Below are 144,179 nucleotides of genomic sequence, written 5' to 3' on the forward strand. Positions count from 1 at the left end.
AAGGTGTTTCCAGGCCACAGGTATTTCCTCTCCCTCTGCTGGAAATCCCAGAGGTGGGGCTGGGAGGCGGGATGGGGATGAGTTCACTCGGGCTCGGACTATATGGGGTGTTATCTTCCACAAGAAGGGATTTTTCTCAGTTCTTCCCTTCTTGGTTTTGGCTTGGAAAGAAACTCAGGTGCATAGAGTCAGAGGCACCAAAAGGCAGTGGCAGATCTTAAAAACCCACGGGTAACCTGCTGCCAAAACCAGCATTTTCTCAAAATGAGATGGTTGGGGTCTGGCTTCATTTACTCTCTTACCTTAAAAGTTTCATCTGCAACCACACAATATTCCATTTTCAGAGCCCTGAGACTGTAAATAAAGCACTAATCCCCCCCAAAACAGATGGAAAAGGATGGGGAGCATAGCAGGCCCCAGGGGGCTGCGGACAGAGCACGAGCAGAGCAGAGACTGGGCAGCATTTGCAGCCTCACTGGTGCCACCAGGAGTCCTGCTGACACATTCAAGTCTAAAACATTTCAGGCTGTATTTTGCAAAATTATTCCCTTTTTTTTTCCTTCCTGCAGGTGACTGCCAAATGGAAAAGCTTGTCACTTGCCAACCTGCAGGCTCTTTCTCCCCTTTTTAAAAACACGAATATTTTTTTCTGTATGCAATTTCCTTCTGCACAACTGCAGGAAGAGGCTCTTGCAATGCTCAGCAAAGGGCTTCAAGCCCAGGGGAAGGGTTTGCCCTTCCAGCTCCCTGCCACTCGTGCCAGGAGATGCTCCTTTGGCAGCAACACCTGGTCCAAGCAAACGCTGCGTGCGCAGCATCGCCCCGGTGCCGTTCCCCCTCCGCAGCCTGGATGCTCCAGCAGATAACAGCAGCTGTTCAGGAGCAAGCATGTAGCCATATGTTGTTGCTAACAAGCATTTACTGAAGCTGGTTTCTTCCCGTGATTCCCATGTGTCTGATTAATGCACAGCTCCTCCGAGCGGTTTTCAGATTTTTTTTTTTTTTCACCCTCCCCTTGCAAATCTATCTCTTGTTGTTGTTGTTCTGGCATTATAAGCAAACCAGAATGTGAGCATAAAATGGGGTTAAAAGCCAGAATACCTGAAAAAAAAAATTATAAATGTATTTAAATAGCTAAAAAGTCATTCACACAGTTTTCATTTGTGGGGTTTCTTTGTGCTCAGGAACACACAGCTCATGGCCTACCCTGCTGTGGTCCTGCAGGCTCCAAGCAGAGAGGAGCTGCTCAACAACTGACCACCTGCCCTGGGAGGGGGAATGGTATTTCTTTGTTCCCAAGTCACATTTCTGGACTCTGCCTGCAGATCTGGACCGCTGCCCAAGCACCTGATGCTGTGGAGTCCTTCTCCAAAGAGTGAAGAAAGGAAAATAACCTGTGGCTGTAAGAACTTGGGATGATTTAATGGGATTACAGCAGGGTGTATGACCTATGAGCCTGAATCCCTGGTCCCCAGGTTTGGGAGGATGGACTTGGACCTTTATTTCCCATTGCATTCCCAGTGGAAATGGACTGGGAAGAAATCAAGCTGCCTGACCCCGGTCTCCAGGCTGCGCCAGCATCCCATCCTCTTGGGAAAGGTTTTTCCAGGGACTGTCCCATGAGCTGAGCAGAGAGGAGAGAGCAGTGGTGGTGGGAACATCCCTCCCAGTGGTTAACCTTATCTCACTGAGCTATGGGAAAGCACAGCACGCTGGTAGGTAGCAGAGAGGTGCCCAAAGGTGATTCATCCCACCCCTGGGAGGTCCAGCGTAGGTGGGGTGAATCACCCTCCATCAATACTTGCCTCCCTCCAGAGCCAGGATGGCTTCAGAGGAAGGCTGGAAATCCCGTTCCAGGTTGCAGGACAACACACAGGTGTCCCAATAGGCACAGGGTGCCTGTTTACTTCACTTCCAAATGGCTGAACAATGTGGGACAAGTCCCACCGTTCCTACCTGGAGCTTATTTCCCAGGCTTTTGCACCTCATTCAAAAAAAGCAATTCCTGAGCAGCCACATGAATTACAGGGCTCATGTTCGTGTCAGTTGTGTTTAAAGAATCATCAAAAGGTTTTGGTTAGAAGGGACCTTTAAGGGTCATCCAGTTCCACCCCCTTGCCCTGGGCAGGGACACCTTCCACTATTCCAGGTTGCTCCAAGCCCCATCCAACCTGGCCTTGGACACTCCCAGGGATGGGGCAGTCACCACCTGTTTGGGCAACTTGTTCCAGTGTTTTCACCACCCTCATTGTAAAAAATGTCTTCCTTCCATCTAGACTGAATCTTCTCTCAGTTTAAAACACCTCCTTTTCTTCTATCACAACAGGCCCTGCTAAAATGTTTGTCCCCATCTTTCTCCTAAACCACCTTGAGGCCCTGCCAGGGGCTCTGAGCTCTCCCTGGAGCCTTCTCTTGTGCAGCTGAACACCCCCAGCTGTCCCAGGCTGGCTGCAGAGCAGAGGGGCTCCAGCCCTGGAGCATCTCGGTGGCCTCCTCTGGACTGGCTGCAGCAGCTCCAGGTCCTTGTGCTGTTGTTCCCCAGGGCTGGGGCAGCTCTGCAGGTGGGGTCTCCCCTGAGTGGGGCAGAGGGGCAGAATCCCCCCTGCCCTGCTGCCCACGCTGCCCCTGCTGCAGCCAGGCCGTAGGAGCCAAAGTGAGATGAACAAGAAGCCACCACACCATGAGCTGGGACAGAACCTGTGTCCTTCCAGCCTGAGGTTTGGTGCTCATTACTCCCATCCTGGTTAGGAAACGGGAGCAGATCCCCAGGAAGGCACCTTCACGCTTAGCTGGGCTCCCACATGGATACCTGTGGCCTGGACTCACCACACAACATCAAAACGGTAAGAAACAGGGTTTTCTCTAATCATCCCTCTACACCCCAAAACATGATCACTGCCAGCACTCAGCTCCCTCCAGCCCTACCCAACCCAGTGCCAACGCGGGAAAATCAACCTTAACTCCATAATCATCATCAGCATCGCAACGCCAACAGCCCCTCGGGCTGGAGCCCGTACCAGCTCAATGCTTAATTAGTAAGTGATTATTCTGCCTTTCCAAAAGGTGTCAGGCAAACATCCACAGAGCTGAAGCCACATGGATGGCTGCGCTGGCAGCTCAGCAACCGCAGCGGCTTTGCCTTCTCACCATGGCCACAGGCAAGAGAATCAAGTCCTGCTAATAATTTAAAAGCATCAATTAATACAGTTTAATAAATACATAAAATGACCTAGTCTCTTTTTTTCCATCCGCTTTTTAGCATCAATCAAAGTTAAGGGTGATTGTCCCGTGAGTAACTAAGGCAAATCTGTTTGTGTATGTGTGTGTTCCTCACTACTTTTTTGATTTTTTTTCCATTGTTTTGTACATAAAGCAATCACATAAAAATAGTTATAAATAGAAAAATTGCAAAGGTTTATCCCCACTTAGACATATAGGAAAAAAAAAAAAAAAAAAAAAGAACCCAACTGACCTAACAAACAAACCGAGACAGAAAAAACACCTTGCTTCAAGTCCTTGCAGATTATACAGTACTCAGCATCTTTGGATATTTTACAATGACTCCAAATCGTAGACAAAAAAAACACCTGAAGGAACCAATCATCTGCAAAACGTCGCTTGTGTAAGGAGTTGATGTGGATTAAAAAGAAAAAGTTTGATGCAGTTCTAAGAAGATTTCTTTTTCTTCTTCCTTTTTTTTCCTCTCCATTGACTTTCGTTGTACGTGGAGTCCTTATGATTTCTTTTTGGAGGAGGAAGCCAAGTGTTGGGCAGTTCTTTGGGATCATTCTGCTACGGGTGGTCTCAGTGCAGAAGTCCCTCACACCCTCCTGGGGGCTGTGGAACCCTTGACTCCCTGTGTCCCCCTCCTTGCCTCTGGTGGGCAGATTCTCATCCAGCCACCGCGTCACTGATGGAAAAACCAAAAAACTCATGAACCCGCGGTTCTCACATTCCCTTCTATTTTGCTGACATTGAAAGGTCACAGTAAAAAGACAAATAAAAAGCCCTAATTTGTAACATTTACATTTCCAAGTGTTGGTTCCATGTAAAACAACCATTGCAGCCCACCTCAGCCAGTGGTGGAGCTGAGGTCCCACCACGTCTGCCTCCAAGGCTCATCTAGGAGGAGCCATGAGAGGCAGATGGCCACCAAAAGCCTTTATCCTTCAGAGTAGCTCACGGATTTGGGGCTGAAGGAGGTGGATAGGGCTATTCCAGCCAATCTGCCACTTTTTTTGCCCCAAAACAATTACCAGATGGGGTGGCCGAGATGGGGTCTGCAGGGATGCTGAGGAGTCACCCCAAACCTGTTGGCCACCGTGTGCAACCTTTGGCTTGGAGGACCCATATGTCACCACCTTCTCTTTTGAACCAATGAACAGTGAAAAATAGCATTTCTACTTGCTTGCAAGTAGATGACATCACCATCAAGACACCTTTAGTGAACTTCTTTTCCACAAAGATCCCGTGAGACAAGCAGCAGGGATATTTGCACACCCAATTGTTTCCCATCAGCACTGCAGATTTGGGGACATGCGAGTGTTTTGTAAATTTTTCTCATCACTATCACATAGGAATTTGAGGGAATTAAGGACAGAACCCCAGACATTTCAGAATGGTCAGCGGCGGTGAATTCTGACTCTTTGGTTTGAAACGAGTTTTTCATTTCAAAATTCCCACGTGGTTCATTTTTTCAAAGCAAGGGTTTAATAAAAGCTCAGTATCGAAACATTTCTGATTCTTCCAAAACTTTTCCTTCACCTTTTCAAGCAACTGAAGTTAAAATACTCAAAATAGGCTTTGGTTCTCCTTTTGAAACTTTGAAATAGGTAAAGAACCAAAATAAGTAAAATCCCCCTTTTCCACCCAGCTTTGCGCTGGGTGTTTTTCTATCTCCTTTTTTTTTTTTTTTTTTTTTTTTAATGTTTTTAGGGTCCCAACTCATGCTGCAGATCAGGGCTTTCACCAGCCCTGTAAATCTGATATACCGCTGAGGAAGGCAGTGGCCAGGATCCTCCCTCTCCCATCAAAGCTGCTAGACCTCCCCTTTATCCCTTGTAGAACAAATATTGTTGCCAGACATGGGAATTAATTAAGAAGAAAAAAAAACAAAACCAGAAAGAAAACAGAAAAGTCCTTTTGACCAAAAGGGCCAAGGAATGCAACATAACAAACCCAAGTCTGGACGGCTTGTCAGTGTCCACTGAGCTCTGTGGGTGGGAAATGGGTAACAGTTCCCACAGAAAAGCCATCTCATGGTGATGGCCGAGCCCTGGACTAAGGCAAGTGACATTTTTGGGAGTGTTGAAGAGAGCAGCAGTCCTGGTCTGGCCTTCCCAGACAGAGCCATGAGTGGTGGGATGGGACAGTGAGTGCCCGATGGCCCCAAAGCCAAGTGCTGAGTCTAAAGTGCCGGTGGCCATGGGGCACGGCACTTGCCCATCCCCTGCTCGCCCCAGGGATGGCCCCGTGCCCCAAGCCCCATGGCAGGCCATGGCAGCGAGGGGATGAAGAACTTCTCGGGAACCTGATGATGCAGAAGGGCAGGTGGGAGCCCCGCGGGAGCCGGCCGCCTTGTTGGGATGGGAGCAGAGGCATGGTGGGACCAGGCGCGGGTTTAGTTGCTGGCCTCTGAGATGGGAGCCACGTGGCCAAGCCCCGCCAAGCCACTGAAGCCTGTGCTCCAAGGGTCAGGGAGAGGGAAGAAGGGTTGGGCAGCAAGGTTTTCATTGTGGCCCAGGGCGAAGGCGAAGATGCCCGCGTTCCTCTCCATGTCCATCTGGGCCCGCCTGAAGAGCTTCATCTGGGTTTCTTCAATTTGGCTCTCCAGCTCCTGCAGGCTGAAGGGGGTCTTGGCCCCGCTCAGGAAGTGTTTGGGGCTGGGGCCGGGAAGGCACATGGCCGTGCTGCTGAGGTGGCCGCTCATCTCCTCCAGCGTGGGCGGCATCACGAAGCTGTTCTCTACGGGCGGGCCCCCGGGGGCGAAGAGCAGGCCGGCCGCCCGCCACGCCGCCGGCTTGCGGCCGCGCCGGGGCCGCGCGATGCGGCAGCTCTGGCGCTTGATGTGGCGGTGCAGGTGGTCGGAGCGGGTGAAGCTCTTGTAGCAGAACTCGCACTGGTAGGGCCGGATGCCCGTGTGGATGCGCATGTGGTTCTTCAGGTCGTAGTTGTGCACGAACTTGGCGTTGCAGTGGATGCAAAGGTAGGGCCGCTCCCCCGTGTGCTTCCGCATGTGGATTTTGAGCTTGTCCTGCCTGCAAAAGAAAAGGCGCTTGGTCAGATGGTGTGGGCCGGGGGCAAGGGTGGTTGGGATTGCTCTTGGGATCAGGGGAGGAGGTGATGGGAAGGTGGGGAGCTCATCCTGGGGCCTCTCCCAATGTATGGATGGTCTTGCAGGCTGATGTTTGCATTCGCCTTCTCTTTCCTGGGCACCAAAACATCACACACAGAGCCCTCCCATGTCAGGAGTTTGCAGCCCATCCCAGAGAGTTCAAAACAGCTTAAATTGGAGGGAAAAAACCCCTGGAATAAACCCAAAACCCACAGAATCATTAAGGCTGGAGAAGACCTAAGATCATCAAGTCCAATCATTCCCCCAGCCAAGGCCACCACTAACCTGCGTCCCCAAGTGCCACATCCACACGGCTTTTAAATCCCTCCAGGGATGGGGATTCCACTGCTGCCCTGGGCAGCTGTGCCAGGGATGGACAACCCTTTCAGTGAAGAAATTTTTCCTGATTTTCCAAGCTCAAGTTCCCCTGGCACAACTTCAGCCCGCTCCCTCTTGTTCTGTCCCTTGTTCTCTGGGATAAGAGTCCGGCCCCTACCAGCCTTACAACCTCCTTCCATGTATTTGTAAAGAGCAAGTATCTAAATATGGGAATATATCTATATATAACTAAATCTGGGATTATTAAATAAGTACAGCCCAATTCCGGCCTGCGAATAAGGAAATTAGTTGGGATTCGAGAGCCTGGCAACGTGGGACAATACCGCTTAAATTCAGCCCCTCTTGGAGCCGATTATCCTCTCCTTTTATTCTTGCACTGACCACACGGTGTCTCAGGAGCTTTCTTATGGAGCAGGAGCATCAGAGAGGGTGATGCTGCCAGAGGTGCAGCACCCAGGCACTCTGTACTTCCCTGCCAGGGTCCTCAAGGCCAGCACACATCCAGCCTCCCACACAGTCTGGAGAAGTTTTTTAAATCCAGCCACGGAATAGCATAATATCCATCCCAATGGCACTTATTTACAAATATATATGTATGTATTTTTTAAGGGGAACGTCTAAAAGCGAGAATATTTTCCCATGCTGGCGATCCAACCACTACTTTTTCCCCCCAGTAAATGAATGTTTCCTTTCGCAGCAAAAAAAAGCAAAAAAAACCCAAAATCACAGGTAAAGCATATGATTATAGAAAGTGAAGCTGATTATGGCTCAGCTGAGCTGAACACTGCTTCCTAGGTTGCACCAGTGAAGTTCAAGTAAAGAGCAAAGTGGGAAAATTTACATTGTTTTCCAAAATTATTTCAGTATGAACCCTCCAACATGCTAGTATTGAGGCTAAAAATAATGCAGAACATGTGGAGTAATGTAATTATTAAATATAAAATATATATTATATATTACAGATATGCCATATAAAACTGCATTGTGTATTTTAATATAAACAGTAAAGAATATACAATTTATTATTGTTTTAAAATATAATCATATTTTAAATTACATCATATTAAGTATATATTATGATGTTTTAATTTATGTAACATAAAAACCACACTAACATTTGTTTCTTCAGGCAGGTCAAGCTCTCTAAACTTGCAAGGTGCTGCCTTTGAACTAGTTTTTGCCACCCAGCCCGTGTGCATATTGAAACAGTTTTTGGTGACATGCCCAGCAGCACAAAGGCGTTGGCCATACCGTGAGGAATGCAGCTCTGGGCTGGGCATCCCTGCACACCAGTCCCTCAGGATCAAGGATGCAAAGGAGTATCCCTAGCAGGAGAGTCACTTCTTCACCAGACGATGCTTAATTGTCCTTGGGAGACTGATCCCAGCCTGGCCCTGCACCTACAGATTTTTTTAGGGAGACACCAAAAAAGGCATCTCTCAGGACCTGTGCCAAGCTCAGGGCAACTTCCCACTCTGGCATTTTTACAGGTGGTGCTACCCCAGTGTTCTCACAAGGGTGCATTTCCCCTGGAGGGGCTGGAATCAGCGCTCAGCAGCAGACAAAGCAGCAGCAGCAGGGAGAATTCCTCCCCGAACGGAGAATCGCGGCGAAGCCGTGCGCGGGTGAACGCGGGGGCTCGTGCTGCAAAGCGGTGGGAAATGTTAATAAAAAGCAGAGCTGCCGGCCCCACCTATAATTTAATTTAAACCCCTATATGTAATGTTTAACCTAGCAGGATCGCTTTTCCTAATAAACACGCCGCGTGCCAGGACTGTATAATGTAAATACAGGCAAAGCTCTTTTCGGGCTATTACCCATCTCCGGCAGCAGACGGGGAGAAACCCAATCCTCCCTGCCCCGGCAGCATCTCCGGGGAATGCAAGGGAGGTTTGTGGCTCTGCCTGGAGCCTCTCAGGGGCTGGGGGGGCGAGGTGCTCTGTGGTGAAGCACCCCAGGGGGAATGTGGCACAGGCAACTCTGGGTTTGTGAGCTGGGAGCTGGGCTGGAGGCTCGCTCCGACGGAGACCCACGCTCCGTGTGTGTGAATAACCTTAATGCAATTGCATTAGGAGAGCGATTAGGGCTCTGTGAGCTGTCACAACACAAATAATAGGAACAAATAATGTTAACCTTTCCGGCTGGAACAGTATCTCCTTGAGCACTCTGGGGTTGTCTTGGTGGAAAAGCTGAAATATTTGCAGCTTTCTCCAGCGTTCTGGCAGGGTAGAACAGCAGACTAGAAGCTGAACAGCCTTTGTTTAAGGAAAAAATAATTAATGAGCTATTAAATGAAGTCCTGCTTCCTGCGATCAGATGTCCCTGGGCAGCAGGAGTGGCAGATCCAGGTGCATGTGGGGTCCTTGCCCGGCGATGCAAGATCCCACTGATGTGAAGGGGAAAGGATCTGATGGGGAGGTTGGGGCACTCCTCACCCAGGAAAATATATCTTCTCTATTTCCCCAGTAGATTTTTTCCTCCACAGTTCCTTAACTGCAGAAATAACGCAAAGGACTGGTTCATACTGAAATTCCATTTGGGAACCTCTGCTTCCCTGCACCTTCACTCCCAGGGGACCCCAAGAGAGACCATATGAGCTTGCATCTCCCCAGTGAAGGCACCGTGGGCACAAGCACAAAGCTTTCAGGAAGCATGGGATTCCCCCCTGAGAGCAAAACAAATAATGCAAGTGGCAGCACTGAGGAAATCCCGGTAGAAATCTCTTTCTACATCTCAATCAGTCCACTTTGCTTAAAAATACACTTTCTCCTGAAAGAGAGCTCTCACATCAGAGTAATGATGAGAACAGTTGAAAACACCCCAACCCAAACAAAACCAATAAGCTGCACGCTATTCAAAATCCTTCCAAACACATTTAAAAACAAATCAGTATTTCAAGATATCCACTTTGCTCAGGGTGTTAAAGAAGGAAAAGACCCTTCAGCACCCTTCAGCTCTGCACAGGGTGACCCACAAGAACAGTTTTCATCAGTGATGCTGGGGGACTGCACTGTTGAGCAGCCCCAGCTTTGTGATTTTTTTCCTTGGATAAAGTCCCCCTACCCCTGTGCCCTGTATTGAGAAGCTGCTGAGCACATGGGGGATGTCAAAACCAATGGGTTTAGTCCTGCATTAGTAATGGATCATGCTAGACCAGCTCTGTGTGGAGTTTTTAAGTTTTTAACTTTACATTCTGACACAGCCCATCTGGATTAGGGGTCAGTATCAGCATCTCTCTGCGTCTCAGTTTCCACAAACTAAGTGAACAACGCTGCCCTTGCCGTTGGGACTTTGTAAAGGTTTCTGGGAGCCCTCTGGGAGGGCTCAGCTCTATTATTCCTGTTACAGGGAAGTTGTCAGTGATGGATCTAGCCAGGCCATTTCCTCATCAGCAATTAGCACCCACAGCAGCACACACAAGGGAGTGATAGGGACCATAGGATGGGGCTGGTCAGGTGTCCCTCCAGTCCCAGATACCACCACGCTCACAGGGCTGAACCCACGCCGCAGAGACAACAGCCCAGTGCTAACCTGGGGATGCAGCACCAGCAGGAGCCAGACCTAAATTCCTGCAGGCAGGAATGATCACCATGCAGTGGCCTTTCCCCTGCAAATACCAGGGTGAGCTGGCTCATGTCGCACATGCCCGCCCGAGGCACGATGCTCCCTGCATTATAATACAGTGTCTGCTGCGTTGATGGAGGGGAGCATGGAAATTTATTTTCAGGTCAAATTCTCATCATCTGCATATCTTCCATTCGAGTATTATCATAGGGACAGGAGAAGAAAAGAGAGGCTGAATGCAGGAGCACCCCAGGTGTCCGGCCATTGTCAGGAGCTCGCCTCTGCCTACTGTGAAGATTATTTTCCTCTGGTTTTCTCACCCTAGCTTAATAGGGCTCTCTCTCTCTCATGCAGCCAGGAGCTGACATACCATGCTCTTGTCAGAAAGCTTTATTATTATGGTAAAGATTGTTCTCATTAGATATTAATTATACTCAGCAAGAGCAGGTCCAGGAATCTATTTGTCTCTGCTCACCGATTAAATTTGCCCAGCTTTGCAGAGCACAGTTGCAGGCTGGGACATTAGATCTGCACAGCTAATACAACTTGGCAAGAGTAGCTGTGGCTGCCCCATCCCTGGCAGTGTCCAAGGCCAGGCTGGACAGTGGTTGAAGCAACCTGGGATAGAGGAAGCTGTCCCTGCCCATGGCAGGGGGTGACACTGGATGAACTCTAAAAGTCCTTTCCAACCCAAACCATTCTATGATTCTATGAGTCCAATTTTCCCCCTCAGCATTGCCAAGTCCACCAAAACATGTCCCCAGGTGCCACATCTACACAGCTTTTAAATCCCTCCAGGGATGGGGACTCCACCACTGCCCTGGGTAGGCTGTTACAGTGCTCTACATGAAGAAATTTTCCCAATATCCAATCTAAACCTCCTCTGGTGAAGCTTGAGGATGTTTCCCCTTGTCCTGTCATTTGTAACTTTGGAGAAGAGACCAAGACCCCAGCTGCCCTACTAACACATAATAATTAGGGCTGCTCCAGCCCCAGAAAGCCCAGATACTGTCATGTCCAAACATGTGCAATTTGGTTGTGGTCTACACTGATGCCAAAATGTGCAAACCCAAACTAATTACATCCTGTGGCTAAATGGCCCTCCCAGCTTCATGCATCTCTCAGCACATTAGAGATGAAGCCTCCTTGGCTGTTTGACCATCTGTTTTCCAGCTCACTCCGGTCTCACTGTGGTGAACTATGGTGGGGTTGAAAACATCCCGTTACTTATTTAAGCTTTTGTCCAGCGAGGGGATGGATCCAATGAGTTGTGGATGTCATCCACAACCCACAAAAATCAGTAGGTTCATTTTCTTCCTCCACCCTCCCTTTCTTCTCCTTTTTTTTTTTTTTTTTTCCTGAAGGGATAGAGATCATGCCCTGCTTTCTTCCCTGTTTTTGTTTGGGGGGAAAAAAAACCCTGATGTGTAGCTGAGAAATCAGTAATGTATTGTGATGTGGCCCTTCCAGCCACCACCCCACTCCCCACACACAGCAGAGGGGACCAACACACCTGGTAAAGCGAACTTCACAGATATTGCACATATAGGGCTTCTCCCCCGTGTGGGTCCTCATGTGCCTGGGCAGCTTGCCGGCTCCCATGATGACTTTGTTACAGATGGGACACTGCTGGGATGCCTTGGGCTTCATTTTCCTCTCTTCCTCCAGGGGCCATGGGGGAAAAACTCCTCCAAACTGGGTAGCGCTTAAGAAATTGAGATAAGCGCTATAGTCAGTCTCTGCCTTAATATGCCCTAAGGGAGCTGCTGGGGTGTTGGCAAACATATCCTTGAAGAAGTCATTAGGGAAAGGAGGCGGAGGCAGAGGCAGGTCTTCCTTCTCCTCCTCTTCCTTGATCTTCCTCTTTTTGATCACCAAATCCAAAGGGCCATTGTCTACTTGTGGCTCTTCAAGCTGGGAGAAGGAGTTAAAGTCGCCATTCCACAGATGGGGGAAGAAGCTGGGGGCGAAAGGAGACAGAGCTGGCCTCCTTTCTGGGATGTTTGCTTTAGGGTACAAGTTTTCACTCAGCAAGGACTCAATGGAGAAGTCTCTTATCATGCCCAAGTGTCCAGAGGAGTTACTGGCTGGGAAGTGATTTGGAAAATCTTTAGGTGCTTCTGTGTAAGCTTCTTCGGTAAGATCGGACTCAGAAGGGCTTTGGTGGCAGCTTACTTCTTGTACATCAGTTAGGTTCTCCTGATTGACAAAATCTTCCACTTCCTCCTCCTCCTCTTCCTCCTCATCTTCGTCTTCATCTTCATCATCATCGTCGTCCTCTTTGTCATCTTCCTCCTCGGCCTCTCTGTCGGGCTCCATGATTTCAAGGCATACGTTGATGATGCTCTGGATCTCCAGCATCTTGGCAGCGCTGAGGATGTGCTTGACGTTTGAGGTGGTGATGGTGAGGGTTGAGGTGTAGGCAAACTCGAGGATGGCAGAAAGTGCTTCAGGCTTGACAAAGTCAATCTCGTAAACATAGGGCTGGTCTGTTAAAGTGCCGGTAGTGAAGAGTTTTTTGAAGTACTTGCTGCAGGCAGCCAGGACGGAGCGGTGGGTGCGGTACTCCTGGTCCTGGACGATGAGGATGACATCGCAGAGGAGCCCGTCGTGCCTCTGCTCGTTTAAACCACACAGGACCTCACTGCTGTGGTTCGGGAATGGGATCCCGATAAGATCTTCAATGCCATTGGCCATATTCTCATTTAGTGCCCTAGGACAAAGCACAGACAGCAGAGTGTTAGCTGGGGATTCCCGGTCAATAATGCCAAAACGATGCTGCCTTCCCTCCTCTACCTCACCTGTCCTCACCACCTGCTTGCACTAAGCGTGTCCCTCGGCCACCTTCAGCTCCTTCCAGATCCTCTGTAGCTGAACCTCTGCTTCCCTCCACATCTCTTCACCTCCTTCTTTGTCCTCATCCTTCTCGATTCCCACCCTGCTCACCTTTTCAAAATCACCACGAGCTCCCTCTTCTGTTTCACACCCGTCCCCCAGCAGCCTTGTGCAATGACTCCCTCCCCATCACATTTCTTCCACATCCTCCTGGAGGCAACATTGTTCCAGGCACATGTTGGATTTGTGAGCCAGGAGCTATGTGGGTAAAGTGGGATGCTGTATTGCTTCACACTGCCAAGAGCCAGCACCTACACTGCTTAAACCAGACGAGCCAGGGAGTGCCCATCTCATCTACGTGATTGTTTTTAGGACTGGTACAACTGGACATCCCAGATAGGAGGGTCATGGCTTCCTGCTGCAGCAGGAAAGTGATCCTTATGCATCTTCAGTCCTGCTACTTCATGCCTGGAAGCTATGACATGTCACCTCACACAGGGACAAGCCATGTAGGAATCTCTCCCTGAGGGATCTGGGAATGGGGAGGAAAGCAAGGATTTGTGTCACAGTGTGTACCTAAACACTCAGAGGAAGACAACCAGGTATCAAGGAGCTGGCCAGACACAGATTGTTGTCTGCTATCTCTTCCCATGAGCTGAGCTTTCTCCATTCCAAATCCTGCTTGGACTTGTCAGCAAGGCATCAAAATGCCCTGTGCATCTGGCAAACATCTTCCCCTGCTAGAGCAGCTTTAGCTTCAAAGGAAACTCGGAAGCAAAAAGCCCACACCCAAGAGGAAAACCCGATTTTTTTTTTTTTTAATCTGTAAGATGTTTCCTCTTTCACACGGCTCCAGCAGCCCTTCCACATGAGAAATCCCAGGAAAGGAAAGCGATTTCCTCCAGCAGGTGACGAATACATTAATCCCCTCACAGACAGAATACATCAGACGGAATAACTTTGAATACACTAACCCTTGGAAACCCCCAGGACACAGAGCATGTGTTCCTGCAGTGTCACCTTTACCTGGTGCAGGTAGACACTTGGTTCGCTGCTGAGGGACAGAGCAGTTCATCTCCAGGAGAACTCAGGGCACATGAAAGCACAACTGCAGCCCCACTCCATTCCTTTCGCAAGGCTGACACCATCAGGCAGGTTCCCAATGTCGCCCTCTGCAGCTCTGTCAGGTTCCCAATTCCACACCATCCCACCTCTGCATCTCTCCCGGGATGCGCTGCCACGTCCTGGGTGTCCTTCCCTGCTCGGTTTCTGGCTGCGCTGATTCCAAACCTCCTTCAAACCACCAGTGGGGACCTGGTTCACTTCAGCTGGCTCCCACCCTCCCAGCTGCCTTGGGGATGGAAAGAGCCTGGTCTGATGGAGGCTGTCCATGAAAACCTGTGCTTCACCTTGGCCAGCAAGACAGCAACCCTTGGGAAGCCTGGGGAGCCCGTAGAGGGGCTCAGACTCTGCAGGAAACGCTCCCGTGGTAAAAGGAACGCTGTATCCCTTTTCCTCCCACCCCAGGGAGACCTTGCAGGTATCTCCCCCACACCTAACCAGCGCTGCCAAAAACGGGTGTGTGGGAGCCAGAGAGTGAAGGTCTCAGGAGGATGGTGCAACCCAGAGGGAGGTGATGGACCACAGGCCTGCTGGGAGCAAGAGGGATGGGGGACAGCTGTCCCTGGTCAGTGAAGCTTCACAGGGGCTGGAGGGCAGCCCCCACCACGGGAAGCCCTCTCCAGCCACCTCCCCATGCCCAGAGCTGGGGAGAGGAACCAGGAATTACACCCAGCTCCAGCTACCAACATTTTCAGCGGAGGGAGGGTGCTCCAGCCCCGCATCCCGCAGTGTGCCCATTACCTCCACGCTAATTACATCTGTTGTCTGAAACAAATTGATTCATTACAGTGTGCTGCGCTTAACCATGTTAACCAGCAACGCTCCTCTGCGATCCCGACCAGCTCCGTATCAAATCCTCCTTGAAAATCGCCGATAAATGACAGTAAATCCAATACCTTCTCCAAGTGGAGTGTAAGATAATAAATAACCCCTGAGCCAGGGAGGAAAAGACAGCTTCCTTTCTAGGGCTTTGTATCCCGAATAATAAGCATGAGCAATTAAATTTCTATTGCTGTTTTTATCATCTACTTGTTTTTTTTTTTTTTTTGGAAGGAGCCTGAGTGTTAAAGGAGCTCCTCGCATGAAGAAACGTGTCTTCCTATTTTGATCTTTCACTGCCAGATCACCCTAAGTGCCAAAAATCAGAACAGCAGAATACTAGAGTACCCTGAGAAATGTTTTTACAGAGGGTTTTTTCTGGACACTAAGCTTCATTCTCCCTAATTAGTGGATTATTCACTCAACAGCAAGAAAAATTAGAATTGGGGGATTGGGGTGTGTGATTATATATATGGTTACATATAATTTATATGTATAAAATATATTAAAAATTATGGGGTTTTGGTGGAAATTAGCTATTTTTCCTTTCTTATCCCCCCACCCCGGTCCTCCTGAGATGTGGTTCTGTTAACTGCAGCGTTTAGGCAAGCCGATAACTTTACAGGATGCTGGCAAAATTGAAGGTGATTCATGTCATTTAAACTGGGGGTGAGGGGGGAGAGGGAGAGAAACAGCCCATTCATTTGCATACATTTGCATTTTTTAAACTCGCAGGGTGGTTTGACAGCTCTGGAGCTCAGCGAGTTTGAGAAATGACCTTATGGTTCCCATGCCCCCGGGGAGGTTGATGGCCAGAGGCTGGAAGTGTGCTGAGGCTGACGTTTTCCTTCCTTCCCCTCCCTCCTCTCCCTCCCCCTGCACTCCCCCCTTCCCCTCCCCAAGCCAAGGGTGGGGTCCTCAATAATAACAGGCTTAAAAATAGCATCTGATGGTGACAAATGTCACCAGTGCATGCACACACACACACACACACAGAGGCAAATGCTGAGCAGACGACATGGAGTTAAACAGAAAAATCCCGTTTTATAATAGAAAATTACAGCATTGTTAAAATAAACTGGAGGGAGATGGTGGAAAGGGTGGAGGGCACCTAAAATAAACGTATTCTGCAAATGACGTTGTGAAACATTGCATTTATGGTCATGCTTAAAACTCATTCATTACTTTCTTGCCAGGAAAAGCCCCACTTATAAAAAAAATGATGGAGGGATACTGGACCGCTTCCCCCCATGTTCTGCCAACAGATTTAGACACCTGAAGCTGCAACAGGAAAAAAAGAGGGGTTGGGAGAGCTAAGCTTTGTCCCCTTTTTGGATGAAAAACCCCAGATACAAGCCAGGGACGACAGCAATGCCATAAACCACCTGCATCCTGCACTCCCTGGGTGACCCAAAGCTGATCCAGGCATTCTGCTGCTCAAAAACCCCTTTTTTTGTTGTTGTTGTTGTTTGTTTGGGGTTTTTTTTTTTTGGTGTTTTTTTTTTTTTTATAATCTTTTTTCTCCAACCTCCTTCAGTATAATACTGAAGGACCTCAGCATTTCCAAACCAGCAATGTAAAACTGGAATACCAGTGAGAAGAAGCAAAATGCTCGTTTTAGCACCGTGGCAAGTGAAAACCAGAAGCACACTCAACAGATTATAAAGATATATGCACAGAAAACAGATAAAAGCAAACTTGTATTGCCTGTACTCATTTGTAGGGGTGGAAATGGAGCACCAACACAGCTCAGAGCAGCCCTGGAAAGATGTGCCAGCCCTGAGGAGGGACAGGACCCTGCTCCTGGGTCTCAGTGCTGCTCAGTGGCAGGACCAAGAGACCTGTGACCTGTGAGGGCTCTTCACCAGCACTTCCCTTTCCCATCTCCTTCCTCAGCCCCGGTGACAACGCCCTGAAAAGCCAAGCCCTTGGAGGAGATAAAGGCTGCTAGGGAGAGCCCAGGCTTGTGCAACGTGTGGCTGCTGGTTCAGGGCTGTGTCAGGGATGGGGGATGTCCCCTTCCCACCCGCTGCATCCATGGGGACAGTGCTTCACAGCCTGAGCCTTGGCTGGGAGATGGCAATTTTGACTTTTAATTGTGTGTTGGCATGTAACATAATTGCTGTAACACGCAGTGTTTCAATATTTTAATACTCTAATATTTTAATATATTAATATTCTGGTACATTAATATTTTATTATTTGTGTATTTTAGATATTTATACTTTCGCATTAATATTGTATATATTCACATTTGGTGTGCTTTTATTTTATATTTTTGATATTCACATCGAGATTTTTCTGAGCATCTCCCTTTAAAATGTGCATTGCTTGGCCTTCTCTTTGCTCTGATTTTCCTTCAGGAAAGTGCTGGCTCCTGACTGTGTTTCTTTTTGCTGTGCCTACAGTCACTCTCTGTGGGAGCACCCCGCCCCCCCAAAGATATGGGGGTGCCCCAGGGCAAGCAGGGGATGCAAAGCAGCTGCCCCCCCATGCCAGGCTCATTCTGCATTCAGCACAGTGGAGGAAGGAGCCTGAGGCTCTGGCTGATCTCTGCCTGCTCTTGGTGTCAAAATGTCATTTCTCCAGGCAAAACAAGGTGTCTCCAGTTCACCCCTTCACCCAGCCTGTGTGTGGAGAGGGATTCAGGGTGCAAGGCCAGGGGCAAGGCTTGAGGTTGAACATCCCTTGCCACTGCTCCCCCCTCCCAGCCAGCTGCTGGCCCTGCCTCCTGAGCATCCCTCGGTTCTTGCTGACAAAAACCCCTGGAGGAATTCCAGCCCCTTTACCCCTGAAGCATGAGACCACCCAGCAAAGCATCCCAGAGGTGTCAGAACCAGGCTTTGGGGTGCTGAGCATGCCAGACCACCCCAGGCTGCTGACCTTGTCAGGAGAGGGAGTCAGAGAACCACAGAATTAATCTCAGAATGGTTTGGGCTGGAAGGGACCTTTGAGCTCATCCTTCCACCCTCTGCCATAGGCAGGGACACCTTCCACTATCCCAGGTTGCTCCAAGCCCCATCCAACCCAGCCTTGAACACTTCCAAGGACAGGAGAGTCAGTAGGAGATCTCAACACCTTTCGTCACCCTGATTTATTTTCTACCACCACCTCCTCGGCCTGGAGCACTCAGCACCCTGAGGCTCAGATGCTTTGGCTCTGCTGCTCTGCTACCTGCACCTCTTTCCCAATCCCTGCTCCAGGCTGCAGGAGCAGAGGCAGCAGCCAGGGTGGGCTGGCTGCTCTCCCTCTGCATCCACCCATGGTCCCGTCAGTGCAGACCTGCCCGCTACATCCATCAGCCCATAAATGTATGTGGGTTATTTTCTTCCCCCAGTTTTATTTGTGCCTCTTCATAATGAGGCAATTAAGATGTGCATGTGAGATCACCGTAATCTGTCAAAATATTACAGCCACCTTCAATGGGATACGCTGGCCAGTGATTGATCACTCCTGCTCCTGTTACTTGGTGCAAAAACACTGGCACAGGGTGCCCAGAGAAGCTGAGAAGCTGTGGCTGCCCCATCCTTGGGAGTATCCAAGGCCAGGTTGGAGGGGGCTTGGAGCAATGTGGGACAGTGGAAGGTGTCTCTGCCCATGGCAGGGGGCTTGGACAAGATGGTCCCTTCAAACCCAAACCAATCTAGGATTCTATTTTGGTGGTATAGGGACACTGAGGCTCTGTTCCTGCATCCACCAACTGCTCCACGACCTTGAGCAAGTCCCTTGTGCAAATGTCCCCAAGCAAAGCCACCCACGGTGACACCCCATTCGAAGTCAGCCCCACAGGGATGACACCACTGCCTTGTCCAAGCACTTTGCTCCAGTTTGGAAGACTAAGAAAGATTTGGGATCCCTAAAGGCCTATTTGAAGGCAGAGAGAGAGGTGGGATTATTTTTTTTTAATTTAAAACAGCAGGAAGGTGTAAAACCTAAAAAAAAGGTAAATATTCCCTTTATATTTATTCCTTAATATAGGGGCACACCTCCCCTCTGAACACCTTGTCTCCAGAAGAACATGTTATTAAACCACCCACCCCAGCAGCGTTTCTGCCCTCCAGCAGGAAGGTGGGGCAGAGAGCTCCTCGCCTTTCAGTCACTTCCCTGGGATGCCTGGAATGATGAGGAAAACGTGGCGACACCAACCACTGCCTCCCTCACAAGGAAATCAGCGGGGTTCTGAAGGACACCATCCACTCTGCAGACCCAAAGGTGGTTCTGTGGGAGGGAACCACCTCACAGCGACAGCACCAGGGTCTTACTGCCAGGCTGGGCGCCCACCCCAGCCTCCAGGAACTGGGACCAGTCTGGGAAACACAGTGTTGAGCTGGGAAAGCTGGGGGTGTTTGGCTTTTAACTGAGCTGATCCACCCAAAAATGAGGATCTCACCAAAAACTCATGGATTTTGCTTGGATCTGGACAGAGCAGAAAAGGGCAGAGGTTTCCAAAGCAATGCTTTGGAGAGGAAGGATGCACAGAAGGTGCCGTTCTCCTTGGAAGATGCTCGCTGGCAGCACGGATGGGGAGGAAGCCCTGTGGGTGAGTGCAGAGGTGGCATCACCCCACAGGTCTCTGGCGAGGGAGCAGCTCTGTAAATGGAACAGGTCAGCACAATTTAAAGGGATGCTCCGTGGGACACCAATGGCAAAGGCCAAGCAGAGTCCCCACGATGATGACACAGATGGAGACCTCCCACTGATGCCGGGAGGAAAGGGGTGGCCAAGGAGCCCAGCCCTCCACAGGATGCATGAGAAGGAAGGGCCCCAGAAGTCGAGCATGGTTTGATCACATAATTAAAGTGGTTAGGCTTCAGGGAGTGAGATCACAGAGGTGACCTTCACCCTGGTATTTCTTCATTACTTACTGGACTTGTCAGTATTCACACTAATCCCTGAACAAAATCCTTGGGCATACAAGGATTCATCCTTACCAACATCTGGCTGGCCAGTTGAGCCCATGTGAACTATTTATATTTGCACATACAATATAATACTGACCTTTTTTTTTCAGCTGGAACTACTAGTTTCCTACAAGCAGGGCACAAAAAAGCCATATTCACTCAAGTCCCATCAGGGAATCCAAGATAAAACGTGCTCTAGAAACCTCTCTGGAGTTTCCAGTGATCCCAACAACAACCCTTTCTGTTCCCAGCTTCCAAAATCCATGTGGGAGCCTATCCAGCCACACAGATCTGGGGCACATCAGTGCTGGAGATCTGCTGGATATATCTGGTACAACATCACTTGGGAAGCACCACGAGGACTATTTGCCCAGGAAGGTGGTGACAGGCGCCACTCATTCGGTCACCAGGGTGTGGAGGCCAAAGCACCTCCTGGGCCCTTTGTGAATCCATCCCAGGGAATTTTTGAAGACTTCTTACACATCACAGCAAATACACATCTGTCAACAAATCCATCCCTGCAGGTGAACCCCAGCTACCCAGAGCCTACATGAAGCACTCTGTACTTCATCAACGTTGTTTACATACAAATACAATCTGGCAAAATTGCAAATTATGAATCCAACCATCCCTCAGAGAGCTGGACAGTTGGGTGCTGCTGGTTATACTGGCAATTTGCTGCTGCTCCATGACCACCAGGACCTGACCCCAGTCCATTTAAGGCTAGATTTTTTGGCCTCAGTTCCTCTCTGGGGAGGAACTTGTGGCTCAAGTTGAGCCCTTGGGTGGCACATGGTGATGAACAGGTTGAGCTCATGGCAGGCTTTAAGGTCCCTTCCAACCCAAACCATTCTGTGATTCTATGATCACATCACCAAGCCCCAAGCCCCTTCCATTTCCTTGGAATCAGTTCTCAGCCCCAGATAAACACCAACAGGAGCCCTGGCAGGGCCAGAACAGAGTTCAATGCCTCCTACAATTGAAAGGCCATGTTTTCACTTTGGTTTCCTTTTCCTAGCTTGTTTAAATTGCCCATCAGACTTCCCAGTTTCAGAATTTATAAAAAGCTCCAAAATCAGGAGCTCCAGGTCACTTCTGGGTGGCAGCTTGATGAAGTTTGCATGCTGCATGACAAATGCCATCTGATGTGCTGAGCAGGTCTTGGCAAAGGGGGATTCTGGTGATAAATGGTCAAATAAACATAAACAATTAGTGGAGCTACATCAAAGGCACCGCCTGGCTCCAGATGGTGTTTTGAGGACTTCATGCACACACAGAGCAGAGGCTAATTAATTAACCACAGCATCTAGGCAGGTACCAGAGAGGAGACTTTATAGAGTGGTCACATCTGGCCACACTCTTTTCTTGCAGCCTTGTCCTCCCCATTCAAGCATTTTCTTGGAGGTCTGGAGCTTGAGGGGATGGTGCTCCAGGCATGAGCTCCCTACTTCTCCTCTCTGCTGAGGCTTCAGAAGATGCTGCAAGGCTGAAGATGCTCAATATCCTTTTTTTTTTTCCTTGAAACCCTGAGTGGACCCTATCTACACAGCTCTGTGTAGCCTTGATGCTCTCCTGGCCATGCTCTATTTGATGCTGCTGGTAGAGGCAATGACCCTGGGTGATATCTCCCCCCACTATATCTATATGCACACACTTAAAACACGTGTGGGAGGGGGGAATATGTTAAGAGAAACAGGAGAGTTTCCAGGCATCCTCTGCAACCACCCCACTCTCATGGAAACTCATTCACACTTCAAGTGACGTGCTCCCCCTCCCACACCACCAAAATGAGGAAGAAAAGAGAGAGCAAGAGGAAAATCCCCATCGAAGATATACCCATGCCAGGGTCTGGCTGAACATCAGGTTGCTGGTCCCCCCAGCAGCTCTGGCATGAGACAGACGAAGGTCCATGAGGTATGTGACATTGCTGGTGGCATTTCTGTCCATGTGTGTGCAGCCAGTTTCCTCCAGCACCGACCCCTTTTGCCCAGACCCTGCTATAGGGAGTGATATAGGAGATATCTATACCTATATATATATATATATATATATATATATAGGATACATCCCTATGGACACACAACATTACAATCCAATGAGCACATCAGTGGTAGGTACCTCCTTCCAGCACGGCCTTAAAAATAGCCAAAAAAGCCATTTCCTCCCATTCTGAACTCTCCTGGGAGAACAGGCCAGCCCCTTCACTCTCTCTTGTCCTGTTCTTCTTCAGAGCCAGAAAAAGGAAAAGAAATTTTAAAAAGCTCCTATTGAATGGCCTGCACACACTGGGTGGGTTTGCTTCCTGACAAAAAAAACCACAAAAAACCACCAACCAACCAACCAACCACGGCGGAAAAATGTGCCCAGCTTAACCATGGAAAACTGGTTTGGCACTCCCTCTGGAGTGGACAGGATTGCGAGGGACTTGGACGCAGATCCGGGTGAGGCTGTCACCAGCCTGCATGAAAACACCGCTCCAAAATAAAATTCATTCTCTGAAGGCTCCAAAAAAGCAGAGGGCAAAGGACGGGGATCCAGCTTCCCCTTCTCTTCTCCCCCCCACCTCACCCCCAGAGAGAAAGCCACCGACGGGAGGACTTTGGGAATAAAAATAAAAGGGTCAGAGCGCTTGCACATTAAATCAGAAGCAGATGTGTGCCTGCTCGCCAGCCTGAGTCACCGCGGGAGGGTGGGGAAGGGGGGGTTATCGCTATTTTGGTGCTGGGTGTGGGGTACAGAAAACAATGTGTTGAGAAGGCGGTGCAGTGTTTGAGCAGGCTTAATATCGGCCTGGGAGCAGGTACAGGCAGGCTCCAGCGGCGGTGGGGTGGGAAGCTCAGCTCGGCGGTGGCATTGGCAGCAGCTGCGCCCCATCCCCTGCCTGGGCAGGACTGCTCCTCCAGACCCTGCCCAGGCTCCCTGGCAGCATCACTGGGCATCCCCAGCAGCACACATCCCTGTTTGGGGGGGGGTTTTGCTGGTCTCCATTCTGTCCCTCAGTATCATCCCTCCAGGAGTAGCACCCAACCATCCCCATGCATTGGCTGAGATGCTGCTGGGCCTGAGGTGTCTCCAAACTCACACCAAGGCAGAGGCAGGAGCCTTGTCCTCTCTCTCACAAGGACAACCTCAGCAGCTCAGCACCTCTCTAAAGCCCTGCCTGCTTTGGGTCAAGCCCCATAACACAAACTCAGCTTCTCTTTTCAGCTCCCTCTGTGTCCTGCGCTGCTGACACTGTGTTGCCGTTCATTAGGCTCATAATCCCACAGGTATTTAGGAGAAAGGTACCTCAGATTGGTCTATTTAACTCTGGCATAACTCAAAATATTCTACTCCTGCTCAACTCTCATGAGAGCCCTTGCAGCCTCATTGGTTTGTAATTGCCATTTCAGTCCTGGAGCTCTACACACACGAGCTCCCATGCTATGGCTGGGCCAGAAGAGTTCCCACACAGACATGAGGTGGCTTTTGGAGAGGTGTGCTCATGGAAGGTGCCTCTGCAGATCATCTTGTCCTGCAATGGCAATCCAGTTGGCAAAGACACGGCCCCTCCAGCACCACCACCCATCTGTACCATGGGCAGAAGGACAGTGCTGGGCTGGTACAGTGCTGTCGCAGTCAAACCCAACACAGGATGAAAACTCAAGACCCTGGTTCAGAGAAAAGACCAAAGAGACACAGATGTTACCCGTGAGTGAGTGTCTCCTCTGAGTCACCTACAGACTCTGCCCCATTGTAGAGGGGAGTTAGGCAGAGTGGGTGAATATTGCATCTCCCCATCCTTTGCTGCCCCACAGAGGAGCTTCACAGCTGCTCCATCCATGGAAAGAAGAGGTGATGGCTTTAAACTAAAAGAGTGGAGATTCATACTAGCTAGGAGCAAGAAATTCTTATGATGAGTGTGGTAGAACACTGGCACAGGTTGCCCAGAGAATCTGTGGCTGCCCCATCCCTGGAAACATTCAAGTCCAGGTTGGACAGGACTTGGAGCACCCCAGTTTGGTGAAAAGTGTCCCTGCCCAGGGCAGGGGGCTGCAATGAGATGACCTTCAAAAGTCACTTCCAACCCAAGCCATCTGATGATTCTATGGTCCCATGGCCATTTTTTCTGCAAGCCAACACCGTCCTGACCACACTGAAGTCCCAGTGAGATGCATCATGTCCCTAACTCTTGAGCTGGGCATTTCTAGTGGAAATACTGCCAGGTTTCAGCACAGGTTTCAGCACAGGATGGTCAGGCAAGGGGGATGAGACTTTCATCCAGACTTTTTATATGTAAACCAACCATCTAATGAGCTCTCTGAAGACCACAGGTAATATATGGGCATAACCTTATAGCGTGGCCCAAGCACCAAATACCCAGAGGCAACTCCCTGTCTTCCAGGGATGATTTAATCCAGCTCTTAAGGTTACACAGCAATTTAACTGAAGATCTGGGGTCAGATTCAGATTTCATTTGTATCTCAGCTCTTTCTGTGTGCAAAGTCCCTGGTTTCTCTGCCAAGCTGGTTGCAAGCTAAACAGCAGCTGAGTCCTCAGCTCAGCCCTCAGATCCTGCAAAGCCTCACCCGCCTGAGCAATCCGTGCGATCCGGCGGGGCCCACCCATGCCCAGCTTGGTAAATATAGTCAAAGCTGGTGGAGGACCAACAGAAAAAAAACATTTGAACTCTCCCTGGAAGAAGGAAAAGAAAAATATCCACTGCTTAGATGTTTTGCTCAAACACATGGCAAAGAAATAATACTGAAAATCAATAGGATTAATTTTTTCAACCGATGCTTCTGCAAGCAAGGAGAGGGTCCACAGGATCAGGTCCCTCAGCAGGCAAGTCCTATGTCCCATCTGACTCTTTGCACATGCCAACTCACAGTCTGATCTGATTTAAACCAGCTGAGTTGTAAATGAGGCTTATAATGGAATTGGCAAATGACCCTTCAATACAGCATCACAAACCAACAGCACTCAAAAATAACCAGGGGTCGAGTCAGGACTCAGCTCCCGGGCAAGGGTGAGTGCAGGACCTGGAGTGCATCATGCCACAGGCTACAAAACACCCCAAGCAAGCAGGGAGAACCCCTGGGCTCTCCCCTCTTTAGAGGGGGGACCCTTCCAAAACAACAACAAGGACAAAAAAAAATAGGGAAAAGGAGGAGAAAATACAGCCCTGACATGAAGAGAGAAACAGTCTTGCCTGTTTGTGTTGGCCTATACTGAACTCCAGGCAGTTTCCAACTGGAACCCAGAAATGCTGATGGTGTTTGGATTCTGTCTGCATCCCTCCCATGACGTGAAGACGCATTCAGGATGATGGGCTAGGATGTTGGTATTTTTTTTTTCCCCTAACAACTATATTTACTGTTACATTTTGAACTCCCCATGCTGTCATTACAATGTCAGATGAAATTACACGTGTGATAACCATAACATCGACACATGCACAAGTTCACAGAGGCTTTACAAGGAAACAGCTTTAAGGGAAGAGGGAAGCTGCTCACATGCCTCAACTCAAAGGGTATGTCCAAAGGAGTCTTTGAATTACAGGGCACTGCCTACAGCCTGAGCCTGGCCTTGCTGGAAGTGAATTACTTTTTTTTTTTGGGCTTTGCTGGGTAGAATGTATTCTTATTTATACTGGTGTAATTCTGGATTGACTCCAGGGATTTAACTGATGCTGTTCTGGATTTGCACCAGCACAAAGAGGATGAGGATGTTACAGTGGTCTGCAGGACAGACTTGCAGAGTGATCTGAATTGCACTGGGATTCTGTGCTGGAGCCACCCTGAAGATCACAAATCCTGGAGTGTTTTGTGTTGGAAGGGACCTTAACGCTCATCCAGTTCCAAGCCCCTGCCATGGGGACCTTCCACTAGACCAGGCTGCTCCAGGCCCCATCCAACATGGTCTGGAACACTTCCAGGGACGGGACACGGAAGTGCAGAACGAAGATAGCTACACCACTGCAAAACCATCTTGTATCAACGTGGCTGATCCCCTTTCACAAGTATGCCCTTGTGAGGGCAGGTGCTCTCTTCTGATCCAAGATGTGCCAGAGCCATAAGAAAGGAACCCCAGCTTCAGATCCACTACCAGGCCAGAGGTAACTGCTGCACAAAGCTCAGCCTTTGAGGTGTTAAGAAAATCCCAATTTCTGCAAAAAGGGAAAAGCAGCAATCAGATTTCTTCCAACTGCTTTGGGCAGCTGGGTGAAGAGAACTTGGCTGGTGTTCCAGGAGTATGGTTCCAGCAGCAAACTCCAGAAGAGAGGCATATCTTCCATTGGCACAGCTGGATGTGTTAGGCAACATCTGTACAGCTCTGATTGCATCTGCTTAGGGGGAAATGGTGCAAGTCTAACTAGGCCGGTCCAGTTAAAGTGCTACAGCTTCCGCAGAAACCTACAGGATGTTACAGATCAACCTTGCAGTGCATTGTGACATACTGAGACAGACTGAGGGAGTTGGGGATGTTCAGCCTGGACAAGAGAAGCCTCCAGGGAGACCTTGGAGACCCTTCCATGTCCTAAAGGGGCTCCAGGAGAGCTGCAGAGGGACTGGGGACAACACATGGAGGGACAGGACCCAGGGAATGGCTTCCCAGTGCCAGAGGGCAGGGCTGGATGGGAGATTGGGAAGGAATTGCTGTCTGGGAGGGTGGGCAGGCCCTGGCACAGGGTGCCCAGAGCAGCTGTGGCTGCCCCTGGATCCCTGGCAGTGTCCAAGGCTGGGCTGGATGGGGCTTGGAACAACCTGGGATAGTGGAAGGCATCCCTGCCCATGGCAGGGGCATTGGAATAAGATCGTCTTTTTAGGACATTTCCAACCCAAATTGCTCAGTGACATCCATACCTATGGATGTTTTGGCTCTGAGCTCCTACACAGAGAGCATCCGAAGGAGCAGCTGCTTTGCTCTTGCTCTCTTACATCAAAAAAAAAAACCAAAAAAACCAAACATCTTACACAGCAGCAACCCCAAGGATCTGTGGGCTGGAAAAGGGCACTGCACGTGTGTGGAGAGCACACGGCTGCCTCTTTGTACACTTCCCAGGGTGCAGGTTTGATTCACCTCCTGAGCAAAGGACTGGAGGTGCGTGGTTGGGAAATGTTCTCAAGAGCACCAGAAGGCATGTAGAATCACTCACGCTATCCTAGGACCTACTTTTTGTCCTGTGTGGGAAAACATCAGGGTTTCACCCCACTCGCCCTGCCATCTCATTGTCCATGCTTCGCACCTCCTTCCACAGCACAAGTACGACAGCCTCTGGTTAAATACATTGCACTGATCGCTCTCTAGGAGAGGAAAATTCATCAGGTATGGGGCTACAATAAAACCAGGCACTTGGAAGCATCTACCTGTCCGTTCACCCACCCCGCCTCCCATCTGTGGCTCTCTCTAACCCACATTATCTTGTTTCACATACCCCTCACATGAACAGAACACCCCTTGCAGCACACTAATTTCTTCCCCATTTGTCCACGAAGACACACGACAAAAAGGGGTGTGGATACAATCTCTTGCACAGTTTTAAACATACAGATATGTATATTTTTGTTCACTCAGTCCTTCCCAGGGATGGGCAGGAGCCCAGCAGCTTGCTCACACCACACTTCAAAGCCGCACACCAGCGCTGGATGAAACACCGGCACCGCAGCACGCCGGGGACTTTCCTTTTCCAAGCCGGCACTTCAAAATATTTATAAAGGCACTTAAGCCCCGTTTTTGACCACTGCCTGTGTTTGCAAACCCTGCCCTGGGATTCATGTCAGGTTGCGGGGAGTTCCGCTCGCATTGTTGGCATACCTGAGGAGAGGCAGAGGGACTCGCTCCCCGCTCTCAGAACAAAGCCCCGAGTTATTGCAGAGCTGTGCCCTCCGCCGGGCGCAATTATGGTTAGAGAAAACCCTTGTTTATAGCAGGATCCTTCCAGTCAGGGAAAAAGAGATTTAATTACAAGGCAATGGTGCTGTGGGCGTGTGCACGAGCACAGCGCAGATGTGGCCAAGAGCTGGGCTGCTCCCCCTGCCCAGGTGGCTGCTGGGGGGTCCACCCTTTGTGGAGGGTGAAAAAGGGGGTTTGTGGTTGTTGACGACCAGGCATTGAATCAGGGGAGCCAAAGCATGGAGAGTTAAAAAAAAAATCCAGGACAGCTGCCCGTCCCAGCAGGTTAGGAGTGACAGGAAGGGGATTAAGGGGAAAATTTACCCACAGCTTTTCTCTTTCCCTATTCTCTGAGTCATGGCCTTGGACACAGGCTCCCTCAGGTAGGTCATGAGACTCACAGAATGGTTCGGTATGGAAGGGACCTGAAAGACCATCTCATTCCAAACACCCTGCCATGAGCAGGGACACCTTCCACTACCCCAGGCTGCTCCAAGCCCCATCCAACCTGGCCTGGGACACTCCCAGGGATGGGGCCACCACAGCTTCTCTGGGAAACCTGTGCCAGGGCTCCACCACCCTGACAGCCAAGAATTTCTTCCCAATGTCCAATCTAATCCTGCCCCTTAGCAGTTTTAAGCTATTCCTCCTTGTCTTATCACTACCTGCCCATGTAAAAAGTTGCCTTCCATCTTTTTTTATCATCTTCCTGTAAGTACTGGAAGGCTGAGGTCTGAAATGGGTTTGGTTTCAGCTCCCTTTTCCAAATGGTATTGCAGAATCAGAGCCCAGTGTGAGCTGCTGACATGTGACACACAGAGATGGACTACAGGACATCGTAAAACCAAGAATTGAATCCTTATTAAAAAACCACCTTTAGATGAAAAGGTACAACCCTGTTGGACACCCAGAGCCCCTCAATGCTGCATTAGCCAAGGTACATGCTCATCAACTGTGTGCATCAGAGAATATTTTTGTAGCCCTGTCTTTTCTTCCACTAATTCTAAGGAACAGAGTGTGGTTTCCTCTCCGGTGTTTCTCATATTTTGCTTAAAAATAAAATTTGAACCTATATCAAACCAAACATCTTCTTGCCCAAGGTGGTAAAAAAAAAAAAAAAAAAGGCAAAGCCTTTTCTATGGTGAACCCTTGAGGAAAAGGGAATATAAATCCCCCTGTGGTTGTATTCCCCCCAGCAGCATTCAAAAAAGCCCCCAAAAGCCAGTGCAGAATTTGCAGTGGGTCCTTCCTACCTCTGCACACGACTTCTGGGAAACATATAAAGCATCCACCAGAGCACAGTCTGATTTATACTTGGAGCAGGGCACCTTTAATGGCAGCAGGAGTGCGGGTGTAAATCTCCAGGCACGGAAAAATCAGACACACAGCCTCAGCCCTCTGGATCCACTCTGCTCTGAATGCCACTGAATAAAAATGAGGCTTTATGGTAAAAAAAGAGATACATGTCCTTCTGCTGCATAGGAGAGATTTCTAAGGGTGCAGTGCTATAAATAATGATTCAGGCCAGTTTGCATGTGTCTCGTGTAGCCCCTGATAAGACACTGAACAGGTATTGAGAACACCACAAAAATGATCCAGGGCTGGAGCCCCTCTGCTCTGCAGCCAGCCTGGGACAGCTGGGGGTGTTCAGCTGCACATGAGAAGGCTCCAGGGAGAGCTCAGAGCCCCTGGCAGGGCCTCAAGGGGCTCCAGGAGAGCTGCACAGGGACTGGGGACAAGGCATGGAGGGCCAGGACACAGGGAATGGCTTCCCAGTGCCAGAGGGCAGGGCTGGATGGGATATTGGGAAGGAATTGCTGTCTGGGAGGGTGGGCAGGCCCTGGCCCAGGGTGCCCAGAGCAGCTGTGGCTGCCCCTGGATCCCTGGTAGTGCCCAAGGCCAGGTTGGATGGGGCTTGGAGCAGCCTAGGATAGAGGAAGGTGTCCCTGCCCATGGCAGGGACTCGATGGTCTTTAAAGGCCCCTTCCAACCCAAACCATTGTGTGATTCCATGGAGACCCAGTGGGTTGAACCAGAAGTGGAGGCTGTCATGCCCTCTCAGCCATCACTGCTTCCCAAAGCTGTAAGCCAGCCCTGTTCACATGCACAACCAGACAAAGGTTGTGTCACATGTCCCCCTGGATGTACCCACCCTCCAACATCCCACCCTACACACGGAGGGAGGCTGCACCCCAAAGCAGCCTCCTCTCCCTGCCCTTTGCACAGGGGAGTCATGGGGACAGGTCCTGTATGAACAGGGACAATGCCACACTCAGTTCTCCATCATGCAGGCAACCCAACCCTAAGCTCTTATGCCCATCCTGACTCCAGAACAACAGAAATAAAAATTAATATCCTTGGGAGCAAGCAGGGATGGGCAGTGAAGCTCATGGTTACCTCCACAGTCCAGTTTAATAATTCTCACTATTGCCAACTCCTACTGTTCAGACAGCGTCTGTCCTGTCTGCAGAGCAGAAGCCCACCTTCAACAATCCTGCTCAAGTCCTAAAAGACCTTCTTTCTCCTTTGACCTTCACCAAGGGCAGTTTGCACCTCTGCTCTTTAGGTGCATTCGAGTGTGAAGGCATTGGAGAAAGACCCGCATGAGAACAAAGAGGAGATGACTTGTGGAAACACATGCTGAAATTAGAAAATGAAATAAATAGCCAGTCCTAAAAGAAAAAACTCCTGCCATAAAGTAGATTTTGAGGGGCGGAAAAAAAAAGAAATGGTTGTGCACTGCCCTGTTTTGCTAAACAGGCAGATGGGACCTGTATTTCTCTTCTGAAACTTTAATGGAAGGATATGATTCTGCTGCAAGCATATTTTATATGCCTGGCGATTAAAGAGGAAGGGAAGGGCATAATTTATAGAATTGTGAAACACAGAGGATAGCTTTCTGGCTGCAATGTTTCTTTATTTTCCTGTTATTCCTCTTATTCTTTCTTCCAGGCTTGTGAAAGGTGATGGATGGGCAGTGGTGGAGACAGAAATCTTCCTATTATATTCACAGGGCAGGTACTGAATCAGCAACCACGAAGGCTACACAAGCTGCACCTCCTCTGAACAAGCCTGAGACACAAAAAAAAGTGTTTCTGTGTGTCCTCAGCCTTTCTACAGTACTTTCCAGCTCCTGCAGCTACCTCACCTCTCTGTAGGTAGCAGGCTTCACTCTTTAAAAGAAGAAATTTGAGTATTGGCTCATTCTTGATGTAGATGGGAACATGACATGTCCAAGCTCTAGCCCCATCCAAATCCTGCATTTTTATGGAAAAACTGCCAAACTCTGCCAAGACCCTGGCACTTCCCATCCATCCCACCTCAGAGGAAGCAATTTCCACCTGTGTTTGCCTAGAGAGACATCTTGTAGACAAAGACATGGTGGCCAAGAAGGTGCCCAGAACACAGTGGCATGTCCTTGCAGTGAAGATGGCAGGCACACACTCAGCTGAATGAACAAAAGCAGTGCCCAGAGGTCGAGGGAAGTGAACCTTCCTTTCTATTCATCAATTGTGAGATCACAGCTGGAACACTGTGGCCAGTTTGGGGTCTCCAGACAGAAACGGCCCTTGTGGAGGCACCAAGATGGTCAGCAAGGTGGAGCACACGAGGTGAGGAGAGAGAGGTTTGTTCAGCCCAGAGAAGAGGGCATGAAGGGGGAATCTCACTTTTCCATCTCCGTACCTAATGCAAAACTATAGAGAAGACGTCAGACTCTTCTCAGAGCACGAGAAGCCATGGGCAGAAGTTTCAGCAAAGCAAGTTTAGATCAGACGTAAGAACAACATTTTTTGGTAAGAGGCTGGTCAAACCTTGAACCATGAGGCCAGAGAAATGCCAGGATTTTTATCCTTGGAGATGCTCAGAACTCAACCACATGAAGGCATGAGCCTGACCGAGAGGTGGAAGTTGGGTCAGGGGTTTTCAAAGGTCCTTTCCACCAAAACCATTCCCTGACTCTGTGCTCCAGTTGTGCAGATAGGGAGCCAAGGCACAGAGCAGATAAAATAACACAACCACAGGTATGCAGCCAACCTGCACCTGAGGCCACATCTCCAGAGAGCAACCTAAAGCCCTACCCTCACTGCTTTTGAGTAGATTAAACCCATCACCACAGTGTCTGTGTGTGCTGGGCTTTCTGGGGTCATCTGCTTCCCTGGTAAAAGGCTGCGCTTCTCCTCTGCAAAATTCTCTGGATTTTTAATTTTTTTTTCAACTTCAGGGCCAATTCAGCAACTCATCTTTCTGCTAAGACTGTCAGTGAAAGCGTCAACTGCATGGCTGGTTTCTGCGATGTGGAACCATGCCCACCAAGACTTGGACCAGGACTGCACAGCCCATTTCACATCAGCCACCATCCAGCCCACACTTGGCAAAAGACTGAAGACAGTATCAGCCATGCCTGCATGACTCCTGGCTTTGGGCCATTTTTCTTCAACCCTCTGAGCAGCCACGATATAAATCTTGCTCTTCTTTCACTGGTCTTTGCCGTGACAACACAATCACTTGGCTGCCCATGCCAGCTCTCATTGGGTGTTTGTCAGGGATGCGTCAGTGGAAAAATGAACTCTGTACCCTGGCGAAGAGGGGGAGCAGTTCTTCATGGAGTTAACCACTGCTGCCCTTTCTCAGCTCACACCTTTGCTGCAGGAGGAGTGCAAGTCCTCGTGAAATCACTGTGAATATTTACCTCCCCTACGAGCAAATCCATATTCCTCCCTCCCGTTGAATAAGCAGGAAAACCTTGCCCAGATAAATGCAGGGTGAGAGCTTTGCTTCCACTCCAATACCAGCACTCCCATGCCTAAATATCTCCATGAAATATGTGTGTGTGCATGTGTACACATCCTTTATTCAGAGCTGTATTTACTCTCTAGAAAGAAGACTGCTTGTCCCACTGAAGCCAGAAAGAAGGAAGAAATTCTTTACACTGAATGTGCTGAGGCCCTGGCACAGGTTGCCCAGAGAAGCTGTAGCTACCCCATCCCTGAAAATGTTCAAGGCCAGATTGGACAGGGCATGATAGTGGAAGGTGTCCCTCCCCATGGCAGGGGGTTGAAGTGATGAAAGGTCCCTTGAAAACCAGTCTATGATTCTGTGATAGGTCAGCTAAGTCCTCCTATTCACCCCAGGAATGTTGCAACTCCTGGCAAAACAGAGAAAACCATTCCCTGAAGCTGTAAAACTGAGACTCTCTAGCAATTCTAACATAGTACCTAAATGTTTGGGGTTTTTTTCCCAGTGTCTGAAACCTGTTTAATTGAGTCACTCCAAACGCTGCGAATCGCAGAGTCTGGTCAGGGGATGCAGGACCCCACTGCGTGCTGGGCACTGTGGGAACGTACAATCCCAACAACCACCCGCAGGGAGACCATGAGGTCAGCAGAGAAGTCAGTGGGGACGGACACGGTGTGGATTCAGCTCAGGAAGCTCACACAGTTACAAGGCCATAAGCATGGGAGGGTGGAGACCTACTTCTGTCCAGAGAGAGGGAAGGGAGCCCATCCCCTGCTGAAAGCTGTGGGTGGACATATTGCACTTGGCCAGCCAGAAGATGAAGGCAGGTCCCCTAATTGAACATTTCCCAATGGGAGTGAGACAAAAAAAGCAATTCAAGGGGTGAAAAGAGTGCAGGAAAAACACCACCTGGAGAGAACAGGGTGGGCAGGAGAGGCTCCTCGCAGAGAGGGGCTAGACAAAGGCTCGTGGGGCAGAGGATGCTGGCTGCACCAGCCACCAAGTGCTTCAAACACAGGGAGCAGATAACCGGAGTCATGGAGCAGGGTGGGAGGAGGTGAAGGAAGCAGGCAGGAGAGAAGATTACAGGAGCATGAGGAACAACAAAGAAGAGGAAAACAGAGAAGGAAAAAATTATGAAGGGCCTTGAAGGTCAACAGAGTCAACTTCAAAAGGATTCCTTAAAGACATAGAGCAAATGCCTTTATATTCAATTATTAGTGTCCACACAAATCTAAGTAGCATGGGGGGGCAGGGAATGACTCCCAACACTCTGTTTGGCACGGAGGGAAGACAAAGTGGAAGGATGATAAGAGAAGTCTGGGACTCTGTTTTTCTAATGGAAGAGACAGGGCTGGAGTTGGCAAGACCCCCTTGCAAAGGACACAGAGTGAAGTGGAGGAGGCTGTTCAGGAGAAGAAGGATGAGAGTGAGCGGGTCTCCTTTCTGGAACTGAAGAACATTAAAAATTGACTTGCTCAGCCTGAAACAAAATGTTTTCCTAAATTCCAGGCATCTGTTTAATCAAAAACACAGCAAACCTTGAGTTAAAGAAATCATGCTGCCAGTGAAAGTCAAGACTTTTGCTTTGTAGATGCTGAAATGAAACACTTCCATTTTTTCACAATTCCACCATTAATCTGACAAAACTGACCCAGATGCAGAGCAGTTCTTTTGTCATCAAAACCTTCACTTTGTACTAAAATCTATTTAGCTGAATTATCTCTCCCCACTGTACTTAAGGAAGCTAAAGTGAAGTACAAAGCCAGAAGAGTCGGCTCCTCTATCCTGGGGCGTTCAACCCATCGGCAGAGTTAAAATCACTGACAAGCTATGGCAAGTTAATGTCAGTAAAATGGTACCCAACAGGAGGTTTGAAGCCAGCACAGTGAGCTCTACAATAAGTTCCAGTCCATTAAACACCAGGCTTAAGTAAAATATTACAGCAGGTCATGTTTTAAAGCAGACAGAATAGGCAAGGGAATCACTGAGGACCCATGAGGATCCTCTTGGAGGAGAACAGAAATTCTGCGTTTTTAATCTCCCTGCCCTAATCACCATCACTTTCCTCCTGACTGTATGTGCTTCCTTCCACTCCACACCACTTTTCCCACATGCTTATCCAGCAGTGGATGGCAGCAGGGACTTGTGTCACTGAGGCAAAGACATGGTACTGTTCCATCAAGTATTTGCAGGGCCACCACAAGGCCCAACAAGGTGATGACCACTCACACTGGAAAAAAACACACGAAGAAAGTGACTTGGTGAAGGCCAGGGAACACGTCACTAAAGGAGCCAAGAGTGGAAATCTTGTCCTCCTATTTTCACCCACCTGTATCCCAAGTGTTTAGTACTTTCCTCTGTTCAGCTTTGACCTTACCTTCTCCTGGCAGTTTCCTAATGGGCAAATAAATCTCTGGAGAGTATCTTAAATTCTTTTTTATCACAGACTGTATCAGTGTGATAATAAGATCAGCCTTCAGACTCCCCATTAAGTCACAGAAGGTGTGGTCATCAGTCATGCTTTTTCCAGACTTAATTGCCAGACAGACACTTTAAGTGGAAAGTCCACCTAATGAGCCCAATCATTAAAACATCCCTGGTTCCTATTTGAGATGGAGAATTATATTACTCTAATAAGGGGGTTGCATCTTTGCCCCCCTATTCAATCATGTGGCACACGAAAGGTGAGACTTCTCTGCAAGTTTGCCTTGGATGTGTTTCATTTAAATACGGCCCCCTGCTTCAGGCAAGAAAAAGTAATAAAACTCTTCACAGAAGGAAAACTGGGTGGTTGGAGAAGGTGGCAGCAACCTAAAAGTGAGCAAAGGAGTCACCATTGATGGGGCATCACCACTGACACCAGGGTGACACCTGAGGGCTGTCCAGGTGGAGACGGTGGAAGAGTCACCAAAGTGGCTGTGTCAGGGTGGAGAAGATGTGACACCTGTGGTGTGTTTCTGCAAATGGCCAAGTGGGATGTACAAAGTGGGCTCTTCACTGGGACACCTCTTTGCTAAACAGTTCAAAAGAAATGGCTCCATTTGAAGAAAGAATTGGTTGTGTTGGCCACTATCAGGACCTGCACCACGTGGGAGAAGTGGCTGGGCAGCTGCCAGGAAGTTGGGAAACTGAGGTGGAGCAGCTCACGGATTCAAAAGCCCTTACATGGGGCATCTCCAGCCAAAGTGCCCAAAACAGGGATCAGGCTGCAAGTCCTCTGCAAAGGGGTAATCCTCTCCTGCCCTATCCAATTGTGACAGAAATACTCGCCTTTCCCACCTCTCCATCTCCCCCCCTTACTCATCACGCGAAGCTTTGTCTAGGTAGGCGCAGTCTGCGAGCTCAGCCTAGGTAAGACCAGACCAAATCCCTGGTGGTCTTCAGCCACACCAGATGCCTTTAGTTAGAAGCCATCAAACCCATGGAGGTGCCCCAGTTGGCCCGCTCCCACCCCAAAGCACCAGCAGTGAGAGCTGCTCCGCAGGGAATCCCAGCAGGAAGCCCGGGCAAGCCTGAGTTACGAGCTGCACAGCCAGCAGCGGCTTTGCCAGGTGCTGGGAGCGCTGGTTCAGAGCAATCCCTAATAAAAACAAAAGAAGCACGGAAGGGTGTGTTGCTTTTGGGTAATAATACATCTTAGAACTGCACGGTGAGGCAAAGACAACGCCGCGCCCTAAGCCACCCGAAGGGTGTGGGCATTATACAATGATTCGCCCACACCCAGAACCTCCGACGACAATTAACATCCAGCGCCGCGCAAGGATCAGTAAATACCGTATCTCAAACCAGGAAACGCCAGCTTTTTCCATGTGCATGGAGGAAAAAAAAAAAACCCAAACCGAAGATGTGTCCTAACACGAACATCACCCCGGGCAGATCCGCACCACCGCTGCGCACGGTATTTTCTGCCCTTCCCCTGGAAGAAGCCAGCAAAGTCAGCGGTATTCGTATTTTGAGTTGTATTAAGGATCAATTTTGGAGTTTTTTTCATCATTTCCCTCCTAAAGAAAAAAAAAAACAAAACAGAACAACAAAACCAACAAACAAACCAACAAACGGAGATGATGGAACTATTAAAATGCATAATTACATTTTGATAACGACAAAGTCATGCGAGGCACTTAATAGATAATAAAATGACAAGATCTCATCACGCCCAAGCTTATTTTCACAGCTGTAAATCTACTTCTGGTAAAGTCGCCGGGAAAAGATTTTACTATTGAGTAATAATGGAAACAAAATAGCACTTACTAAAGGGAAATGAGAGCAAGAACTCATCAGATGTTGAAAGACAACAGAGAAAATCAGTTTGTTATTAGGAGACAGGAGAAATAACACTGTTCTGTTGGTCTGAGATATCGGCAGCGAGATGTGTTGGTTATTAACAGAGATCCCACTTTTTTTTTCCCCCTAAACCACAGTGCATTTGCTGTGATGCTCATGAAAACAGCAATTAAAGATGCAGCTCTGGGGTTGCACCTCCAGGAAAAGCAAAAAAAAGCAGCAAAATGAAAGTGTCTCCAGATCTATTCCTAATGCTTTCTGAGGTCATGAAACTCAAGTTGTTTTTCCAACATAAATTCACCTGTTCATGTAAAAAAAAAAAAAAAGAGAGAGAGATGATGATTGTGATAAACGTACTTTCTGAATGATCCCAGGAAAAATGCAGCAGCTTTGACGCTGTGGGAGGATGGAGCTAGTAGAGTTGCCGCGTGCCTCTGCCCAAAATAGGGAGGCTCAAAGCCTTCCAGGGGCCAGGTGGTGCTCCCAGGGAGGAATGGTCGTTGCAATATTAATGAGGGAGGAGACAGGACCACCAGGGACAAATGAAATATGTATTCCTGGCTGGCACAGCAGAGACAGTTTGTGTAGCTCAAGAACAAGGGGGTCATGCTGGACGTGGCTACTTGCCCTCGGGGCAATCAATTGGGGCAGATCAGGAGCTGTTTGTACAGATAACAAAGTTCTGCTTGAATTTCTGAATCCTGAGAATGGGCTGGAGAAAAAATGGATTTTGATTCTCCAGCTGCAGCACTGAATAACAGGAGTGAGGCATAGCCCTACCAGTGCACATACAAGCAAGGAAACAAAAATATCCAATATTATTGTTTACTGATGATGGCTCGGAGCATGTTCAGACCTGACTTAAGTTTCTACTGGGCAAGGTTTTATTATCATTATTATTATTACTATTACTACTACTAGGACGACAATTACTGTTATTATTACTATTGCTATTAATTGTAGTGACCATTTAAACTGCACCAGTGTCTTATAGCTACAAGCTGGATGCTCATTCCCTTAAAGGCACTGTGTAAGTGAGACCAAGGAAGGAATAATTCATTCCTGAATGCTTGTGCTCCAAAGAAACAGTGGGAGAACAAAAAGATCCCCCATTTTGTACAGAAAAGGAACAGAGAGACTTGATGATTTGCAAAGGCCATGGATGAAGCCCTCGGCAGAGCCAAAATTTGATGTTAGCTTTTCTAAATCCCAACTCAGCCCTCTGTCTAGACTATCAGTCTGAACTAGCTCTCATCTCAGGCTCAGCTTTAACCTAAAGACTGAGGCAGCCTAAAGCTCAGAAGGGCTCCAGGTCAGGGCCACCCCATGGGCTCTGATGGGAACAAACTTTTCTTCGCAGGGGTGTTGTGGTAGGGCAAGGGGTAAAGGTTTTAAACTAAAGAAAAGGAGATTTAGCTTGGATTTGAGGAAATTTTTCATAATGAGGATGGTGAGATCCTGGCACACAGTGCCCAGAGAAGCTGTGGCTGCCCCATATCTGGCAGTGTCCAAGGCCAGGTTGGATGGGGCTTGGAGCAGGCTGGGATAGTGGAAGGTGTCCCTGCCCATGCCAGGAGGGTTGGACTAGAGGACCTTTACAGTTCTTCCAGCCCAAACCATTGAGTGAATCCCATATGCCAGGTGGTTGCCATGTGCTGAATCTTGTGCCCACAGCCCATGGTTGGTGGCACCAGCCCAGCAGCCAGGTGGCTCAGCCCATCATGGCAGTGTTTTGGCACCTGGCAAAGCCAGAGGATGTTGGTGTGCACCAGGACAGAGTAAATCACCCAAAAGGAGTTGGGACTGGCAGGTTTGGGCTGGTGGCATCACTCGGCACCTCCACAGTTCAGCTGGGATTTTCACTGGACAAAACCAAAATGATGGGGGCATGAAAGAAGAGTGGGATTCCAGGGGAAAACAGGGGTAGAGAGAGAAGCTGGGAATGACAGCTTGTTGCATCTACCACCAAGCCTGACAGGGTGCTGTGGAAAGGACAGGGCAGGGAAGGTTTTGCATGCAAGAAGGGACACTCAAAAAGAAGTACCAACAAAGTGAGGTTTTTAAAAATATAAACAGTTTTGGGGAACAAACACAAATGGCGCGCAAGCTAAAAATAAGCAGCAGCAAGTGAAAAAAAGGATTAAAGGAGCCCGAAAGAAATAGCGAACAGCAAATTGCAGGGAATTGTTCGGCAAACAATAAAACGCTCCTCGCCATCTCCCTGCAAAAGGCAGATGGCACTGGGAGAAAGCAACCCCCGACAAATGATAGCTGCAAAAGGGGTGAAGGAGGGGGGGGGAGAAAATTTCAGACCTGGCAGATTTGTTAAGTGGTAATTTTCCCTCTGTCTGTGCAGAAGACAAAGGGGAGGGAAAGCTCCCCAAGACAGGGATTGTATTTCACTCCGCGGTTGAGAAGGCTTTCGAGTGTCTGCAGATAGTGGCAAGAAATGGTCCTAAAAAGATTAGAGCTCTTAAGGTAGGGCAAAATACTATATCCAGACAACACACTCGAGTTTTAATGACAGTGGGGAGAGAATTGAGTGAACCATCGTCTGCTGCCTCTAGGAAACCAAAAACTTAATTTGAAACAGCACAGGCTTGAGCTGGACTTTTCTCACAGAAAGGCTTTACTCCTGCCCTTTAAGCATCACTTTTTATCCTCAACACATATTTTTCATTCATCTTTTTCCCACAGCCAACACAAGTTTAGGAAGGGTCTTCCAGGTTTTTAGAGTGATTTGGGTAGCTTGGCTTTCAGCATCTCCCTGTGTGGAATGCACCTCTTCTCACTGCATCCCTCTTGCCAGGCCATTAACCATGTTTGTGGATACCCACCTGAGGGATGAAGAAGGAAAGTGGCTTCTCAGAGATGCATAGGGAATGTGCTGGAAAAGAAATTCACACTGGGTTTCCCAAGTCTCAATCCCCAGACCACCCCCTGCCCTTCCTACCTCTGATTCCACTGTGGGCTTGCTAAGCTGGACAGGCCAATTCCCAGTGGGTGCAAACGAGCAGAGCTTCCATACAACCCATTTTACACTGGGACCAAGACCAAGCATCACATCCAGCCCTAAATCATAGAATCACAGAATCGTTTAGGTTGGAAAAGCCCTCTAAGATCATCAAGCCCAAGTGTTAACCCAGCATGGCCAAGGCCACCCTGAATTTTGACCGAATTGGGAATTTTGTGCCTCCCCAAAAAATGAGGCTGATTGCTACCACCCCACAATAACCAATGTGCCCCTCGGGGGTTACCAGGACTCTCCTGGCACCACCTGGCTTGGGACAAGGACAAAAAAGGGTACTGCTCTGCTGCCAGCCTCACAGCTGCATATTCCAGGGCAGGGGGGGCATCACTTCTGTGTCGTCCCCACCAGCCCCATCTCCGGCAGGTGACACCGAGGTGGCTCTGCCATCCCCCATCTCAACTCCTGCATTCCCCACCCAGAGACTTTCGCTGCAGGGACCCCCCTGACCTTGCCCGGGGCTCTGTTGCTAAGAATAAAGCAGAGGGCTGTGCTGTGCTGGCACGCGGTGGGATAATTGCAGGGAAGCGGCTGCTGTAGCCCAGCGACCGCAGTAATTGGGCATGGGCCATCCTGCAGTCAGGTTTCCCGTGCTATTATCCCCTTATTAATAGAAACCAAATCTACCTTTGCAGAGGAAGCACTGTGAGCCTGGAATTATGCGGTGTGGGGCTGCAGGGAGGCATCTGTGGCATCCCTGCAACAGCCTCAGCCCTTCACCACCCAAGGGGTGGGTCCTGGCAGGATCCACAGGATGCTCCCGCCCAAGTCGTGGCAAAATCCCAGCCACAAAGACCTAAGGTCCCCTGTGGTCATTGGAAAGGTGAATCTTAGACTCAGCCACACGACAGTTGCCCTCACCGAGGCAGGCGAGCAAGATTTGTTCTATTAACTAATTAATCCCAGCAGTATCCCTCCAAGGTATGGCAGGGAGTATTAATTTCATCTCCCAAGGAGGAGAGCTGAAGGTCAGAAAGGCTTGGATTTCTCCTTGCCCACCTGGATGGGGTATGGTGGGGGCCACAAGCCCCCATGGATTTAGGGCTGGAAAACAATGCACAGCACCTCGGCTGGGATGCTCTTGCCAGGGTACCACAGGATGTTGAATGTAAAAGAGGCAGAAGTGATAGCATCATTTTAAAGAGAATCAACCCACAACGCCAGGGCTCTTTTTGCTGGAATATGTGAAAGCAAAGTGGTGGTTTCTGAGACACCCAAGGACAAGGCAGAAGTCTCTGCAGGGGCTTCCAGGCCTTCCATGTCAATGTGGTCATCTGGCTTTCCACAGCCAGGACTAACACAGGTACTTCTCCCCATCCCTGTCTTATTCCAGCCTAATTTCCTCCCTGAAGCTTAACTTCTAAACAGTCCTGAATAAAACGTGTGTATGATCATGACTTTTTACCTGCCTCAGGAAGCAGGAAGCAAGGTGTGAGTCAGGATTAAAGCTGGAAAGTAGACTAAGTGCCTTTAGCCGAAAAGCAATCAACAATGAACAGAATAAGGTCTGGTTTGGCACAGTTATTTTTTTCATGAAACTTTATTAAAGTCTTCAGGACCATCTGAATCTTGTCTCAAATCTGAGATTTGCTTTGAAACTTACAAAGTGAAGGGTCTGATGAAGAGCAGCTGAGGGAGTTGGGAAAGGGGCTCAGCCTGGAGAAAAGGGAACTCAGGGGGGACCTTCTGGCTTTTCCAACTTAAACAATTCCATGTTTCTGTGATTCCCCAGTGATGCGCATTTCTACCTCCCTCAGCATCCACGGCAGGCAAAGCCCAGCGGATAATCTCCTACAGAACAATCTTAACCATGAATGTTAATAAACTCAAGACTGACACAAGGATTTATCAACCCAGAGTATTTCCATGCTTCCCTCTTTCTCTCCACCTCTTCTTCACCCAGCTTTCAGCACTCCTCATTTCAGCAATTAATCCCAGCCTTTCTGAAGAGGCTGAATCCTACAAGTTTGAAACCAAGTCCTCACAGAGCCAAATCAGCACAGATGTGCCAGAGAGCAATGCAGATGGTTTTTCCTTCCCCTGAAACTCGAGACTTTGCTTCTGCTCAGTGCTGTGGTATTTTGCAGACTGGGGACATCAGGAGCATGTCCCATCCCCATATGGCAAGCGAGAAGTCACCCTGGGAAGATTAAAGCAGAGAGAGAAGACCTGGGTTGCCTCCTGCATTTTTCAGCCCTTCTCCATCCCTTTGTGAAAGGCTGATGCTGTTAAGCAACTATGTAAGGGATGAAAAGAGTCAGGGAAAATAAATAATACATGGATGTTGAAGTGTGTTGCCAAGGCCACTTCCAGGATGAATCTGTACCCTCTGGACAGCTGCCTGCTCCTGCCCTAGAGAGATGTCACTGGGAGTGAAATGGAGCTCCTAGGCAAGACGTTGTTCCAGAGTGACACATCAGAAAACCTTGTGGGTGACAGAAACTGTAATTGCTGTGCTTAAACTTCACTGGCCCATTCCAACCCGGGGAAACCCAGCTTTGCTGCTGATTTCAGCAGAATAGGGAGGGATTTGCCCCTGCCAGGGCAGCTGGGATTGCTAGGGATACCTCTCCCCAAAGCCTGAGCAAAGCCCCACAGCCTGAGCAGGGGCCTCCTTGTAGCCCTCGGGCCTCATGGATGCTCTGGCTTCCATGAGGACCTGAACAATGCTCTCCATCCTCCCCAACAGCAGGCCAAACCAGATGCAGAGAGCCAGCAGCCTGAAAGAAAAGGCATCTTAGACCCAGTGTCTTCTTGGGGTTCAGGGCAGCAGCGTCTTGTGTGCAGAGGCTGTGGAGACCCCAAGGGATCCCACCAGCTCCATCCCCAAGTCTTTACTTCAACACCGGCTTAGCCACATCTGCCTGTGTTTTTCTCAGCAATCCCCCAAGAGCTCTATGGCTCCGTAGCAATGAGAGATAACATGCCTGACTCCAACTACATAACTGGAATGCAAAATAAAAGGCACATGGTGTGGCCGGATACAGCAAAGACCATGACGTGAGCTGCCCTGACTCCTATCATGGAGAGCTGGCTGTGCCAACACTGCCAGCAGCCCACTGGAAGGGCTCCTGTCCCCAGTCTGTCCTTTCCATGGGTCAGGAGGTGAGGCACCACCCTTGGAACAGAATGCCTGTCCTTCAGCAAAGACACAGAAGTGTCCAGCCCTGATGCACAAGGACACCAGGAGGTGCCCGGGGTGCTGGGAGGTGACAGTGAGGAGTGAAGTCATTGGGGTGGCAGCTTCCAACCTTGCTGTGATGGAGAAGCCCCGGCACACTCCTGCCTCACTGCTGCTGCCTGGAAAACAGCCGAAATAGCCCCAGCAAAGCACTCTGCAACCCACTAAACCCCCTCTCCTCTCCTGTGCCTGCTGCAGAGGGCAGCTGGAAGGGCTCAGGAGACACAGCACACAGGGATGCTGCAGGGACTCCTCAAATGAGATGCACACAGACAGTCTAATGTCTCTGCAAACCCCCTCCCCACACATCTGCCAAGATCAGAACTGCCTACAAAGATTGAGGATGTTTTTTGAGAAATACTAGCTATAGCTGTTTGCACGCATTTGCCTTACAAAGCGACTGGGAGAAGAGGGGGGAAATACTCTTCCTGTTTAGCACAGAAATATAGGTAACAATCATGAGGCAATAATTGATTCATCCGATAGTTTATTAACTGGATTTGGGGTGTGCAAGTGACAGCCTCTGCAGCCAGCCTTTCATGTGACACGTTATTAAAGGCTCTTTTTCTGGCTCTGAAAGGCAGTGGCTGGAAGATCAAAGGTCAGACATTTCAAGAAGTAAATTGGTTTAATGTGGCTGCAGATAGCCTCACAAAAACCTAATAAATATGCAGTGAAATGTAAGGAGAGAAAATTGTGGACAAGAGAGACAATTACTTTGAAACCAGGATAAGAGCAGCGCAGGCTCAAATTAATCAGCATTCAGGCTCCTTCTCTCTGTCTCAGGATTTAGTATTCAGAGCAGGAGCCCAGCTGATGGTGGGATGTGCTGTGGGGAGCACTGGTACCCAAAACCTGCTGGGGGAAGATGCTCAGCTCCAATCCACAGCTGAGGTGGTGGTGAGAAACACCCTGGTTTTCCAAGTACACCTGAGATCCACAGCAAAGGATGTGCGTGAGCACCACAGGATTTTGTGGTGGCTGGTGAACAGATTAGCACTCCATGGCTGAATATTCTCCTATGACAACAGGCTGGGAGAGCTGGGGGTGTTCAGCTGCACAAGAGAAGGCTCCAGGGAGAGCTCAGAGCCCCTGGCAGGGCCTCAAGGGGCTCCAGGAGAGCTGCACAGGGACTGGGGACAAGGCATGGAGGGACAGGACACAGGGAATGGCTTCCCAGTGCCAGAGGGCAGGGCTGGATGGGATATTGGGCAGGAATTGTTCCCTGGGAGGGTGGGCAGGCCCTGGCCCAGGGTGCTCAGAGCAGCTGTGGCTGCCCCTGGATCCCTGGCAGTGTCCAAGGCCAGGTTGGATGGGGCTTGGAGCAACCTGGGACACTGGAAGCTGTCGGTGTCCCTGTCCCAGGGGAGACTGGAACCAGGTAATCTTGAAGGTCCCTTCCAAAAAACTGTTCTGTGTTTCTGATTTTATTTTATGACCCTGTGGGGAGCCCTTGGTGTGTCCAAGTAGGTTCATGGCAGCACTGGAACATCAACTCACAGCCCAAATCCCATTATCCATTGGTAAAAAAATGAATACAGAAGGGCTTGATTATAAGAATTATTAAGCTCATCTCATTTTTTGCTCGATCTCTTGACGTTTTCAGAAACTTGCCTCACTTATTTCTTAACTCCAGATTGTGGTATCTGAATTACCTGGCGGTTTTCGTTTGGATTTCTTGAAATGCTTTAACTCTAATAACCTCTAAACACTCACGACACAGGATTTCTTTGCTAAAAAGTCACAGGTTCACTCCTTTTAATTACAGGTGGGAAAACACCCACTCCAGTTCTCTAATCTGGAAAGGGGCTTCCTGCACAAAAACAAAGCGCGATATTCCCAGTACAGCTATAAACAGGAGCAGAGGAAACCAATCCATGCAACAAAATGCCCCAGACAAGCCAACAAGGACACAACCTCTTTGTATTCCCTCTGCAGGTCACCTTCCCCAGCTGATCCATCGTGGTTTACTCCAGCCTCACAGGACAGACTGAGAGGGATCAAGCAGCAGGGTCTCTCTGTGATTTAGCAACGCCAAGCCTCGCCTGCTCACCCTCACAGGGACCTTCTGTAAGCACCTAAAGGCTGGGTCCGAAGGGCTAAGCCATTCAGTAGAATCACAGAGTCATTCAGGTTGGAAAATGCTGTTGAGTCCAACCATTTATCTCCCCACCACTGCCCAGCCCAACACTGACCCATGTCCCCCAGTCCCACATCCACATGGCTTTTAAATCCCCCCAGGGATGAAGATGCCACCACTGCCCTGGGCAGCTGTGCCAACGCCTGACCACTCATTCTGTGAAGAAAATTTCCCAGTATCCAACCTGAACCTCACCTGGCACAACTCAAGGCTACTTCCTCTCATCCTGCCCCTTGTTCCCTGAGGGCAGAGCTCAACCCACTCCCGTCCCCCCCGGCTGCCCCCTCCTGTCAGGGACTTGTGCAGAGCCACAAGGTCCCCCCGAGCCTCCTTTGCTCCAGCCTGAGCCCCTTTCCCAGCTCCCTCAGCTGCTCCTCATGAAATTTGTGCTCCAGACACTTCCTGACCTCTACTGCCCTTCTTTGGACATACTCCTGCATCATCGACCACGTTCTCCCATAGGTGGACCACCGTGGATGAATGGGATCCCTCTGACCACCACGTCCCCATTCATGGCTCTCATGTACCCCTCTGCCCAGAATGGAGCTGCACCCAGAGCAGCACCAACACCTCCCTGGTGAGGAAACCTCCTGAGAAGCCTTGGGGATGAGGCAGAGAGGGACAGCTGGTGCCACCTGTGTCCTGCTGGCCAAGGGACAGTTCAAAGAGAACCCACCCTTCATGGGTCAGCAACAAGGAGAACTGATGGGACATGGACCTCTGCACCTGCAGCCCACGCAGGCAGCCCTTGCCCTGAGTTATCTGTGTGTATATTGTTCTGCCATAAATCAGGAGCCCTAACAACTGTAATTTGTATCTGAGGAACTTGGAGCAATTACAAAATCAGCCCAAACACCATTTGTTTCACAAGATTTTGCCCTTAGTTAGCACTGTCGTTCTGCTTTAATTGCACTGTAATTAATTGCAACAAAACTGTTTGGAAAGTGCATGTGCACTGTGGAAAGGCTGGAATATTGCAACCTGACTCCTCTGCTGCAGCCACAAGCATAAAAATCTGTCATCCTCTTTCCATGCAACACTTAGCATTCATTTTACCACCTTGTATCCAGAGGATCTCCAAGACCTCTCAAAGCCAGACCAAGACTCATGGAATGCAACTACTGAACTTACTTTACATGCAGGGAAATTAAAGCTCAGAAGAGCTAATCTCTTTAATTTCTCTTCAGACGTGACTAAGAGGGTATAAATTGCCCAAAGTAAACTAGGCCTGGGCCCGGATGTAAATCACAACCCTGCAACACTCAGAGGTTCTCATGTTCCCTTGCAGCTCCCAAAGCCACCCAGCACCTTGAAGAGGCTGGGATCTGCCTCCTGTCCATGGGGGAGGTTGCCTCACACATAAATTCAACACGAAGCAAAAGACCTCCCTAAAGACAGAAGGCAGTGAGAGTTGGAAACGATGATATCCCACTCCTGGAAGTGTCCGAGGCCACGCTGGACAGGCCTTGGAGCAACCTGGGGTAGTGGGAGGTGTTCCTGCCCATTTCAGGCATGTGGAATGGACAATCCTTAAAGTCACTTCCAACCCAAATCATTCTACAATAGAGGAAAGCAAATCTGACCCATTTCTTTCACAGCCCATCCCTTTTTAGCACCCAGCTGTGGCACGGAGGTACTAATCCCAGCTGAGGTGGTCTTCCAGAGCCCCCTCTCAGATGGCACTCAGTCCCTCAGCACAGACTGTGACAGCAGCTGGGCAATCACTTGGAAACGAGAAGCCACCAAATCCATCCACGGCTGCCTTGAGTCTCATCCCCTGAATGATTATTTCTGTGCAGGGAAGGCAGCTGCACCAGCAGTCTGCATTCCTGCAAGGCTGGGGAGAAGGTCTGGAGGGACAGTGGAGACAGGAGACAGGGATGAGCTGATGTGGCTTATCTCTTCTCATCCCCTCAGTGAGTGGCCGAGGCAGTAACTTGCTGGTAAGGCAAGAGGGGACATTTCCTATTTTGAAATTGCTCAGCATTGGTAACAAAAACTTATTTTTTTCAGCTAAATAGACTTGCAGAAAAAAATATGCTCTTGCTTTTCTTCCCTCTTTGCTGTTTTCTTTTTCTGGTTTCTCTTCTCTTCTCTTCTCTTCTCTTCTCTTCTCTTCTCTTCTCTTCTCTTCTCTTCTCTTCCTCTTCTCTCTTCTTTCTTCTCTCTTCTCTTCTCTTCTCTTCTCTTCTCTTCTCTTCTCTTCTCTTCTCTTCTCTTCTCTTCTCTTTTCTCTTCTCTTCTCTTCTCTTCTCTTCTCTCTTCTCTTCTCTTCTCTTCTCTTCTCTTCTCTTCTCTTCTCTTCTCTTCTCTTCTCTTCTCTTCTCTTCTCTTCTCTTCCTCTTCTCTCTTCTCTCTTCTCTTCTCTTCTCTTCTCTTCTCTTCTCTTCTCTTCTCTTCTCTTCTCTCTTCTCTTCTCTTCTCTTCTCTTCTCTTCTCTTCTCTTCTCTTCTCTTCTCTTCTCTTCTCTTCTCTTCTCTTCTCTTCTCTTCTCTTCTCTCTTCTCTTCTTTCTCTTCTCTCCTCTTCTTTTTCTCTTCTTTCTCTCCTCTCCTCTCCTCTCCTCTCCTCTCCTCTCCTCTCCTCTCCTCTCCTCTCCTCTCCTCTCCTCTCCTCTCCTCTCCTCTCCTCTCCTCTTACTCTTACTCTTACTCTTACTCTTCCTCCTTCTCTTCCTCCTTCTCTTCCTCTTCCCTCCCCGAGCCACACAGTAGAGAATGGGCTCAAATTTTGCATGATGACAGCAGTGCCAGCACAGGGACTGTGGATCCACCTCTCTGGCCACCCACCAGGCACCATGGTGTGACACAGCATAAGGGAATTTCATGGCAGAGTTGAGGATGCACCTGCTTGGAGGAGCTCATGGCAGCAGGAGTCAGCCAGTGACCGGGCAGGTAGCAGCAGGGGGTCCAAAGGCAGCAGCAAAATGGTTGGGATTATCCCAGCAGCAGTAGCTCTGGAAGATCCAGCTGATCTAGGAGACCTCCCAGGCACATGCCTAGAGAGCCTGGGGTTTGGCTGAGGATCTGGTCCATCAGCTTCAACTCACCTTGGCAAAAGGTGCCCAGATACCATGGTGACGGGCTCGGCAGGGATAAACACTGAGCATGGGTGTGGGTTGTTTGCATAGTTAGGAAGCTGGCTGGTCTCCATCCCTCCACCCTGCCTCCTCCCAGCAGTGCCAGGACCTCAGTCCAAAGTGGTCTCCTTCCTCCTCCTGGGCTGGATCATCCGCGGGCAACACGGAGGCACTTCCCAAACTGGTTCCCTGCTAGGCAGGGCAGGGTGGGGGCCAGCAGTGCTGGGCTGCTGCCTCTCCCCAGGAGGTGGAAGTCATTTGATGGTCCCAACATCTGCCTGAACCCACATGGAGACAGCGCAGAGACTTCATGGTGTGGACATTCCCGCCTCCTCCTCCTCCTCCTCCTCCTCCTCCTCCTCCTCCTCTGCAGCTGCCAAGAACTTCAAGTCCCTTGCAAAACCAACAGCTGGGATATGGTGTCCTTTTGCCCACCTCAAAAAAAAGTCACTCAGGACCACCACACATCCATTCCTCAGGTGCAAGGGCATCTTTTTGAGGAATAGGGAAGAAAGCAACCCAAGAGCAGAGAAATAAATGTATAATTAAGGCAAGCTGTTCACATGAGCGATACTTGAGAATCATGCAGACCTGTGAGCAACGTTGCCATCAGGCACACAGCTCCTCTCAGGCTTCCAGTAAAGAATAAAAAAGCTCTGACTAATAAAAAGAGGCCTCCAAATCATTCTTGGCAGAAGCATCCCAGCCTCAGATCCCCTCCCTCTATTCATGAGTAAAGCTCTCTCAGGCAAAGGAAAATAAACCGTGCAGCTACCTCACTGACCCGACCTGCAGCAGGGTGCAGCTGGGTGCTGCCTGCCCCTTCTCCAACATCAAATGCCGAAGTAGTAGCCTATTTTATATATACATTAATTTATATATTGTAAGGAAATTTATAATATGTATCATGCACAAAAAGATACATTATATGGGTGCATATATGTATAAATACATATTGTGTTTATATAAAATTTGATATATATATATAATACAAATATTAATGGGAATAGCACCACGCAGATGAGACCCATCATGATTCTGCATTCCCATCTCCATCCTGCCAGGAAGGCAGGGGCACTGGCGGGGGCAGGGATGAGTCCTCCCATCACTGCCTGGTTTCCAGGATCGTACACACACACTCAATAAAACCGTGTTTCTATGCGGTCTGAGATCCTTCACCTCTTCTAATTAGTTACAAGTGTATAAAGGCATTCCACCAGGGACATTTAATGGGAAAAAGACCAAGGACTACGAACTGGGCAGGGAAGACTCCAGTTTTGAAACTATTTTAATAACTTGTTATTTAATTAAGAGCAATAGCTCCGAAATTATGTCAGTGAAACTTGCTACTTATTTATTAATTAGAGGAGGAATTTCAAAGGAGGCTCCGGGAGTTAGGTGCTGGACAGCCTCGGGCTCGCTGGAAAATCCCAGGTTTCTCCAGCTAGTGCTTGCTCAGCGCTCAAACACGCCGGGTCTGACTCCTCACTGCCTGGCACCTGAAGTAAACAGCGTCAAGCACAGGCAAAAAGTGAGTGTTAAACGCTGCCTTTTCTGGAGTAGGGGTTTGGAAAGTCCTTGCTGCAGTGGTGGGAGTGATGGAAGGCACTGGAAGACCAGGGAAACACCACAGAGCGTCTCCTCTACCTTTCTAGGAGCCTTGCTGGGCTGTCCTGGTGTGGATACATCAGGATATGCATCGAGAAGCCTGTAAAAGGTTTCCTCTCTGGTGTGGGGTGCTGGAGATGATGAAGGCTGCCCATGCCCATGGTATCACACCCTGCAAACAGCTCTCGGAAAGACCCAGCAACGTCAACATCCTCCCAGGAGGAGAAACTCCTCTCTGATTCCACTTCCACCAAGCAGAGAGGAGGAAAAAGTCCTATTCAGCTTCATTTCCCCAAATATTGCACCTGAGTGAACTGGAAGGGGGTTCCACATCCCCCTTCTGAGGGCAGAACAAGCTGCAGGTCCGCGCACGGCCGCGCCGAGGGTTTGTGTCCAGCCAACGCGCGCCAGGGAGCAGCGCGGGGATGGCCGAGCGCCGGTTCCTCCTCTGCCGAACACATTCCTCCCCTCCTGTTTTCATTCAGCCCAACCTTAAACAAAACCAGCACTGTTGTTTTTATCTGCAGCGTGGATCTGGGAATTGCCTACATGGGGTCGGGGGAGCCGGAGAGGGGATTTGTGCTGCTGAAACAGCGTTTCATCTCGAGAAGGAGCTGTTAAAAATATAAGCGCTTAACTAGGTGCAACACACTGTCCTACTGCATCCCATCTGCTAGCTAAGAAGGAAAAAGTTCCCAAGATAGACTGAGATTTACACCCAAGCTCCAGATATGGGGTCTCCAGATAAAGGACCTGCGGCTTCCGCATGCTTGCAGCACAGGCAGCACGGAGCAGGTCAGCTTGAGCTGGGCTTAACCCTGCACCAAGCATCGACCTCCTCCCAACCATGCCTCCCAGCACATCTTTAATCACAATTTCTTTGCCAGCATTAAATCTGCCGAGATGCCTTAACTATTCAAGAGGAGAACGGGATTTTTTCCCACAAGTTTTCTGCAAGGAACAACTGAAACAAAAACTCCTTCAGCACAAATACTAATAGGAAAGTATAAAAAATATATAATGGAATATAGTAAGTACTATCTTGTATTATTATAGACATATATTTCTATTATATATTTCCATCTACTAAAATATTTCTATTAATATCTATTTCTATTCTATTCTATTCTAAATATTAATCAACTGCCTCATGAGATCTCTTCTGCTTTCCCAGCTGGACATACTGGCAGATCTGTTTTTGCACTGGTATTTCCTATCTAAAACAAATAAACATATAACTAAGCTGGACTTACAAAAAAAAAAAAAAAAAAAAGCCCTGAGAATTGAGAGGTTGTATTGCACAGGTGTTGATGTACAGCCAAAATCTCCGGGCTTGGTAAAGATTCAAGATACCAAGGAAAGAAATCAGACAGAGATTCACGGGTTTGAGTTCAAACAGCAATTAAGAACACATGTAAATGGCGACAGATTAGTACAGAGGATCGCTCCAACGCGCCAAAGATTTTCAACATGAGCACGATTAGCCTCCGAGCAATAAATTCAAGTACCTTCCCCTCCCCTCAATATCCTGCAAAACCCCTAAAAGCTGAAGGGGGGCGGGGGGGGGGGGGTTAAAAACTAAAAATCACCTATTTCAGCAGCCAAAAATAGAGCATCTGACCCACCTTCCCTCTCCAGGTGCCGACCCTCGTCCTCCCCTCGGCTGCCGTGGCTGCGCGGGGAATCCGGCAGCGTTGCTCCCCGGGTGTCTGCAGCCAAGCGGAGATTGTCATTGATTTGTGTGCAGAAAGTTAAGCCTTTCTAGGAGCGGTTGGGAGAATTCACTCCCACCACTCCCTCTAAACCAAAAGTATTTGGCACCAGGCCCTCCTCGTCCACCTGTACTATTAAGGTCTAAACAACACCCAGGACACGGACTGATTTTTACCGGATCTGTTCAAGTTTCCTTTTTTAAACCGGCACACAAAGTTCTTCAGAAAGGAAAACTTGGGGGGTTGTTGTGGTTTTGATTTTTTTTTTTTTAAGGGGTTTTTTTTTTTTTTAAATCTCGTTTTTCTTACAGCGGATTTATCTCATTCTTTTTGTTCTCTGCTCAGCCAGACAAGCCCCTCCCTCGTCTAACTGGCGACCCCCGATTTGCCCCCACAGAGGTCACCCTGTGGTTGACTTTCCTATGATCTGCTCCACTTCCCCTGCAAACCGTGCACCCATCTGAGACGGGTAGATCTGGGGAGGGGGGTGAAAACCACCTCTTTTGAAAAAAGAACTGGCTGTAATTTAACTAAAAAATCAGGTTTGCACATGAATGACCCAAACAAGCAAGAAGATGGAGGCAAAGTATCTTCAAACGGGGAGCTTGGTTACTGAAGTCCCCTGTCACTGAGCTGTACTGGTGACAAGACCCCAACCCGGGTGTCCAATCCAAGGAACGAGTGACTGAAAAATCTTCCCAAGTGCCCAGTGTGGGGCTTCCAAACCCCATCCCAGCACTCAGGTTTGGAAGACAACTCCTGGCCACCTCAACTGCACCAGACAGCCAACAATCCCATCCCACATGCACCTCCCGTGGCCCCTGGCCACAAGGATGTCCCCAGAGGAGGATTCGCCCCTCGGGAGCCCGTCTCAGCAGCCATGAGCAGCTTCGCCTGGCTAAGCCCAGCTCGCTGGCGTGTGCACAACCCCAAAGGGCTGGCCATCACGTCGAGTGATAAATAACTGGGCTCCCTCCTCTTCTCCTTGCTGGGTGCCCTAGGGAGCAGCTTATTCTTGAGATTCTGCCCCAAATTAAGAGGTCACACTGACTAAAACACCGCATTTCATAAAATACTAGTTCCTTTCTGGCACAGGTATCCGTGTTTTTGTTAATACAATAAATCCGATGAGAGCAGCTGGACACCAAGTTCCACTTACATGCCTTTCTGATGGTTTTCTTTCAAAGAAGCACATTCAAAAAAAACCCCAAATCACAACCAAAATTGTTTATACAAGGGAAATCTTTCTGAAGGATGAGGCAAAATCAAGTGTAAGATAGCCTAGGGCAACCTGGCACTCCCAGACACGGCTTGGAAGAGCTCCGTGCTCAGCACACGGTTACTTTTGAAACTTTTATTACACGCTTTCTCAGTCCGTAGGAAAAAAAACATTAATGCTGTTTCCATCCCCACACCCAAACCACTATCTGCAGCTCCTCTGACTACTGGGTTTCTAAGGAGTGTCTGGGTAAATCAGTAAATGAAGTCGCAGTGAACAATGTGTCTGGCCCCAGATAAGGGCAGAGCAAAACTTGGGCAGCATCCAGTGACTGTCGAAGTCGGCATGGAGAGGAACACCAACTGCCACCCACTGCTTTTCCTGGTACTCCCATAGCTGGCATCCCCTGTGGGATGGGAGAAACCAAGCAACCACCCACCCAAGCTCCTCAAGCACAAAATCATGCTACTCTTCATTTCCCACAAAACCTACTTTTTTTTTTTTTTCCCATCAAAAAGATTTGCCTCCATCAATTCACCAAAGCCAATGTGTTGAAGAAAAAATTATATCTGTCCCAAGCTAGCAAAGCATGCTGTTCACAGTGCTGCTTCTCAAAATGGTTTATAATCAGGGTGTATGGAAATGTCCTCAGCACCAGGAGGAGCATGTCCAGGGGAGGGAATGGAGCTGGGAAGGGGCTGGAGCCCCAGGAGCGGCTGAGGGAGCTGGAAAGGGGCTCAGGCTGGAGCAAAGGAGGCTCAGGGGGGACCTTGTGGCTCTGCACAAGTCCCTGACAGGAGGGGGCAGCCGGGGGGGTCGGGCTCTGCTCCCAGGGAACAGAGACAAGAGGAGAGGGAACATCTTCCAGTTGCACCAGGAGAGGTTTATTGGGTATTAGGGAAAATTTCTTCACGGGAAGCATCCAGCCCTGTCCCAGCTGCCCAGGGCAGTGGTGGAGTCCCCGCACCTGGAGGGGTTTAAAAGCCGTGTGGATGTGGCACCTGGGGACATGGATTAGTGGCAGAGCTGAGGGAATGGTTGCACTTGAGGGTTTTTCTAGTCTAAACAATTCCAACCCCAAATTCTTGCAAACCAGACCCAGTACTTCCATGCAGAAAAATATCTGGGTGTGGACCATGACAATTGAAACATCTCAGTGATAACTTTGAGTCCAAAACCACCGCAGACCAATTAAGTCCCCACTGAACCCTGGAAATTATTTGCCCTTCTCCATATGAAATTAGCTCACTTTTTTTTTTTTATCATCACCATTAATAGAAGGCTGAACAGGTCTTCTACACTGTAAATGAGAAGAAAATAAAGTACTTCTAGAGAGGTGTGAAATAAGAACAGCAGGAGAAAGAGAAGAAAGGATTGTGCCAGACCCCACCTTGATTCACAAGGATAACAGGAACACCTAGCAAAAATGTAATAGAAAAGGTTGCAGTGATTGCTTATCCCAGCTGAGGAAAACTCTAATTTCAAGTATATTGAATTGAAAACTTTCCAGAAGAGTACTTGAAGGAAGCTTGTTTAATCAGAAAAATAAATGATCATCAAATGTAAAGATTTTCATGGGCAAAATAAATTTTGACAGAGTTTTTCTTTGGGGGGGGGGGTTGTTTGTGAAATGGTACAGTATTTTCCTTTCATACCTCAGTTTTTCAGGCTGATTTTAAACTTCCTACTTGGAACCCAATAATCAGCTTCAGTGAATACATCTCTGAGAGCCACAGGAAGGTATTTTTTGCAACAGGATTTGCTGCATCAGTCACATTTTTCAAAGGAAAATGATTTTCTTCCTCAAACATCCCTATTTCATTGCCGAATTTACCACGGTGGTAAAAAAAGAACACCATTTTTTTTTACAGGTTGATTTTGGTTAAGAAATAGATCCCAGAGGAGTATTTCATCCCCCTAAATCTCACCAAAGATGCTTGAAATGGGAAACCTGGAAAAGCCTGCGGAGGTTTTTTCCAAGGTGTCCATCCCACACACCTGCACATGTTTCCGTTTGCAGTGGTCCGTATCCCCATTAACTCCAACAGGGCAATAAAGTTAAGCCTGGCCTAAGTGCTTCCAAATCCTGGCCTTATTTTAAAGGTGACAGGGCAAGGGGAAGGAAGAGATGTGAGCCCACAATCCTGACAAACACCTTCCTCACTGGGACACCAGCGGGGCAGGAGGGAGTAGGATGGGGACACCTCCCGACTTGTTTAAGGTCTCTCTTGGTGCAGAAATGAGCTGCTGCTTTTCCATTTTCCAAAGGGAATTGTGGACCTTGGGAAAGGATGAATGGGTAGATATTTCCTTGCTAGTAGCCCCACATCCTGTAGATGAGGAGCAGTTTCCAGCAAGAGGCTGAATTACCAGTTACCTCATGCCACAGACTGGGCAGATTCGCTGGTCCAGGATGTGTCTATATAAAAATCTACTGCTGCCATAATACCCTTATCCAAAAAACCAAAAAGCTCTACAGGAAATCAGTGAAAACCAATGCTGATGAAGTGCTTTCCTTAAACAATCTCAATGATTTCATATTTGAAAGCTTAATGGTTGTAATCCAGATTGATCCTGAGGGATCCCCAGTGCTTTGTTACGGAAAGCAGAAGTCAATGAGGCTCCACTGTCTCCAGTGGAAATACAGTCAATTATTCTACCCAGAGTCCTCCTCAAGGAATGAAAGCACAGTTGGTTTTCTTTCAAGGAACAGGGCTGGATAGAGCCAAGGTGATATTGAACAGGTGTATGTATACATATATTTACACAATATATGTGCAACTACATGGAAGGATTTTTCTACATCATATGGCTTCACTGAGAAACTCTTGAAAGATCTGCCCCCCTGACCTCCCCCTGACCTGGAAATGCATCCACCTCTGGGCCCCACAGCTCCCAAATCCTTCTTGCTCCACAGTTCCCAGTCTTTTTTGGTCCTGTGCAGCTTCAGGGTATGAGGAAAATCTCACGTGAGCAAGAACATGGCGAAACATCTGCACAAACTTTCAATTAAACCTGTATTTGGCTAAATATGACACATGCCTGAAGGCAACATTCTGGTCATAAAAATCCCAGAACGGCTTAGGTTGGGAGGGACTTTCAAGACTGTGTCTTTCCAATCTCCCCTGTCATAGGCAGGGACACCTTCCACTAGATCAGGTCACTTTACTCGTTTTCAACGCTTCAGTTCTCCCTTTCTCTTCACTGAAAAACACTTTCGAGTCTGCTTCAGCTTGTCTTGGTGCAGTACTGGGACTGGGTGAGGGCAATTATAAATAAATGGTGATAAAATGAAATTTAAACACAAATGGATGTTAACAATAAAAGGCACAACATGGATCAAAGATCCTCTTTTCAGAGCTTGATGGCTCGGTGCATAATTTTATTCGGGGTACCTCTCATGCCCCAGGGCAGCTGAAGCCAGGTGAGATTAAAGCCCCCAAGGAGGCCCAGACCACATGGAACTTCTGAACATCCACTTTTTTGGTGCCACCATCCCCAGTGCCAAAAAAACTTCCTCAGCACCCCAGACCAAATTTGAGATGGGTGGCAAAAACCCAAATACAGCCTGCTGCGGGATGGAAGGGAGGTGCTGGAGAGCATCTGCAAAGACTCAGATGCTACTGATGCTGCAGAGAGCAGCCTGACCTCCACTGCAATCACTTTAAACCTCCCTGTGCAATTCACAGTCCCAGCTGCAATTTTGAAACGCTTTCCCCGCCTCGTAATTTCTCGACGGGTTATTTTTGCTTTGCTCTCACACAAAATGAGCCGCAGCTCCTTGCTGGGTCCACTCACACCATCCTACACATGGATGGGCTAAGGACAGCCAAGCCAATGGCCCATCATAGCCAGCATTTCAGCCTCCAAGCATTGGTAAACCTCTGCAGAGATCACTTGCTTTCCTTCCCCGACTGGAAAGTTATCCTCACCCAGAAATAAGAAATTCTGCAGAAGCACCCTGATGTAGGTGGAAACAAATCTCTTTTGCTTTCAAAAGCTGTGGATCAGGCCACAGCTCCTTGCAGAGCATCACATTAATACTGGGAGGCAAATGAACCATTTTACTTCTCCTAGCTGAAAGAAAAAATAAAAATGCAGCTGACCTGATTTACCTTTCTGATAATGTATTTTAAAAAATCTTCCCGGGCTCAGGACTTTGCCAGCTGAGATTTCAGACGGAATGAGACTGTTTATGTCATGACCACAACCTTCTGAAAAATGCCCCTTTAGATGGGAAAGCTCACAAGACCCTCAGGTATAATGATCTCAGCTATATCAATAACCACATTTCAGCAGATTCATTATCTGCTCGCCAGCCTGCCCGGCCGCACAACGAAGCGTTGCAGCAGGATGGAGTGAGAAAGGAAAACATTGAATTCAGCCCTTCTTCCCACAGAAAAAAAAAAAAAAATTGACACTGCAGGTCATTCTTTTCCCTAGCAAAAGCCAAGCTTTTATTTCCACTGTTTTCACGCTGTACTCAGGAGGGAGGACCTGAGCTACACACAATATTGAACACGGCCGATCAATCCCCCTTGAGTGGGTGCAGGAGGATTTTCCTGCACAGCTCCCATCTTCACTCCCCAGGCATCCTCATCCCTTGCCATCCCAAACTTTACAGCAGAACAGCTTTTTTTTTTTTTTTTTGCCTGTTCCCCTCACAACATTCACTCCATTATTCAAGATTTTAACATCCATCACTCCATTATTCAAGGTTGTGACATCCATGTTAAATCTACTCATGGATTTCAGACCACACGTCATAAGAAATTTAGGCTACAAAACAAAGGTTTATTTCATATCTGTATTTTCAAGCCACAGGGACCGTTATGATCATGTATTTTGCCCTCCAGCTTCATACAAAATAAAATACTTCACCCAGTAATTTCTGCAGCAAGGCTCTCATTCCTGCCTGCCCTCCCACATTTAGAAGCAGAGGCAATCTTGGCTGGAATATTTCAAATCAAGGGGGCTTGCCCTGACCCTTTGGCAAGTGTTTCTAGAAGTTTATTAGTCTCATTATAAAAAAATCTGCACTTTTTTTTTCTTTCCTTTTTTTTTTTTTGCCTGGACATGTTTAGCTCTAGTTTCTGAGCATCTCATCACACCAACCCTTTTTCTGCTAAATAAAACATTTTGACTCTCTTCCCAAAGCGGAGATTTGAAAGCTACAATCCTATGAGTAAGGAGTTGAGAGCTGTGAGCATCTCCCACAGTAACTCACAACAGAATCCCAGAATGGTTTGTGTTGGCAGGGACCTTAAAGCTCATCCCATTCCACCCCCTGCCATGGGCAGGGACACCTCCCACTATCCCAGGCTGCTCCCAGCCCCAATGTCCATCCTGGCCTTGGACACTGCCAGGGATCCAGGGGCAGCCACAGCTGCTCTGAGTGAAGTAGAAGAAGCCCCTGGAAGATCTCTGCCCCATCGCTGAGTGCATCTGCCCTCCCTGCCATGAGCTGTGGGATTTGTTACTGCAACAACCCACAGCTGGGGAAACAGGAGGAAAGGAAAATGACAAAGGTCAGATGGGAGAAAGAAACAGCAGCTCTGCCTTAGGTCAGGGGAGATAGCGAGCAGCCACTAACTGCTAGGAGAGATGAGGGCTTGTATATCCATGGTTGATTAACCAAAAATTAACATGGCAGCACGGAGATAGGGGGTTAACAGGTAGGTTGAGATGTATAATGGTCTCAACTTTAAAAATCTCAACGTTTTGGGGGCAAATCTCATCCTTTCTGGAAGGGTTGAGGTTTTGGAGCTCTTGCAGGTGGCTCTGCAAATTCATTAACTCCTCCTTAGTGAATGCAAAGCAATGGAGGGCAAAGAGAGGAATTTTCTGGTCCTCAGGCCTCTTCCAGGGCCCTAGACTGTGTCAAATCAAGGAATGGCCCTCCCAGCAATGGAGGCAACACAGCAGAGACTTCTGCTCTGTGCAGAGTCACAGAGCAAAGCTCACAACACATTCAGCTGCATATGGAAAGGGACGGCGAGCAATGCCAGCAATATTATAATGCCTTTGTATAAATCAGCAGCGCAGCCTCAGATGGGAAGAAAAGTAATGATGCAGAAAAGGCAAGAAGTGTTCAATCAATATTTCTGCTCCGCATCTGGAAAGAAGGCAGGACGAGGTGCTTGTATCACATGAGGAGGATGAAGTACTTTCCACTCCATTAGTAACCAAGGAGGTTGTTAAACAGCATCTACCAGCGATAAACAATTTTGAATCAGCAGGCCTGGATAACTTGCTCCCAGGAGCCCTCCAACAGCTGGCTGAGAAGCTCTCTGGCCTGCTGATGTTAATTTTTAATAAATCTTGGAATACCAAGGAAGATCCAGATGGATGGAAGCATGCAAATACTGCACTGATCTGCTAAAGGGGAAAGTGGGATGGCCTGATGAACAGGTTGGCTTGCCTGCCATCAGTCATGGGTAAAATAATGGGAACCCTCCCGAGAGTCACCCAGAAGAGGAATCAAAGGATGGAAATGCAGCTCATGTTTGTCAGAGAGGTTCTGCGGCCAACACACCATGTCAAACAAAGCTGATTTCATTCTCTGAGTAGATTACAAGTTTGGTTAATAAAGATAATTACTTAGAGATAATACACATATGCTTTTGTACAGCATTTGATTTACCAGGGTGTGGCATGTTGATTATAAAATGAGCACTGCATTATGAGAATAAAGCACATGTGCAGGGAATTCAGAGGGGATCCCAACAAATAGCTGTCAGAGGGGAATCGGGCTGTTTCCAGGGGGATTTCACAAGGCTCAATCCCAGCTCCAATATTCAGCATTTTCTTATCTGGAAGCAAACATAACATCACTGCTGATAAATCAGCTATGTACCAGACAAACAAGAGAGGCCAAGCCATCTGAGCAGAGCTGAGATGATGACAGCCCAGCATCTGGCTGGGGTCATCACTGCACCTCAGAAGGTAAGAGGAAGGGGACAGCCAGGGAAAAGCAGAGGCAGGATGCTCAGAATCGGGGTGGTGATGCTGTAGCAGGTGGTGGTGGGGACCACATACTCCCAAGGAGATGTGGACCCCAGGCTCAGCAGGAGGGCAGAAGGTTGGATGTCACACATCTCTAAGGAAAACTTCTTGGAGTGGGTATCAGGAGGTAAATCAGAGCCTGGGATGAGGAAGGCCAGGATGAATGACTCCATGCTGCAGGACTTTGCATCTGGGGTTGGATATTGCCCAGGAAAGGACGCATGACCCAGACCAGCCCTTTCCATGCTTTATTCTGACACTGACCTTTGTGACCCTGAGGAAATCAACTAAAGCTTGAAGCAGCTTTTTGTAACAGGAATATCCCACCTGGCCTTTCGCATCCCTGAGCTTTATCTGTCCCTTGGGAAAACACTCGATGCATGGGCAGACACCTCAGTGACCCCCAAAGGGAAGTACAGAGGTACCAGGCACAGAGTGACATCCCTGTGGGCAGCCCGAACACCTGGATACCTAGGCCTTGTCTGCTGCTCCAGACCCATAAATCTAGCTGAAAGAAAAGGTTTTGAGAAACCTTTAGCAAGCCTAAAAGCTCAAACAACCCTACATGAAGCAGCTTTGCTGCATGGTAGTTACACCAGCATCATTTACACTACCCTTACCACCCTCCTCAGCAGCATCTCTTTTTTTTTCCTGAGGCATCATCAATTCAATTTAATTTTATGGTTTATTTCTACTCTTCCATCCTAGAAAACCAGAAGTTACTCATATTCACATGGGGCACATCATGTTTAGGAAAAGTTGCTCAATCCTGGCCGTGGCCAGCCAACATCCATCCCTTGCTTGGGTAGATGCTGGAGAGATGTGGTGCTCAGAAAATTCATGTGAGAGTGCATTTCTCTAGGTTCAGAGCAGAAGAAGGCCCTGTGGGAGAGAGAAGAGTGCATGCCCACCAGCTCATGTGTGCTCCTCACTCTCAACCCTGGGGCACGTCCATGTCTTTGGTCTTCAGAGTATCACAGGAGCAAGAAAAACAGGTCCTTAGTGATTCAGACACACCAAGCTAGGTCCACAGCAGCAGTTTCTTGCCCAGCCTTCACTTGTGTCTTCCCCCGACTCTGGAAGGACAGTCTGGTACCTTCTCTTCTTCCTGTTCCTTCTGCAGTTGCCTTGGAAGGGACCAGACCTGCTCAATCATGCAAAAGACGAGAGGAAACCTCCTCATCTCAAGAGCCAAGAAAGCCCTGACCAACGTCATGACCACATCAAGGTTAGGCACCCTCACTGGACCTCATGGGGAACCCTGGAGCAGCAAGGATGGGGAGGAGGGTCTCACACTTGACTGACACTGTGACATTTCTCCTGGAGAGTGATGTGGGAGGTTTGTTCCCTGATCCCAGCCTGAATCAAGCATTGCTCACTTCCACATGCACCAACGTAGAGAAGGTGGGCAGCGGCCTCCGTGAAACAGCCTCACGGAAAAGGTAGAATTTTTTTGATCTCATGTCTTTCTGTCCTCCTGAATCCAATTCAAGAAAAATTTAGCTTCCAACCTATTTTTTCCCATCTGTCAAGATTTGCAGAGGGCTTCCCAATACAGCACCTGTCCTAAACATTCAGTCTCCCATGGGAACTGGAGATGAAGTCTGGCTAAGGGCCAGGCTGGCCTCATATTTCCATTTGACTCTGCCACTGAGCAGTGATGGAGAACCTGCTGCTCACACTGTTCCTCAATGGCTCCTCTGACTGCTCCTACTCCAGGGACAGAATGAGGTCAACCATTCAAGTCCCAAATGTTTAACCCAAACAGGCCCCATCCATCAATACCTGAGCAGTGGATTAGAATACATTGTTATTGCTGAAGGGGAGTTGAGGGGATAAGGTATTAAATCAAAAGTCTTACCTAATGCTAGACATTACACAATGTTTCAACCTTTGCCAAAAGGAGAAAAAAAAAAAAAAAGACAGTTTGTCTTAAAATCACTGAATGCCAACCAACAGAGTTTTGGTGAGGTGATCCAAACCAAAAGGTGAAGCTTTCTTCAATACTGCAGCCATCTTGTTGGGCTGCCCAGATGCAAGGTAAAAAACAGGTGCCCATCCAAAAAAAGACCATCTCACCCCTAAATGCCACTGGGAAGATGCAGCAGGTACCAGCCAAAGACCATGGACACGAGATCATCTTCCCTATTGTGATCCCCTCCCTCCCACTACCAAAACTGTCAGGAGCTCACAGGAAATTTCATCTCCCCAAAGAGTCACTAATTTTGATTGCCTCTTCTATCTCACCTGAATGTATTTGCCTCATCTCCAGAAACACTCAAGGTCGGGTTTGATTTGGCTTTGAGCAACCTGTTCTAGGGCAAGGTGTTGGAATGAGAGGAGCTTTAAGGTCCTTTCCAACCCAAACCATTCTGGAATCCTGTGATTCTGTGCACTAAAGGGGAGATAGGATCACTACAGCATCACTCCTCAGCACGCCTTCAAGTCTCTGTGCTTGGCACAAAACCCTCAGTGGGTGAGAGCCCTGCCAGGGATTGCCCTGCTGCCTTGCCTGCCTCCCACCTTCTCTTCCTCCCCGGCTCTGCATCCATGAGCAGCCAGGCTGAGGAGCAGAGCGCGACCACAAGTACTCCAATCCCTCCAAAAAAGGCATTACCTCCACTCCCACCTTCCTCCTCGCCTCCAGCTCAGCTCCCTGGGTGTTTTTCCTCCGCCACAACTAACGCTTGACGAGGCAGAACATCCCCCCCCGCTCCACTCAAGCCCAAGGGAGGGTGCAGCCAGAGTAAATTACTTAGAAGAGAAAGGAGAAAAAAAAAAAAATTAAATAACCACAGCAGACAAAGGCTTCTTGTCTTAAAAGCCTTACTCAGCCAGCACATTGGGCAGGTTGGCACCATGCTCAGGTGATGCTGTGCAGGCAGGGGCTGTGCTGGGGTTGCTCTGGGCACCCCATTGCAACACCCTCCCAAATTCAGCAACAGGAACCCCCAGTGTTCACCCAGGCACCCAGATTTTTAGCAGGTGGGTAGGACCCAAGATTCCATGTTTAGGGAGATGTGTAAGACCTGAAAGGTTTGGCTCTGACTGCTCCAGCAGGATGCAATTTTTTCAACAGGTTGAACTTGTAATTGTGTATTTTTCTCCCCTATATGAAAAAAAGAAAAAGGAGGAGGAGGAGCAGAATGGACTCATTTATCAAGTGCAGCCAAACACTAGGCTGGACTCAGAGTCAGTGACACTTTGTATAATGGCATTCCAGTTTGTCCTCCTAAATAATTTGTATTTTAATGAGCCCTCTTGCTCCAGCAGTAGTTTGTAGCCCCCACACTTTCTCAGGTCCTTCTGTGCTTTAATTTGATTTTTTTTAAATTTCCGGTGTCATATTTTTATTAACAAAAAGAAAAAGAAAAGCAGGCTTGCTTCCCTCCTGGCTTACATGGGAGCAGGTAATGAATCTCTGAGCGCAGGAGTCGTCTCGGCTCTTATCTCCATGGCCTTGCTGTTCCCAAACCTACTTATTTAAAAAACTCCCCCATCATGAGATAATGGGAACAGAGAAAGTCAGCAAAGAAACAAGAAGGCAATCAGGATCTCTACAGAAGCAGGGGAGCACCATGATTTCCACCTGTTCTTCTCCTGCTGGGACAGGTCTTTAGGTCAAGATACCGTAAATGAGAAGAAGTCGCTTCAGGGAGTGCAATCACGAGAGATGTGCTCGACATCAAAAAGCTATTTTGCAGTGCTTGGTCTTGCTAAAGGCTCCTCCATTTGGGTCATGCTCAGCTTGCCGTGAAGTGGTGGCAGCCCAGACCTTGCAAACCCCGTGCTGGTGGTGGGGTGGCTGGGCCAGGGTAGCCGGGGATAACTTGCACCCAAATTCCAGGTGCTCCGGGCTGAGGTGTCCTGCCTGTCTGTGGTGGGTCCCTGGGGAAGAGCAGTGAGGCTCTGACCCCATAGCAAACCTGTGTGGGGCAGAATTGCCCCACATCAGTCACAACACAGCTGCGGGTGAGGGCACTTCCAAGCCACTTCACCACAAATTCTGACCCATCCAAACACCAAGCCACACTTACACCACTTGCTCCTGGAGGTTCCTTGAGCTAGAAGGTGCAGTGGGTGCAGCGACACTCTCTACAAAGATCAGCAAAAGAGAGGGAACCAAAGGTTGTGGCAGCATCTTCCCTTGCCCACCTCTGAACCCCACCACCACAGACTCCTGCTCATGGTGGGGACAGTGACACCCCCTCAGTCCAAGTGCCAGGCATTGGCCCAGCTGAAGGATGGAGCAGAGATGGCTGAACCAGTCAGGAGGAGGGAATGAGATATGGTGAGGGCCACACACTCCCCCACGTGAGCCTAATGAGTCTCATTAACAGCAAGGACTTTGTTCTGCAGCTGGGTGGGATGCGGGTGGGGGATGCAAGATGACAGAATCCTGACCTTTTCAGGATAGGAAAGAGCCCTGGAAAGGTGACAAGCTCTGGAGGGGTTTGCAGCCTAAGCCAGGTTAGGATTGGGGTGATACTGATGAAGCAGACACATCTAGGACAAGATGACCCAACCGGTCCACCCCCTTTCAGGTTCCCTCCCCAGCATTCCAGGTCTGTGGGAGAAAAGAGCCACCAAACACTTAAGAGAGAGGTCAGAAAAGCAGCATCTCCAGTCCACACAGTTTCACTGGGAGACAGGATAGGGAAGAGTTTATAATCAAGACTATCCAAAAGGGAGGCTTGGCTTAAAAACCTGCAAAACCTCAGCAAACCTGGTTAAAACGTCAGCCTAACCAGGCTCAGCGCAGCTCTCCCCTTCAGACTGGGGAAACAAATGTTACAGGTTTATACACTAATTTATTTCTACCCATTTAACAAATTAATGTGTCCCTCCCATCCCCCTTCCCTGGAGTAGCAGGCTCTGCAGCTCAGACTCAGTGATACTCCTACTTCCCAAAGCCTTGGAGATACGCTTGACCTTCATTAGTGCCCTGCTTTAATTTCCACCCTCCCTTTGCTAACCCTCCCCGATGGAACTCTGCCAGGCTTTCTCCCTCCCTGGGGACCATCCTTGCTGCTATTTTGTTGGGTTTTAATCACCTTCTACTTTGATGCCTCCAATCTTTTACAGCCTTCCCCCATGCTGTGCCATGTCACCGGCCTTTTTGGGAGTACCAGATGGACCAGCCAGATTACTCTTAGGAAATATCTACTCTTTCCTTGGTTTCTTCCCTACCCTGGGAAAAGCTTCAAAGCTGCTCTCCCTGCTGGCAGGATTCCTCGGAGAAAAGCTCTGTGGACAAGGCCAGCAATCACAGAGTCCCAGAATGGTTTGGGTTGGAAAAGACCTTAAAGCTCATCTCACTCCACACCCTGCCATGGGCAGGGACACCTTTCACTGCCCCAGGGTGCTCCAAGCCCCCTCCAACCTGACCTTGGACACTGCCAGGGATCCAGGGGCAGCCAAAGCTGCTCTGGGCACCCTGTGCCAGGGCCTGCCCACCCTCACAGGAACGAATTTATTCCCAATCTCAAAACTATCCCTGCCTTCTGGCAGAGGGAAGCCACTCTCTCTTGTGCTGGCACTCCATCCCTTGTCCAAAGTCCCTCTGCAGCTCTCCTGGAGTCCCTTTAGACACTGGGAGGGAGTCTAAGGTCTCCCTGGAGTCTTCTCCAGGCTGAACTCTCCAGCTCTCTGTGCCCAAGCAGCCTGGCATTACGGCTTTAGATCTCATCCAGGCTTCACCAACTGCCCTAAAACACCAGCCCAACACCCACAGGCTGATGCACCAAACCCCAGCTGTGCTTCCAAGAAGGTGCTCTCTCAACTCCAACAAGCTCAAGATTGCTTTAAACCCCCGAATAAAGAGTAATCACTCTTCCAGGTCTCATTTACAGCTCTTGTTTTCGTTACCACTCCCAAACAACATCCAAGCCTTATCTGAGTGTTAAACTCCCGGCTTTGGAGGTGTCCCCTGGCAGCCACTTTCACAGACTCAACCCAAGGGCAAAACACTTTCTCATGGACACAGCTGCTTCCTTAAACAGACCCTGTGTTATGAGATAGGGAGATCAGACAGTGTACGCTCTCTGGCCACTCATTAGTTTAGAGATCCCCTTCTCCCTGCCTCTGTTTGGCTCTAAGCCTCCCCCACAGCTTTTTCCAGCCTCCCTCTCAGTGATTTTTTCCTCTGGCTGGTAATTGTTCTCATTGCCCTTGGCTCACAGATGGTCCTTGGAGAGCTCACTGTTGATGTGGTGCCAGGTCTGCTCCATTCCAGCTGCTAAAGGGCATTAGGAGACCGGCTACCACTGTGCAGAGACCTTTCCTCTGCTCCATCTGCCCTTCCACACCCAGGCAATCACTGGAAGAGGCTTTGCTCACCACAGCTGCCACAGCTGGGCCATGCCTCGGCCCCATCCCAGCATCCAGGTCACCCTCCAGCCCCTCTGCCCCCCACACTAAGCCTCCCCATTCTATCTGGATCTCCCTACCCACCCTTCCTCCCTGACAGTCTCTCCTGCCATGCAGCTGAGTCACTTCCCCTTCTCCAGAGCTCTCCTTCAAGTTTTCCCATCCCCTTTGGCTTGGGAGCACCCCTGCAGTCCCAGTCCCAGCAAACCTCACCCACAGAGGGGACTCCTGTGCTCAGGGAGCAGCTCCTGGGCTGAAATCCTTTATGCTGACAAACACCAGCACAGGTTGCCCAGAGCAGCTGAGGCTGCCCCTGGATCCCTGGCAGTGTCCAAGGCCAGGCTGCACAGGGCTTGGGACAGTCTGGGATAGTGGAAGGTGTCACTGCCCATGGCAGGGGGTGGAACAAGATGAGCTTTAAGGCCCCTTCCAGCCCAAACCATTCTGGGATTCCAGCCCCTGGGCTCCAGCCCCGCTCCACGGGGACAAACTGGGACTGCCACCCAGGCAGGATGGATGTGAGTGGAAGAAAACAAGGGGGGAAAAAACACAGCAAAGCAGAGAGGAGGTGAAAGGAGGTCTTATTTTTCTCCAAGCCAAGTTGTTTTTGGAGGCACAGACACTGGGTTCATTCATGAAGCAGCTAAGTGCAGGGTTTTCAACGGAAACAATGAATTAACAAGGATGAGCAGCAACAGGATAAATGACCTTTTTCCTGCCTCCCAGAGTGTCCTGTTTCTTTCCTAACCAAGCAGCCAACAGCTCCTTTAGCTTCAAGGCACTCAGCCCCAGAGACCCAGTGCCTCTAGAGAAGCCCAAGGGCTTAGAGAGGAGCTTTCCACGGAACCTCCTTCCCTGTGGCTCCACACCCTCCCCACTAAACCCATGGGAGCTGGGGGCTACAGAGAACCCCACATGGCATTTAGGATGTGAAGAATGGGTGTTGCCACCCAGCAAGGCAACAGCCCCATGGCCAAAGCCATCATGGAATGAAGCTGCAACAGAGAGATTTCAGGCTGGAAATCAGGAACAGGCTCTTTACCCAGAGGGTGGTCAGGCACTGGAACAGTCTCCTCAGGGATGTGATCATGGCCCCAAGCCTGACAGAGTCCAAGGAGCATTTGGATGATGCTCCTATGTTTGGATAGTCCTGCATGGAGTGGCAACTTGGACTTGATGATCCTTATGGGTTCCTTCCAATTTAGAACCACAGAATTGTTTAGGTTGGAAAAGCCCTCCAAGACCACCGGATCCAACCATTCCCCAGCACTGCCCAGGCCACCACTGACCCATGTCCCCCAGTCCCACATCCACACAGCTTTTAAATCCCTCCAGGGATGGGGACTTCACCACTGCCCTGGGCAGCTGTGCCAGGGCTGAACAACCCTTTTCCATGAAGGAATTTTCCCTAATATCCAACCTAAACCTCCCCTGGCTGCCCCCTCCTGTCAGGGACTTGTGCAGAGCCACAAGGTCCCCCCTGAGCCTCCTTTGCTCCAGCCTGAGCCCCTTTCCAGCTCCCTCAGCCGCTCCTGGGGCTCCAGCCCCTTCCCAGCTCCATTCCCTTCCCTGGACACACAAGATACTCTATGACACTCATGAGTCCAAGATCAGTGCCTCGAACGCCGACCCAGTGAGACCCAACCAAACCCATCCATGGGAGAAAGATCCCAGTCCACTGAGAACCCAGTACCCTTCACCAGGGTGCAATTTCTCTTCAAAGACACAGAAGGGAAGTGGTTTGACTGGCAGTTTCTGCTATCTCAAAATCTATCAGAAGGATACACTACCCTATGCTAACATAACGGATTAAAGCAGAAGATAAAATGCTGTTCCATTATCTATTTATTAAAAGCACCACTTGAACTGCTTTTATTCAGTGTACATCTCCCAGTAAAGAGGCACTCCTTGACGGTGTAAATCAGTGAGCAATTGTGTTTTAACAGCCTTTAGAATGGCATTTCCCCACGCTTTTAGACAGAGTATCAGACAGAAAACCTCTTCCAAAACTCACTTATCGTAACAGGCAAGATCACAGAGCTCTTTACTGCTCCTCTACCACCAAGACAAATACAAAATGGGCTTCTAAAGCTCACAAAGCAGAGATCATTCCCATTTCTGCTGCATGAATATCCTTAATGACAGGACAAAATAAATAATTTTGTTAGCAGGGGAGAACTGCAGCTCCCACTGACGGATGGGACTCCTGGTAGGAGATGAAATGCAGGCTGCAGCTCCCAGCCCGATGATGCCACCTCTGTGGTAGCTGTGGGAATTAGCTCTTACAGAGCCAGCAAGGATGAAGCCACTTTGAATCTAGCAGTTCTCTGATCAAAAGGGGAAGAAATGATGCCAAACTTTCAGCAAAAGATTTCAGGTGTGAATATAGCAGTACCTGCGAACTGCACAACAAAAGGGAGGCTGCTGGACTCTCTCTGCTTCACCAGAATAAATTAGGCTTTTGCTTGGTTGAGGATAGTTTTCCATCCCAAGAAATACTCGCCCTTACTTTTTGCTAGGCTCTGCTGCTTTGGTATTCTAATTTTATTTACAAAGTGTTTCGATAAAGAAACCTGGAGCAAGAGCATTCATGAGCTGGTTGGATTTCAAATGCTGGTGGAAGACAAGCACAGCAAGCTTCACCCTGAGCCGTGGAAGTCCACGAGGCCTCCCCTGTGGACATGAGCAAATGTCAGATCTGATCAGGAGAAGAGGGAAAGGAGGGAGGCACATGCATGGGGAAGGACACCCATGGTCTGGAAACTGTGTGAGCAGACGGATGGATGGAGGCAAGGTTTGATGGAAGGATGGATGGATGGATGGATGGATGGATGGATGGATGGATGGACGGATGGACGGACGGATGGACGCTGACCACATTGCTGCTGTCAGAAGGACCTCAGCACAGTGGCAGACTCAATGCTGTGGTTGATGTCATTGCTCCTTCCTTTCCTGTGGCCACCTGCATTTCACCACCTGCTGCAGATGAACTGGGGCACTGCCTTGCTGGGGAAGGCCCAGGGCCCAGCGGTGTCACCTGCAAGCACACCCCTCCTTGGGGTGGTTACTCAGCCCCATGCACCCCAAACTTCTGGCTGCTCTTACACAAGCTGAATTCTGACAGGGCTGACAAACCTGAAAGATCATTTCAAACCACAATCGCTCCAAATTCAGCCTGTGACCTCCTTGGCAGGATCTCCCTTCAGCACAGCAGCCCCAAACAGGAGCTGACAGTGCTTTGCAACCTTTTGAACCAGCACTCAGGTCCCTTGGGTACTGAGGGGAGGGTTTCTCTCAATGGCATGCAAGCTCCCCAGCTCTGACAGCCCTGCTCTTGGGCTGCCTGGGAGGGCACCAGCATCCCATTCAGCGGTGTGAAAGGTCACTGGGGAAGGTGAACTTGTCACCAGGAATAAACCGCTACACAGAAGTTGTGTCACGTCTTCTCTCTGGGAGGACGGAGCCAGCCGAAGCCAGAGAAAATCTCTCCTGACGCCGGTGGGGTTTGGATCTGTCCCGGAGCAGCGAGCAGAAATGCCAAGCAGCCAGGAGTAAAACCTCTCCTCAATGACATGGGTTATCAGCTGGCATGGAGGGAGCCCCAGGGGACACCCAGGGCAGGTGTCCCTTCACACTGAGATGCCAACCAGTGCAGCCCGACTATCTCCTTAACATAAGTCACCCCATTACCATAAAGCCTGGACAGTGCCAGCTTCCCAGTCAGGCTAAATAAATCCCTTCCCTTTGCCTCCCCTGACAGCTCATCTTATCCAGAGGTATTCTGAGACAAGAGCCACCAGCACAACAGGGAGAATTGTAAGGGTCCAGCTCACGAGAGCGTGGCTGATCCCCTGTGCTCCTGAAATGTTAAAGTTCCCCAGACAAACCTCCTGGTTTTCCACATTTTACTACCTTTATCTATCATAATGATGTTAGAGAAGATTTTATTTCTCTCTGCAATGGGTAGCAAGCCAGAAGCAGAACTACAGCAAGGGTGACCCACACAGAAGGGAAGCAAACCTCGCCTGATCTGCTGGGAGGAAGAAACCAGCACCAGCCAGCAGCAGTGCCTCACCTGGCTCTCCTGGCTCAGCAATGTCCTAGGAACCTGAGCACGGGTCACAGACCCCCTGAACGAGATGTTCTGCAGGGGAAAAGATCATGTCCTGCCACGCTCTGCTTGAAGCTCAGGAGAAAGCAGCCCCCACCACGGGCATGATCAGCAAGGCCAGCCCCTCAGCCCGCAGTGCTGGCAGGCACAGGCTGACACAGGCAGGGGTGTCACCACATCAAAGGGCTGTCAAGCCCATGTCTGGCCCCTCTGCTCCTCCCTGAAATGTGGGTCAAGCCACAAGGTGACAGCCAGTGCTAAGGGAGTCATCCCTGCCCACCAAGGTGCTTCCAGCACTGTATCAAAAACTAAAGCCAAGCAATAAAAATTAAAAGAGAAGTAACATGGATCATAAAACCCAAGCACAAGACTAAAAACTCCCTGGACACTGATGTATCATTAAGACAGGGCATGAGACTCCCCTCGCAGGGTTGCCAGGTTTCCTTTCCATGAGAAATCATCCAGGTCTCTGATTATTGTTTTATCAAAGATGGGTCAGGCTTTGGTCACCTGGCTCTCCAGTGTTAAGGAAAAATGGTGGTGGAAAGGCTTGGGGCTTGTGTGTCACCCCTGTACACCACTGCTTGTGCCTCATCCACCCAGGGGGGCTTTGTGGCTGAGACCATCAGTGCCCTGAACCAATGACTGCACTCACCCTGGTCAGGAAGGGTGCAATGGAGAACTGCTGGACAGATCCACAGAAACATGGAATGTCTTGGGCTGGAAAGGAACTATTAAAGGCCATCTAGTCCAGCCCCTTTCCCATGAGCAGGGCCACCTTCCACCAGATCACGGTGCTCCAAGTCCCTTCCAGCACGGCCAGGGATGGGGCATCCACTGCCTCTCTGAAAACTGGTAACTAAAATAAATGGTCCCAGCCTAATGGGACTGCTGGGTTGTCCTCTGATAAGAGAAAACATTATTTTGTTAAAGTTCTCCTTCCCCCTACCTTGCAGTGATCTGTAACTCACAGGCATCCTCCCCCATCCCAATATCCCATTTTTCTCCCACTTCATAAGGTTCCACTGAAACAGCAGCCCCAGCACCAGGAGTTTTATGGGGGTAGAAGTCCAGATTTAACTCTTTTGGACACAGAGCTGAGGTTTTAATCATCCCTGGTCACTGAGGAAAAAAAAAAAAAGGGGGAGATTCACAGCCCCCATCACCACTGCCCATCATCTCCATCCCCCACTGGTCCAGCCCTGCTCGCCCATTAACATCCCCTCCTTCTTGTAAGTATTTCCTGAGCACTCCTGCCCGCCCTCCTGCCCTCAATTAATCGTGGCCTGAGGGAGAAGCAGGTAAGAAAGCACTCAAATTTAACTGATCTCCACAGATGGTAAAAACAGAGCTCAATGAGACGAACACAGGCAGAGGGGATGGGCAAGGGCACAGCAAGCAGGACAGCAGAGCCCCTCTTGCCCAAACATCCTTGCCCAGCTGTCCTCATCTCCCAAAACTTCAGGGCATTTGAAGAAAGTCTGCATGCCACAAGGTTTTATTCTTTGCTCTGAAACAGGTTATCCTTGCAATCAAAACTTCCCCTCTGCTGAATCCCATACTCCCAGAGCCATCAGGCCTCTCCCACCAATCCCAGTGGGGTGGATGTCCCACCAGCCACACTCATCTCATGACACAAGGCAGAGGCTGAGCCCACACAAGCTCTGCAGCTCCCAAATCCCATGGGAGCCTTAGAGACCACTGCATTAGGAGCCACTGCATCTCAGAAGCAGCAATGGCAAGAAACCTCTGGAAAGGCCAGGTTGGATGGGGATTTGGAGCAATCTGGGGTAATGGCAAGGTGTCCCTGCCCGTGGCATGGGGTTTAGAACTAGATAAGCTTTAAGGTCCTTTCCAAACTAAACAGTTTACTAAACCATAAACTCCAAAGAGCACCTCCAGCATCCATGGGGATGCCAGAAACACACCTGGTACCTTCAGCAGGGTACCCAGCTCTCAGCTCCAGCTGCAAGGAGCCACAGGTCACCAACAGAGCAGCCCTGGCTTTACACAAAGGTGGTTTTGCTGGAACAAAAGCAAAGGCCACAGAAATAGGTTGATTTTTTTTTTTTCTTTTTTCCTAAGATGTGACTAAACTCCACGAGCAGGTAGTGCCTGGGCATCCTGCAAGCATCCTGCAAGCAGTGCTTTCAACATGAAGGAACAAAAGGCTGCGGTGGGGAGGAGAATGGTGGGAAACCTTACGGGCTCCCGAGATTCATTTGAGACCCGGTGTTTGCAGCACAGGCTGTATTTCATCTTTTCATAAGTAACTCTTACCGGGAAACATTACAAAAAAGGGGGCATTTCAAGGCAGAAAAGTTGGTCGCCAAACGCCATTTTATTTTATTTTTTTTAAACCTTTTGTTAGCAACTCTTCTGGGGAGCAAATCCAGCAGAGGCAATACAGTGCAGCGTGCACTCCTAAATTAGTTTCCAGGCACTTGGGATGCTTTATTATTCATTTCCTCCGAATATTAGGTAATGCCTTTCACCCCTTTCAAAGTCTATACGAGGGGTCTTTGATGCATTGTGGGACTTGAAAGTTTCAGGTCTAAAGAAGCATTTCTTTTAAGTCCTCCCTTTTATCAAGCATATTCTGTTCTGTTCGCTATAATGCACACAATGGCATGAGAGTCTTGACCTGCTTCATGTCTGATGAGTTGAAATCTCAGATGCATAGGATAAAACAGCCATTCCTAGCAATACAGCTTAAACACTTAGGGCTCTATTCAGGCAAATATTACCCAGGGGTCTGCCACGCCACTGAAAAGCTGCAGAAATTGGCTCTGTAGACGGCTGACCAATTCAGCAGTGAGAAATGACCCCGCCACATTAACTCCCCTTTTCATTTCACCCTGGGCGAGCCGGGGTCTGGAGGTAACCGCAGCAGAAGGCGAGAGCCGGCTGAAGCCAGATTCATTTTCTTTATATAAAGTATTTTTGTGTGCGTGTGTGACCATGAATGTCATTATGCGGATCTGCAAAAGAAGGGAAGTAATGACATTAGGGCACAGGCGCAGGAATCAGGGAGGTTTTTGTCTTACGGTGACACCGGAGCGCTGTCACGTCTTCTGGACAAGCAGAATTTGTGGGCTTTAAAACACTGCAAATGTCTCAGAAAAGCAGGTCTCTGCCTCTGCTGAAGGTAGGTGGACTTCGCTGGATCACTTTACACCATCCAGCATCAGCCACGTGTTAACTTCTTGTTAATACCTCTTGTTCCATAATAATTTACCCTGTTCCATAATAATTTACCCCGTTTATAGGTTTTTTCACCCTGTTTTTTCCTCTTTATACATCAAGCTCACTTAAGTGATGGCCCCTGTCCAACAATACAGTGGACCCAGGGAAGGGATGCAAAGTGAAACTTGTTATTGCAAAAGCAAACACATTTCGGTACAAAATACCGTGGTTTTGTCCTTTAGACAATCGCACTGACATGTTTTTACAGAAGTACCAGCTGGCTATTTTAGGATATTAATCTCCTCTTATCAATCTCCTCTTGACAGGTTAGAACTGGGAAAGATTTTTTAAAGGGCAATCTAGAAATGCAGGGCTGAAATTTAACGTATGTGCTGGAGAGTTCCTAAATGGGCTGAAGCTGCAGGAATTTGCCTTTCATGTTCTATACCCTAGGAGCAAAAGACGCCTCTACAACAAGTCAGAAAACAAGTGTTCAGACCATATGGGGAGATGCTCATAAAAGAGACAGGTCCTGTTTTTCTGACTCCCCTTGCCTGCCCCAGTGCTACACCTTGGTATGACCTGCAATCCCATCCTGTCAGCCTGAGACCAGCCTTGATAACCCCAACATTCCACTGCAGAGGCCACTTCTGAAGCTGTATACAAAGGAAGAAGTTCACCTCGCATGAGTAAAACCCAGCAATGTCTTCCCTGATACCGGCAAAACATCCAGCAGCACCTCCAAAGCCTGTAAAAATGGGAAATATGCATCTGCAGCCCCCGGCCCTGGTGTGTGTGATTTTAGGATTAGCTCTAAAAGCAAATCAGATCCACAAGGATATAATCTCCCAACCCATCCACCTTGTCCAGGACGCTGCAGACCCAGAGAGGTGAGCACAAGCCTGACTTTTGAAGGATGCTGAGCATCTCTCCCATAGCTGGCACGGCAGTAGCAGCAACAGGTACCAAAAATAATATGATCAAGACTGGACAGGGCCTTGAGCAACCTGGTCTAGTTGAAGATGTCCCTGCTTATTGCAGGGGCGTTGGACAATATGTCTTTTGAAGGTCTCTTCCAACCCAAACTACTCTATTCTCTTCTACTCTACTCTATTCTCAGCTCTCACGTTACCCACCTGGCTAGGAGGCTTTTTAGGAGCCCTCATAAGCATCCTTATTAAATACCATCAGGACATACATGGTTTGTGCCCCACACGTGAGTGGTGCCTTGCTGGTCTGCCAGAGGGCAGACAAGTCATCAAGCTGACAACTCATCATTGTACATCCTACAAATCCTCTGAGCTGATAAGAAAACTCAAACAACGTGAAGATTTATCGGTTTGCAGGTGGAAATCCTTTCAGTCAAGACAACAATTCTATTCCTTTTGAGGTAAATGAAGAGTTTTTGCTTGGGGACCCCATCAGGAGCGGAGGCAGCACGAGGATGGGACCCATCACTCATAAGCCAGCAGAAAGATGCTGATGGGGGTGTCAGCACAAATTTTTAAGGAGCCTGAAACAGCTCCTTTGAGAGAGAGAGACAGAAGAAAAGAAGCAAAACTGAAGGAGAAACGAAATCTATTTGTAAACCCCAGGCAGAGCTGACACGAGGCAGCTGGCACAGGAGTGCAGGGATGATAATAGAGCCTGATGGATAGTTCACAGGATTATTAAATACCCTCCAACTCAAATATGCTGAGGAACCAATTATTTAATGCTAAAGACAGCACAAGCAGATGTTTAATAAGCTGGATCACTTCAGGATTGCTGGAGCTCAGGGGGCCAAACCCTCTCTGGTATAAGTCTGGAAAGCCAGCACGATTAAATACCCGGTGCCTCAGATACACACTCATCACCATCTCTGCCAGGAGACTGGGGGGCATGGAGGGGAAGCACAGCTGGAATTTGGGAGCAGATGGGTGCAAGAGGTCCCTGGGGAGGGAAGCACGTTCACCACCCCAGGCTGGTGATGGCACTCAGCTCTGCAGCCAGTGGCCTTCCACACTGCCTTGTTTACAGGAGTAAGGGTTGCTGCTTGCAGGAAGACAGTCTGGATTTATTGTCTAGCTGATTGCAGAGAGGCAGCAGGGAAGCAGTAGGAGGTGTGGGAGACAGAGAGAAGTTTAGTCTGTGCTCCAGGCACTGATTGGAACCTGTTTTGGAGTCAGGGATGATGCCCGGGAACAAAGCACCCCTTCTCAGGCTCTTCTGCCGGCAGGGGTGTTGGGGGAAAGCAGGGTCTTAGCACCCTCCCTGGCTGCCTTGTCAGGAGATGAACCTGCAGACACACAATCCCCTCACCTGGGCTGCTCTTGCAGCCAGCGAAGAGGGATGGGCTTCTGCTCATCCTCAGGTGCTGCCCAAACTGGATCAGATGTAACATGGTATAAAAACATCCCCACTAACTATAAAGGGCCCCTCTGTTTTTGAATGTCTGAAGATTACTTCCTGAAACCACATTGTGTCAGCTTCTCCCTTCATCTGCACCCAAACTGTACTATAGGAACTCAGGTGTGTCTTAAAAATGTGCATCTCCCCATGATCCAACCTCCACCAGCACTGCTCCAGTAGTCCAGGCTACAGCAGAGATGAAAGAAAGATGTAAGAAACAAATTCTTTATGATGAGGGTGGGCAGGGCCTGGCACAGGGTGCCCAGAGCAGCTGTGGCTGCCCCTGGATCCCTGGCAGTGTCCAAGGCCAGGCTGGACAGGGCTTGGAGCACCCTGGGATAGTGGAAGGTGTCCCTGCCCATGGCAGGGAGTGGGACTGGAAAAGCTTTAAGGTCCCTTCCAACCCAAACCATGGTTCTACAATTCTGTGATAAACCAGCACCAAGATGCTCCTCAGACCCATCACACAGGCACAGAGGAAAGATGTGGGAACTTGGTCCCTGAGGGATGGGAACGGGCAGGGACTCACAGCATGGCTCTGCTGAGGGTTTGGCCAGTGCAAACTAGGAAGTTGCTCACGAGAAGATGGTGGAAAAAAACCCAGCCTCCCACCTGACACAGTGCAAAATATCTCAGCTCAAAAACATGAGCTCAGGGTCTGGCTCTGGCATATCTGAACCAGATAAAAAAAGGATTCTCCTTTCTTCCTGTTCAAGACCTCTAGGCAAACATCCAAGTCACAGCCTCCTGTGTGACAGCTGCAGAAAACAGGTCTGGAGAGGACCTTGAAATGCCACCCAGATCGTAGACCCACGACTCGGTCCGAACGGGGCCAAGCACAACAACAGCCAAAAGCACTCCAAGCATTAACAAATATTGTTGCTCGGTGCACTCCTGTGCAGCTGCCAGCATATCTGCCGCCTGCTCCTTCCAGCACTCAGCACTGAGAACACACATAGTGATGAGAGCATCTTCCACGGATTTACAGGAAGAGCAATTAGAGGTTTGGTCGCTGACAACAGCAGAGAATCGTAGTAAAGATGATTTGTGCTGATCCATTAACACAACAAATTACCTGCTCTCCCACAGGAAATCTCAGTAACTAAAGAGCAGATCAGAACCCCAAGACCCCAGAAAGGTATCAGGACAACCACACAGTACGCCCAGGTTTGCATCCTGCTTGCCAGCTCTCCCCACAAGGCTCAGCCTGGTGTGTACTCACCAGTACCCTTGGTTTTGTTTCAAAATCGTGATGCTCCTTTCGCTCTTCTGACCATCTCCTAAGGAAAAACAGGAAGGGAAAAAAACAAAACAAAACCCCTCATCAGATCCAGGACTGATTATGTGGTTAAGAAGGGCTGGCTCTGGAGAAGCCTTGCCGGGACGATGAGAAAACTCGGAGCCAGGCCTGCTCCTGCTCTCCCACCACACGTGCTTCCACGGTCAGTTCACCTGCTCACCACCCTTCCCTGTGTCACAACATCACCTGGCAACGCCGTGCCATGGAGGTGGAAGCCCACCCCATCCTCCCACTGTATCACATCTCCAGTGACAGCTGGGAGATGAACACCCCAGGAACAGATCACACTGAGGCAGCTTTGGGCTGCTTCACCCATCCCACCCCACAGATAAACATTACACTTTGGTCCCCTTGGGATTATCAACTTCCCGGGGCTTCCTACGCCCACAGTTCAGTTACCAGTGATAGCTCGGTGGTACCTCCAGCAGTACCTGCAAACAAATTCTGCAAATGCTGGGGTGTGCAGAGGGAAGGTGTATGAGCAGCATCCCCCCAGCTCTGCCCATGAAAGTCCCCTGTCCCTCCTAGCTTGGGAAAACCTTCTGGAGAAATGGAGCTCTACAGAAGCTCCTGGCCACCACTTGCACTTGCAAATGATGGAGACCAGGGCTTGCACTTCCAGAAGCTGTGTGGGAGGCCTGGTTGCTTGGCTGGAGGTGGGCAGGACTCAGGGCTGATGACAGAGATCAGCAGAAGGATGTTTTAGGGTACTTTACTCCACTTCAGAACAATCTCAAGGTGTGAGACCCCTGCCAGCAGGCAGCCATCGTATCAACAGGGTCCTGAGTCCCCCTATGACAGCCTGGAAGGGTGGCCCCGGCCTTCTCCTGGGTGAGGACACAGAGGAAGACCATTGTGGCTATTACAGGACTGGACATATAAGATGTAGGAGTGCTCAGGTGGAAAATGTTCCTGTGGCTCAGCAGTCAGATGGAAACAGAGTATTGCATGCCAAAGAAGCCATGATCTGGGGTATTTTCCTTAAAATGGCACCACCAGCTCACACCCATCCTTAAACCTGGGTTTGTACCCGAGTCCTGGCCAGGGTCAAGAGGTTCCCTCTTGCTCATGGAAGCTGCAAGGGAAACAGGATCTCCCTGCCAAGGCTTAGTGGTGTGCAAAGCAAGGAACAGCCACTCACTGCGTGCAGTCTCTCCATTTTACATGAGACGGTTGAAATCAAGGTGAGGAAACACTTGTCACCATGGGGCAGCTGGAGATGGAGACACTGCCTTCTTTTCCCAGGTTCTCCAAGAGGTTCTGACTGAATCAATCACCCAAGCATCTCTTTTACTTCTCCAGGCAGCCCTTGAATGGGTTTACAAGTGTAGGGTCCACCAGCACTATTTCCCATTACTCATGATACAGAGAAGCAACTGGGATCCCTCTCCCAGCTTTTAGACAGAGCCACTGATCTTGATTCAGCCTTCATGGGATTCTAATTCTCATTATTTTCATGGGAAAGTGTCAACAACATTTTCCAAGTCAGGCTGACACCTGGATGACTGTCCCAGGATGGAGAAACCAACAGGCTGTGATCACCCTACCAAATCTATTTCACTGGTAAATAACTCTTGTGCACATACACTCAAGGAACAGAGCAAAACCATGAAGGGTAATCCTTCTGATGGCCTCTAATTTTCCTTCCCATGCTTCTACAACCACCAGAGTGAGGACATTTAGGCAGTCTGAGGACACTTAGGCAGTAGGCAATGCATGGAGCACATGTGAGTGGTGGAGCACAGAGTGGCTGCAGGCCAGTCCCAGGGCCATGATCAGCCCCAAGAACGGGACTTCCCTGCAGCTAATGAGTCCACGTGCTTTCAAGAGCATCCAGCTGCTGTGAGCTGGTGCCCTCCAGCACAACCTCCTTCCTTAGCCAGGGCCCTGTTCAGATCATTAACTCACAAGGAGCCACTGCTACCGAGGACTAATGGCTCGTTTGCCACTCTACAGACAAAAGTGATCAGCAAGGGCACAAAGAGCTTAATGCAGGCCGCTGCCAACATGCCCACATTGGGTCAGCACCGTCATCTTTGTTTAAGGCAAAATTCACAGGGGAGGCTGCAAAAATCCTGCAATGGACCCTGGCTTCATGGCAAAGCTCATCAGCTTTGCTTGGGTTGGTGCACAACGTCCCTCTGGCACCAGGGCAGGGGCTGGCACCACATTTCCCTTGAGCAACGCTGGGCTTCAGCTCTAACTTCTAGCTAAAGTCTCCTTCTCCTCTCCACAGGTCCTTCACTGCAGCTGCTCCCCACCGCCAGGGGAGCTCAGGTTGGAGGCAGGTGGGGGTTGGTGTCTTCTCACATGTGATAGGACCAGAGGGAACGGCCTCAACCTGAGCCAGGGCAGATTTAGATGGGATATGAGGAGAGATTTCTTCACAGAACGGGCTGTCCAGGATGGCACAGGTTGCCCAAGGCAGTGGTGGAGTCCCCACCCCTGGATGTGGCACCTGGGGACATGGGGCAGTGGTGGCCTTGTCAGAGCTGGGGCACAGTTGGACTTGATGTTCTTGAAGGGCTTTTCCAACCTAAATGATTCTGTGATTCTATGACTCCACCTCAACACCATTCAAATCGCTGTGTGAGGAACAGAAGAATTCTCACAGGACAACAAATGGGAGTTTCTGGGCTACGAAAAGGCTGCACCTGAATCACAGTTTCATTAACCCTCAAAGAAGAGTGGCTGTGAACAAACACATTCACGATCCACCCTCTGAACCAGAAGATGCCCTGGTGCCCTTGTAGCAGTTTCCAAAGTAGGATGGGTATTGCAGAGGGCAGACCAGGCTTCATTCTCCCGTTCCCGAAACACACGTGCGATGAGAAGCTACAAATCCACCAGGCTTGCCTGCGGCTTCCCCTTCAGCCATAAGGTCCCTTTTAGCTTCTTGGGGTGGTTTGCAGAATGAATCGAACACGCCCTCCTGGAGATGACATTCAGGTTTCTAATCACCCTCCCTGAATACATCACTGACGTGCCACTTCAGCTCACTCGCGGGGCTGTTCCTCTCATCACGTGTTGCCAGCAGTGGAGCTTCTGCCTCTCTTCAGCACACTGACCTCCCCCTCGCCTGGCTGGGCTGAGCTGCTGGGCTGTGAAGGATGATTGCCAGATAAACTGGTGATGGGGAGTGCTTGTCCTGCTCTTGAGGTCAAGCCCATGCAAAGAAACAGCCTTTATCACAGAATCACAGCTCAGTTTGGGTTGGGAGGAGCCTTTAAAGGCCATCTAGTTCAACTCCCCTGCCACGAGCAGGGACATCTTCAACTAGAGCAGGCAGCTCAGAACCCTGTCCAGACTGACCTTGAAGGTTTCCAGGACTGGGGCATCCACAGCTTCTCTGGGAAACTTGTGCTGGTGTTTACCACATTCATTGTAAAAAAACCTCTTCCTAACAGCTGATCTAAATTGATCCTCCTTCAGTTTAAAACCATCACCCCTTGTCCTATTGCAACGCACCTGGTTGAGAAGTTTGTCCCCATCCTTCTTCTAAGTCTTCCTTTAGGCCCTGCCAGGGGCTCTGAGCTCTCCCTGGAGCCTTCTCTTGTGCAGCTGAACACCCCCAGCTGTCCCAGGCTGGCTGCAGAGCAGAGGGGCTCCAGCCCTGGAGCATCTCCGTGGACTCACTCCAACAAGTCCATGTCCATGCTGAGGACCACCAGAGCTCTCTCCAGGGTGTCTGCACTGAGAACAGCCCTACCCTCAACAGAACAAGCACTCATGTATTTCCAGTGGACTTCCAAGGCTGCCATCCATGCTCTAATCCTGACCAGCCAGCAGCTGTAATGTAGCTCACCTGAAGCACAGGATTGCCCTGGGCTGACAGCCAGCACAGACCACAGACATGTCCTTCCCCGTGTCCAGGCCACAGGGTGACCCTCAGGGACATCCTGATAAACCTGCACCAGCCCCTGGCACATCAGGCAGGATTCAGCTCCAACTAAGGCATCTCAGCTGTGGTGCCCACATGTAGATCCTGGCTTTATTTGCCTTACTGCAGGTTCTCATTGCAACACTGGACTCCCTAAGCTATCCCAGACCCATGCCTGGCTTTGCCAGACAAAACCCTGGACCTGCATCCCTCCTGACTGACAGATGGAGACTAAGCAATGTGTCCTAGGGCAAAAATGGACAGCCACACCCAGCAGCTGAATTGTGACCTACATATGTGGTGGCTGCCCCAGCTCTTGCTGCAGCCCATGGGGATGCAGTTGGCACGATTTGGGTGCTTGGTTTGGGTGAGCCGTTTAGTTACCCAAACTCCAGTATCTATTTTGGAGTGTGAAACACCCTCCAGACTCCACCGGCCAAACATCCACTGACTCTAAAAGGAGATTGGGCACCAAGTTAATATTTTTATCTCCCACTGCAGCCTACCTCCAGCTCCTGGTCTAAGTTTCTACAGCTCCAAAATAAAACCCATTTGCATGGGATGGGGATGCCCTGCAGCTCTGCTCTCTCAGGCCCCTGCTGTGATGAGCAGCACAATCCTGGCACATCCACATTCCAGGATGGCTCCAGTGCTCATGTGCCTCCTGCATAACAGGACTGAAACAAATAAATTTGACAAAGAAAGGAGAAAGAACAACTGATATGCAAATCCATGTCATAAATCGTTCACCAAATCTGTTCTGCAGTTTTGAAATAATCTCGGAGGTTGCTTCCCAAGTGCTGTTTGCAAACCCTCTGTTAATCTGGGAAGCAGATGCTGTTACAGTAGGCTGTATTACAGCATCTTCAAGAAATCCCCATCAAATATCACTTTTAAATGCCCATGACTTTTGCAATCAGTTGTTTTTAAATCTTCTTGGCATATCTGAAAACCAAACATCATAAAAAAAACATTTCCTGTGATTCAGCTGTAATGAGTCTAAGCCTGGGGAAGAGCTCATCTCACATCTCCTTTCATACCCAGGTGACCCCCACATTCCTCCCAGTGGCCTCTGCCCATTTCCTTCATATGCCCTGAAGAGCCTTTGACTTCCCCAGACTCTTCCTGAGCTTCACTGAAAGCCTGTGTTGCCTCAAAAAGGGCAGTGCCCTGGAGATGCCCTCTAGAATCACAGGAGCCAAGTCCCCGCAGAAAGTCCCACATGGAAAACACACTCTGAAAAGGCATTTCTGCCATGCCCTGGCACACATGGACATTTCATTGCCTAGGAGAGTGTTTGGGATGATTACTGCTGGGGTTTTTTTATTGCCAGCAACTGGTCCTTCCAGCAAAAAAAAAAACCCGCCCTGAGACACATCATCCCTCCCAGCTCGGAAAGAACTGAGTGGGTGGATCATGCTCAGAAGGAGGAGTGACCTGGCTGCATCTTCAGGCTGACATCCTTTCCAATCTCCAATGCTCAGTTTTCCCCTTCCCGTATGAGAATGGAAATAACAGTGTCAGCTGTGGTTGGAAAGGGCTTGGAAATCTACAGGTGAGAAGTGTAGGTAAGACAGCGCTGCTCTCTTCTAGAAATGGGGGGAGAGGGAAAGGCAGCAAAGGGGGGAAACCCCCACATAATAAATAATACTCTACAAATTACATAAAATGAACGCATTAAAAAACCAATCCTCCAAGAAGCAGCTGCTTCATTCTTTGCTGTTGATAGGATCAATATAAGAGAGGAAATTGCCACCTTGTGTTCTGCAACACATCACACCAACTTTCCTTTACAAACCCTAATGCGCCTGATTGCAGTGTCAATTTAAAATTTACCATAAAACGCAGAATCTCATAAACTTTACAACCTCAATCACACTCAGCCAGTGTTTTCACCCAAATCACATGCACAGGCACCCGCTTTGCTCTCCAAGGAAACACAATGACGTGCTGCTGACAGCAGATGGGAGAGCAGACCAGGGCACCACAGCTGGGATCTGCCTGTCCTGGGCAGCCTGGATGAAAAGAGAAGGAGTCAGGTTGGAAAACAAGATGGAAAATGTGCCCTCGGATCTCTGTGAGACAGCTCATCCCGTGTCCAGCAGGATGAAGGGTAGCCAGAACCATGGTTTTTAATGACGGTGCCCAGAGCAGCTGTGGCTGCCCCATCCCTGGCAGTGTCCAAGGCCAGGCTGGACAGGGCTTGGAGCAACCTGGGATAGGGGAAGGTGTCCCTGCCTGTGGCAGGGCATGAAACCAGACAGCCTTTAAAGGTCCCCTCCAAACCAAACCATTCTATGATTATATTATCAAATACGACATGACCTCAGGTGCAGCAGCTCTGGCGCCCCAAACACGCTACCATCGAGGTAGCACCAGCATCCCATGATGCTGAGCCAACCTCCTTGCACTGGAACATGCTTAAAACATAGCTGTTTGAAGCCCTTTTGCAGGCTCCAATGGAGTACCCCAAGTCATTTCCCTAATCTGGCTGTCCTTCAGAAATTTAAACCGTGCAGCTCCTACAGAGAAGACGGTGTGAGTTTTTAATGCAGGGAAGGAGCACGCAGCTAAGCCCGTGCCATGAGCTGACCATTTGCTTCTCCAGGCATGGGTTGCACTCAAGGGTTAACAAGGGAAAAAATAATTAGGCTCCTAATGTTGCTTCCTACATAAATCTAAGTCCTTTTGCTGTTGTCACTATGACAGAAAACCCACTTCTCTGCAGGGGTACAAAGGACTTTGGCTAAAGCATAACAAAAAGATGCATATTTCAAGTTGCACTTCCCCAGAAGCCATAAAACTCCACTCAGTGTCTGCAGTCAGCATGCACCCTGTAAGCTCTGCCTTAAAATTCTCCCTCAGCTCAAAACTACGGGATATATTTAGGGAGAAAAGTAATTTTTGCAATCAGCTGCTTGCCTTTGTGACTGACTGAAAGTGCAATGAGACAGATGCTTGCAGATACAGCGAGGGTTAAACCTTGGGAGAGGACAGGCAGGACTTGGGGAAGAAGCCGTTGATCAAAGGGTGGCTCAGAAGTTATTTAAAAATAAACCAGAAAGTAGAACTTCCCGGCGGTTGCCACTGTAATTACAATGCAGACAACGGAGCCGTGGTGCTGTTAAGGTTACTGGATTTTCCTAGCAGCTGTGTTTAATTTACTTAAAACATGCAAAGCCATCAGGTCAGATCCCATTAGCAGAATATCTCCAGAGTGCTGCAAGAGCCCGGCCAGCCCAGCACCACAGAAATGCTGAGGGCAAAACACAAGTGTAAAATATCCCTGGAGAAGTAAGACAGCAACATGCACTGCCTTCCCCCTTGGCTGCAGCAGAGGCTGGGTGGTCAGTCCTTCTTGCTCATCCAAGGACCATCTATTGCCAAGGCCTCCTAAGACCACCACAAAAAGAAATCCGTGGAAATACCTTGGCTGTCTGTGATGGAGAAGGATCTGGGACCAAGCATTTAGGGAAGTCCTTCAAGTGTGTTTTTGCTGTAACCCAGGTTCTCTGTGTGTCCTACAACTGTACAATGTCCCACCTGGATCCCTCTACTTTCCAAGCATCCCCCTGATGTCCACACTGCCTTAGAAGACCCACTTGTCCACAGTCACGCTCAGAGTCCCTCTCAGAGATGGGAGCTTCGTGGATTTGTGGGTCAGGATTCCCCCCCCGCAGAGCTCTGTTCACACGGATATAATTCGGGACCACACGATTCATCAGGAGTCTTTCCAAAACACAACGACAAAAATTACAACCTCCTTGTCAGGAAAAAACCTTCTAGAGATACTTTTCTGATTCATTGTTGTTGTTGTTGTTTTTCATTCCTTTTACACTGTCTCAGCCCTCTCTCCACCGAATGAAACATCAGGGTTTCATCCTCTGCTTGTGGCCCCTGCCAGTTCAATTCTTTTTCTAAAATTAGCATCCTGAGAGATGCAATTGCTAGAACAGGAGGTGTTAGGTCACGTTTCGGTCCCTGCACATCAGGCTAAGTGCTTCTGCAGCCGCCTACAACCACCTCAGAGTCTGAACCTCAAACATGCCCTGCTCCACTGAGCCCAGCAGAATGATGCAGCTTTAGTGGGTGCCAATGCCAAAAAAAAGAGAACTGAAGAGAAGGACAGATAACACACCACAGGCTCCCTTCTGCACATGACCCCCATATAGAGTCATTCCTACAAAAAATGGGCAAACAAAGTAAAATAAAATACTAGAAAATACAAGAAAATGTATTTCCCAGAGAAGCTGTGGCTGCCCCTGGATCCCTGGAAGTGTCCCAGGCCAGGTTGGATGGGGCTTGGAGCAACCTGGGACAGTGGAAGGTGTCCCTACCCATGGCAGGGGGTGGAATTCTAAGATCTTTAACATCTCTCCCGACCCAAACCATTCTGTGATTCTATGACTCCATGAATAGAATAGAATAGAATAGAATAGAATAGAACAAAGCAAACTAAAAATAAATAAAATCATCCTAAGTAAAACATCACAAATAGTAGGAAAAAATCTGAAGGAATGGGTTTGCTCACGGGAAATCTGAAAACATCTGACATGCATGATCCTCACTGTCATCAGAACCCCTCCTGAAATCATCATCTCCTGCCACTGCGTGCAAGAAACCCCAGCCTGGCCCTGGAGATCTTGGAGCAGCTTAAGATCATTCTTCCAACATAAAACTCCAACATAAACTCATTCCTCATGGCTTAGAAAGGTGTGAGACTTATTTGCATAATAAATGACAAGTCAGGAATATAGATTTGTGTCACATCAACCCTCCCTTCCCTTTGAAAGAAATCTATTTATTCTGAGTAAATCGTCTCTTCTCCAAATAAATGGTGTTTGTAGTCAGTTTAGCTGGCACGATACACATTCTTTTGCATGCCTGTAATGAATTTTCACAGCCAGAGCCCTAATCCAGTCTAGTCATGGAGGGTTTATCACGACCTCTTATTTTATTTCTACCAGTAAATGGGAATTGCTTTCCTTATCGCTATCTAGAAGCACCTGAGTGATTTTTGCTTCATATTTCCTATCCCACTGGAATTCAGGATGCAGCGTTATCTGATGCTGTACAATTGTCACTCATGTTAGCTGCCTTTTCATTTTAATTTGCTGGATTTATTGCTCTTTTTTTTTTTCCCCCCCAAGAGATTTTACTTCAGATCTGAGTCCTTCCTTGCTCTTTTCCATCCTCCTAGTCAGATTTCTTGGGTGATCCTCAGGAAGGCAGGATCAAGGCTCGTCTTGCCTTCATCTGCCTGATGTCTTTGAGCAACCTGGGACAGTGGAAGGTGTCCCTGCCCATGGCAGGGGGGTGGAACGACCCAACCCAAACGATCCTCGGATGCCTTCCCTTGGCAGAGCACTCAACCCCTGGGCTTGTCCCAATCCATCCCACCTTCCTCCACTGGGGAAGCATAAAACTATGCAGCAACAAGCAGAAATTATCCCTAACTTTGAGCTCAAACAAATCCATGAGAGCAAGGGCTTCCTGACGTGATCCCTATGGCTGCTGCAAGTAGCTCTGAGCTCCAGAAATCTGGACCTGCTGCTGCTGCTAGAAAGGCATGAGAAGACCTGTAAATCCTGCAGATAACACTGTGATGGATCAGTAGTGGCAAGACATTAACCTTCACTCTTGAGGAGACACCCAAATGATAACACCTGTAGCCATGCCACTCCAGAGTTATCAGTCTTGTCACTTGTGAAGATAAATCTATCTGACCTAAGCCATCATCCTACGCCACTCTGCCTTCCTTGCTCAAAATCCTTGTAGATACCAGCAGGGATCAGGGAAATCACACCTAATAATCAATTGAGTGTGTGCAACTATGCTCACATGGAAACCATTTCCTTCAGTATGTTAAAATAATTCCGCAGAGCAAGGGAAAAACACGGTAGGCTTGAAAGCTGGTCTGCAGGGAAAGTGCTACATGTCAGTGACAACTCTGGAAGGACAGAAAACAGCTACCAAAGCCTCAAGGAGCTGTCACGCACAGGAAAATGTAAGTTAATTAAAGCCACTTAAACAAATACATCTGGGACAGGGGCATGGGATGTAGGGAGGGAGAATGAAGTGATATTAAAAGCTCAGACACATGGTGAATCCCAGACAGGAGACAGGGAAACTTATCTGGCAGAATCCAGAGGAGCCCCTTGCCCTGGAGCTGTGCCAGAGGGGGCAGTGAGAGCCCCCTCTGCCACGGGGCTGTGGCCCACCTTTGGGCACCCTGGGGATGCACAGGCTCAGCAGATCCACCCCTCCTCTGGAAAACAGCACCATCAGAGCACTGATGCTCTCCTGGACCAAACAGCACTGGCTTGGAATTATAAATCCAACACTCCACAACATCTTCCCTCCTGTCCCCACCACTCAGCTGAAATGAGAACCACGTGCAAAGCATCCCTCTGGCAAAGTGTAAGGATGTAAATCCACCTCAATCACACCACCAGGGCCCACATCCACTCCCTGAGCCCCCAGAGCTGACTTGCCTCCTGCTATGCTCAGAAGATGATGAGCACAGGCTGCTCACACCAGCCCTGCTGATACAAAACCACAAGAAGAAAGATTTGGGTGGGCTCTGTGTATTTTTTTATTCCAATCAGCTCCCAAAGAAACTTAAAATGTTGGTGTTTTATATATTCCTTTGAGCATTGATTCAAAAGTGGAAACAAAACACCTACACGAGGCTGGGTCATCACGGAGATGCCGAGCCAGCGTCTTGAGATATTCCTGGTTGGGAAGCAGGGCTGGCCAGCCTCAGCACGAGGCCGATGGGAGGGGAAACAGGAAGCAAATCCATCTGCACACCATCAAGCCCCCGCTGCAGGATGACAGCATGCAAGACTGCTGTCTGCAAGAGGAAGTCTTGCCATGGCATCAGCCCGACCCAGTTGGAGCGCACGGAAACACAGATGGAGTGAGGAGGATCCAGGCTTCCAAAGCAGCTTAGTTTCCCACCCTCCCTTAACTGCTGGGATGGGGGTGATGCAGCAAACCCAACACCAACCCAGCGTGCTCCTCCAGGAAAGCCATGGATCTGCTGGGATCTGGTTGTCTTCACTAACTCCTCCTTGGTTAGCAGGGAGACGAAGGAAGGAGGAGTTAGTGAAGGACCTTGGTCACACAGGACAAGGTCTGAGATCTCCTTCACCCCTCAGCGTATTTTCTAACACCAAACCAGGCTTATTTACACATATTCTATTCCAACCCTGGGTGAGATTAGCTCATCACAAGTCCCATGGCTCCAGGGAGAGCTCAGAGCCCCTGGCAGGGCCTCAAGGGGCTCCAGGAGAGCTGCACAGGGACTGGGGACAAGGCATGGAGGGACAGGACACAGGGAATGGCTTCCCAGTGCCAGAGGGCAGGGCTGGATGGGATATTGGGAAGGAATTGCTGTCTGGGAGGGTGGGCAGGCCCTGGCCCAGGGTGCCCAGAGCAGCTGTGGCTGCCCCTGGATCCCTGAGAGTCCCCAAGGCCAGGCTGGATGGGGCTTGGAGCAGCCTGGGACAGTGGAAGGAGTCCCTGCCCATGGCAGGGGGTGGCACCAGATGGGCTTTAAGGTCCCTTCAACACAAACCATTCTGTGATTCTACAGCTCTGCAGACAGCACTAGAGCCTGGTCTGATGCAGCCCAGGACCACAGCCCCCTCTCTGCCTGCAGCTCTGGGCAGGCAGCCAAGGCCCCCCACCCATGGCCCGAACCCCTTCCCTCCCCAGGGTGACTTCCTTAACACAGCCCAGCTGCCTGCCCCCACCCGACAAGGGCTGACAGATTTGTGCTGTCCCCTTAGGGTGGGGTAGGTACATTTATTTCCTCTTTGGAAAAAAAGGAAAGAAAAAAGGAAAAAAAAATATGCAATTAACCTTTTCCTCTCCTCGCAACAGGCAAGAAACTTCCCTGCCACAGGAATAGTTTCAGGACTAAGATATCTGTTCCCACAGCTGCACCAGTGCTATTCTGGCCTAGCTAAAATTAAAGAGCTGAAGTTGTACATGGGCCTTCATGAAACTGTCACAGGGACCACAAGATTAGAGGGCCAGATGGTGACCTGGGAGGCCAAGGTCTATTCACAGCTGCGGCAAGGGATCCTCATGTGTGTCCGAGCATGTTTCTCCACCCCTGCTTAACAGAATCCTGAAATGGTTTGGGTTGAAGGGACCTTAACAACCAGTTCCAACCCCTGTCAAGGGCAAGGACACCTTCCACTATCCCAGGTGGCTCCAAGCCCCATCCAGCCTGGCCTGGGACACTTCCAGGGATCCAGGGGGCAGCCACAGCTGCTTGGGGAAACCTGTGCCAGGGGCTCACCACCCTCATCATAAAGACTTTCTTCATCATACCTAGTCTGAATCTCCCTGCTTTTAATTTAAAACCATCTAACCTCACCCTATCACAACAGGCCCTACTAAAAACTCTGTATCTTTTTTTTAAGCCCCCGTTAAGAAAGACCAACATATATTGCCCGGCCACTTCCAGTGCCCATCCTAACACCAGCCAGAGATCCAACAGCACTAAAAAAACAGGAAAGCACAGGATAACCCCAACATCCCAGCCACCATCCCACCACAAGCAGGTCCTCTGCCAACAACTGTGCCAGCTATTGTTGGCCACATCAAGCCCGGTCCAGCGGCCCCACTGTCAGCATGCAGCTCATTACTCTGCCAACGGCTTTGAAACGCTTGGAATATGAAAGGTGCTCCATCAGATCAAATTCAGCTTCGTTTGCTATTACGATGCAGTGCATTTCTTTTGTCTGCGACTTTTGATGATGTGCAATTGTTCCCCTCAGTCAGTATTTCGGAGTCATTAGCTGGAATTAGTAAAGTTCCCGCTGCCGGACTTTTCCAAGGCTCTGTTCTCGGGCTACAAAGAGTCGATGAGGAGTTGTCCTGCTTTCACTGAGTTGGAAGCACAGCGGGGAGCATTCTGGGGGGAGCAGGCAGTCTGCTCAACTCCACTTTTCCTCTGCAGGCACCGGGAAATGCACGTGCAGGCAAGATGCTGTGGGTGGTCACACGGGGCTGGTGCTTCCCAGCGAGCATGGAACGTGAGACCCTTTCATTTGGTTCCTCTGGTGGGACCAGGGGAAGGGGTACACCTAATTGTGTCCTTATTTAGGCAGCACATCCCACAAAGTTTGGGTTTCTCTCCCAGAAATCCCCCACTCCCAAACCTAAAGGCACCAGCCCTGAAGAAGTCACCTTTCTCTGAGTGAAGAGTCTACTAGGCATCTTCCTTGGTGACAACACCTGGATGTGCCTGACCTTGTCCTCCAACCTCTTGCTCATGTTACACTCTTCCAGCTGTATCAGAAGGGCTTTAGTATCAAGACCCTTTTTCCTGAAGGTATTTATACATGGAACATCCACCTCTCTGGGCAACCTGTGCCAGGGCTTCACCATCCTTATCACAATTTCTTCCTTCTATCTAGTCTGGATCTCCCCTCCTGGCGTAAAACTATTCCCTTTCATCCTGTCCCTCCGTGCCTCATCCCAAGTCCCTTTCCAGCTCTCCTGGAGACCCTTCAGGCAGTGGAACGGGTTCTAAGGTCACCCTGGAGCCTTCTCTCCTCCAGGATAAATACCCCCAGCTCTCCTAGTCTGTCCTCTGATCAATTTTATATTTGTCTCTGATAGCAGATTCATTCCTATTCGTGCTTAAGGAGTTCCAGAAAAAAACAAAGTGATGAAGCTCCTGGCCCCAAAGGCACAGCCCAGGTCTGGGAACCACAGCAGCTCCAACTTGCACCCACCCCACCTGTGGGTGGAAATTCCAATTTCAGTTCCCAGTTCCAGCCATCCCACCACATTTTCTGGATGCAATGTGGGTATTTGGCCACTACAACCCTGAAACAAAACTAGGAGCAAACCAACCTTACGGGACATCCACATGGAGAAGAGCTCAGCACTGAACCCAGCTCCTTTAGCAGCTGGTCATCTTTCACATGGGACTGTACTTCCATCCCATAAGGATTTCCCTGGAAATCACCTCACAGATCATCCCACCTAACATTCACAACAGCATTTCCATTAGAACACAACAAAATGCAGACAATTCACACCTCTCACCTTACATTTTTTAAAGTAACAGGCTACAATAAAGCAGCCTGCCCAGATTCCAGCCTAATCTAAAAACAACTTTATGGTTTCTAATTTTAGCACTAATCTTCCTTTGCCATGGTTGTGTGATTTCTAATTATTTTATCCCCAAGCCCTGCTTTGATGGATAGTTGTACCTTTTCCAATGCCAAATGACTTGTAAAGTGCCTTTAAAAAATACGCTGATCATTTCAGGTTCATTTCCAGTTCCTACACAAATAACATTCTCATATATGGCTTCACTGAAGAAATATTATTATTATTATTAAAATAATAGTAATAAAAGCAATACAATTTAAAAAGGAGAGCTCCATTCCTCAGGATGATCCCAATCTGCTCCCGCAGACACCGTATTTTCTCTTAAAAGCTGATAAAGAGCAGAAAATCTGTTATCAAGATACGGATCACTTAACAGCCCAGTGCCTTTGGCTTGGCATGGCTCCCAGAACATTTTGCCTTTATCTATCCCTATTTTCAAGTTACAACTCATGGAAGAGCAACTGGCCAGGCCGAAACCTCGGGAGGGACTTTGCGAGGGGCGATGTAAAGCGGTGGCAGAAACAGATTTGCCTTGATGTTCCCCAGGAGCATTGCCTACCCAAACCCACTGAATTTGGAGCAGCAAACACGAGCCCTCAGCTGAAGATGTGCTGCAGGGGATCAGGATGAGCCTCCAGCCCAGGTTCCTCATAGGCAGGTGTTCTCTCTCCTTCCGTGCTCACCTGAAGCAACCTCTCAACCCTCCCAATTGCTGACCTACACCAGATCTGGATCTGATTCTGTTAAATTTGAAATTTGCACAACAATTTATTGGGGAGGGGATGCTGCCTGGGGACCGTTTCAGGGTGCTGAGGCAGCTGCCTGCCAGTCGCATGTCCCAGTAGGACTGCCACCAGCAGCCAGCACCAGAGCAGGGGACACAGACACAGGGCTGGTGGATGTTTGTTGGGTTATTTCCTTCCCCAGGATTTATACTGAGCTCCGGTCAATTGGAAAACATCCACTTGACCTGCGACCTTTTTGTTTTAGTTATTCTCCAAGCTTTGACAGCAGCAGTTTAAACACAAAGCATACGAGTTTTGGCACTGAGGGAGCACCCCATTCCCACATATTCTGAGTGGATACGGAAAAACATGGCACTGCAGCCCTGATGGTGAACGTATTTCTTCTTTCTCATTCTTCATGTTCCTCTCTCTCACTTTCTGAGCCTGTTTCATGACCCATGTCTTCTCCCTCCCCACTGGAAACATGAGCTTAGCTCCCCAATGCAATATTCAAGGGAGGAGGACATGGGTTGTGGTGTTCTAATTCCCTGCACAGTGCTGTGTTACAGAGGGTTTGAAATGGAGATTGTCAAAACAGGAAACAACCCAGTCAGCGTCCTCCTGCCTGGGTCCTGAAAATGTCACCACACAGAGCTGCAGGGGATGGAGAAAAGCCCTCTGTTCCTGCAGGAACAGAGGATGCCCTGGGAGAGTGGGCAGCAAGACCATCTGCCCTCATGCCTCTCTGATCTGAGAGCTGGGCTTTAATCTCTGCTGAAACTACTGTGGAGCTGGTTTTTATTGACTTGGGGAAAAACTGCAAATCAGGTTAAAAATTACATCCCTCTGTTGACTGATACTTTTATCAGTGTAGAGAATTTTGTATGGAATGTCATCTCGCTCAGGAAGTCAATCCTACAGGAAATCCTTCATCCTTAGTGCTTCGGAGTAACATCCACAGCATCCTGCTGGCTTCCTTCTTACTCCTCTAAAACTCGCCCCTGAGATCCTCACCTCTCGAGCTCATGCTTTGTGTTTGAGCTGGCCTTGCTGGGATAAAAGCACAAATCTTGGGTCTAATCCTGCCCACACCCCCCAGGTAAGGCACCAGGCTGACACATCTCCACGAAGACACAGAGCAGGGACAGTGCCAGGCCCCAGGCTCTTTGACTTCCATTTATCCACCTTGGAGCAAGGATTTAAAGTTCCTCAAAGGCACAACAGTGAGGCCAGGTCTGGAGGAGAGAACAAAGCTACTGTTAACCCAGATAAAGAAGATACTGGATTTATTTTTAAAAGCAGGTTCCTGCAGCTGTAGGTTTCAAGCAATTCTTAAAAGCCTCACCTGAACAAGCATCCTTGATAACAAATATTGGTATTTTAAGCCTTTGATTGCTTTTGATTGGAGTTGAAACCTTTTTTGATATTGACTGATTGTTTTTACAACTCTCTGCCAAGTTAACTTCAGGAGAACTTCCCAAGCACAAGAGCTGGTGACCATTACCAGAACGGTGATCCAGCAATTCCAGGATGCCCCACCCCTGGAAATATTCCAGTTAAGTTGGATGGGACTCTGAGAAACCCAATCTAGTTGAATATATCCTGTTGCAAGGGGGTTGGACTAAATGGTCTTTAGGGTCCTTTCAACACAAACCATTCTATGATTCCCCCTTGTAAGCAAAGCAGGTATTTTGCTTTATGTTTGAGGGATCAGTGGTTTTATTGTAGTGTCAAGCCACTGATCTAGAGTGGCAACCTTCAGTAGGGAAAAAAAAATCCACAGGTTGATGGGACGAACAACCAGGAATATCATTTCAGATGGTCTGCATAGCCCAGAATGGCAAACTTCCCCCATCATACAGGCAGAGAATTAGAGTAATTACCTAGAGCCTGATCCTGAAAGGTGCAGAGTGCAGTCAAGTGGTCTCTGCTCATAGAGTCCAGTATCTCAGGGGCTCTCAGCAGGGTCAGTCTTGGAGCCTGGGCAAAACAAGACAGGTTGGTCTTAGTCCAGTTATTTCTAAATAAACCTACATGACCTATAACTTAAAAAAATAAACCCAAAAACCATTCCAGCTCCATGTGCCAGCTACGTTATCCTGTATGGAGAATTAACTCAAGGATCAGGCAGAGCGTGGCTGAGGAGGTGCTCTTCAACCCGCAGGCATTTTCTGCAGATCAGGATGGATGCCTGCAGCACACAGGAGAGAAATTACACAGGGATGTGTCCACAGAGCTTCAGTCCACATCCAGGAACACCTACACAACATTCCCCAGGAGCGCTTCGTTATCCAAGCCAGCGCACCTGGACACGTCACACTGCTACACCATCCCAGGGCTCACACACCTTGCTGGCAGAAGACAAACCCCAGGGCTGCCTCGCCAGGTCTACAGGCAGCAGTAAACCTGGAGATAAGAGAAGTTAGCCAGGTTTCCAGGGAGGAAGAGGAGGAACATTCCCCTCCCCATGCTCCCCAACGCGCCGGCCCCGGGCGGGTATGGCCGTGCCAAGGGCAGGGTGAAGGGAGGGAAGAGGATGACGGGGACAGGATGACGGTATCCTCCTCCATGCAGCCCTTTGTTCTGGGAGGTCCCCTGGGATGCTCGGCTCAGGGTGGCCAAGTCCTCCTTCTTCCCCTACAAGGGGAACGCATGAGGGGAGGAAAACAATGCTCTCTCCTCAGCTGCCTAATGGAAGAACAAAAGCACAGTGATCCCTTCCAAAACCGTCTTTTGAGGAACAAACCATGGAGCCTGAAGGCCCAGTATTTCTGCTGTATTTATTTCTGGATTAACTCCAGCCTGGCAGCGTCTTTCTGTCCTTCCTCTGGGGTCTTGCAGGACCCACCCAAAGCCACTGGAGTCGTGCAGGGCTTGCACAGACCTCAAACACCATCAGGAATTTAACACCCAGCACCTGGTAGAGGTGACAAAACCAAAGGTGATGTTCCTTCACCAGACCCCACCACATATACACCTCGGCCACGGGGTAGAAGGGACGAGGCCAGGTTGGAACAACCCAGTCAGGTGGAAGGTGTCCCTGCCCATGGCAGGAGGTGGAACTGCGTGGTTTTAAGGCCCCTTTCAACCCAAACCATTCTGTGATTCCATGACAGCCCTGTTTCAGCAGGATGCATTTGGCAGGAAGCGTCTGCCCCAGCCTGATCCCACTGAAAACTGGGACCGAGCCCCATTTAAGCCAAAATCGGTACAAAAACCACCTTTGATTGTTGAGCAGAGATGGCTGCTAGGGAGCAGAAGGGGATTTCTGCTGTGCTGATTGCTCATGGAAAGTCCCTGACTGGCCCGCAACCGTGGAAAAAATGGAAAATAGAACTTTAATACCAAGTTGGTGGCAGGCTGTCTATTTTTCTCTCCTGTGACTAGTTACCATGGATAGATTTCTGAGGTCGACCACACAATTGTTCACTGCACCGCTCCTATTAAACAGAGGATGAGCAAATCATCCCATTTGTACCGTACTTTAATTTCCAGAAATTCTTTGTTCGTTTGTTTGCTTAAATTATTTCTCTCATTTGAAGAAACAATGCAGTCTTACGAAGTGAGGGCCCAAATCTCCCGAGTCACCCTGCTGTGGTTCATTACTTCCACACTAGTTAACAAGGCCAGTAATTTCCCTAAGGTTTAACAGAAAATCCTCTTTCCAGAAGGTAGAGAAACAGGACATTTTAACAAACTCACTGTATCCTGCTTATGTCGTAGGTGAGGGATATCCTAGGCAAGGCACAGGTGCTCCTAAGGGTTAGTATAAAAAAAGCACTTTTTCACCCCAAATTACTCCCTCAGCTGGGGAAGGGGACCTGGGGGTACCATGTCCCTTGCTCAGAGCATTAGCTCTAGCTCCACTTGGCAATGGGCTCCTGAAGCATCCCAGTCCTCACCCCAAAATAAGGAGTGGCTGAAGTGGATGATACTGGAGAGGCAGATCCAAGATGTACCTGGGGTGGGTGTGGTGGGCCTACAGCCCATTTCATTAATGATATGGATAGCAAAGCACACAGAATACCTGCCAATTACCTGCCCATAAACTGCCCTTCTCACTGGTTTCACCAACCTATTTCCATGACCAAATCAGGAGAAAAAATTAAAAACTGAAATAAATACAGGAGAAGAGCTTGTGGAAAAAAGGCAAATACATAAAACATATATATATTGGAATTGCAGAATAATTTGGGTTGGAAGGGACCTTTAAACTAAAAAAAAATAAACTGAAGTATTTTATTTATATGTATAGAGAGAGATAGATATGTGTGTGTGTAAAACAGCCCAGTAAATCTCTGTTGAGATGCACATGCAGGTGAAAAGCTGGCAGTGCTGCCTTCAGTCACGAGGGTATTTACTCTACAACAGCCTCTGCAGCTCCTTAATATTATTTATACAAACAGGATTTGTCAAGCAACAACTACAGATGTTTGCAGCGAGTCTCCTTGCTTATCCACTGATAATACCGTGTGCCTGGGACAGCTGAACAAATCCTGCCACGTAAAAAATAAATACACGTCTGGGCTAATCAGAAGGAGGCGGTGAGGAATCTGGAGATTCCCACAGACTCCCTGCCGCGGGGAAGGAAACAAGAAAATGCCCTGACCTAAGCAGGGGTGAGTCTGGCATACCCACAGATCACAGGGAGATCACAGGAGCTGTTTGCAGATCACTTACCGAGCATGAATAATTCAGGCAGCAGCGGCTGGGAGTATGAGAACAGATAGATGGGAGCTCACTGCCGCTGCTTTGGCAGGTTTTATTTTATCCAGCAAGGCAAGGAAACCACAAGCCCCAGCAAAAAAATCCTCTGCCTAGCATTGCTGGTGTTGTGACTTCACTGACAGTCCCGTGATACCTGGTGTTTTACAGACCCCCAGCTGATGGTGAATGCCATCTCCCTTCCTCCTTGAGGCATTTTTGTGATTATTTGGCTGGACAGGTATGGTAAAACAGCGCTTGTTTAAAAAAAAAAGCCTTTAGTACCGATCTGCACTCTACTGCACTATTACACAACTCACAGAATCACAGAACGGCGTGCCTTGGAAGAGACCTTAAAAACCATTTCATTCCACCCCCTGCCATGGGCAGGGACAACTTCCACTGTCCCAGGCTGCTCTAAGCCTCATCCAACCTGGCCTTGGACACTGCCAGGGCTCCAGGGGCAGCCACAGCTGCTCTGGGCACCCTGTGCCAGGGCCTGCCCACCCTCACAGACAGCAATTCCTTCCCAATATCCCATCCAGCCCTGCCCTCTGGCACTGGGAAGCCATTCCCTGGGTCCTGTCCCTCCATGCCTTGTCCCCAGTCCCTGTGCAGCTCTCCTGGAGCCCCTTGAGGCCCTGCCAGGGGCTCTGAGCTCTCCCTGGAGCCTTCTCTTGTGCAGCTGAACACCCCCAGCTGTCCCAGGCTGGCTGCAGAGCAGAGGGGCTCCAGCCCTGGAGCATCTCCGTGGCCTCCTCTGGACTGGCTGCAGCAGCTCCCTGTCTTTGCTGTGCTAAGGACCCCAGAACTTGATGCAGACCATGAAGCATCCACCAACCAAAAAAGAAATTAAAAAAAAAAAAAAGCATAGTCAGCTTCCAGGTCTCCTCCCACCCCAAGGGACCTGGGAAAAAACACAGCACCTAGAGACCAGACCAGTTTGCAGCCTTCAGGCTCCTCTGCCCCTGCAAAAACTCATGAATCAGTGGAGTTCAGCCCTGAACGAGGAGGATGGAAAAAAAAAGAAAAAAGTGGTGATTAAAAAAAAGAAGGGCTAAGGGATATCCTCTAATCCTTACTCCAAAAGGAAAACACAAGTAGGGTTGCTTCTGTTGGGATACATTAATAGTCCACACTGAACACATTACCAAGAGGATTGGAAGCCAGGAAGCAAACTAAAAAAAAAAATTAAACACATAAGGAAAGGCAGAAATGGTAAAGACAGATGGTGGAAGTTAAACATTGCTTTGGTGCAACCTGCAGAAATCCAAAACTCATTCTGCTGAAAGGAAACTGCATTTTGTTTCTTGCCAAATGGAAGAGCCTTGCTGTCGAGGATGGAGAGGCAGCTGTCCCATGTGGTGTCAGAAATAGGAACCCAGCTCACTGACCACCAGTGAGCCTGGGGACACCTCAGCCCCAGAGGTGAGGGGACATCTCAGAACCAGAGGAGCCAAGGAGGGATTTGACAGAGAGGACCCTGCCTTAGCAGGATTTCTGCATGTCCCTGATTGCAAGACATGCTCCAGTGCCAGTGATGTGCTTCAGGATTGGGGAACCCTCTGGGAATTCCTGTCCTGCACCTACACACGTGCATGGCCCTGCTTCAATTCACCCCTCTGCACTGCACTGCTGCCAGCACCGGACTTCGCCCCAAAACTGCACATCAAGCTCTTCTCCAGCCCAGCTACTGCACAGGTATACCAGGTCACAGTCCCCTCACACAAAAATCTGTTTCTTGCTATCACACAAAATGTATCTGATTCAAGACTCACAGTGACAGCAAAAGACATTCACCCAAAATCTCAACACAAAAATCCCAGTAGATCTGGTTCTCAGTGTGAATCACATGAGAAGCATCCAGGCAGCCCCAAGTCAGGAGCAAAACTTGGTGCTACCAGCTAACAAATTTACACCTTCAATTTTCCTTCAACACAAAAATATTGACTCTCTCCATGCTTTCTTCCATTCTTGAATTACTTAAACGTAATATTCTTAATTAAAAACTGAATTTAAACTTCAGCACCATTGCGAGTAGCATCCTTGTCTTAGAAAGCTCAGTTTGCAAGGGCCATCCCTACGGTGTGTCTGTGACACAGGCTCTAGTGCCCATATCAAGAAAATTTCACCTCAGTCTTTAGCATAAACTGACTGCCTCTGGTAGGAAATCTGCTTCTTGCCTTTGTAGACTGAACACAGGCCACATCTCTGCACTACCCCAAAATAATTTCTTGGCCACACACCTCATCGGATCCTCAGGGCTTTGGGTTCTCCACCCTCGTGTTTACATTCCATGCAGAAAAATTAACTAATTAATATACGTCTGACAGATGTTCTTTGAAAGAGACATCACGTCTACAAAACACAAGATGATGAAAGGAGCAATTGAGTAGATTAGACTGACCAGAAAAGCGAGGATTGTAGCATGACAGTGGAAAGCAAAGCTTTAAGTCTTTCTCTTGATATTTATATGGTTCTATTTGCATATCAAACTATATGCCAATTAGCTGTATATAAATTCATGATGAAATTATGCTGTGCAGCTCTCCAAAGTGAAGAAAAGCCAGAGCTGGGCTGCATAACCACCCTTAACTCTGGCCCTCCAGGTGTTCCCACTGCAGCTCACTCCTAATGACCCTGTACTCCCAGTAACACAACTGCACAACAGTAATCTTCTGCAATCACACAGATCTATCTGCAACATTTCCATACACTGTAAGCTGCTTTGTGTATTTTTTCATTCTCCTCCAGCTAGTTACTCCTGGAGAAAAGGAGTCTGAGAGGAGACAGACCTTCTCCCTCTCCACAACTCCTTCCTGATGGGAGGGTGCAGCCAGGGGTGGGTCGGGCTCTGCTCCCAGGGAACAAGGGACAGGATGAGAGGGAACAGCCTCAAATTGCACCAGGGCAGGTTTAGATGGGATATTGGGGAAAATTCCTTGATGAAAAGGGTTGTCCAGCCCTGGCACAGCTGCCCAGGGAAGTGGTGGACTCCCCATCCCTGGAGGGATTTAAAAGCCATGTGGAGACATGGGTTGGTGATGGCCTTGGCAGTGCTGGGAATGGCAGGGCTTAATGATCTTAGAGGCCTTTTCCATTGTAAATGATTCTGTGATTCCATATCTACCTGCTGCCCCTTGTCTCAGACTGCAAGGCAAGCTTTGGCTCTGTTGAGGCTTTGTGCAACCCTGTAGGAAAGCAGAGATTCTGCCTGTAGGTGACCCTGGGTGCAAACAGTAACAGAGATGTATGCCCTTACTTTAAATATCAACAGGAGTGTGGGGGTGCAATAGCCTGGTCCTAAGAGCAGCACCACTTAGTCAATTGTGCTCTGGAAGGGGTGTGCACCTGTAGTCAAACTGGCTGCCTTAACGAGGTCTTTGTGCTCTGCCAGGTATCTGCAGAAGGCATCATGCAAAGCTGCAGCCTCTGGGCCCATCTGCAGCCCAGATGTGAGCCACAGCTCACACCAGTTCCAGCCAGCACTGCCTGTAAATTGGGCCATCCACCTGCCCATGCAGGCAGGGAAAGGTCTGGAGAGATGGGATTCCAGACACCTTCCACTATCCCAGGTTGCTCCAAGCCCCCTCCAACCTGGCCTTGGACACTGCCAGGGATCCAGGGGCAGCTGCAGCTGCTCTGGGCATCCTGTGCCAGGGCCTGCCCACCCCCACAGTAAAAAATTTCTTCCTTGCATGGGGTCTGAATCTCCCCTTTTTCAGTTTAAAACCATCACCCCTTGTCCAATCACAACAGACCCTACTAAAAACTCTGCCCTTCGTTTTTCTTAAAAGCTCCCTTTTAAGTACTGAAAGGCCACAATAAGGTCTCTCCAAAGCCTTCTCCAGGCTGAACAATCCCAGCTCTCCCAGACTGTCTGCACAGGAGAGGTGCTCCAAGCCCTATCAATGAGCCTTCATTGCTTGGGACCATTTTTTTGGGCTCAACTGCAATAGTGAGTTTGACTAATTTGAGTGATCACGCACATATTCACACATAAAACATTAATATGGGAACAAATCAAAAGCAGTCTGGCTGGGCTCCTGCCTTGAATTCATTACATAGATTGAAAAAGATAAAATAATTTTTAAAAAAATTAAAAAAAAAAAAAAAAAAGAGAAAAAAGAGAAAGTTTTTATCTTTTCTAGTACGTACGAAAAGGTATAAATTCCTGACTGACTGCAGCACTTGGCCTGGCTGTGCTGGTAAGTGGAACCAGCGTGCTTCACTTCCCGGGCGTCCCATTCACAAGGGAGAGAAGGAAGCATTCAATTTTTCAATAGGAAATTTCATCGCCGGAAAACAATCCACCTTCCCTGACTCCGAGGAAAAGCCCGAGGGCGAGTTCTCTGCTCGACCACAGCTTCAGCTTTACTGCCAGCCCCAGCCAGAGCTGCGTGCTCACGCCACCCCAAACCCATGAGACCGCCTTCAACACCTCCAGCTCCATAATTTTTTGGGTTTTTTTCTTCTGAACACATTGAGTGCTTTTCTTTTCCTTTGGGATTGCTCAGAGGTCCAGTTTGCAACTTTTCTCTCCACAACCAAAAGGGCTAAAACAAGCCAGGATTTTGTCATGACAGTTTTCCTTAGGATTTCAGCTCTCCACCCAATTGCAGACCTGGGACTTCATGGAAAGCACCCAGGTGTAGCTATGCTAACATCAAGGGGATATTTGTGGGACATTTGTGAGGCAGAGCACACTTTAAATGGGTTTTTTAATGATCCTAGGACACCCCAAGCCATATGGGACTGAGCAAAAATCATGTTACACCAACAGCTTTTCTTTAATAGCATTTTTAAACTCATTTCTCGTTCCTAAAGCCGCTGTCTTAGCACAGAGTGGAATAAGGCTTTGAGGCCACAAAAACCCATCAGACACTCCAGCAGGACTCAAGAAAGCCAAGCAGCAGGCAAAGGGACTGAGCAGAGTGGTGGCAGGTGAAATGTAGCACCAGTCAGTATAAAACTGATGCAAAAACAACCCCTGACAATGGTCCCTGTAAGAACTTAAGTTTCAGGATTAAATAGACTCAGAAGCAACCATCCTGTGCTTCTGCATGCATAGCTCAAATTTAAAAATCAAACTTACTTCTACTTGTAACACTTAACGGCAAAGTTACTTTTCTCCTCATTATTTATGTTCCCACCCTAGTGGCTTATTTCTTCATGCACTCACAGAAAAGCTGAATTATCGGCCTTCTTCACCTGCTTTCTGAGCCATCCCTGACTCCCTCCATCTTCCACATCCAGGACCAGAGGGCTGAACAAGAAAGGAATCCCAGGCAGGGCATGGAGGAGCTCCTCAAAAACACATTAAGGTACATCTTGATGCCTTTATTCTCCCTAAAATCTCTAGAAACAGGTTGTCACAGAGCAGTTCTTGATTAATGAATAGAAACAGTCTTCTAACCCACCGTGCAGCACTGTTAGGGTACTTTGAGTTGCAACCAGGGTACTTTTACCTGCCTTGAGCTGATCCCTTGGCAAGGGGAATTTTGAAGACTGGTGTCTGAATGGGAGGGCAGACCTGGAGCAAGAAACGATGGCACAAGGGGCAGGAGATGGGCAAGGCTGAGGGCAGCAGCATGAGTAAGATAAGGAAAGCTTAGCACAAGATCAGAATGGAATCACATGGAATGCTGGATATTTTGAGATATTTCATGCAAAGGAGGCACTTGCTGTTCCTCCACTTCTGTAGCAGATGCAGAGTAAGAAACCAGGGTAGAGTTCCCCCGGTCTGTGCTGAGTTAGGCATGGGATGCTTTACACAGCCTCAAAGGAAAACATAAAGACTGTAGCGTCCAAAGAGCCCTCAAGAAGCCTTCTGGCTCCCCCTCAGCCCAAAGCAGGCATCCCTGAGGACATGCAGGAAATGTCTGTGTAGTCCAGGGCTGACAAGGATGGATCCACAGCACTGACAGGACCCCGGTGTTTCACCTGTCACCCTTCCTTTAGCGGACCTGGTGTCAGTCTAAAGACCCTTCACTGGATCCTACCAATGCTTCAAAAAGCCAAGAAAGTCAGGCAACACTTACCTCTGCTGGACTTCATCCTGGCCTTGACACGCAAGGCTTGGACCCTCCTGATGGACACAGACTCTGAGTCCTAACCCAGACCTGAACACCAGATCTCACCGTTCTCATTCAGCTCCAAGGATCACTTAAATCCCAACAAATTCTTGGGCAAATAAAATGCAAGCATCTATTTTTGTAAGCCAGGATCACTTTTGTTGAGCTGTCACTGAAGCTTTTCTTAAAAGTCATTAACCATGATGGGCGAAACACAATCCCATCTCGCTCCTCTCCTGCCTCTTCAAAGGGAGGATGGCAGCACTTGAGCCACTGCCTCATTGATTGTCCTGCTCTTCCACAAAGTGGTTCCTCTCTGGCAAATTGAACACTGAGAGCCATCACAGAGCCCCAGACAAAGGGACCAGTGACTGTTTCTGGGATTATTATAGGGAAGCAGAAAGAAGCCTATTACAGGGTCTTTGTGGCACTTAATGTTGACAGCTGAAAATAATGGATAGGACAAAACAGAGCAAAGATGATTTAAATTAGGCAACTCCCGGGGAGTGGTGCTCACTGAGGCTTCCAAAGGAGAACTGCCCTTTCTAAGCCATGCTAACTCCCAAGTGGACGTGCACTCCCCCTCTGCAGCCCAAACACACACAGACACCACCCTTTATAGGTGCTCTGCAGAGCTTTGGCTCAGTCTGCCCGTGGCCACTGCACCCCTCCCACTAGGGGATGGAAAAGGTGTATAAAAGGAGCAGCATCAGCCACGGCTCATCAGTCCTTCAACAAAAACAGCCTTTAATTTCTAACCACTGCCACAAGTTCAGGGACCTGTAAGAAGGGATTTACACGTCCACGTTCCAGCAATCATTACACAACTCCTGCAAAGCCACCTGGAGGACAGGAGATTCACTCCTACTCCAGGGGTTTGACACAGACAGAATGACAAAGGCTCTGACGAAGCTTTAGTGCCATCTCATGCCAGTCCCAGCTCTGTGGGACTCATAAAGGGCTCATTTTAAGTAACAGGCGCCTGCCACCTACGCACATCACCTCTCTCCCTCTCAAGAAGGCAGTAATCAGAGAGTCACAGAATCATTTCGGTTGAAAAAGAGCTCCAAGATCATAGAGCCCAAGCTGTGCCCGATCCCCACCTCGTCCCCAGCCCAGAGCACTGAGCACCACATCCAGGCCTTCCTTGGACACCTCCAGGGATGGGGGCTCCAACACCTCCCTGGACAGCCCCTTCCAATTTTTTTATCACCCATTGTGTGAAAAAATTCCTCCTCATGTCCAACCTGAACATTCCCTGGTACAGCCTATGTCCTCTCCTCCTGTCCCTGCTCCCTGGGAGCAGAGCCCAACCTCCCCTGGCTGCCCCCTCCTGTCAGGGAGTTGTGGAGAGACAGAAGGTCCCCCCTGAGCCTCCTTTGCTCCAGCCTGAGCCACTCCAGCTCCTTCAGCCACTCCCCATAGGACTTTCCCTCAATGCCCAAGCCATTCCCAGTCCAGCCAGGAAAGCACAAGAGGGGCGGAGAGGCACACACATTGCACATGGTGAATTAGCTGGCTGCCTGGATTCAATAGATGTGCTCAGGCTGTGGCAGCAATCTGTCTTTCCAGGCATAGCACTTGGATTTTACGACCTGAAACACCACCCAAAACAGCTCCTTAATATCTGAGGATGCCGCCCAGCCAACCCTGCACTCACCCTGCAGTGGATAAAAGCCTGTTGAACATGGGTCCCTGTGCACGGGGCCCTCTGAAAGCACCTCCACAGTGATGGGGTTTCACACCTTTCTTGCACCCATGGGTATAACCCAGGAGGTACAAGGCTGCTGTCCTGCTGGGCCACCCAAAGCCCTGAGACACCCTAGCAGCAACTGGAGGGTGACAGCAGGACTGATCCTGGCAACAAACACCCCTGGGACCTGAAGGGAGGAGCCTTCAAAGGTGCTCCTGGGGGTCCCACACCACCACCCCTCTGCTGGGACACTCTGGGGTCTCCCTGCTGCAAAAGCTGCCTCTGCAGTGGAAGGAAGAGAGAGCTCTGGCATGGGATAAGGGTCGTGGACATGGCAGTCAGAGCTGGGAACGCTGCTCTGGATTTTTGCAGCATCCAGATCCTGCAGCAGCACCAGCATGCGGTAATGGTTGTGACAGAGGTGGAGTAGGAGGAAGGAGAGAAAAGAATGAGAGAAAGGCAGGAGAAGGAGAGGAAGAAAGAAGGGGAAAGAAGGAAAACGTGGAGAAGAAAGAAGGGGTGGAAAAGGCAGAAAGAAGAAAATGAGGAGGAGAAGGAAAAAAAGGAGAGGAGGAGAAGAAAGGAAGCAGCGAAGGAGAGGAAGCAGAGGAGGATGATGAGAAGGAGAGGAAGAAGGGGGAGGAAGAGAAGGAAGGAAGCAATGCCTGAATCCATCTGACACGAAACGAGGCCAAAGCACCATTTTCCCCCCAGACAGACAGTAAAGCAGCTCACCTCCTGCCTCCTGCTTGGCACAGATAAACGGCATGGAAAACCCCGGAGAGGAGAAGCACAGACGCGTTACGGCAGAGAGATGCTGCAGAACGCCAACCAGACACTCTCTAACAGCGATGTGCCAGGCAGCACGGGAGGGGAAAAGCAACCTGCCCCCATGGACGTGCCAGTCTCTTCCTTTCAATCCCTTTTGTGAAAAAGGTGACTCAGGAAAACTGGAAAGGAAGCCAGGGGAGGTGTGAAAGTGGAACAAGACACCATCTGTTCTCAAGCCTCGCAGCTGGAAAGGGCATAACCTGCCCTTGGTGTGGCTGCAAGGGACACTCTGGTCCAGAGAGGACTTGTAGGAGAGGAGAAAGCTGCCTGCTGGGTTTCCTGTGCTGGGCTTCACCCAGCACACACAGACACTCCGTCAGTGAGCTGGAGGACCAGAGGCTTCACCCTGCTCCCATCCCTGCCCATGAACCCCCATGCAATATCACATCCGGAAACATCTGCTTGGGGCACTAACTCTACATTGCCTAAAAAGATGAACCACAGATCCAGATGTGGGCAAGAACCACCTCTGCAAGGCATATCAAACACTGCATATACTTGTGATACTGTAGTGGGGAAATCCTTACATACAATCCTCATCTATTTCTTACTGAGTTTACAGTACCAGAGTCCCCCCTGCAAATTCGGAGTCTTATTTCAGAGCTGATGTTCACAAAGCTCAGATTGAAAGGCGAGTAAGCCCTCATTTCAATCTGTGCTTCACTGGAAAGAATGGAAGGGAAAGGAAAGAAAAAATAAGAGAAAAAGAAACAAAAATAAAACAGGTAGCAAAATAAAGGTAAAATTGAAAAAATGGGGAAAAAAGAGAAAGAGAAGGAGAGAGAAGAGAGAAAAGAGAAGGAGAGAAGAAGAAAGAGAGAAAGAGAGAGAGAAGGAAAGGAAGGAAAGGAAGGAAAGGAAGGAAAGGAAGGAAAGGAAGGAAGGAATTCGGAAGGAAGGAAGGAAAGGAAGGAATTCGGAAGGAATTTGGAAGGAATTCAGATGGAATTCGGATGGAATTCGGAATTCGGAATTCGGAATTCGGAATTCGGAATTCGGAAGGAAGAAAGGAAGAAAGGAAGAGAGAAAGAGAGAAAGAGAGAAAGAAAGAAAGAAAGAGAGAAAGAAAGAGAGAAAGAAAGAGAGAAAGAAAAAGAAAGAAAGAAACAAAGAAAGAAAGAAAGAGAGAAAGAAAGAAAGAAAGAAAGAAAGAAAGAAAGAAAGAAAGAAAGAAAGAAAGAAAGAAAAAGAAAGAAAGAAAAAGAAAGAAAGAAAGAAAGAAAGAAAGAAAGAAAGAAAGAAAGAAAGAAAGAAAGAAAGAAAGAAAGAAAGAAAGAAAGAAAGAAAGAAAGAAAGAAAGAAAGAAAGAAAGAAAGAAAGAAAGAAAGAAAATGGAAGCAGAAAAAAAGGGGGAAAAGGGGGGAAAGAAAATGGGTGAAAAAAAATGGGGGGAAACAAAAGGGGGAAAAGAAACAGGGAGAAAGAAAAGTGGGGAAAAGAAAAGGGAGGAAAAGAAAAGAAAAGAAAGAAAAGGGGGGAAAAGGAGGGTGAAGAAAAAAAGGGGAAAGAGAAAGGAAGAACAAAAAGTAAACAAAAAAGTGTGAGGTTAAGAAAAGACAAAAAATTGAAAGAGAAAGTCAGCAAGCAAGCAAACCTAGAAAATTGATACTTTCCCAACACTAAAAGAACCTCGAGTCACTTTTTTTAAAAGTCCAAGCCCTTCCTAATAAGATGCCTGACAGGCTGTGATTTATCCAGCCATAAAACTTCCACTTGCATGTGACATTTGCTGGTAGGAATAAATCAGGGCAAAGAAAAGAGGAGCCGCTTTGGAGTTCAATGAGTATTATCCTAATTCTAAACGTATTAGCAGTGGTCTGAAAGCAGGACATTGTCATCCAGACAGACGGACAATGTTCATAACCAATGGTAATTTGTAGGACGCATAATTTGCTACTACCGAAATAGCACAGCATGTGGGTTTTTTTGCCCTTTTTAGTCTATAGCTGTGTCGTTTCTTTTGGCTTGTTGAAAGAAATCTGCTCTGCACACGCGGAGCAAGAGCTCAGACCTTCAGCAGCTCATAGAAAACAGGTGGCCAGGCATCGGGGGAAATACAGCTCTTTGGAAAAAGCTAATAAAATAAGCAGATGATTATAGAAAATGGAGACGAAACGGGCTTCTCTTTCAAAAACAGAAAGTCAGAGAAAAAATAAGTTGAGACTGAGCAAACGCTGACTGAAAACACACCCTGCCACCACCTCTCTGAGTTTTAACAACACCAACAGAGTTTTCGCCCAAAATAAAAAATATTTAGGAAAAGAACAGTCGCCCACTCAGGGCTGGCCATCCCCAAGCCACAAAGCTCAGCTTCCCCAGGCTAACCTGGCTGTTGGCTTAACACCAAGCAGGTTGGGGTCTCAGGAAAGTCAGGTTAAAACAGGTTTGCTGTCTTCAGACTTCGTCCCTGACATCCTCATCTCCCCATCGGACAACAGCGCACAGCACTTACATGAAAGTTGAAATTTGGTCAAGTCCCAATCCTTTAACTTGCAATGGGGAGAATGTTAGGAGGTACCTCTCCTGCACGCTCCAGGACCACTCTCTTAAAGTGTCAGTTATTTCACGGTGGAGATTCACCAGAAAAAAAAAAAAAAGTAGAAGAGAAGGGAAAAAAATAAAGCAAAAACCCACCCCAGAAAAATAAATGCCTGTATCCCTAACAGAGCAGCAGGGTGGAGCCAGTACACCCTTATATTTAGCTGCAGGCAAAGCCTTAAAGTTGTAGTGCATTTATTTTCCATCAAGCACATCCATGTACAAGATAAAAAACTCCCCAGACTCCTGCTATTTGCCCCATTCTGTCTCTCATGGGGCACACTGGGATTGTTATCACTGTTTTATTTTTATTTTCTGAACTCAGGAGCCTAGGGATGGATCAGAGATTTCAACAAGCTCAGCTGAAGTTACCTCAAGCTCAAGTAAGTGCAGTTTTCCACAACCGTGGGAAAATAAATTACCAATTTCTTTTTTTTTTTTTTTTTCCCTTCCAGTGGAAAAAGGTAGTTACCAGGCATAAATCAGACCTCATACTCAGAAAACGCTCCACGGGCCGAGAGCCGGTCTCAAAGGCTGTGAATCCATCCCATCTCTCTACCTGCCCCAGCAGAGCTCGCCTGGGTGGCAGCCAAGGTCGAAGCCCATCTGCAGAGGGCACAACTTGCTGGGACATCCAACACAAACAGACACAGGGGAAGGAGGGGAAAAAAACGGGATCTGCTCCCAACCCCTCCCGAGGCTGCATCCAGCCCAAGCCACCCCAGCGCCTCCCGCTTGGCCTTGCAGCTCCTTTCATGCCCTGCCAGCCCCCCGGGCGCTCCAGCAGATGCCGTGCGTGGAGCTGCAGCCTCCTCTGCCAAAGCTGGGGGACAGCAGAAGGCTCGGCCAGCTCGTAAAAAAATGAGCATCTGCACTTTGCCACTCGCACAGCTGCACCGTGACAGCCGGGCCTGGAGACGGGGCTGTCTGCGGGGACGCGGTGGGGGAAAGGGAAGCGAGTCCATCACGCTACTGCAGGAGCTGCCACTGACCTTCCAGGGAGCCTTCCTCGAGCTTCAGGGAATGAACTGAGAGGACTGAATAGGAAATTTCATCTTTCTCAGCATTTTCCTTTAAACTGTCCAGCAAAGCTAAACACAGAGTGTCTGAAAGCCCTCAAGAGGAGAAATCAACCATCTGCTTTCCAAGCAAGTGCCTAGAGAACTGGTTTGGAGAGTCATGCACCCATTTTCTCTTTATTCCATCAGAAGGGTTGTTCCCCCAGCAGTCCTAACATCTGAGAGGACAACCCACAACCCCCTCCATGAGGGTCCACTTGCTCTAAATGGGATCCACCTCTGGGTCTACCCTGCCTTGGACTAAAACATGAAAGCACCCACCCAGCTCTCACAAGAAATCCTGCCTCCACTTCCAGCATTGCTCTCTGTCATGGATTCTTCAGCAGTATGGGCCCCAAAGTCTGTTTCTATCATGTATTTTAAGAAAATTTTGAAAATATTTCTTCTCGGGCACTCTGTAAGTAGGAACTGCCAAACTTGCCACCCCTCTCAGTGGGGGACAGGGAGGTGCCCTGAAGAAAGGCAAAATGCTGTTGTGGCTTTTCCCCCAACCACATCAATCCCTACACCAGGTAGGAGTGAAAGGCCATTTTTTCTCTCAATCTGAAATTTCAAACTGAGAGGCCATCTGGGATCTCTCCTTTTCCTGCACCCCATAACAGGACCTGACATTTACCCAGAGGCAAAGAAGGAGCATCATCATGGGCTTAAGAGCATCAAATCAGCCTCTGGAATTCTGCCACCCAACCCATCCCCTGGAATAAGCTGCCCAGAGAAATGGTTCATGCTCCACCCCTGGAAACACTTAAAGCCAGGATGGACGGGCATTTGAGCAACCTGATGTTGTTGAAGATGTCCCTGCCCATGACAGGCGGGTTGAAACTAGATGGTCTTGAAGGATTCCTTCCAACCCAAACTGTTCCATGACTCTCCTCCAAAGCACTCCAGAACTGTTTGCAGGAGTTCCTTACCAGAAGATCATGGAACAGTTTGGGTTGGAAGGGACCTTAAGGATGACCCAGTGCCACCCCCTGCCACAGGCAGGGACACCTTCTACTATCCCACATTGCTCCAAGCCCCGTCCAACCTGGCTCTGGAGACTTCCAGGGATTGGGCAGCCACAGCTGCTTTGGAAAACCTGGAACAATGAGCAGGTTCAGCTTCATCACCAGGTTTCACCACGTCACAGTGACAGCCAGGACATGGCCTGTTAGACAGCCATACCAGATGTGATTAGAAGTTGATAATTAACTCATGATGCATAGAGCAGAGCACCTTTTCTTGCTGCACAGCCCAGCTCTGGAGGGACACCCTGAGGAAAAAAACTGACTCTGTCAATGTACAGGCATTTGGAGACAACCCAACAGCAGATCTCTTGACTGAAAGGGACATTTTTGTTTGTTTGTTTTGAACCACTGGTTGCCAGTGCAGGACCTCACACTGGGCATCTGTCCTACCACACAATTTGTATGACAGATGCTCTTTCGGCTTTCTAATTGTTGAAACAAAGTGGATACTGAATGAGGGCCTTTGAGGCCGGCAGGGGCTTCAAATATGGTCAGTGTTGAGCTAATTCTGCAGGGCAGTGTCTCCAGCTTCCTCCATCCCCCTCCATATTTATGTTACAGCCACCCAGATCCATTTTTTGCTGACTGTGTCCTTGCCCTCCCTCTGCCCTCTGCAGAATTTCATTATCCAGCTTTGCTGGCTAGGGGGGACAAACATTCTCTTATTTTTATTTAATTCCTCCCCTCTCTCCCCTCACCTTCAGGGATCTCCTCCTGGTATCCACACATAACATCTCTCACCGTGACCCAGTGAGACGCAGCATTCTGGGGCCAAATGCTCCTGCTAGGTCTTAAGGCCTGGTACCAAACCAGGACTGCTGGAGCACATTGAGCATTTGGCACCTGATTGCTGAGGACCAGGAGCCCAGCCTAGGACCAGAAGGGATCTCACCATCATCAGCACAGTGCAGACCTCTTCCAGGGAAGATGTAGCCCTTGAAGGCAGCAGGGTTAGGAGCTAGAGCTGCCAAAACAGAGTTCAAGTCCTGCAGTCACCCTGGGGCGAGCCAGTTATCAAGGAAAGCTGGGGACAGACCTCAGCATCCTCCCCATCCAGCACCACCTTGTTCTGCACAGCACTGGCAAGATGGTTTTTCCCAGCACACGAGCTCTGGGGGCAATGCCTAAATGCTCCAAAGTACCAGCAAGAGCGGCTGTCAGGAAGCCACCCAGGCTCCAGCTGCCTCCTCTCCCCACACAATCTACCATCAGCAGAGACATGTTCCAAGGAGTTTGTCAAAAAGGGAATTGGAAAGAATAACATGCTCAACTCTTATTTACCTGGGTGGGAGTTCGGCACTTCATGCCATCAGTCCTCTCAGAAATTCCAGCTTAACTGCTACAATGAAAAGGAAATATTTTTCTACACTGGGGTTATTAGATGTTGCCACAGTGGCATGCGTGGGTGTGCACTTCAATATTAACTAAAGGCCCAGATCTGCAAAGACGCACATAAATCACTTGACTCCCATGAAAACAGCAAGAACAGTCATAAAATGACCCAAGTGCTGAGGTCAGATCCACCCAGACAACTTCAGTGTGTGCTACTGAGGCGTAAAAGAGGGAGAAAGAAAAAGCAGACGTATAAAATTTTCATTTCACCTCATGATGTTTCTGCATCAAGTATGTTTTTCTGTGCTGATGTAACACTTGCTAAACTCTCCTTGACTCCTCACAGCTGTGATGGAGGGATGTGGATGCTGGCTGGGGCTCCCCACGCTCAGCCTGGTGTCCCTGTCTTCCCTTGGGGCAAGCAGGGATCTGACCACTCACTCCAACAACTGTGATGCCTTTCCCAACCCTTCCTCTCTTCTTTGCCTCTTCTCCCACCTTCCCAAATAGCTACAAAACCAATCAGCAAGTGATGTGCAAGTGATGTGCAAGCAAAGAGGTGAGGCTGGTCGTGGAGACAAGGGGTCTAAGGAATGGAAATTTGGGAGGCACAAACACATCTTGTCATGGGATGGAGTGGCGGGGGAGGAGGGAAGAGGTTTTGTTGAGAGATCTGAAGGCTGCCCACCCCTCACCTTCCACCCTTGAGCTCTGGCACTGCAACATGGTCTAGTGAAAGGTGTCCCTGCCCATGGCAGGGGCATGGAACTAGGTGATCCTTAAGATCCCTTCCAACATAAACCATTGTAGGATTCTAGGATGGCTGGAGAAGACATTGGGAAACCACTGCAGGGAGTAAGTTCTTGACCCTCTCTGTGTCACTGCCCAACTTCCATGGCAGCCCTGGGGACCTGTGGCTCAGTCCATGTGTCCAGCAGCTGACAGGGGTCTGCAGGCACACAAACAACCTCCCACCCATCAGCACTTACAGATGGGCTCCGTGCCAGCTGTGGGAGACAGCCACATGGCACACAGCAAGATTGCCACCAGCATATGGTATCTCATTTGGCACAAAATCCCCCCATATAAAGCAAATGTGTTAAAAAAAAAAAAAAAAATCTGAACCACAGCTGAACCACAGCACTCCAGGCCAGCTCCCTCCTGCAGCTGCTCTGGCACCAACAGCCCTCAAAATAAAAGCTTCTGAGTCTTAGTTTTGTATTTTTCCTAAATTGATGCTGGCTTATCTACTCCCTCCCACCCTACAAGTGACACCTTGTACACATCCCCCTGACTGCCTCCATGGCTCCTCCATGTGCTCTTTACGCTGGAACAATTAAGCTCTGCTCAACTTTTCCATTAACCCGAGCAGCCCTTAGTCATGTCTAACGAACTCACAAGTTGCTGTGTTTTTTAATTTGATTCAAGACTCGTGTCTGCCCGGCTCAGACACATGCAAAAGGTCCAGTCCCTCAGTGCCTCACAGTCAAACACCAGTGAGGCTGCTCCCTGTCCCTGCTCTGCGGAGGCTGGATGACCACATGAGATGCCAGACAGCTCGGAATTAGGGCCAGGATTTATCCCAGGAGGGTCTGGCTGCACAGAGATTGCAGGCACCCTCAGGATTAATTTGTTTAAAAGCATCCACCCATCTGCAGTTGGGTGGCAACCACATGGCAAGGCTCTACCATCACTGCTGTGTCTCATATCACTGCAGATGTTTCCTCACTCGGGCCATTAGGGTCCCTGGCAAGACATTTATTCCGAAGAAATCTAGGCATTTCAAATTATTCCTAGTCCTCCAACAAATCTGACCCTCACCCACTGCATGGTTCAAGAATTACTGAGGGGACAGAGAAAAGAGCCAGGCCTCAGACCTGTTTCCTTTAGAAGACAGGATGAAAAATGTTACATGCAAAGAAGGATTCAATCAATCAATTGATCATGCAATCAGCACAAACATGGAAAAGTATGGTGCTAACAGGCTTTGGGAGATTTAGAACCACAGAATCACAGACTTGTCTGGGTTGGAAGGAACCTTAAAGATCACATGTTTACAACCCCCATGCCACCCACTTAGTTCATTCCCTTTGTCACCTAAGACACCAAAATAATCATCAGGGAAAATGTTATCAGGGAAAATCAAGGCAAAGTCACCAAGCTGAACTCCCTGAAGCAGCTGGTAAGAGGCAGAACTGTTCACCCATTATTTTACTGTCTCAGGCTACCTGCAGACTCAGGGAGGTGCTGCTACGCTTGGATTCATGGAGATAATTTTGCAGTCACAGTCGTTAGGGATTCATTTAGAGCTTGGCTTTGTAAACCAGAAAGCTTAATAAAAAAAATACATGCAAGTCTCTGCATCTACAATTTTCAGTACATCACCTGCCCAGGGCATCATCTCCACTCTAGTTTCAACGGGAGGCATGATGATGGGAATATATGAAGCTCATAAAGTCTTCATGAAAACAAGAGACCTCATCAAGTGAGAGCAACTAAGTGATACCACTGCAAGAAAAGCTGCAATAGGAGCCTGACACCTGACAACACCAGGCAGGAAAACCCCTCCTGAGAGCTGCTACCAGCCCTGAGCCAGCTCCACCCCAACACCCTGCCCAGTATGCCCCACATAGAATGAACCACTAGGCCAGAGCTTCAAAGGATTTGCTCCTTCAAGCACTGAAGGATGAGGATGTTTTAAATGAGGATGCTTTACAGGGAAGTTGCCTTAGTCTCACCCTCAGCCAGCCCTTCATTAATGACCTGTGGCTGTATGGGAAACATCAGGGTATGAAAGAGAGTAACTCAGGAGGAGATGGCAAAAAAGAGGTGACCAGCAGGTGTTGCACCACACAACCAGCCCAAACACATCTCGAACAAACAGCCTGAATCTTCCCCCCCTTGCTCTGCCCTACCCCATTCTGATCCTCTCTCCCTTGGTCTCTCTCCAGTCTGCAGCATGTGGTGACTGTAATTATGGTTCACCTCACTGCTGCACAGTCACACCACCTCCAGGTACTTAACTCCTTTTAATCTTGCTTCATGTTTCAGTCCCTACAGCCCACTCGTGATGTCTGCTACTCTTCTTCCAACACCCTCAATTCATCAATAGCCATGTCAGGCTTTGACCTCCAATTTTCTAACTGCTCAGTTAAACCACTCTGCCACCAACGCCGCTCCTGCCTTTGTTAAAAATGAGGGGGGAGCCTCATTTGCTTTCTTATTTGATCATCACTTCACTTCTGTGGTGTGCACTCTGTTTCCCCATCTTGAAAACCCATCAACCAGCCCCATTCCAGACTGGTGCAGGAGCTGTTGTTACCTTTAATGAGAAGAAATTATGGTTAATGCCTAATTTTAATTTTTCCCCCCTCCTTTAATTTTTTTTTCAACAGCTTTCCCAGAAAAAGCAGCTTTGGCAGAGTGCTGCCACCTGAATGCTAATGAATGCCGAAGGGACCCGACGTGTCTGCCTCCCTGCCAGACATCAAATTGATTTTCAAATTGCTTTGATGACATAAGGTGGTTTCACAGTTTGGACCTGTGTGATTACCTGATCATTTATCTCAGTGGGCTCCTCCACTTACCTGCTTTAAAATAACCCAGGCTCTGGATTGGACCTTTGTGATGGAGGTTATCGTCCCTCAGGCTGCGGCCAGATCATGGGAGCCCAGTCTGAACTTGGATAATTTGGATATGCCTGAGCCCCAGCAAATGGGTGTGGAGGACAGTTTGCAGCTGAGCACCAACAAAACCTTTAGCCTTCCAGTTTTGGAGCACAAAAAACAAACCCCATCCCTGGAAACATTCAAGGACTGGTGGGACGGGGCTCTGATGGGGGGTCTAATAGAAGATGTCCCTGCCCATTTCAAGCAGACTAGATGGCCTTCACAAACCAAACCATTTTATGATTCCAAAATATAGATGGTTCAGTGCTAGGAAAGAGTTTTGGATGTCTAATGAAATTTAAAAATAAATTTCAGTTGGGGAATTTCAACTGTTTTGCATGGGCCAGGACAGCATCTGACTTACTGGCTGATGTTCTCTCCTGGGCCAAAAGCATGAGGATGAGGAAGGAAGGACAATTAGGGAGCTGGAGGATGTTCTGAGGAGCCAGGAGCTCCCTATGGAGACATTGCAGAGCTCAGGCACACTCGTCCCTCCTTCCAAAACACTCACCCTCTGAGTAGATGCTGGATGGGAAGGAGGTGCGGCTGACAGAAGGGAAACATGATTTAGGGATGGCTGACACTCTCCTCCATGAGCAAAGACCCAAGCCTAGGAGGAGAGGAGCAGTGCTTGCCAAAGGGAAACCTGAGCACCACATTGCGCCAGGCAGCAGTTTTAAATCCATGGGAAAAGGCAGCAAAGCGAGGCCATCAAAAACACAACCCTGTCCCGTTTCTAGGACAGGTGAACAGCCAGGATTTCACTGAGCCTCGTTCCACTGCCTGGCGAGCAGAGTGACCAGGTCACCGACTCTTCCCAGGCCACAGGGGCGCGAGACAGCCGCTGTGCCAGCTGGTATTAGGACTCAACTGAGATAAAGGCATAAACTGCTGCAGGCTGAACTCAGCCTCCAGATCAACGTGGATCAGAGACTGGATTAAGGGGGAGGGAAGGGAAATACAAACCACTGGCATTAACCTGTGGGTAACATCAGCAGTGACCCCAAAGGTAGTATTTCTTTTATTCCCACGCACGGCTGTGTCTGGGTACGCGCAACAGCTGGAATGCAAGCGGCTGGAGTGCAATTTATGGAGTGCTTTGTGATGGCAAGGGATGAGGGGAACAGCAGGACAGTATTTATTAGTAGTATTTTACATTAAAAGGAGCACAGTTCCATCGGTGGTTTACATTTCTGGGGCACCTTTCATCTCAAAAGATAACATCAGCATACTGCTAACAAGGGATGGGGGGTGGGTGAGCCAAAGCCTCACCACTGGCTCTACCCAGGCTATTACATATATATATATATAAAAAATATATATAAAATATATATATTAGGGACTAGAGAAATTCAAATTACCACCTTTGAGTGCAGCCATTTACAGAATCACAAAAACACCATTCTCCCCAGACCTCTGAGTGAACCCTTGCTGTGCCCACACGAAGAAGTAATCAGCACTTAGCAGCATTTCTCTCCCTGCTTTGTATTGCCACACAGGCACTCCCCATTTGCACTTTATAAAGAAAAAAATAAATCACAGGCACCCTAAATAGACTCAGGGGTGGGTTGTTTTTTATTTTTTTCTTCAGCCAGACAAGCATGTGCACCTTTGGCGCAGATCCTGCTGGGTTTGGAGAAGGATAACTACAGCACAGGTTGGAAGAGCAAGCCCTGACCACCCTCAAGACATCAACTTGGTGCACAAGCTGATGGATGGGAGATCCCAGTGTCCATGAGGGCTTCACACCCATCTGTGGGTGTGTGGGTGGAAAATGCTCTTACTCATATGTACTGGGTTGGGGTGGCCAGGTTTTGGTAGTTGCAGGGGTGGCTTCTGTGAGAAGCTGCCAGGAGCTTCCCCCATGTCCAGCAGAGCCAATGCCAGCCAGTTCCAGGACAGACCCCAAGGCCAAACCCATCAGGAATGATGGTGATGACTCTGGGATAACAGATTTAAGAAGAAAATAAAGTTGTTGCCCAGTTGTAATTGTGGCCAGAGAGAGAGGGGTGAGAACATGTGAGAGGAACATCTCTGCAGACACCAAGGTCAGGCCAGGAGGAGGGGCAGGAGCTGCTCCAGGTGCCAGAGCTGAGATTCCCCTGCAGCCCCTGGTGCAGCCCATGGTGAGGCAGCTGTGCCCCTGAGGCCATGGAGGGCACCAGGATGCAGAGATGCACCTGCAGCCCCTGGAGGAGCCCATGCCAGAGCAGGGGGATGCCTGAGAGGAGGCTGTGACCCAGAGGAAAGCCCGTGGAGAGGGGAGCACATGCTGTGGCATGGGAAGGACTCCAACTCCTCTCCCTGAGCAGTGTCAGGACCATGGTGTGATGAACATATCATAACCCTCCTTCCCTGTCTCCTTGTGCCACTGGGAGAGGAGAGAGAGCTGGGAAAGGAGGGGTGGAGGTAAAGTGTTTCAAGGTCTGTTTTTACTTCTCATTATCCTGTTCTGATTTTGTTGTTAATAAATTAAAATAATATCCCCAAGCTGAATCTGTTTTTCCCACGATGGTATTTGGTGAGGGATCTCTCACGGTCCTCATCTCAACTCAAGACCATTCTGCTACATTTTCTCTCCCCTGTCCAGCTGTGAAGAGGAGTGAGAGAGCTGCTTTGGTGGCTGCCTGGAATCCAGCCAGAGTCAACCCACTACAGCCAGATGATATTTGGGGAGATATTGCCAGCAGGTAAAGGGAGAGGACTCTGTCCCTCTGCTCTGGTATGACCCCATCTGGAGTCCTGCATGCAGCTCAGGGGTCCTTAGCACTGAAAAGATATGGACCTGTGGGAATGAGTCCAGAGGAAGCCATGGAGATGCTCCAGGGCTGGAGCCCCTCTGCTCTGCAGCCAGCCTGGGACAGCTGGGGGTGTTCAGCTGCACAAGAGAAGGCTCCAGGGAGAGCTCAGAGCCCCTGGCAGGGCCTCAAGGGGCTCCAGGAGAGCTGCACAGGGACTGGGGACAAGGCATGGAGGGACAGGACCCAGGGAATGGCTTCCCAGTGCCAGAGGGCAGGGCTGGATGGGAGACTGGGAAGGAATTGCTGTCTGGGAGGGTGGGCAGGCCCTGGCCCAGGGTGCCCAGAGCAGCTGTGGCTGCCCCTGGATCCCTGGCAGTGTCCAAGGCCAGGCTGGACATTGGGGCTGGGAGCAGCCTGGGACAGTGGAAGGTGTCCCTGCCCATGGCAGGAGATGGGACAAGATGAGCTTTAAGTTGATCTTTTGATTCCTTCCAATCTCAATCATTCTAGGGTTCTATGATACCTCTCCCCACTGTGCAAAGTGAGACATCACCAACAATCACTTCCAAACCCTGGTGCAGCAGGGACCTGCCCAAAATAGCCCAAAGGTGATAATTCAGCCTTGTTTTAGGATTAGGGCCATAGCAGCTAAAGCAAAAGAACAGTCACCACGCAGAGCAGGAACACTTTTACACCATCAGCTACCCAAATCACTTCTAGACCCCATCCAAAGTTTGCCACTTCCACAGAAAATTAATTTTGCCTTGCACCCTGTAGCACATAGAGCTGCAGGTTGCCTTTTCCAGACACAGCTGTTTGCAGTATGAGTAACAGAAAATGTGTTTTCCCCACATATGGGGAACCATCTGAAAGCCCTGCTACACCAACCTGACGGCAGAACCAAGCAAATGTTTGGTGACATTTCCCTATTGCTGTCTCACAGTTAAATAAGCTTTTAAAAAAATCCTTGCTTTGGTGCTGGCTAAGTCTATTTTATCAGTGTGAAAATCCTCCAGAGCTCAGCAGCAGAGATTGAAGCAAGCCAGGTAAAAGTAACGGGAGAAGAGCAAATATAAACCCGAGCATCTCCCCTCTCCTCCAGAGAACAGCAGTGCCTTGCTGTTAGCAATTAAAGAAACAAAAGCTACGGGGCTGCTGCCATCCCCCTGCACACAGCTCTTCCCAAACCTCGGATGTGGATGACAGCTACTGGATCCACACTGTGCAAAACGTTCCTCCAGAGGTTTGCGACCTCCGTCTCGCCCGCCGTGGCGTTGACAGCTCCCAGTCGCCAGTGGGCATGGGAATTCTCGAGCAATTCCAGAGGGATCACTCACCCCTCTGCGCATCCCAACTCCATCCACCTCCCCCACCACCACACACTTGCTTTTGGGCTGCATTTGGAAGCTCAGCCTGTTAATTAGGGTAAAGGAAATCAACACGTCCAGCCCTGACCTCCAGTGTCCTCAGCTCCTCTGTTTGGTGGTGCTGCCCTTGCAAAAAGCCTGCCAGTGTTTTGGCAGGAGCAGGCTGCTCTCTGCCTCGTGGGAGCAAATGATAACACAGCAGAGAATTACAGCCCAGCGCCCCAGACTGCCAGGGGATGGTTCAAATAGGAGAGGAAGGTGCAAAGGATTGCATGCTCTGGTTTGAAAAATCAGGAGCTTTTTCAGAGTTTCTGAAAAAACTGGACAACCCTGTGATTTCTTTTTTTTCTTCAATTTCATCTGTTTCCTGCCTACTGAATATCACACAGTTTCCTCCAGAACACAGAACAAAATTAGATGAGACTCACTCCGGTGGAAAACTCTTTCTTCTTACCAATTCTTCAGACCCAGGGGAACGACTACAGTGGAAACGAGCTGAAGACAGAAACGAGCTGGGGGCTGATCCTCAAAGACCAATTAAGCCTCTGGCATCCCTCATTTTGATGATGCTCCTCCTTGGTCTCCAGCAGGCAGCATGATGCATCTCCTGCCCAAAATGCTAAGGAAAGAACACACATTGCTGCCTGCAAAGAGGGTACATCAAGATCAATGGCTCACTGCAGACCCCAGCATGAGAATGATGTCACTCCACTGCCAGACGTGTGGTAACGAGCCCTACAAACGAAAACATCGTGCATCACCGAGCTGTCTGTTGAGCTTACCCTCCAAAAAAAAAAAAAAAAAGGGGCATTGACCTGAAAAAATCAGAGTTTGCTTTTAGGTGGGTGGGAAGATGGTGCTGAGAGAGAATGGGCAGCACAGCAGCTCAGGATTGTAAAATCATAGAACAGTTTGGGTCGGAAGGGACCACACAGTTCCACCCCCTGCCACAGGCAGGGACACCTTCCACTAGACCAGGCTGTTCCAAGCCCTGTCCAAGCCTGGCCTTGGACACTTCCAGGGATGGGGAATCCCCCACTGTGCTGTGCCTGGTGGGCTCAGTCAGGACAATGCTCCCTAAGCTGTGGTGCCAACTCCCCAAGGCGCCTCATCGCCTCCTCCAGCCCCAGAATGATGCCTCAGTAACTCCTGCCAGTGGATTCATCAGGGCCTCACTTGCTTTACTGTGGAGCCCAAGACGGCCAGCGAGGGCTGGGATGCTGCACTGGGCACCATGGGCAGCCCTACAGCCCTGCCATGAAATCCTGAATTTAGGATCACCAGATGCAATGGGCTGTTCCACATATTCCCGCACGGGTTTTCCATCAGTCGTTTTCACAGATTCCAAACCAGGGCGTTCCAGGAGCTGGAAGAGGTGAATAATCTTTTTTTTTTTTTAATCCAATGACATCTCTTACTTGTATTAAAAGTAGGAGGAAAATGGCTTGAGTCAATGAGAAACAGATCTGGGGGGGAAGTGACACAGGAAAAAAAGAAAAGCTTACCCCCTCCACATTTTATTTGAATCAAAACTAAATGTCTTAGTCCACTACTACCAAGTCTTGTTTAATCTCCCCTCCTTCTAGCTGTTAACTGTAATTCCCAAACAAAAAGTTGAAAAGCTTCATTGAGAAGCTGTCAAAAAGAAAATGTTTTGGCATTTCCAAAATGACACATTTCATTCTGACATTTCACTTGAAATGCCTGGACATTAAAAATAAATTAGCTCCCCCTGGGGATTTTCAACATATCCAGTTGCCAAATTCAATTTAAGCTTATGAATAGTACAGGCTTTCCAAAATTCAACTTTTGAATTCACAGAATCACAGAGTGCTTTGGATTGGAAGAGACCTTAAAGCTCATCCCATTCCACTCTCTGCCATGGGCAGGGACACCTCCCACTATCCCAGGCTGCTCCAAGCCCTGTCCAAACTGGCCTTGGACACTGCCAGGGATCCAGGGGCAGCCACAGCTTCTCTGAGCACCCTGTGCCAGGGCCTGCCCACCCTCACACTATGAAGTATCTTCCTAATATCCAATCTAAATCTACTTTAATTAACTTACACTGGAAGTTCAGTTCAGTTTTGGTCCAGACAGTGATGCTGATACCCAAAACTTGATCTCCAGCCAATATCTCAAGCCTAGAAATATTTACACCTTATGAAAATATTATATATGAAGAGAATGAGTTAGCCTATGACCCAACAACAGCCCCTCAAATTATTCTAACATGTGTTTTGCTCCTCACATACTGCTGTCATTCATGGGGATTAATGCTTGTTATTAATCACCTGATGTGAAGACACAGGAGAAAACCATCTCCCCGTGTACTAGCCAGAGGGAACATTATTTATCTGCTATCACCAACACGTAATAAAAACAATTTTTGAGTAGATCTCACCTCTCATACACAGACGACCATGTCACGTCGTGAGTGATTTGCAGGGCTCTGGAGGCATGACAAAACCAGCCAGCAATGACAACCAAGGGTATCGTCTCACAGCCCCTCCTCAGATGAGTAATACTCATGCAGATAAGCACATCCATCAGCCTGAGGTCTTGCTGAAGACTTCTGGGGACACCAGAGTGGTCACATCCCTTCTGGCTTTCCAAGAGGCTACTAGTGGGACTCAGAAGAGACCCCAGAGCAGCTGCAAGGTTCACCAGGAACCTGGGCTGTCCAACCTGGTGGAGCTATCCTACACCTGTGTTCCTAGAAATTTCATACAGGATCCCAGAACGGTTTAGGTTGGAAGGGACCTTAAAGATCATTTTTTTCCAATCCCAACCACCACAGGAGTGATACCCACCAGGTCAGGTAGCTCCAGGACTCATCCAGCCTGGTCCTGGACACCACCATGGATGGGGCAGCCACAGCTGCTCTGGGCACGCTGTGCCATGCCCTCACCACCCTCACAGTCAAGAATTCCTTCCCTATACCTATTCTAAATCTCTCCTCTTTTAGTTTCAAACAATTCTCCCCGTCATGCTCAGTGGTTCCAATCCAGCTTGGACAGACAATGGCTAAGGGAAAACTTGCACCATTAGGCTTAAATCCATCACCATGCTGGTGTGACCTTGCTGTGTGACTGAGGGACCAAAGCCAGTCTAGGGCAGGAAAACCTGTCCCCAGCCACCACCAGCAAGGTACCAACTCCTTCCAACAGCACAAAATCTGAACACAGGATCAGCAACTTATCCCCACCTTGCTGTGGAGGCTCCAGGGGGCTGTTTTCCTTGGTTTTACTTTTTAACGCTGCAGTTTGCTCATACTCATGCATTTAGCACCAAAGACAGATCTGAGAGAAGGACAGACAACAAACTTCCACTCTCCTGGATGTCTGTAACACCAGGTCTAAACCAAAATATCCTTGCACTCTCCTGAGCAGGACTACAGTGGGTCTGAAACACCGACTCTGCTCCAGCACGAGCTTCATATTGAACTGCACACTGAAGAAAAACTTACATGTTTATACACCTTGCTTGCACAGCACGGTGCCTGTAGGCTAGAGGCTCAAGTTCCTTCTTTTGATTCACTCCTTGAGTGAGTCAAACTATTTATTTGAACTCAAATCCGCATGAGGTGCAGAACAGCTCAGGCTTCGGCTCAGTGCCAGCTGCACTCCCATTGTCCACCATATAAAAGCAGGTATCCTGGCACGGACACAGGAGGTATGAAATACAGAAGATGACAAAACACTGCTTTTGTAAGACACCTGCAGAAAAAAGAACTAATGCAATACCAAAAAAAAAAAAAAAAAAGAAGAAAAGAAAATAAAGAGAAAGATCTATATTTTGCTTTTCTCTCCTGTTGTCCTTTCTCTGGATCCCTTTACCTCTTGCTTTTTTTGAGATTAGGGACAGAACAACCAGCCTCTTCGCATTCAGCCTTTTCTCCATTCCCCACACACTGCTGTATTTAATCCATGCCCTGAAGCTCAGCCAACATCCCTTATTAAATGAAGTTGGCTCTTCATCTGCTGAACTACAAAAAAAATTAAAAAGCAATCTTATGAGAAATGCAGGGCTTCTGGGAATCCTAAAATGATTTGGGTTGGAAGGGACCTTAAAGCTCATCTCATTCCACCCCCTGCCATGGGCAGGGACACCTCCCACTGTCCCAGGTTGCTCCAAGTCCCATCCAGCCTGGCCTGGGACACTGCCAGGGATCCAGGGGCAGACACAGCTGCTCTGGGCACCCTGGGCCAGGGCCTGCCCACCCTCCCAGACAGCAATTCCTTCCCAATTTCTAATCTGAACCTGCCCTCTGGCAGTTTAATATTCCTAAGGAGGCTGCACCTTTTCTCTGGACTCCCGAACTAAAAACCTGTTGGTATGAAGTCAGATCTGGGCTTTTCATCAACTCGAATCCTCCAGCTGAAAACCAAGTGCACGAAGGAAATCCTCTGGAGCACGCCAGGTGTGTGAGTACTGGACCAGTGCACTGAGGTGGCACATCCAAGACTTGACACACATGCACTCTTCACAGTGAGATGCATCAAAGGTTCCTTGACTTTCTTCTTCAAGAACAAGCCCTGGCCTTGTTGATTGGCACAGCAGATAATTTTGGTAACTATTTTGCTCACATACAAGTTCTCTGTCATTCCAGGTGAGTGGAGTATCCCCTGCATCCTACTGCACGAGGGGATTTCTCCCTCCAATCCCCCATCCAGAAACACCCCATGCATGAGCAGTGACTCTGCTGAAGGAGGGATGGCAAGGAAGAGCTCCAGGCTTTGGAAAAGGGGGTCCTGGATACATGTTTTGACATTTAAGGTACAGTACAAATGTACTTTCTCGCAAGCAGTATCTGATGAGCTGTGCTCAAGATCACATCCAAGGAGCAACAGCCCCTGGAGTACAGCAGAGTACAAGTGGTCTCTAACAGGGTATTTGGCTGTTACTTCAGTATTAATCCCCTCAGCAGCTAAATCGTGGGAGGCTCACGAAATCTCTCTTTTCCCCACTGTACCAGTGAAAGGTCTTCAGCAATTTCCATCCAAACAACTGTGCTTTGTGAATAACGGGACCATTCATGGAGTATAATTTTATGACCTCATTTAAGCAATTTTAGCCAAATTGTGCTTCCTCTCTTGAAGAGCTGCCTTTGGTGAGGAGAGATTGTTCACGACCACAGAAGCAACAAAAATACACATTCTTTACTTCCACAGTCTGGTCTTATATTTGGGTTTTTTTGTCATTTATTTCCAAAATACCTGCTGTCTGTCAGAATGATGCTTCTCCTCTGACAGAGCCTATAACCATCACTCAAAGATCATGGCATCTCACAAGAGTTCAGTGGAAAACGAGAGGAAAAACTCCCTGGGTACATAACTGAAGCTTTCATTTGAGGATGGGGGGTGGATTAACTGAAAGAAAACTAAATAAGCTCTAAGGTCTCAGCTCCCTGCTGGTACAAGCAGGTGCAAATTCCAACTCAGAGCCAAATGCACGCCCACACCCATCTCTCTAAAGGCAGCAGGATTATCACTGCAGGAAATAACATCACAGACTGCTTCGGGTTGGAGGGAACCTTAAAGCTCATCCCATCCCACCCCCTGCCATGGACAGGGAGACCTTCCAACATCCCAGAGTGCTCCAAGCCCTGTCCAACCTGGCCTGGGATGCTCCCAGGAATGGGGCAGCCACAGCTGCTCTGGGCAGCCCATGCCAGTGTCTGAGTGCACATCAGGATGTGGAGAAGAGTGCTTTAATCACTAGGCTGACAAGGGGCAAAATATACTTTAAAATTAAGGTGGGACAGGTCTAGGGTGGTTTGATAGGAAAATAAAGAAATAGTTATCCTGGATCTATGCCCCATTGCTTCCCCAGTGTTCTCCCACCTCTGCATCCCTCTGCCTGTCTCCTCTCACATGGTGAACGCCTCAGGATGCTGATTGCATCGTGCATTCTCTCAGCCTACTCTACTACATTCTACATTCTCCTACCTACTGCCAGGACCCACCTACAGAGAAGGGGCTGGCCCCTCATCTTCTATCTCCTTTCCATCCCGAAATTTAACACCAGGTTTTGCTTTACACCAAGCTCTGTATCTTAAGTCATTCCATGCCATCCCATTCCACTTACCACAAACACTGTCACAATCAAAGCATAAAAAAGAAGGGAGAAATAGAGATGCAGAGATCCCTTGTACGTGTGACAGGAACCACTGACGTGCCTGTAGACCAGCAGAAACAAACCCACCAGATGAAGAAGGGACACCAAAATGACCGCACAAGGGATTTTTTAAGAACAAAAAGGAGAGGAAAACCATGGCCATGATACAAGCAACTACTTTCCAAGCTACTAAAGACAGAATAGAACACAAGAACAGCTCCTTGTCTGGCCTCTGCCCGCAGTAGGCCAGCTACAGACTTGAACAAAACCCTGGGTGCATTCCAGGTCTGATGCATTCAGGGAAGATGTGTGCTGTCCCTAAAAGACCCTGCCACCCCAGGCACAGCACACACTGTCACAGACACCCTTTGGCTCTCACAGTTACTAAATTTACTAAAAGGACTAAGCAAAACTGCACTTCCCAGCAATAAAACCCTTCTCTGACAGCATCACTGGAGACCCCACTCGTGTATTAATTCAGAGGCTGCCCATTACCTATTAATTAGAGGACACTATTATGCAAATAATGAAAATTAATTAAACCCTCACTTATTAATCTAATACAGTCTCTTCCTTGCTGTTCTCAAATACACCCCAGGCAAGCAGCTACAAATTTTTAACTATAAAAGTGACAGTCTATGGGCTGACACTTCTTTAAAGGATGTCTTTAATATCAAAATAAAGTAAAACTGCCTCGCCTCCTGAGTGCAACTGCAATAATGAGCTGTTAAACCCAATCTCTCCCAGACTGCTGGGTTGAGGGAGATGGGATGTTTCCTTCCCAAAAAAACCTCATCCTTCTCCTAGGAGACTGCTTCTCCCCATTGAGCATATCTGGGCACACACAGTCCTGGCTTGATGTTTCTCTGGCTTTCACCCAAATCAGCTTTATGGGAAACACAGAGCTCCTGGGAATCACAGAATCACAGAATTTTGAGTTGGAAAGGATCTTTAAAGGTCATCTAGTCCAACATCCCTGCCATGGGCAGGGACATCTTCAACTACATGCAGCTCAGAGTCCTGCCTGAACTGATCTTGAGTATTTTCAGGGATGGGGCATCCACCACTTCTCCAGGCAGTGTCGGGAGGCACCACTGCATCCCTCTTCCTCCTCCTCTGACAGCCACATCTCTGCACTGCCTAACAGCAACCTGTGTTGCAGGGAGCAGAAGGCAGCTCCTGAACCACGGCCTCCTCCCGAGATGCACCACCTCCTCTGGCTGCCACGTGTCCCGTGGTGCTTCAGTGTGCGCTCTACACCGCGCCACAGACCTGCAACACAACCCTGAGACAACTCTTCAGAGCCACACTTACTGCCACCGTGGCAAATCACCCCCTGGCTCCCGTTTCACCCTTCGCATTCCTTTTGCCTACCAGACAGGGCCCTCGTTTTTCCCAGGCTGTGTGTGCAGAGCCAGGGCATGGCAAGCAGGGCTGGGAGTGCTCTTCCTCACCGATGTCATCGTCGGCCAGCGCGAGGGACGGGGTTGCCTTGTTTTGCAGCTCCTGACGTGACTCAGAACAGCCTGGGAATTACACTTGGAATAAGTGATTAAAAACCCTGACTACTCCTCCATTACCATGCAGGGGCAATGTTCTCAGCAGCAGCAGCGGTCAGAGCTGCACCTTTCTAAATGAGAGCAAAATGAGGAGAACCAAGAGCTGGTACTCCTCCAGACTGTTCCCTGGGTATGTGGAGGTGGGAACAAGGGCTTGGAAAACCCTCAGATGGGAATCTCCAGCACACATTTAATCACTCTCTGAACCCCAGCACAGAGCCACCTCCTTCAAAAAACCCTTCTCCAAGATGCCAGCCTCCTCCTGGCCAGTGTCTGCAGGCAGTACCTGTTTGGAAAAGCCAAAGAGCCACTGCAGGCATTTTGAAATGCAGGTGCCCGGACCCTCAGTCATATGTTGTATCTATCTCAAACATTAACATAAGCAGCTTGGATTTTCTTGGTAGGGAGGGAATCCTGGCGGGAAGAAAGAAACAGGATTTCAGAGGAGGAAACGCAGAGCAAAGGAAGGGTTTGAAGGGGAAGGGAGGAGGCCCCTTGACTAGAAGCAAGAAACTACAGCAAAATAAACTTGCTCAGATGGTCTCCTGGGGATTTGTGGCCTGAAATTCCAGCCACCTCCACCCACAGACAAGCAAAGGGCTGGAGCAGCAGAGACCTGAAAGATCCACCCTCGGCAGCCTGCGATCACGGGCATCAGCTGGCTTTACAAATCACAATCACAAGGAGTATCTTGGCCAGTTCCCCTCTATTTTTCTGAAAAGCTCCACGCTGTTGCAGCCCCATGTTCCCAGGTGCTTCATAAACCTCCCAGAGCTCGGGAGAAAAGTATTGTCCCTGCTTCCCCAGTTGGAAAAAAGAGCTCAGGAATTCAATTAGCATATAAGAATGCTCAAGCCTATGTGCTTGAGTCTCCCACACGGAATTAACTCATGGGCTTCGCAGCTGAGGACCAGGTAAACAAGAGATTCCAGCCCTTATTTAGGTACCCACCAAAATCAATTTCATGTATCTCAGCCTAGAGTGGCTTGGTCAAGGTCATGCATGGAGCCTGAGCAGAAATTAATTGTGAAGAACCCAAAGAAGATTTTTTTTAAAGGGAGAATAAAAGCACTCTCCTTTCCAGACGTGAATTACTTTGCATTAACCCGAGCCTGCTCTATCCTGAAGCACCAACGCACCCATCGAGCAGCTGGACCTCAAGCCTTGCCCTTTGCTCATCAGCCAAAATCAACCCCAGCACAACGTTCAGCTCCTGCCTTGGCTGACAATTCCGTACCCCAAGTCCTCTCTTTTGGGAGCCACTCCCACCTCACACCAGCTACCCCGTACACAGCGATGCTGCCACATCCCAGTGGGATCACAGAGTCACAGAATCATTCAGGTTGGAAAAGAGCTCCAAGCCCACGGAGTCCAAGCTGTGCCTGATGCCTGCTGTGACGCCAGCCCAGAGCACTGAGTGCCATGTCCAGGCCTTCCTTGGACACCTCCAGGGCTGGGGACTCCAAACGTCCCTGGGCAGCCTATTCCAATGACTGACCACCCTTTCCATGGAGATGGACACTCCTTGGCTACAGCTAGGTTAACTGGATGACCAGCAGTCTAAGGCTCCCCATCTCCTTTTCACTACCCAAAAACTCCTTCCTCTTTTTTTTACCTCTTCCCTTCCAGGTCATTGTCCCACCCATGCCAATCCATCACTGCCTTCTATACAGTTTTCAAGGATCAAAGTAAAAAACTTTGGGGCTCCTTGTATTTGAGGAGAAAGGGGGAAATCCAAGCCATTTGTTGTTTTGAATTTTGTATTTTCTGCAAGTTTTACGAGGCAACTATCTAAAAGCCTAAATAGTTAGTGCAAGTCAGGATCGTTTCACTGCAGACCTTAACATCTTCCACCTCCTTAAGGATGGAGACATCAGAAGAACCACAGCTACGGGCTTTGGGCACTGGCTGAATGTTGCATCCTTACAATTCCCTGCCCATACTACAGAGATGTCCACAGATTTTGCCAAGAGGGCATACTATCATGCTAGGCCAGCTACTACTGCTTTACTTGCAACATCAAAACCAATCCCTGCCCTGGAAAATCAGAGAGAAGCTCCACAAGCAAGGCAGCGGAAACACAAAACCTGGAGTGATCTGTTGTGGTCACACAGGCAGGTAGTGGCCAAAGGAGGGCAACACCCCAGTGTCCCCTCAGGGAACCCTCACCTCCTGGGATGAATTACAGCCCTCAACATCAGCTTTTTGCTGCTTGTCCTCACCTTACTTCCTCCCACAAGCTGACTTGTCTGTAGTTACCTGTTCTGCACCAAGTGTGGAGATCAGCAGCATTCCCAGCTGCAGGTAAGAGCTGACTGATGCCAGGATCCGGGTGGAATCAGAGACAAGTTAGAGTTGGAAGTGGCATTTAAAGGTCATCTAATTCACCTCCCTGCCATGAACAGAGACATCTTCAACTAGATCTTGTTGCTCAGAGCCCCACTCAATCTGGCCTTGAATGCTTCCAGGGATGGAGCACACATTACCTCGCTGGGCAACCTGTGCCAGTGTTTCACCAGCCTCATTGTAAAAACCTTCACCCTTATGTCTACTTTCAACAGACCCTCTTCTAGTTTAAAACTGCTACCCCCCTTGTCCTACTGCACCTGCCCTGCTAAGGACTCTGTCCCCATCTTTCATGCAGACCCTTCAGGCACTGGAAGGGCCTCTTAAGGTCTCCCTGGAGAGAGGCTGAACACTCCCAGCTCTCCCAGCCTTTTCCCATGGCAGAGATGCTCCATCTTATCCCAGTCCCCTGCAAGCCAAGGGGATCTCAGCAAGCTCCAGCATGTGGCAGAGGGACACATCGTGGTGTGTGCGCTGGGGCAGCGGTCCAACACGACTAAAAAAGTGCATGCAGTGGTGCTTGTGTGCACCTTTGCAATTGTGAGAGCACAGACTGGGCAGCGATCTCCTCCCAGACTCACACCAGCACCTCCCCATCTCCTCCAACACCAAGCACAGCCCTGCCAGGATGCAAATCCACACCAACGCCTTCATTGCTCAGCTCAGTCCTTCTGCCTTCCCACTTGGGCACCACAAAACGGGAAACAGCCTTGAAATAATGGCCATGATTACAGTTTGGTAGGTCTTAAATGTAGCAGAGAAAGACAGCCCTCCTCTTCATGACATTCCCAGTGTAACATGTCACAACACAACAAATGGCCCAGGGGAAATCTGTGGAGCTGGATGTAAATATTTTGATGGGCTCATGATAAAGCTTCTCAGTACTTACTGTCCACTGCCAAAAAACTAGGCTGCTCCCCATGCTTGCACCTCTACCCAGGCATGCATCCTCATCTGTTGTACACCAGGACACCCGCAAAATCCACCTGGCTCCGAGAAGTATTCATGACTTTCCACTGAAAGAGGGCTGCATTCCTTTTCTGTTCCATTTAAAATGAAATAAAAAACTAGAGAGCGGACAGGCGGCTAGGAGTTTCTGAGGTTTGACAGCCCATAATCAGAGATGAACTCGCCTGAAATAGAAGGAAACAAGCAGGAAACAAGCCCCTGAACTGCTCCCCGTTCATTTTTAGCAAGAAAACCAGGTGAGCACAGCAACTGCTATTTACCCTCTGAGTCACGGGAAGCAGCACCCAGAACAGATGCCTTGCCAAAGCTTTGCAGGACTTAAAAAAAAACCAAAAAAACATAAAAACAAAAAAACAACAAAAACACACAAAAAAAAAAAAAAAAAAAAAAAAAAAAAAAAAAAAACCGATTTGAGGCAAGTCTCAGGGCTTGCAAACTCCCTGTGAAATCCAGGCTAGGGATAATGAAGAGCTCCAGGGCTGAGGTCAGGCTGCTGCCGAGCACCTGCACTTAGCAATGCATCATTGACCAAATTCTGCTCGGGGCTTCAAAGCCCCACAGACGTCACCGGTTGCACAGTCTGGCCCAGTAACCCGTAATTTCCCTGTAATCAGAAGCAACAGGGTGAGAGTTTTAGTGGCCATGCATAATGCATGTCCTCTGGCATGGCGGGGGGAGCAGGAGATGAGCACCACAGCTGGCAGTGCCGGCCACAGTGCCAGAGAACTGGACACCCCAAAACCCACAGAGCAGCTCCAAGTGCCCTGTAACACCCCAAAGGCCCCCCACCTCCTCCCTGCTCCCAGTTTTTTCCCCATATTCCCCACGCAGCAGTCACACACGGATGGTTTCACTGTGGCTGGTACCTACCTGCTCGTCAGCATCTGCTGCTCCTCAGCCTGGATGAGGGTCTGAGCATGTTGCTCACACACACCCCTCTCTCAGAGAGTATGGAAAAAGCCAGCTGAACAGTTTATCAGCACCACTCACTTTTCCAGATATGACACGCCCCACACTCAAAAGTCTGTGGTGGTTTCACAGCACTCTATGGAGCTGCTCCCTTGCAGCCTGTTGCTGCTACTTTCCTTCCCACTACCCCTACCAATCCACTATCAACCTCATCATCATCATCCCAGATACCTTCCTGCTATCCAGCCTCCAGCACACACCCTCAGACATCAAGATCCAGCCCTCATCCCACCTGTGACCCCTCCTTATCCCCACATGGAGGGAAGCTGCTTTTATTCTGCTTTTCCCTTTATTTTCCCTCATGTATTCTTCCCCAGGCCACTCTGATCTCTCCCTTCCTGCACTCTTGGTCCTTCCTTAAAAATCCCAGTAAGTTTTAGACGTCCCTGGAAACCACTGAGAGCATCTTACAGCAAGTTTTACATAATCCCAAAACACTCTTTGCCCTAAAACTAGAATAAATTCACTCCACCAAGGGCAACATGGCTTTCCAGAAGGAGACTTCCTCACCTGGATACCCACGGGTGGGTTTCAATCCAGGGCCAAGGTTCTACCAGGTCCCTTCCACATGCGGAGTCACAACTCCACTGGCACAGAAGCCAAACTGGAAGCACATACCAGGGACTCCCTCCTCTGTTTTATATCAAAAATGCACAGGACTGAGACCAGAAATCATCCAGGTCCACCTATCTGGGACACCAGCAACCAGGTCACACTTGGCCACATCGTGGTGAGGCAGAAGCTCCTTCAAAAGGCTCCTGTGAGCCAAGGATGCTCATTGTGGCAGCTGCAACCCAAGCTCCAGCAGCAGGAACCCTCTGCTGGAAAAGGGCAGCCAATAAAACTCCCCAGAAATGGTGGTTAGGCCCTGCTGCAGCCAAAAGATCTGGGTTTCTCTGGAAGGAGGCTTCTCCACGATCACAGAAGTATCAGCCCTGACTGAACTGCACAGAGCCCAGCATTTACCACCAGGGTGTAGCCTTTGAATACACCTCCTTCAAATGATCAGTGCTGAGCACAGCCCATGCCATCACTGCTGGAAGAGGAACAGGTGAAATCGTAACAGAGCTACCAAAAAACATGCAAACAGAGCACCTGGAGAGCACTGGGTGCTTCCCAATCCAACCTTGAGCCAATAGGGGTGGTGGGAGCAAGGAAAGAATCAAGATTTGAGGTTGCTGAAGCAGAGCAGACCAGACAGTCACATCAAGTGGTGTTTGCTACTGCAAATCTGCCAACAAAGGGAAAGCCCACCTGATAAACACCTCGGGCTGTGAGACTCAGCACATCTGGGGAAGGTCAGCAGACAGTGAGGGGGAGAGAGGAGGGCACATGGCACAAACTGGGACCTACTGGAAGATGTCTGCAAGAACTGGTTTCCTACAGAACACAGGACCTCTAACAACAGTCCTCTTTGCACAGACAGCTCTAAGTGCTGCTCAGGAGATCAGTTTTCAAAAAATTTCACTCAAAGTCGAGGTTTGCTGTTGGGGAGGAAGACTGATGTATCTCAGCCCTTGCTGAGCCTGCACCTCTCTGCTCAGAGGAGGGGAAACAAGAGCCTTCCCACACCACCAGCAGCATCTCTTGCTCTTTGCCTTTCTCTGTTCTGAAGCTGTGCCACCTGGCAGGTATCACACACTTCTTCAACCCCTCTCCCACCTACCCAAGCTGCAGCAAGGGGTGAGTCCCATCTGGTGGCTGGGGTGCAAGAGCCTGGAATGCTCTTGGTCAGACCCTGTGGCATTGCCTGTGTGGTTTGTATAAATAATTGATGGGGACCCAAGTAGTAGAAGGGGATTTCAGAGGGGAAAAACCCATTGACAGATCTACAGTTTGAGTAACCTTCACCAGGCTCTGCCACCATCACCAGCCAAGGACCTTCTCCCAGGATATGGGGCCACCACGAGCTCTTCCCTTGCATGTTCCTCACACTCTCAGGAGCAGAGGGGTTTATAGACACAAACACCTCTGGCTCCTCAGAAAATATACCAGTTTTGGGAAGTGCATCACGCAGCAACACCTCTAAAAGGCCCATGCCATTCACCTCACTCCATGTCCCAGCATGCCAGCACTCAAAATGCACAAAATACAACCTCAAGTCCAAAAAACACACTATTACCTAAACCCTCCATCCCCTCCCCACACACAGAGCAGATCACAGACACAACTCTCCAGTCTGATACTGGGTTATAGGGGTTAAACTTTATGGCCTCAAAACCAGCATTTTATACCCAAAAGAGGAGGTGGAGGGGCACGACAACGTGCCATGCCCCAAGCTGTGCGCTCCCACACTCGGGGATATCTCACCTGAATTCTTACATAAACCCACCCAAGCCCTGCAGGTGCACCAAGGAAATTAAAACAAAAACTGAGAAAGTGAAAATAAAACCTGAGAAAACGAAAATTAAACCTAAGAAAATTAAAATGCAAACTACCTCCTGCAATATGACGGCTCCCTGGATCAGTTGCCTTACGTCCTCCGGAGTTTTTGGGGAGGACACCTCCACATCGGCAAACAACCAACCGAATCGAAATGACTGCACCCCATCTTCTGCCTGCAAAAGCTCTGGCTGGTGGGATTTTTTTTTTTTCCCTACAGCTGTTTGACTCAGAGGTCTGGCCAGACTCACAGCTCTCAAATTCGTTTAATAAATCATCTCCTAACCCCGCCCAGAAGCAAAAGGCAAATCTCTGTCTCCCAGGCACCTCCTGATTGGACTAACGTGCCTCTTGCTAATGACCCTGCAAGGAATAGCACGGCTCGAGTGACGTGTTTATGAAGACAAATATTTTAACTTCACAGTTTAGCGCTGTAAACTCGTTCCAGCCAGAGAGTCTCTTTAAGTTGGTTCCAGGAGAAAATGCCTCAATAATTAATTTTTTTTTTTTTAATTTATTTTTTAAGCTATGAAATATTAATTGCAGTGAAATACGTGGCATGTCTTTCAGGTGCAATTAGTAGCTGCTGGTGGATGAAAAAAAACCTGGCTGGTGAAGCCCGGCGAAGGGATGGGAGTGATTTCTCCCCTCAGCAGAGGGAATGCAGTGCTCTGCCCTATCTAATCTCACTATAGCAACGGGAAGACCTTGGCAACCCCGATCTTTACAGTTATTAAGATGGGAGCGGGAAGAGTCGGGAGCACAGCGCCGAGGGATGCTCGGCCGAGAGCCCGGCTGCCGAGGAAATAAAGCATCCTGTCTCACTCAGGGGAATGCAGGGTCTGCCAAGCTCTCAGGGTGGGGCAGTAGCCCAAGGCTGGCTCCCCAAGACTTTCTTATGATGGCTTTTTATGCCAAAGAGGAGACAGGCAGTTCCCCATCACATCTCGGAGAAGGATCTCCAACTCCTGCAGCTCGGACCTGTTGGAGGAAGCCACAGAGATGCTCCAGGGCTGGAGCCCCTCTGCTCTGCAGCCAGCCTGGGACAGCTGGGGGTGTTCAGCTGCACAAGAGAAGGCTCCAGGGAGACCTGAGAGCTCCTGCCAGCACCTAAAAAAGGTTTCTAAGAAAGATGGGGACAAAGCTTTTAGCAGGGCCTACTGCAGTAACGATATTAAATTTAGAGAACATAGGTTTAGACTACCTCCTGCTATACCTGCTGTGTAGGTTTAGTCCCCTCTGTCCAGAAGGATGGAATTTTTACACTGAGGGTGGTGAGGCCTCAGTTGCCCAGAGAAGTTGTGGCTGCCCCATCCCTGGAAGTGTTCACGGTCAGGCTACGTGGGGCTCTGAGCAACCTGGTCTATTTCAAGACATCCCTCCTCAACGCAGGCGGTTGGAGTAGATGATCTTCCAACCCAAACTATTCTATGATTCCCTAATGCCACCAAAGATCCGAGAGGAACACGCTGCTTTTGGGACCAGGGGTCAAGTCCACAGCCAGCTGCTCTCCCTCAGCCCCAGATTCAGCCACAAGGACGTGCCCAGACAGGATGGGGACAAGGAGGCTCCCCCATAAGTGCCACCCACCCTGGGGCTGCCAGCAACCTGCCCCACTGCCATCTCCAGAGATTGCTCACTCTCAGTTCTCACCAGGATGATTCACCCTCAAATGCAAAGGCACCAAGTGCTCAGATCAGTTTATTGCAAAATAGTGCATCTTGGTGACTGCCTGGCCCAGAGCCACCTTGGTCCTGGGCTCCCAGACTGCAGGGACAGCCCCAGGGCTAACCTGGAGGCCACCAGCTCCTGCCCATAGCTTGGTCCCACCTGGACAGAGTAGAGAGCTGTGGGACTTCTCCCCTGTCTAAGAGGGGTACTTCACTAAGACCTCATTCATCCTGCATCCCCCTAAAAGCGGATTTCAGGCTGCTAGGAGCTGCAGAACCAGACCCTACAGCTCCCTGACCAGCCCTGAACATCTCCCACCCCTTCTGCTGCACCAGCTCACCATGACAGACACTCACAAGAACACGCTACTGACTCAGGGAGGGCTGCCTGGGGACCCTCCAAGGCTAAATTGCTACTACTTCTATTCACACTGCCAGTAGAATAATAATAACAATAATAATGATAATGATAATAATAATAATAATAATCCATAACAAACTTCCAAGGCAGTGTGAGTCAGTCTTTTTGGTGGCAGAAGTTGTGTTTGTCTCTAGCACTGCTCTTCTTGGCACCTCAAAGTCCTGGGATCACGTTCCTCCCACAGCTTCCTCTGCTATCAATTTCCACATAAATTCAGCTGTTTCTTTCCTTCCAGCAGCCTCATTAGCCCAAAGTTTCTTCGCCAGACTCTAAAGAACTGCCCCAGCCCTAGCAGAGGTGTGTGTCCCCAGCTCACAGCAGCTGGGACAGCCCTTGCTGCTCCATGCTACCTTCTACTCCCCAGACAGAGCACTGGAACTTTCCTCACCACCGAAGTCCCCAGCTGGCTTCCAGCCACATTCCTCATGATCCCAGTGTTAACTCCTCCAGGGTTTTACCAGCATTACAACATAAAGCAGGCAACTGGGCCAACTCCGGACAGAACTAGATGCTGCTGGTCATTTTTTCCAAGGAAAAGAAAGAGAGGAAGCCCCCACTTAGCTCTTCTGGGTGAAAAACATCAGGGCAGCCCATGTTAAAATACCACTATGAATGGAGAAGCAGCAGGAAAAAACCACTAGATTAGACAAAGCAATTTGATCCCTGTTCAAGAAGGTGCAGAAAACTTTGATCTAAGATTCCCACCCCTCAGCCAGCTCTTCAGATGGTGAATACTGACCAAATTCCATGGAGCTCTGCTGATAGTCACCCATCCATCCAACCCCTTAGGACTCCTCTGAGTGTACAAAAGAGGTTTTGCTTGCTTTTATTTTTTTATTTTTGACTGGGCTGGAAAGTACCTCAGTCAAAACACACAGTGCCCTTGGTGCACATTAAAACCAAAAGCACTCGGGAGTTAAATGTCAAGACTTTAATAATTTGACCTTATCTGGCCAAAACCAGCACGCTGCCACCGTCCCTGTGTCCCCTCCGTCCAGGCAGGGACCAGGGCTGCCAGCAGGCTGCCAGGCCATGTGCTAGCTGTCCCAGCAGTGGGAATGCTGCTGGGCAGAGCAGCGGTGGTAAATCAAAACGCAGCGAGACAGTGTGTCATCCCAGGGGCCCGTTCCAGCCTCAGACACCCGCCAGCACCAGGGACCAGCAGGCTCTTTATCTTGTCACCAGTGACTAAGAGCATCCCTGGCATGACGGTACCACAAAAATACAGGTGACGGGAAATGGCCCTTTTCCAAGGAGGACAGATCCTTTATTACGTCCTGTTTATCTCCCATATTACTGAAGGGAAAGCCATGAAGCATGAGATCCTTTCAGGTTCTCTGAATCCACTTAGATTTTATCTCTGGAGCTGGAGCTTTCCAGGAATGAAATAGCTGCAAGACACAACGTGGATGAAACGAAATCAAATAGAGAGTCTCCAACATGAAAGGCAAACTAAAAGGATGACAGCACTAGTTATACGGAAGGAGAAATAAGGAGGAAAGGAAATTAAAAGCAATTAAAGGGAATTAATTAGAAGGTATGATGGAGCTATGAAAGAGGAAAAACAGCTATGCAGAGTTCACTAAATACCCCCAAACTTTTAATTGTCACACTTGGAACTGCAAGCCCTGGAGGTTCAAAACCCCCCTGGCAGTTTCCAAATGAAAAAAATTCCCATGGCTTAAACAAATTACTTCTTTGCCTCTAAGTCTGAATGGCAGACAAGATTCTGAGCTTCTACTCCAAACCATGAAGATGGAAGTGCATCCTGCTCTCCCCTTCAGTCCACTGACCAAGGTGGACAGCCCACGCCAGCATCTGATACCAGGAGTTGGGGCTTCAAGTAGAATATTGATGTTGCAGTCCCAAGATTTGGGCTGAATCATTTGCATCTACCCAATGTTCCTGGTAGGGTTTTCACAGGGCCCTGGGGGTTTTGGGGCCATCGTCTATGCTTGAAGTCACCAGGATGAGACATGCTGCTGGGTTAGTCCTGGGGGAGACGGCTGGCACCTGGAGCATCTCACCTCTCATCAGAAAGCACTGTTTGCATTTTCCACTAAAACCTAACAGTCTTTTCCACAGGACCACAGAATGGTTTGGGTTGGAAGGGACCTTACAGACCATCTCAACCATGGACAGGGACACCTTCCACTATCCCAGGCTGCTCCAAGCCCTGTCCAAACTGGCCTTGGACACTGCCAGGGATCCAGGGGCAGCCACAGCTGCTCTGGGCACCCTGTGCCAGGGCCTCACAGGGAAGAACTTCTTCCCAATATTCCATCTAACCCTGCCCTCTGGGAGTTAAAAACCTGATCATCATCCCCAGTTCTGAACCAGAATGAGGTTCTAAGTCACAACATTGCCATGCAAAGGGCTGCAGAGAGCAGGAGTCCCTTGTTTCTCCAGGCCTTCCCTTCGCCAACCACCTTGGTTTTAACCCTGAGAAGTGAGGAAGTTCCCTCTGGAGATCAAAAAGTCCCTTATTAAGGGAATAGTGGCGATGGCTGGGAGGAGCAACAAGAGGTCGTAAAAAAAGCAGGCAGACACTGTTTGTCTTGGCCTCCTGGAGATGTATTATTTTCCCGGGATGCAAGCTCCAGCCCCACGCTGAAAGCAAGGACGCATGGAACAGAGACGGGGCTGCCTTGCCAACGTGGAGTTTGTTTCGGAAGAAACTCACCCGGCATTTCCGTGCAGGAAGGAGACAGTGGGGCTGCACAGCCAGAGCTGCTGGATGGTGCCTGGAAAGCACCAGCCAGATCCTCCAGGCTTGGGGTGCATGCATAGGGTCCATGCAGCGCCCCAAAAAACCCATACAGGGAGGTGGGCAAAGTTTAAAGCTCCCCTGTGGTCATCCCAAGTTCTCCATCCATCCATCCGTGCTCGATTCCATCAGCTACGAGGTAGGTCATGTACAGGTCTATAGAGTCTGTGCCAAAGGCCTTCTCCCCATCCCCTGCACCAGCCCTGCCACCCCCTCTGCCTCAGCCACCACTCCACTGCTGTCTTCAGAGACCCACGAAGCCCTGGCTGTGTTTAATTAAGTGACCTCACGCTGATTTACACAATAATAACCCTGTTTCCCAACATACCAGCTTCAGGCAGCTCCCTCCAGTGACAGAACCACACTACTCCAAGGCAAGGGAGAATTTCATTATGAGTTACCCATTACAATTCAGAATTTTAAAAATATCTTCTTTATATTAAAGGCACAGCTAATTTGACACAAAAATCAACTCATTTTTAACACAAGTCTAGAGAGGAATTTTTTTTCTTCTTTTTTTTTTTTTTTTTTTTTTTTTTTTTTTACTTGAACTGGTTTTGCTTGGACTGTTTCACGCTTTGAAGATAATTATAACTATTTAGCTTTATACCTCACTTGCTCTGAAAGTTACAAGCCTCCCAGATCTCCTTGGTTTATTTGGGACCAGGGTTTGAAAGTCACAGCTGTCACCAGCCCAACTTCCATGAGGGAGATTAATCTTACCCAAGATGTATCTCTGGGAAGGTCTGAATCACAGGGTTGGATCCTGCTCTTGGTTACGCGGCGTTACAAGAATTGCAAGAAGGGGAGGAAAAACAAAGCTGAGCTGGACTGGTGAGCATCAAACCTCCTGCTGTGGGACTGGATGGGGACATTTGGGACTTTTGAGCAGAATATTTATGCCCTGTGCAGCAAAGCAGAGCCCTGCCCCCGTGCTGGATCTGCCAGGCACTGGGGCAAGTTAGTAAAATTAATAGCAATAACCAAATTGGGAAAGTCAACAGAGCATCAAGTGGCCTTGCCTACGTGATGGGTGGGAAAGTTTTAGCTGCTGGTCCCTGGTGATGCTTGTGGAGACCCTCTGCTGCTCTGGCATGTGTCGTGGATGACATTCCTCACTCCTGAATTAGGGGAACCTCCTATTCCTTAGTGCCAAATTAACTCAAATAATGGTGAGGGAACACCCCATCCCATGGCAAACCCCAGGCACTGCTGGGACAACCAGCTTGTGAATAAGCCCCCACAAACAGCGAGCACCTCTGTCCCCCCACCCCTCCCAGCTTGTCATCCATCCACAGGAGCAAAATAAAAGCTTTGGGCTTTTAGTTAAAAGAGAAGAGCATCGAATCAGGGTCTTGCCATCCACACTGAGAACACAGGCAGCACCTACAAGGAAGAAATTAGTTTAAGCCACCAGATCTCAGACCTATTCAAAGCAAACCCTGAAAAGTCACCAGATAGTCCTTACATACTCCTACACACACAAGACACCAAAGGGACAAAAGGAACTGCCTGGCAGGGGAGGAACTGGAACAGCTCCAAGTGAAGAGCTGCACTCACAGGGGAGCTGGTACGAAGAGGTACCAGTGTGCAATGCCTCCTTCCCGGCTCTGCTGCCTGCAACATGCAGGGAAACAAATCAAGAGCAGCTTTTGTGCTGGAGCAGAATCTGCTGAAAGGTCTTCTCAGTGCACCTCAAAGGTAAAGGACTTTCAGCAACTGCCAGCCTGAAAATTGAGGAGGGAATCGTGTGTGGTGAGGTTCTGCTGCAGGTTAGTGCAAGAAGAGCCTGGCCTGGAACCAGGTGTGGAATGGGCTGGTGGTCTCCAACCACATGCACACCACTGAAACAAGGTTTGAGGAGCGTAACATTTGATTTGGGTTGGGTTTGCTGCCTGCCAAGTCAGGCTGCTTCATGAATTAGCCCATTTCTTGCAGGGGCCCAGACCAGGAGCCCAAGAGATACAATTCAGCTGCACCTGCAGCAAACACTGCTGGGGTCAGAAGGAGCAGGGAGATTCTCACCTTTAATTTGGGGAACCTGCAATGGATCAGCATCACATTTTCCTTACGAAAGCAGCAGAATTCAGTTTACAAATTAAAAGGCTGCAGCCCGTAAACGATTAGCATGCACTTCCCACTGCATAACGCTATCATTGTCAATATAACTGTAAACCTCTTCTTTAAAGCACAGTCTTACAGAATTATTCTGCCTCAGGCTCCATTGAGTTTGCAGGGCCCTGTATTTGTTCCTCAGCTGAGACACTTGCAAGTCAAGCGCTGAATGGCAGTGTTGCTGCTACAGGGATTGTGCAGCTAAATAATTCAGTAACCAATTACTGTTTAACAATATCCCTCCCCATCATCCCAGCGTCGATCCATCATCCCAGGCCAAGAGAGCCCAGCAGAAAGGAGGCAGCAAGAAGCCTCCCTGTGATGTAAACACATTGACTCGTGTATAATATACAACTTATTGATCAGAGGACAAGGTATACAGCACATTTTATGGCATGCTAAATGAGGGCTGTAATGAATTGCTGCTTGCCTCCAGGTCATTTGTTTGATTGCCACCTAAGCAAACTGGGGAGGGCAAAAGGTCCTGCCTCTGGGACGGGTCCTTGGTGAAATGAGCTGCTGATCAAGAGAAACAAGAGAAGCAGAAAGCAGGACAGTTTAATGCTCATTCTGTGCCCAGACCAGGAAAGCTGGTCTTCTCCCTCATCCCCAAAATGTATGAGACACAACTGTAGTTGATGCTTTCACCAACGGCATCAGGGCCACTGCACCCACCCCAGGTCTTCAGCAATGGCATCCAATGCTCCCCAGCTCGGATGCATCCCACTCAGGACCTGGTCCTCCCAGCCTGTCGCTGTGCCTGGTCTGGGATCTGAAAACACAGCTGGTTTCACATTTGAAGACTCACGGGCACACAGCACACATGACCAGCTGCCCTCCTGGCTATGAGACAAGGGCTGAACCTGTTCTTCACGCAGGGCATGGCCAGAGCTCACCCAGCCTTTCTCCACCACTGCGGCTCTGCGGAGGGACACGCCTGGGTATTAAAGATATCCCTCCTGCCTGCTCGGTTCCTCCTTTGTGTGGCTTTAAAGCTTTCTTCTGCGCAGCTATAAAAGGGTGCGAGAAAACTTGGAAAGGAAGCCCTGGGTGGTACAGGCAACTGGAACAAGGAGCAATCTGTGCCTGGGGCAGGGGAGGGGGTGGCAGAGCCCACACGGTGCCAGGCTGAATGGCTGCCGGGGAGGAAATGACACACCACACTACCCTGCTTTTGTCCAGGGGCGAGACCAAAACGCTCCAGAGGAAAAAGGAAAACCAAGAAGGGATTATTCTGCCTTGTGTTCTCCCTCCCCTCGCCTCACTGCCACCCCCAGGCAGGCTACAGGTGATTGCCTCCTCATCCTCGCTCCACTGGACCGTGGGGCATCGTGATCTGAGCAGCATCTGGTTCGCTTTAGCGCTGGGCTTATACTTTCATGCTCCTCAGGTTTCTCCCTGCTTTTTAGTTAGGAATCACGGCCACGAGGCCACCCATTGCTGGGTCTGGCTGGGCAGCAGAGCCCGGGTGCAGGAACACCCCACTCCACTGCCAGGGAAATGTCACGGGCAGGGGGTGACAGGCAGTGTCCCCCAGCCCTGCCTGTGTGCAAGGTGACACCAAGCACACGCCAGCCAAGGTGCCCACACTGGTGGCCTCCCCCAGTCCCCACCTCCCAAAGGACTGTGACTCCAGCAGCATCCTGGCTGCACTCTCTGGAAAAATTAAGACTTAAAAACTTTTCGGCCTCGTTTTTCCAAAGTTAAGCTCAAAAAGTGGGTGTTTTCCAAACCCGCACTCTCTCATCTCACGCTCCCCCACCAGAGTCCATCGCTGGGGTAATCCCACCCCCAATGGCTTGTCTCCTCCCTCCCCACAACTGAGGCTTGTCCTCGGATCAGATCCTTCACCCGCGGCTCCTGAACCATCTCCCAAATGGCCAACCACCCTCTGAAGCCCCACCTCACCATATCACATGTTTTCTTCAATCTCTCTCTTTTTCCCCGGTGTTTTGGTATCTCACCTATTATCTTCCCTTGTAAAAGGACCAGAACTGACACTTTAATCCTCAGACAAAACTCTCTCTGTATCTGGGCCACCTCTCACTCCTCACTTCAAGCATAATGAAAACGAGCAAGGCACAAATGCCATTTTCGTATAAATTAAGAAGCCTGCCCTGAAAGGAACCAAAATCTCTATTGTACATACCCACAGTGATGGTGTATCTCACTAAAAACAAAACCCCAGAGGAACCCCGACTAAACAACTCTCCACAGACACAAGTTCTCCTCCTGCATCACTTGAGCACTTTGAAAGGTCAATACTAGGAAGAAATTCTTCCCTTTGAGGGTGGGCAGGCCCTGGCACAGGGTGCCCAGAGCAGTTGTGGCTGCCCCTGGATCCCTGGCAGTGTCCAAGGCTGGGTTGGAGGGGGCTTGGAGCAGCCTGGGATAGTGGAAGGTGTCCCTGCCCGTGAGGTTCAGCACCTTCAGCTGGTACCAATCATCACAGCATCCCTTCAGCCCAGCTCTCACTCAACAGACACCAGGGCTTCTCTGACTACATCAGCTATAAAACCCTCTGTCCACCACCGAGCTGGCTGGGGCCCTCAATGATAGAAGCTGTAAACAACAAAAAAAACCCCCAAATTATCAATTGCAGCAGACACATCCAGGTCGTGTTTTTCTTCTTCTGCATGTCAGAGCTTTTTCCTCTTTAAGGAAAAACCAGAGCTCCCCCTTTTATTCCTCTTTCAAATAACAATTTCCAAACTTTAAATTTAAAATAATAAAAAAGAAACCAGCTCCTCACCCCCATCTTTAGTTTAATACCAGCTGGAGGACAGTGGGCCTTGCAAAGCTGGACAGTGAGTTGGATGATGGAAATGGTCTGGCTTTTTCCCATTAAATTCATTTTTGTAGGGTTAATGTGCAATGCCACCACTGCCCCCAGCTCCAACAGCAAAGAGGAGGATGGGCTGGGAGCAAGTACGTGGCTTGGGGATTTTGGTGCCTTGTCAGGTGTGACTGAACCTCAGTGAGCTACAGCCCTTTTGCAAACAAAAACTGGGGGTAGAAGAGGGTCAGAAATGTGCAGGTGTCTCAGCTGACATCACCGGCACAAGGTCACCTTGCCGAGTACATCTTGATGAGGTAAACCCTAAGTAAAGACTGAAGATCTGCCACTTCCACATGGATCCAATCCCGAAAAAGGAGGGCTCCAAACCTCCCTCATGGGGCTCTGCAGTGCTCAGTCTGGACTGAGAAGATTCCCCTTTCTTTTCGCCCTCCCTGAAGACTCATCTCAAGCACCTCCAGCTCTGAAGAACAAAACCTGACCACTGTCCCTCCAAAAAAACAGCGTCCAGTGGCAGCACCAGCACAGCCCCCTTCCCAAGCCCAACCATGCAAAAGAGCCACCTATCACAAACTCCTCATCAGCACCCGTCCCTCGTCCACAGAGAAAAGCTGCTCCATACAGACACACAACCCTCTTTACATTCCTAATGAATTACTATGGACAACCCATAGTCGTGGCTGGTCAGCCAACCTGCCGCGCCTGCAGCACAGCCTCCTCTTGCTCAGCTGATGAAGGACCTGACCTGGACAGGGCTGGACAGTGAGCCCTGCCTCTGGGGAGGGAGAAGGAGAACCCATGGCAAGGTGGGGAAGGGATCATGCTGGCGATGGACTCTGAGGAAGACCCACAGCACAAGGTCAAAGTGATGGAGACGCTTAAGATGGAGGAGCAGAAGAGGACAACCCCGAGCATGAAGCACCGCAAACAGAAGGAAGATTTACCCCTCTGGGTCACCTCAATCACCTGGGTGTCCCCAGGACATGAGTCACCAGACACTCCTTAGTCAGCCCAGCCACCACAGGCACCACCAGCCCTAGGGCCAGCACAGCGTGGGGAGCCCCAGGGAAGCACTGAAAGGAGCCGCCAGCCTCAGGGCGCACTGTCTGAGCATTTGCATATTGGAAACCACATTAAAACACCC

At 49.1% G+C, this 144,179-nt stretch overlaps 1 protein-coding gene across 2 annotated transcripts; it reads right to left on the bottom strand.

Moving 5' to 3' along the window:
* Positions 1–5,620: 5,620 nt before the first annotated feature.
* On the bottom strand, positions 5,621–107,711 carry ZBTB7C (zinc finger and BTB domain containing 7C; the record flags this gene model as incomplete). Of its 2 annotated transcripts, XM_082302274.1 has the most annotated exons (4): positions 5,621–6,257; positions 11,751–12,950; positions 77,064–77,121; positions 93,773–93,824. In XM_082302274.1, 4 exons carry the CDS (start codon positions 93,822–93,824, stop codon positions 5,621–5,623), a joined length of 1,947 nt encoding a protein of 648 aa, XP_082158400.1. The 2 variants fall into 2 exon arrangements, with proteins under 2 accessions (XP_082158400.1, XP_082158401.1); XM_082302275.1 differs by lacking the exons at positions 77,064–77,121; positions 93,773–93,824 and adding an exon at positions 107,644–107,711.
* Between the last annotated feature and the right edge of the window lie 36,468 nt (positions 107,712–144,179).

This window comes from Coloeus monedula, assembly GCF_965178545.1.
Source record: "Coloeus monedula genome assembly, chromosome: Z".
In the NCBI taxonomy this organism is placed as follows: Eukaryota; Metazoa; Chordata; class Aves; order Passeriformes; family Corvidae; genus Coloeus; species Coloeus monedula.